Source organism: Mercenaria mercenaria, chromosome 15, assembly GCF_021730395.1.
Source record: "Mercenaria mercenaria strain notata chromosome 15, MADL_Memer_1, whole genome shotgun sequence".
Lineage (NCBI taxonomy): Eukaryota > Metazoa > Mollusca > Bivalvia > Venerida > Veneridae > Mercenaria > Mercenaria mercenaria.
Window position 1 is genome coordinate 6,046,825 of NC_069375.1, and position 144,179 is coordinate 6,191,003.

Sequence of the window (144,179 nt, forward strand, 5' to 3'; positions counted from 1 at the left end):
AATAATAAATAAATAAAAGTTGCTGAAAGATTAATTTCAGTGACCATATGTATATATCAATGATACTTTAGTGATTTTAAAAGTACACTCAAAACAGAAGAAACAGTTGTTAAAGAAATGATAATTATGTTACAATATTAAAAGAATAAAAGCTAAAAAAGACAGTATGCTACAGTTAAAATTGGACAGAGGCACTAGAATTACATACTGACCACCGCCAGCCTCTCTCTAAAGATACTGAGACTGGGGCTAGATTTAACATAAGCTGGTAGGGAGTTCCAGAGTCGGATGGTCCTTGGGAAGTGGGAATTAGAAAAGTACCGAGTGTGAGACATGAGGATTAAGTAATTTAGGTTTCTAGTTGGAATAAGACGAGAATGGTCGACTGCAACTGTCTGGGTCCTTATTTTATAAAACATTACTAATGAATTGTGTAAACTTCTATATTGGAGTGTATTCCATTCTAAAGTTTTCAGCATTTGTGTAACACTACTGGTGTAACTGTAGTCGTACATGACGTACCTAGCAGCTGACCTTTGGACATTTTCGACTTTGCTAGTGAGGGTTTTTTGCCAAGGATGCCAGACGCTTGAACAGTACTCAAGTTGAGGGCGGACATAGGTGTTATAGGCAGCAATTTTGACCTTTTTATTGTCAGTTTTGACATTTCGTTGTATGAAGCGAAGAGTGGAAGTTGCTTTGGAAGTGATATTGTCAATGTGTTTGGACCAGTTTAGATCTTTGGAAATGGTTATGCCTAGGTATTTAGCTGCCTCACAAGTTTTGAACTCTATGTTGTGAAGTTTGTAGGGGTAGACCACAGGATTTTTCTTTCTAAAGATTCTAAGGACTTCACACTTGTCCGGGTTGAACTCCATGGACCATGTCTTCTCCCCGGTTTCTAAGCTAATGAGGTCTTGTTGCAGAGATATACTATCTGAAATGGAGTTGATGGTAAGGTATATTATGGTGTCATCTGCAAACATTCTTGCGTTACATTTGACCTAGTCTGGTAAAAACAAAGAAAAATATCAAACAGGGAGTGCCACGCACCAAAAGCGCAGCCTCCTCAAAACGAACCCCCCAGCACGCAAACGCGTGCACCACACACACACTCAAAGCTTACACATCAGGACAAAACGAACAACACACACACGCACACACACACACACACACACACACACACACACTCAAAACCAACACATAAGGACAAGACGAACAATAAGCATACACACACGCACGCACACAAAGTCAACACACAAGGACAAAACGAACAAACAAAGGAACACAGTGGGGCACCGCCTTGGAACGGTCAGTGGCAAAAACACCACTGGGGAGCTTAAACCGGTTTAAGTCATTGATATATACCAGGAAGAGGGAACTCCAGACAGTACAGGAAGTTCACTGGAAAAATGACCATCAACAGCGACTTTCTGGGATCGGTTGGACAGGAAAGATTTGACCCATTAGGTAATTTGTGGGTTGACACCAAGGCTTTGTAGTTAGTGGTCAAATATGATACTTTCCATATATGACCAGTATTGGGCTCTTATTTGCTTCTGGATAGAAGACTTAAGGGATTTGAATCTTTGTTGGCGGGTTCGGGAGGGAGATTTGTGTAGTTTCTTGTACAGTTTATCACGCTTGTGTATAAGCTTGATAATTCTCGGGGTTAACCATGGCAAGTCGGCACGGGGTTTAGACATTTTAGATGGAATGTGTTTTGACTGGGATTCATTATCGCAGTCCTTGAATGAATTCCAGGCTACTTCAGGGTCTGAATGGTTTTCGGTGAGAAAGCTAGCACCAAAAGCCTTCATGTCAGATTTTAGCCCTTCCCAATTAGCCTTCGTGTAGAGTTTTAGGTTGGGTTGGGCGGCCCCTATAAAGATTCGATTCATGAAAAATTATATTATGATCCGATGTGGCTAGACTCGGTAGGGATTTGACCAAATGGACATGGGATGGATGGTTTGTAAAGAAGAGATCAAGGGTGTTGGATAACCTAGTTGGGATCTTAACTATTTGTTCAAGATTATAATGGGAATATCTTTCAATAAATTCTTCATAAAAGGATCTGTTTTTTTTAGGGGACTCTTTTGACCAGTCAATGTCGGGGAGGTTGAAGTCTCCAAGTAGCCATACTATGCTGTCCTTGGGTATTTTACTTAGGGATAACCAGAGTTGGGACAGGGAGTCGGCGTCTAATTCTTGGGGTTTATAGTAGGCTCCGACAAAGATATCTTTCAGACCAGTGATGGTAATTTTGGCCCAGGTTATATTGCATGAAGTCTTGAGGTCTGGTTGTTCTTGACTGATCAGTGAGTTAGATGTAGCTATCATCACTCCTCCGCCTTGACCTTCACTCCTGTCATCCCTATATACCTTATAATTAAGATTATCAGGAAATATTTCGGAGGAACTGATGTCTGGCTTAAGCCATGTTACAGTAAGGCAAATAACATCTGGTTTAATTTGGTCAATGACTAGGTGTAAATCAGGGATTTTGTTTTTTTGTTTTTGACAGAGCGACAATTAATGTTAAGGACTGTGAGACGTTCAGATGTTTTTAGTTTAGGTTTGGGGGTAACCTTTTTCTTTTTAGGGACTGGGGTAGATGAGGCATTTGGGGTTTCTTGGGGCTCATGGAGAAAAGAAGAGCTATTTAAGCTGAAACATACTTTACTGTGGTCGTGACTTAAAGGGGAATAAAAAGAAGTGTCACTGAGAGTATCTAGGGATTCAGTCAGTGAACTTGAGTGGCTAAGATAGGTTATTCTGCTATTACTCACACACTTACGCCTTACAGTTTAACTCGTCCTTTCAGTGAAAATCTGGGAAATCATTTGTTGAATTTTTTGTTGAAAACAAAAGTTCTGCCATGAAATTATTGCCTGCATCTGTTTTTAAATGAGAAATATCTACATTAATGTTACATTTCGCCCTGTGAAAATGGCTTGTCTTACCCAGAGAGAAAGATGTCGTTTTTTACATGATATTTGCCTTGTTGATTCAGAGTATTTAGAACAATAAAATTAGGACATATTTTAATGAAAATAGCAAGTCGAAACTGTAAACTGTTGCCTGAAAATATTTGTTTATGATATTGCTTTGTTCTTCACCATCTAAATGCGTGTTAAACCTAGATGATTTTCTGCAGTTTTATCTAAAAGTTCGGAATACTAAATGTAACTTCGTTGTCGGCCTTTAAAAAAAAATCATTGTTATTTTAATTTAAATACATTGTATTTTTCACACATCAGTTTTACGATTAAATTAATTAAACTGATATTTGGAGTTTATACAACAATTTTGTTTGGTACATTCTCTGCGTTCAAGAAGAATGTTTGTTTCTGTATGTAGAAATCTGACATTATAAACAATAATTATAATTATGGCTCTACAAGATTAAGAAAAGTGTCAGCTTTCTGTTTTTTTCCATTTTATTTATTCAAATCCAACAAAAATCGATCCTTTGATAAAGGTTTGAAGTTACGTGGTAAAATATTTCTTCAGGGAAGTGAGCTCGAGTTAATCCATAATAATTAAGCATATCACCACATGCAGTCGCATGCTGTTTTTCCTTCAGAATCCCTTTAGATCAATCTCTGATCATCTAATTATCGCCACTTAACATGTGACTGGTAAACCCTTTGAACAAGAAGTGTTATAGCTCCATGATTAACATGAGGTAATATGCTAATTACACGCTTATCGATAGTGGCGAAAACAAAATATCAATCGCTAACGACTGGTCGATATTTACAGGTATGGACGACAGCATAATACAGATAAATGTATTGATTTATACGGAGTGTCTACTCCCCGTATTAGACCTTCCTGACCTAACATTACACATTTAGGTTGGTTCATTTGCTTTAATATTTCCAAGACTCACCATGCATCAAGAATGACAGCTGATTACTTGTCTGAAAACTACATTCCAAACTAGATGCCCACGGGCAATATGTCGAGCCCGCCAGCTGTCAAAAGGACTGGGAGTTGAACATGACGCTCCTTGTCTTACTGAGGCAAACATTTATGCCAAATAAAAAGAGATTGCAAAAAGTTACAATATAAGTTATTTAAAGTTACAACAAAGGAACGTAAATCTAAAAAAAAGTTTTAAAAAAAATATAAAAAAAATTCTAAGTCCACACAAAAATCCGCACCAGCAGAGACAGATCAAAATACACCTGAAAATTGGATGTAACATGCATGTTGTACTACAGAAAAGTGGTCTTGATTTTTCCCTACGACCAGTAATAAAAAAGTTACAAATATACGCTCTTTATAGTAACAACAAAGGGAAGTAATTCTAGGATCTTGCGCACGACACTCCATCGCATGATAATTAACAATTGTGCCAAGTTACACCAAATTCCTCTATGCATCAAAAAGAAATGCTCCAGACAAAGTCATTCTTGTATCTGACTTTTGACCTCTAAGTGTGACCTTGACCTTAGACCTAGGGACCTGGTTCTTGCGCATGACACTCCATCTCATGGTGGTGAACATTTGTGCCAAGATACATCAAAATCCCTCCATGCATGAAGAAGAAATGCTCCGGACAAAGTTGTCATTCTTGTATCATTTGACCTCTAAGTGTAACCTTGATCTTAGACCTAGGGACCTGGTTCTTACGCATGACACTCCGTCTCATGACGGTGAACAATTGTGCCAAGTTACATGAAAATCCCTCCATGCTTGAAGAAGAAATGCTCCGGACAAAGTCATTTTTGAATTTGACCTTTGACCTGTGTGACCTTGACCTTTGAGATAGGAACCTGGGATTTGCGCGTGACGGTCCTTCTCACTGAGGTTAACATTCATGCTAAATATAAACAAGATTGCTCCATGCATGTCAAAGTTATGGTCCGGACAAACAAATCCGGACGGACGGACGCACGCACGCACGCACGCACGCACATACACCGAACAGACATTTGGACAACTATGTCTTCGCTTCCGCAAGCGGGCTCGACAAAAACTTCAAGTATTAATTATTATTCAGCTTTTCAATATTACGCACTGTATTAGATCCATTGCGCACATCATATGAAATAGATGGTATCAAGTCAACTCGTCCCCTAGTCAACTCGTCCCCGATTTGGTCATTTCGTCCCCAAAAATTGGTCATTTCGTCCCCCTCATGATAAAACTTGGTCAACTCGTCCCCATTTTAGTCAACTCGTCCCCCTTTTGGTCAATTCGTCCCCCTTTTGGTAGTTTTGTCCCCTTTAATATTTTAGGTATTTTTGCTTTTTTATGATATCTTTGACTTTGAAAACTGGTATTTTAAATCATCGTGAGTTTTGAAGGAGTTATATTGGAAATTGTTAACTATAAATAATATTAGGTTTGATAAAATTATAAAAGAAATATACTGAAATTATAAGACAATTAACTGAAATGAAATAAAAAATAAATACAATGCCCTTAGTAATAAAAATATAATTTAATACAAAATCTAATTAACTTTTTAAAAACCATTGTAAGAAAAGAGAGAGCAATAAATCCTTATCCCTGGTCATAATAAAAGAAAGTTTTAATTAGAAATACAATAAAAATAAATAAACGACTAATATCTGTCACATATGTATTACTAAAGATAACCAACATGCTTGATATTCATTTTGGTCATTAAAATAAAAAAAAACTTCAAAAGTCGGTAGACAGGAGTTTCTAAAAAAAGTAGAATGAACATATAACTCTATACCTACATACGAAAGGTGTTAAAGGTTATTAATAACATTTAAAGTCGTTTTTTGGACTAATTGAAAGGTGTTACCGGTAATGGTATTTAATTGCATGAGAAGTTGTTGACTGACCGAATAAAATGTGTCAAAATTTCCGTTAATAGTTGATTGGAGTGAGGAAATTATTTGTTATAAAAAAGTTTAATAAAAAGTTCGATCTTATTCAAGAGTTTGAAAATAAGCAGCATCAAATACAGACATTTAAACAGCAATCATGTTGTCCAACATAGCAGACTTACAAAAACAAAGAAAAAACCCGAAAAAAACCCCATAAAATCCTCCTTGTTAAATCGATCATTTTTAAAGCAAAAAGTTCTGAAAACAAACGAAAACTTATGTATATTTTTAGCATTAAATATACGTATTTGAAAGAAAAAACGACTTAATTTATCATATTTTGATATTTTTTTCAAAAATACGTTTAAAAAGGGGGGCCGAAAAAGGGGGATGAAATGACCAATTTGAAATCGCCGAGGGGGACGAAATGACCAAATCTGGGACGAGTTGACTGGGGGACGAGTTGTCTAGAGGACGAGTTGACTGTCAATCAAACAGATAGAGCTAATACATAACATAACTATAGAGCTAATACAAGACATAATTGAGCCAATATGAGAAAAGCAGGGCCAATACGAGAAAACAGGACCAATGAGGAATTCAAGCATTCTGATTGGTTCAAAAGAGAGACGCTATTTTGTGTTACACCAAAGTTATACATTACAATATTTTTTACATTTTTGAAAAAAAAAATCATTTAACATATTTATAACAGATAAGCTAAACTTCAGAGTTTCTGAAATATTTAGGCAGAGAATCAATGACACGCCTATCTCAAAGTATATATACAGAAAATGAGGACAAAACTAGCAAATAAAGGAAAACAGCAGGTCACCGCCTTGGAATGGTAAATGGTATACACCAATGGAGAGCTTAAAGTTAACCGTATCATAGTGTGCTCCGAACCGCGTAAGACAAGACTGGTATGGAATTTCTGGCATTTTCTACACTAGAAGAAATTATAGTGATGTCTTTTGTTTATATGATATTGTTAACTAGATGACAAAACTCCTAGCCACTGATTAAGATGTAATAGTACTTAAAGGTGAAGTTTCGGAGACAATAGATTTAGGGGCAAAGTGGTATTAAAAATCAGTAAAATACTACGATAGCAGGGAATTCTTGTAATCATCTTTCAAGTAATATTATCTATTTTACACTAATGGATGCAAACATTGCTTATATGTAATCAGTAAGGATGAAAAAAGTCACAGAAACAGAACAGCCATGAAAGTAGGTCCACTGACGATATATAAAAATTAAACCTAAAAACATATACGCAAGTATTCATTTCCTTAGTAGTTGTCAGAGTAACAAGAGAAACACCTTTAAGGGCTCGACAAAACTGGCCAGAAACCAAGTATCGAAACAAATGCCACAAACAAGCGGTGTGCACCAATGTCAGGTCATAACCTCTTTTAAGAAATAGGTGTGAGTAAGTCGTGTGCATGTCCACATGTTGTGAGTTATGGTTAAGGGAAAATGCATTTTTTGGAACGTGTCTTTTTTGTTTTCTAATATAATAAGTAACATTTCCAGAAAGTTCTTTTTGTTGTTCAAACTCTTTATTTTTTTCTAACTACATTTTTCTAGTTTTCATTTTCCACACCCTTTTTATATGCATTTTCTAGTTCTTTCTTTTCACACTCTTCTCTTTCGAAATGCTAATTGTCCTGTCCACTGTGGCGCAAAGGTAAGTGCATCCGCTTCACATTCAGTAGGTCGAAAGTGCGATCCCCACCAGCATCACTTATTTTTTAATTATCCCCCGACGAAAGTCGGAGGGATATAGTTTTGGCGTTGTCCGTCCGTCCGTCCGTCCGTCCGTCCTTCCGTCCGTCCGTCCGTCCGGAGCCATATCTAGGAAATGGTTGGGAATATTTATTTAAAACTTCATATACATGTTCACCACTATGAGTTCTTGCGGCCCGTCAAGTTTCAGTCAGATTGCCCAAGTAACACAAGAGTTATGACCCTTAGAAGTTTCTAGTGTTAACTATATAGGGTACTATAAATATGGCAATTTCTGCATCATAACTTTTGATATATTTGACCTAGAACTATGAAACTTAAACAGAATTTAGATCACCATAATGTGGTTGTGTACACACAATTTCGTTCGGATTTATTTGTAAATTAAGAGTTATTGCCCTTTAATTGTATAAAAATCCACATATTTGTACATAACAAACTTACCATTTGGTAGAATTTCATTAAATAACTTTCATTCTTTTCCATGAACATTTATTGTAATCACCCCTTTACCTTGATCACACCCCTCCCCCTCCCGACAACGCCCCCCCCCCCCCCCCCCCAAAAAAAAATATTTTAGATTTTTTTCAAACAAACTTCATGTACATGTTCACCACTATGAGGTTTTAGGGCCCATCAAGTTTCAGACAGATTGCCCAAGTAACACCAGAGTTATGGCCCTTAGAAGTTTCTAGTGTTAACTATATAGGGTACTATAGATATGGCAATTTCTGCATCATAACTTTTGATATATTTGACCTTGAACTATGAAACTTTAACAGAATTTAGAGCTCTATAATGTGGTTGTGCACACACAATTTCGTTCGGATTTATTTGTAAATTAAGAGTTATTGTCCTTTAATTGTCTAAAAATCCACATATTTGTACATAACAAACTTACCATTTGGCAGAATTTCATTAAATTTCTTTCATTCTTTTCTGTGAACATTTATTATAAACATGTGAAGTTGTGCACCCACACCTGGTCACCCACTTGCCTTGGTCACACACCCTCCCCCCCCCCCCCAAAAAAAATATTTTTTTCATTTCTTATTTTACATTTTTTTCAAACCTTCCATGATTATTTATTAACATGCAAGTTGTACCATTCCCCCACCTCACTCCTCCATCCAGTCATGTCCACCACTGATCATGCATCCTCTGCCCCCCCCCCCCCCTCACCTTCACCCTTTTACCCCTTTTTTTTCATTTTTTATTTTCCATCAATATTTATAATCAACATGTGAAAGTTTGTTTCCTCTCCCGTTTCCCCGCTCCCCCACCCTCTAAAAAATATATATATATATACATATATCTATTTCCATTCCTTTTTTTTTTTACAATGTTCAAACCTTCAACATGTTAAGTTTAGACTGCACAAACCTTGCCCCCAGCCATGTTCAAGATATCTTACCTGTGTTCTCTTAAGGACATCTATTCTTTTAAGATCAAATGTACATGTTAAACAGCAACACCTGGTGCCAAACCACTCAAAGACAATATTTCGTTCCAGTTAAACTTCAAGCTCACTTTTCAGTTAACTGCATTTAATTTTAAATTACAGTAAGCATATCCCATTCAAAATAAATTCTTTAGTCAGGATCAAAGTATCATACATTTATTATGTACTCTTTAATTAAACATTTGTTTTCTGTTTAAATTGATTTTGACTAATGAAATTATTTGCTTCTTATTAACATCCTTAACTTTTTGCCGGATATATTTTTTTGCCATTCCTCACCACAAACCCTTTCGGCGGGGGATACCAATTCATCGAATTTGCTTGATTCACCAGTTTTTGTTTTATCGTATTTATCATGAATTTTGCAAATGTTATAACAAAAAGCATTCACGTGAAAATTTAACAAGCATTTTGTTTTGATGTCAGGTTCCAATGTACTGCCTGTACAGTAGATGTAACTATTAAAAAAAGTTTGGAGGGGATTAATAGGCGTGGAATTTTCGAAAAGCACATATTGCTCGTCTCCCCTTCCACATATATTGCATCTACTATCTTAAAATAACTGACCAGAGTTTTACACTTGGAAAAACCTGTTGGCTATACAAATGAAAAATAACATTCAAAAGGTTCCTACTATCATCCCAACTCTAAAGAACTAAAATATTAACCTTAAAAATCCCTAGACTGTTAGCAGTTCAATAGTTAAAGTAGGGGTTTTCAACCAACAGTGTTTTTCTCTGTGTAAAATTCTGACAAATATTTATTAAAGATCTTTTTAGCCCCCCTGAGGAATGCTCAAGCAAGTTTTTATGATCGCTCGATGTCCGTCGTCTGTGGTCTGTGGTCTGTCTGTCGTCTGTCAACATTTAGCTTGTACACGTATGCGATAGGCTGTATTTTTCAACTGATCTTCATGAAATTTTGTCAGAATGATTACCTTGATGAAATCTAGGCTGAGTTCGAAAATCTGGAGTCAAAAACTAGGTTGCTAGGTCAAATCAAAGAAAAACCTTGTGTATGCGATAGAGGCTGTATTTTTCAATTGATCTTCATGAAATTTTGTCAGAATGTTTACCTTGATAAAATCTAAGTCGAGTTTGAAAATGGGTCATCTGGAGTGAAAAAGTAGGTCACTAGGTCAAATCAAATAAAAACCTTGTGTATTCGACAGACTGTATTCAATTGATCTTCATGGAAATTGGTCAGAATGCCATGCCTTTTTGTTTCCATTACGTGTGTTAGAGATTCACCTGGAGGGTATAACTTTTATTTACACTGTCCCGTGTCTTTGGAACATACTGGGGGTAAGAGTGAGGTTGGGTGCGCACCATAAACCGGTATAAGCTCCCCAGTGGTGTTTTTGCCACTGACCTATTGTGTTGGCTTTGTGTGTGTGTGCGTGTATGTGTATGTGTGTTTGTGGTGTACGCGTCTGCGTGCTGTGGGTTTCGTTTTGGGGAGGCTGCGTTTTTGGTACGTGGCATTCCCTGTTTGATATTTGTCTTTGTTTTTGATAAAATCTAGTTCAAGTTTGAATATGGATGATCTTTGGTCAAAAACTAGGTCACTAGGTCATATCTAAGAAAATACTTGTTTAAACTCAAGAGACCACATTTTTGGTCCAATTTTAATGAATATTTGTTTCCATGAAATCACCAGGTCAAACATGTTTACACTGTTATGGTGTGTTTCTCAGGTGAGTGACCTAGGGCCATCTTGGCCCTCTTGTTTCTGTTTAATTAAAAACAAATATTGTACATGTAGATGGTTTTTCGTCATTCTCACATACCAGAAGTCTACCATATCAGTGGGGGGGGGGGGGGGGGGGGGGGGGGGGTTGGCCGAAATTTGGTTCCATTCTTCCTTCCAAAAAGAACATTATTTGACAATAATGACATTAAAAAGAATTACAACAGTCAGAGTCTATGATCCTAGGATTACGTAAATTCCGATTTCTACATTCATTGGATTTGGAGATTTAATTTTAATACAGTTTATCATTTTAACAAACTTATAATGCATTCAGAAATTATAGATTATCATTGAATTAAATAGTTGTAATAATGTAACAGGCTGACCGGGAATCGAACTCGGGACTTCTCACACCTAAGGCGGACACTCTACCTAGTCGCTATAAAAGCTAGCTCAATAGCAAGGAAGTATAAGTTCACCGTTATACACAACCCTACTACAATAATAGAACATAAACTTCCTAAAACAGATCCGTAATTCCAGATATTTGCAGCCATTGCAATAACACCACTTCTTTAATTGTTTATGGGGCAGTATTGATTTTTCAAGTTTTGCCTTTTATGTAGCACCTAATTTCATATTAAGCTTTGAAAGTTTTGCACTTCGCTATATAGTTTTTTATGTTTTGAATCAGCCTCTTATGTGTTTTAGTGTTAACACTTGATCATTTATGCACCTTAGCTTTTGATTATGTGCTTTCTTATTCAAAACAGTCGCTCAAAAGCTCTACAGGGCTTATGTTTATTCTTTCACAAAGCGACGGTAAATAAAATAATAAAATTTACCATTACCTTTACCTTTTTACTGTTTATTTGTTTGAATTGTTACAGGATAATCATGTCTGTCGGGAAACAAGCTTCTAATGTTTACATTGTTTGTAAAAACTGACATTAAATAAATATCATCTTATCTTACAATTAAGATATTTTCGGACAAAACAATATTATTATGTTACAATTCAAACAAACAGACAGTCTATATTAGAGAAGGAAATCACATAATAAAATCTTAAGATACACAAATTATAAGATGGTAACTGCGCTTTCCTTGTCAAGATAATTTGAGGCGCTGCAATATCTTAAATCTTTTTACCGATACCGTTACTCGGCGAGAAAGTTTTGGAGTTTAGTGTCTTTGGGTTTTTATCATTACATAACCAGTCAGAGGTCACCCGGCCAGCTCTCCACCAATGGAGATGAAACGCGGTTTGAATCTACTTTCATTTTTGTAAAAACAAAAACAAACTGACACAATTGTTAAAAAAATGCTATCAATATCGCCATGTCCTTTTTCTAACAGGCATGACTGTTCATAAAACTGACTTAGTTTTTTACTTGTATTCAATTTGAAATGAATTTGATCGCATCTAAACTCTGACCAGAGTAAGAACTCACAAAATTTAAACCAATCTACTGCTTGCAAAAATGAGCAGGTCTGAACACGAACTGTCATTCAGCAAAAGCGTAAACAGTGCTGCACATGGTGCTAACACATCTGTAAGAATAGAAGTCACTCATGGTGGATCAAATAAGAGGCATGTGTCCAGTAGAATGAATACTTCTGAAACAGTTCCACCCCAACTGCTGATGCAAAATGTTCGTGACATAAGAAAACGCTTGATGGAGACGGAAAAGACTCTAAATAAAATTTCCAAGGCTGAGGCCAAACTTGAAACAGAGTAAGAAAGTAGTTACAGCTGTTATTGGGAGATACTTATAGATACATTACTTGTCAAGATTGTTTTTTATTTTGTCTTCTGTCTTTCAAACTTACCTAGGTGCTAAATGCATGCCTTTTGTTTTTTATTTTGTCTTCTATCTTCCAAACTTACCTAGGTGCTAAATGCATGCCTTCCAATAACAATTCTCGATATCGACATTATGGATAAAATCCTGTTTTCCGGTATTAACCACTAATAAACGCCCGTTCCCGGTTTTACGGTGAAGCGGGTATCGGCCATTACGCTACATGGCGGTAGTGTTTAGATTATCCTTTTTTTCAAGTTTTAAACAAAGAAAATGAGTAAAAAAAGCATTGCAGATTATCATTAAACATTGTTGTAATTAAGATATAGCAAAAATATCCCAAAAGTTTACTTTATTTTTGAAATTTTATCTTTTATTCTACACTGCCGCTTCTGTGGCTCGATACCGAAGGTGTGAAATTATTCGCATTGTTCAAGGTAAACAGATTATTTTTGAAAAAAAAAAATGTTGCCGAGGTCGTAGAATAGTATTTCCATTGTGAGAAAGTAAGAACTTTCCGAAATCCTTATCTCAGGGCTCTCGCGAGTGGGCGACTTGAGCGAAATAGGCGCTCTAGAACTTCAAACTTCGCTCAAATCTAACCTCAAAGCGAAATGCAAGTCGCCTAATTTTCTTTGATTTCCGCACTCGCTAATTAGTGCTACCCGGACTGTTGACAATTTGCACGGTGTCATAATGAGTGCAGAATACACAAACACACGCCGGTAGCATAATTTAAGCTCCTCCTACTTCAGGTACTTGCGAGATTTTCCCGAGAAGTGTGAAAGCGAATCAAATTATCAGATACACCTCGTTGATTGTGTTCAGCCAATTAGCGTCGCGTTTACGTCTTTGACACTTTGTTTTTAATTTTGTCAACATGTTCGAGTGCGAAAAGCAAAGTGTTTTTTTTTTTAAGAAACTACTGATTAACCATGCGATTAATTGGAATTTGGTACACAATTATTTGTTATCTATGATAAAAGAACGACATGTAATGTATTAACAATGTTAAAATTGACTTCCATCGATGAATTTATTTGAATATGTATTTCTAGATTACACAGTTTACTTTCAGTTTCATTCGAGTGAGATTCTGACATTCCTGGGTGAATGACTCGGTGTTAATAATAAACACTTCATACAAGATATAACCAAAATTTGGCGGGTTACATTTACAGAATCGGCTAGAATTTTGAAAACGATTTTTTTCCAGAATTTTTTTAACGAAACAATAACCACTGTATGGGAAATGATCTAACTAAGAAAATGAATGGTCACATCAATACTTTTAATCAAGAAACAAGAAAATTACAGCCACCTTTCGAATCACTCCACATCATTGCGGTAGGAAAAGTCTTCCCACTTCTCCCTAAAGTCTCCCCACTTCTCCCTAAATCTGCTTGAGGGAGAAGTGATTTCTCCCAAAAAATTGGACCTAGCTAGACCCCTGTATCTTCTGGCAAAAATAATTGCTAATATTGTACACGGTCTTTATATCGGTTAATCTCGCCAGCCCCCCCTGACCCTGTTTACGGAAATACCGAAAAACGGGATTTATTCTTAATGTCGATATGGTCAATAGTTCCATGTTGATACATTCAAAACTCAATTACTGATGATTGTCCAGGAATAAGGAGTATAATATTTGTAATTATTTTAAGATGAGCAGTGGTACCCATTAGGCCATTGCCCAACCACTCCATTGCACTTAGGTTTTGCTAGCAGCTATCTTACAGGTGCTGATTTGGAGAGATGGATTCAGATATTAGCCATCTAGTGATAATGCACTTGGCTGCCAATCCAAAGGTCTAGGGTTAGAATACCAGGTGTATAGCACCGATACACTTGAAGCCGTCTTTCCTTGGAAGAACCAGTACTAGCCTCTTAGTTAGGTGGGAGACTGTCACTCAAGAGCATCTCAGAAATTTCCAGTGCCTGGACTGGGATTCAAACCCTGGACTCCTGGATTGACAGTCAAGGGTGTTACCACTAGACCTAGGGTTCTCCCCAGGCCAATTAAGCATAGCGCATCTGCTATCCTTTAATGACAGAACCATACAATCCGCTACTCTTTGATCCCCCTGCTATCCCTTTAACACAGACCGCTACCCTTAAAAGTTTACCAATAATGTAATACACATAACTGATAAAGCGTGTCTAAAATTAGCCTGAAGCTACAGCTGACTGGTGGTTTTCGGGGAAAAATCAATACTGTGTCACTGGGCACCCACAGAAGTAAGAAAATGACGTAATAATTGTACATTTATTGGATTATGGACACAATTGTCGACGTCTTGTTTGAAACTTCTTTGAAACAATTTTTGTGAATTGATTAAGAGTTTTAGTGAATATATGATGAAAACAATTGGGAATGTCGGTGTTTAACTTTGTCAAACTGTCAGTCTCAGGAAAGGATTATTTAAAGAAGAACTCTTTGAACTTTCAGGTGAGTAAATGATTAAAGTAATTAAATTGTTATCTAGTCAAAGTAGCAATTTTTTTTTTGAGTAAATAATTAAGTAATTGATGTGCATTGTTGTATCAAGATTTAAAATGAAGCAATAATAAGATTAGCAGTCATTAATATTTGGAATTTACACGTATACTGGACTTACTGTTAAATTTTACCTGATCTGTGAGTGATTAATTTCTAAGAAACAAAATTCTTGGAATATGTTTGTTGTGATATCTGAGATGCCAAGTGTAAAAAAACCCTCAAAAATGGCCTTTGGAGGTCAACTCGTATCATTTCCACAGCTTGTAACCATTGCTACAGTTGAGCGTCTGGTTCCTGCATCCACTGCAGGTACTACACAACACTTTAATTTTTAAAAAAAATACAGCATCAAAAAAAAAAGAATGGTATCATTCAGTTAGAGATAAGATTAATTCTTGTATTAGCTCTACAACAAAATGTTTCTTGTTTTGCTGTTGATGTTTGTTTCATTCTATCACTAGTAATTTGCCATTGTCCTTTTCTACTTTCAAACTGTGAAAGAGGGTTTTCTTCACTGAAGAGAATAAAAACAACACATAGGTCAAGACTGATCAACACAACACTGAACTGTCTCTTAATAATTGCCATTCATGGACCCAAGTTGGAAGACTTTCAATTTGAACATTCAGTAGAGTTGTGGCATAATGAGGAGCCAAGAAGATGTGTGATATAAACTTTAGTGCTTTACAAATAACTGTGAACTGTGACAGTGAGATGGAAGTGATGTGATGAAAGTTATTTATTATATAATGTATGTGATTACTATACAGTATACACAGTAGTAATATGATCAGCATAAGGACAGATTTGTGTGTAATATAAAATTATATGAACTGCAGAAGTACCTGTATAAGCAGTCAGGGGTGTAACTGTTTCAAGTTATCGCAGTTTATAACCCATTTGAGTTATTGCTTATATTTTCATAACTTGTTTCAGTTATCATAAAATATTACAAAGCCCTCCTGTGCCAACTCCTCATTTTGAATGTGACTACTGCAATTATTTCCTGAATCCTTGAACTCTTATCTTTCCAGCTATGCAGTAAAATTTTTTACGCAAGGCTGATAAAGTTTTACGCAAAAGGTTTAAAGCTATAAAACTCTTAGCATCCCATTATGCTTATCAGGTCATGATCAGACTAAAAGAGAATTTGATTAACCACAGATTGCTACTTATTTCACTGTATAGGTCACTTTGTGAGAACAGCAAAAAGACTTTTTTTTAAAAATAACTTACCCGAGTTAACTTATATTTTATAACTAATACAGGTTATAAAATGCTCGAAAAAATAACTGAAATAGGTTACATAACTTAAAACAGTTACACCTGATTGATAAGTTAACAAAAACAAAGTTTGATTATAACACATTTGTAGATTGTATAACTGCTTATAATTAAAAGGGATAAAGATACAAATGTTACACTTAAAAGTATATGTGGTTAAACTTGCTAAAAAGTCAAACCCTCTTAAGCCCCTCACAAACACACCCGTTTGGCTACTGCGCGCTTCCGGCTATCCCTTAATTTTTTTCTGGGGAGAACCCTGAGACAATCGGGCCACCTTATTATTATTATGTATTATTGTTACTGATCCCTACCAACTAATGAGTGTATTGTGATTGCATTCTTTTGAATCACAATACGGAAACACATTTCTGTCATTAAGGAGGTAGTATACCTTGACATTAGTATGTGCGCATGTCCAGCCGGAAGCTAACCGTAAATGTGACGATTTACGACAACCTTTACGACAGACTAAATGTGTTTGTATATTTATTCTTCTGAAAAAATTCATTAACCTGTCTGATCTGATGATTAATAGTTTGATAATGAATAAATTACCGCAGAAACGCTACAAAACAGTGTTGCCTTAAGATGACGTCATCAACGTCATGACATTACGTGTCAGTTACCACGCAAAATTAATAGCTTTTATCTTGAAAGTACGTAATTCTGAGTAATTATTTTTAATTGAACTATTTTTTAACAGCCATTATTTGCCAAAATATTTTTTGTGTCTTTCGTTCTAAATAATGATCAATATTTTGCAGCTTTTATGTACATAGTTTTATTGAAATGTTATGTGGAATGTAAGAAAATGGATGACGGTAACTGATGTTATTAGGAATATAGGTGGGTGAAATGTTATTACGGCCATTTTCAAATAAATATTCAGCAGTTTGATTATAATACCTATTTTACAGTTTCCATTGATGATTTGGTACGTATATACTAAAACTAGGCTCTAAAATTGTTAAAATTTCAGTAGAGAATAGTGATTTCTTGAATTAAATTAATGTTACCATGGAAATGCATCCCGTAACCTATATATCTAAATGTTAAATTCAAAGGCATTGACACTGGTCTTTTAAGGAACACAGCTTCAGGTTTTTATCTGTATTTCAACACTGTCCATGAGAATAATAATTGCAAGCACAACAATTTTTCCATAAGATGTCAGATGTGTGGTACTGCTGTAAGTACTTTAAGCTTTGAAATTTGTTCAGATAAATGCAAGTAACTTGAACATGTTACTTACTGTAGAAATAAAATGTTTTGAAGCAACATTAAACGAGAAAAATAATTTTATTTAATATTTTTCTAAGAAATTATGATAAAAAGCAAGATATAAGATATTTGAAACATCTCTGTTGCCATGGTTACTCTAAAAGTTGAGGTGAATAGGGTTTGGTATTCTGCTAATAATATCACCCTAATATTCCGTGTTGGTCATTAACAGAATGTCACTGAAGCTGTCGAAAAACCTATTAATTTATCATACATAGTTGTTTAAAAATGAGAGAAAATGCATTGCCATGGAAACACAAGCCCCCAATATTATACATTTTAAGTTTATATTAGAAAGCTGAAGCACATATTAGGCCTAAAACAAAAAATTCTTTGTTTCCGGTAACATGCTCAAAAAAATTAGGGTAGGTAGGTCGGAAATTTTTTTTTTTTTTTGGAAATTTTTTTATTAAGGGAGACTTTTCGGAAATTATTTTTGTGTCAAAAAATGAATACAAATAAGGGGGTTATGCCTTTAGAGCATCAGTTAGTTGATTTCTAACATCGCTGGCCATGTTTAAAGCATAAAAAGTGCAGTTTTGCAACTTTTTGTTAAAAAGTTGAAAAAATTCTCCAAGGCCATAAAAACTTTTAGGGTCAGGCTAAAAATTTAGGGTAGGTCGGGATACCGGAAACAAACAATTTTTAGCTCACCTGAGCAATGCTCAGGTGAGTTTTTCTGATCGCTCGATGTCCGGCGTCTGTCGTCCGTCGTCTGTCGTCTGTCGTCTGTCGTCCGTCGTCTGTCAACATTTAGCTTGTGTATGCGATAGAGGCTGTATTTTTCAATTAATCTTCATGAATATTGGTCAGAATGATAACCTTGATGAAATCTAGGCCGAGTTCGAAAATGGGTCATCTCGGGTCAAAAACTAGGTCACTAGGTCAAATCAAAGAAAAACCTTGTGTATGCGATAGAGGCTGTATTTTTCATTTAATCTTCATGAATATTGATCAAAATGATAACTTTGATGAAATCTAGGCCGAGTTCGAAAATGGGTCATCTCGGGTCAAAAACTAGGTCACTAAGTCAAATCAAAGAAAAACCTTGTGTATGCGATAGAGGCGGTATTTTTCAATTAATCTTCATGAATTTTGGTCAGAATGATAACCTTGATGAAATCTAGGCCGAGTTTGAAAATGGGTCATCTCGGGTCAAAAACTAGGTCACTAGGTCAAATCAAAGAAAAACCTTGTGTATGCGATAGAGGCTGTATTTTTCAATTCTTCTTCATGAATGTTGAACAGAATGATAACCTTGATGAAATCTAGGACAAGTTCGAAAATGGGTCATCTCGGGTCAAAAACTAGGTCACTAGGTCAAATCAAAGAAAAACCTTGCGTATGCAATAGAGGCTGTATTTTTCAATTGATCTTCATGAATTTTGGTCAGAATGATTGCCTTGATGAAATCTAGGCCGAGTTCGAAAATGGGTCATCTCGGGTCAAAAACTAGGTCACTAGGTCAAATCAAAGAAAAACCTTGTGTATGCAATAGAGGCTGTATTTTTCAATTGATCTTCATGAATTTTGGTCAGAATGATTTCCTTGATGAAATCTAGGCCGAGTTCGAAAATGGGTCATCTCGGGTCAAAAACTAGGTCACTAGGTCAAATCAAAGAAAAACCTTGTGTATGCGATAGAGGCGGTATTTTTCAATTGATCTTCATGAATTTGGTCAGAATGATTACCTTGATGAAATCTAGGCCGATTTCGAAAATGGGTCATCTGGGGTCAAAAACTAGGTCACTAGGTCATATCACGTAAAAACCTTGTGTATGCGATAGAGGCTGTATTTTTCAATTGATCTTCATGAATTTTGGTCAGAATGATTACCTTGATGAAATTTAGACCAAGTTCGAAAATGGGTCATCTGGATCAAAACTAGGTCACTAGGTCAAATCAAAGAAAAACCTTGTGTATGCAATAGAGGCTGTATTTTTCAACTGATCTTCATGAAATTTAGCCAGAATGATTACCTTGATAAAATCTAGGCCGAATTCAAAAATGGGTCATCTGGGGTCAAAAACTAGGTCACTAAGTCAAATCGAAGAAAAACATTGTGTATGCAATAGAGGATGTATTTTTCAATTGATCTTCATGAAATTTGGTCAGAGTGATTGCCTTGATGAAATCTAGGTCAATTTTGAATATGGGTTATCTGAGGTCAAAAACTAGGTCACTAGGTCAAATTAAAGAAAAATCTTGTGTATGCGATAGAGACTGTTTTTTTCAATTGATTTTTATGAAATTTGGTCAGGTTGATTGCCTTAATGAAATCTAGGTCGAATTTGAATATTTTGAATATGGGTCATCTGAGGTCAAAAACTAGGTCACTTAGTCAAATCAAAGAAAAAACTTCTGTATGTGATAGAGGCTGTATTTTTCAGTTGATCTTCATGAATTTTGGTCAGAATGATTGCCTTGATAAAATCTAGGTCGAGTTTGAACATGGGTCATCTAGGGTCAAAAACTAGGTCATATCTAAGAAAATGCTTGTTTTATCGCAAGAGACCAATTTTTTGGTCCAATCTTAATGAAAATTGGTCAGAATATTTGTTTCCATGAAATCACTAGGTCAAACATGTTTTACACTGTTATGGAGTGTTTCTTAGGTGAGCGACCTAGGGCCATCTTGGCCCTCTTGTTTTTTTTACGCCTTAGTAAAATTATCAACTACGCAGACTTCTACGGATAACAGTGAAACTGAAATGCACTGAAAAGTGTTAAATGTCTGTATTTTCCTACTTCTTTCAATTTAAAATACCTTTGGAGGGTCATGTACTTCAAACCTGGATAAGGGACAGAGATAAATGAACTTGAGATTGTAGCAGCTAAAACATTAAATTACACAAAATACAATAAATTTCTATGGGTCAACTAATTTTAATTTACCCTGGTAACAAGGTATACTGCCTCCTTAAAGTACACATTTTTTTTAATTTTAATGTTTTATAGACATGTTTGGCATCAGAATGATTGTTTTTAATACAGGAACTTAAATTTGGTAATGTCATTTTACAGTTTTGAACTTTGTTCCAAAGATGTATCATCACATTCATATTTCATTAAAACATTTTATTTAGCTGAAAACTGTTGAAAATTAGCATGTTCTTATAGAACAGAGGCAGATGACATGTTTTGCTTTTTATTGTTCTATAAAATTTGTTTTCTTGAGACAATGATCTCTATATCTCGTAGTTGAAATAAACTTCAGCAAGGGAAATCAGATTCTTACTCTGTTTTCAGTGATATAGATGACCTTATATCTGTGACATCAGTGGATTCGAGAAGAAGGGGTCCGATATCTGGCACAGATTACCATGATAATCTTGAAGATGACAGAGAAAGCGTGCAGTCAGGTTTGGCAACTCTACCTGACTCCTCTTATGCTGGATTTGAAAGAGTTCAGCCCCCTAGTAGCACTCCAAACAGACCAGCTGTAAGAACTCTTCATTTTATATTATAGTTTTCATTTAATTCAAGAGATTAATTAATCAATAGTTCAAATTTGTAAAACATCTTCATACTAGTAACTGGCAGAATCTAAACTATCTGAGACTACAGTGTTTCTCTTTCTTTCTTTTTTTTTGCCATTTTGGTGACCACAATTTTTGGTAATTTTTTTGTAAGAATTCCCCTTATTTGTTTTAATTATTTCTTTATATACTTCAACCAAAACTCTTCGTAGGTCTACATAATTATGTAAAACCATACGATTTTAAAACACAAGACAGTGTGCTTTTAAGTCATTTTCTTTTTTAATGTATCATGCTTGCGAAAAATATTTTTCTTTTCACCGTGATTGCTCCCTTAACTTAGTTGTTTCGGCGTGATTTTCCCCTCCAAACAGGCCTTGCCACCATTCCCCTAACACAGAAAGACACTGGATTATTCTTAAAGCCTGAACCCTTACACCAAGTCAGTTCAGTTGCACATTGTATGAACTGATAATACTGGTAGCTATGTCATATAACTGTGTAAGGATTCTTCATTGTAAACAAATTACCGGTAGCTCGACTGTAGATCAAGTGATAACGCACCATATTGCTAATAATAAATCTTGTGTTGAATTCATTGTATTCATATCTTTATTAGTAGCACATAATAAATAGATAGGTGTTAGAAATAGTTCCAACTTACAGCATACCCGGTAGTTTTTCTGAAATTTAGATATAGTTGAAGGTGATATCATATGGTTACAATAAACTTGAAATAATATTTTTAAAAGAAAATAACTTGGTGGTAAAGATGATAATTATTTTACTTATAACACTATCTGCAGGCAAAAAGTCGTTTGACAGGTTTACTGGAGATGATAGAGTCACGGGAAGAGTCTGATTCGTCGCCACGGGAACGTAAACAAAGTGACATAGAAGATGAAAGACAAGACCATAGGGCAAAGGTTTACATTTTTCTCATCAAAACTTACTTTACATTGTGCATTGTGGAAAAAGCAGTGTAGATTTATTAAATTGCTATTATAAAGTACTTTTCACTGTATCCAAAAGTTGAGATTCATTTCACATTTTAAAGTCAAATGTCATACCTGCCATGCATCATACTTGTAAATCTCTTAAAAAGTATTTATCATTTACAAATTGATCAGTTGATACCTTCTACATTGCAAAGGCTCTTAAATGTATGTAAGCAGATATCTTATTGTGTTGGAAACTAATTTCTTGGTTCGAAAATTGATATGTTGAAGTAGATTTATGTAAAATGCAAAAATTACCCATAGAAAAAGCTCTTCAAAATGTGATTAAGTTTGCTTTCTTCACCTTTTATGTTGAATAGATACAGCTTGGATTTTGACAGGATTTTTATGTTTGATAGATTCGATTTTTGAAAGAGGCCAACAAGAAAGTGCTGATACAGAATCAGAAGTTGATGAATGAAGTAGAAAAGACATCATTTGAGCTGCAGGCTTCAAGGGCAAAGGTATTATTATATTAATGGACATATTGTACAGTAATTATGCATTATTGAAATGACATGCACACAGAACAGAATTTTTGTCAGTAGTTCTGTCTTCATGGCTCACTGAGTACAGAAACCAACAAATTCCAAGTTTGGAAGTAGAGTTTGATCTCCTGGGAGACGTATAACTGAGTACAGAAACCAACAAATTCCAAGTTTGGAAGTGAGTTTGATCTCCTGGAGACGTATAACTGAGTACAGAAACCAACAAATTCCAAGTTGGAAGTAGATTTGATCTCCTGGGAGACGTATAACTGAGTACAGAAACCAACAAATTCCAAGTTTGGAAGTAGAGTTTGATCTCCTGGAGACGTATAACTGAGTACAGAAACCACAAATTCCAGTTTGGAAGTAGAGTTTGATCTCCTGGGAGACGTATAACTGAGTACAGAAACCAACAAATTTCAAGTTTGGAAGTAGAGTTTGATCTCCTGGGAGACGTATAACTGAGTACAGAAACCAACAAATTCCAAGTTTGGAAGTAGAGTTTGATCTCCTGGGAGACGTATAACTGAGTACAGAAACCAACAAATTCCAAGTTTGGAAGTAGAGTTTGATCTCCTGGGAGACGTATAACTGAGTACAGAAACCAACAAATTCCAAGTTTGGAAGTAGATTTGATCTCCTGGGAGACGTATAACTGAGTACAGAAACCAACAAATTCCAAGTTTGGAAGTAGAGTTTGATCTCCTGGGAGACGTATAACTGCTTTGAGACTGCTGGTAACAGACATTAAGTTTCAATTCTTTCGTTCATCAAGGTTCCAGTTTAGAGGTTGTACATGTAAGAAATCAAGAACTCGAATTGTAGGATAACTGATAGCTAGTACTTCACTGAAATCCTGTTGACCACTTGAAACCAAGGTCAGTGGAGGTTGAAAATTTCTTAGGGAGTTGGCAGGCAAAATGGAAACATATTTTAGACTGCTTATTCAGCTGTATTTTTACAGGTGAGAGAATTAAGTTATGAGTTAGATGAGTTCCGCCAGTCTGTACCAGACCTGGAAGATAAGATACTGGGACTTCAAGCCGAGACAGAATCTCAGGACAAAGCACTCAGGTAACTGATGTATGTGTAAACTTTCAGGGACAACATATTGAATATTTTGTCAGTTAAGTATTTAAAATGTCAAGTTGAGTTTCAAGGTGTTTTTTTTTCCAATATCTCTTTGTTGCTTGACTTTTTTTTTTTTTTTTTTTACAAAAGACAGTCCTTTTAATGGAGTATTTTGTTGATACTGCAGAAAAGAAATGATAAACAACAGAATTGTAACTGGCTGTTTTTATATGTAATCATGTATCACTCTTATCGATTTTTAAACACCTTGATGCTTGATAATTGAAGTTTAAATTAAGCTTCTTCATTGGCAAAGGAGATCTAAGGTGGTTTCATGATAGTTAGCTTGAGTCAGCTCAATGTTTTAGTGGCAGTGTCGGATCTGAATTCCCTTCACTTGTGTATTTCATAAAAGTTTAAATAAAGAATTGTGCCTGACTTTAAATATCATAAGATTTATAGACATTAAACAAACTCCATCCTGCTTTTTGCAAGAATTATGGCCCCTTTTGGACTTAGAAAATATCAGATTTCTTTGTTAAGTTTTGCGTTTAGGTCAATTTATCTCCTTTATGGTCAAAGCTATGCTTTAAAACTTGGAGCATTTAGTTGCCATTAAAAGCTGACACTGCACAGCAAGTACCGTAACTCTGCATTGCTTGTTGCAAGAATTATGGCCCCTTTTGGACTTAGAAAATCATGGGTAGGTCATTATTTCTATTATACAGAGACAAAAAAATTAGATGAGCGTCTGCACCCGCAAGATGGTGCTCTTGTTTTAATTTTATGTTTACTACAGGGAAGCTGAAGAGAGGTATGAGACAAGTCAGCGGGAGATGTTACAGTCAGAACGAAAGTCTAAACAGTCTCAGTTAGAACTTGACGAAGCTCGCAGTGAACTGTACGAGGAAAGGAAGATGAGAAGAAGGTTTGTGCAGGCTCTGTCATGGTTACCTTAAGTTATGTTGTCATGGTTATCTGTTGGCACGGTTACCTATATGTCGTCATGGTTACACATATGTTGTCTTGGTTACCTGTATGTTGTCATAGTTTCCTGCTTGTTGTCATGGGAACATGTGGATTGACATGTGGAACGATACCTGAACTAAAAATTGAGATTGTTAAAAGCAAAAGCTTATCTTCCTGTTTGCTGTTACAGTTAATAGCATTTTCCAATGAACTGCCCTTTTGAAATAGACAATTTTCCATACTGAACTGCCCTTTTTGGTAAAGACATATTTGTACAGACAGCATGAAAAGGAAACTTGTAGAAAAATTGATTTTGATTCAGATGTGTAACAGGTGTTTTTGTCTATTGCATAAATCAGTTGATCGTAACCAGTAAACTTTTATCTTTAGTTTGGAGACACAGAGAGATGATGCCATGCAGAATTTTCTAGAAGCACAAGATTCACTAGAAGAGTATCAGAAGAAAACAAATGACAGATTAAAAAAGGTAAACTTTTACAATTTTATTACAACAAGTATTGTTACCATTGTGTTTTGTGTATTTTGGTTTTTCAGTAGATTAATTTTCATTGCCGCCATGTTGTTAGGAGACTGTTACTGTAATAATGATGTGTAATAGAGTTTAACAATATTGTTAAAATCATTCTATTGTGAATCGAGTTTACTTAGTAATGTTTGGGTTGATTTCTTTTCCTCCGTTATAAATCATTTTACTATTGATGTATAATACTGCACCTAATACTAAAGTAGAAATCATTTCTTTCTGACTAAGTAATAAGTGTATAGTATATGATAGACAGTTATTGTGTTATTGCAGTATGAAGAGAATGAGGACCGACTGCGAGACAGCCTGTCACACGCTAACAGAGAACGTGAAGAACTCATTGAGAGGCTGTCCTACTTCCAAAACAAGGTCAAAACTCAACAAGAAGACATCAGGTAAAGTGTTATACATGTTGCCTTTCAGTTTATATCATTTCCTAGTTGGTATTCAGAGGTAATTGTAATATTTGTAGTTTTGTAATGTACTCAGAAATTATATTTATAAAGTTTTTACACTTGCATTGTCTGCAAAGAACTTTTATCCACTGATTTCATTAGTATATTGACCTTGGACAGTGCATTCCTGAAGCATGCTTGAATGGTTGACATTGTTTACATACTTCAGATTGTCATATGAGATATGTCCATTTTCGAAAGAATTGTGTTTGAACTAGATGGGTATGTTGTTACCCAGCATACTTCAGGTGCTATCCAGTATGTGAAACCCCCTTTATAACTACTGATACTGATCTTTTGAAATATAGTCCTAAACTATCAAGCATAATAATATTGTATATTCAGGTTTTTCAACTTTTGTTGTAAATGTATTTCAGACGTCTTCAGTCATTACAGGAAGTAGAGGAGGAGAATAAAGCATAATAATATTGTATATTCAGGTTTTTCAACTTTTGTTGTAAATGTATTTCAGACGTCTTCAGTCATTACAGGAAGTAGAGGAGGAGAATAAAACTGATATAGAAGAACAGAATAATGAATTGCGCACACAGATATCTAAACTCACACAGAAAATTTGTAAGAAAATATTCTTTGTGTTATCTTCATTGAAAAATATTTTGTTCTTTACAAACTGTATCTTAATCCAGGTATTTTGTGTTTAAGTTTTTACTGTCTAGAAGTTTTACTTAAATGGAAAAGCAGAAATTTGGTAAAACACTTCCTTGTGCCAGTGTAGGAGAGTTACTTTTAAACAGTGCCTGGGAATGTTTCTGAATAAGCATTTTATCCTGGTATGTTTCTGCTTTTTTGCAAAAAGAAGTAAGTTACAGAAAGATCTATTTTTACATACAACTGAAGTTTCTGGTGATTTTTCACTAGTGCTGGAAAACTCGTCTTATACCCTTCGATGTAAATAATTCTTATGCTGTAAATGAATATTTATGTTATTTAAGAATGAATGTCTCAATTTTTTATGAATATGTTAATTCTTTTGTTATTACTTGCAAAAAGTGCTTTTTAATAAAGAAATCCATTTTCTAAAATTGAATTCTAGAGTAATTTGTAGAATGTTGATAGGCAAAAGGGAGCTATTGTTATTCTAAGCTGAATGTGCATATTGAAATATCAAACTTTTGGATACAGTAACTCAGCAGAGCATTATCCCTATCTAAACAGTTTCCTCGAGCTGGATATTCCAGCCTGCATCTGAGACTTGTGGAAGATTCTTATAGCAAACATTGGTTCCAAACAGTATTGAAATTTTGAAATCTATAAACAGGATATTGGACCATTTTTCTTGTAAATGTTTACAGCAAGATTAGAGGGAGATTCAGAGTTAATGGAGAGTTTACAGTTTGAGAATGGACAGTTACGCAAAGAAGTGGATTGTCAACAGCAGCAGTTGGCACAGTGCCAACAGGAGATAGAAGAAAGCCGTACAATGTTGACACAGTTAGAACAGCTCGCCCAACAAGTACAGCAGACATACAGCAGCAGACCTTCTAGTGTAAGTTGTGCATATAAGAATCATATATGACTGCCTGTGTAAGACGAGGTTTTTCTGAAATTTGAGAGGCAGCATGAGCGCTAGCGAGGTTTTTTATCCACGCTGTCCAGAGTATTGGGAAAACGCTTGTATGGAAGTTATTTTTAGAAGTATTGCAGAATATTTTTAGTGTAGATTAAACATAAGAGAGACATTGGTTTTATAATAAAACCTTTATATGGATGCTATATAACAGTATAAAGTTCTCTGTAAGATGCATACACATAAGCAATGCTTTGATTAATCTAAAATGTTGTATATTATAATCAGATTTGACTGTAACTGTTTCAGCGTAACAACAGTTTTAGTGTAAATGACAGTGGAAACTTCAGTCTGAGACAGGGTCCTGATATCTCATCAACAGCTTCATTCCAGAAATCTACCGCAGGTGCCGAGTCCAACACAGCATCTGCCAAGAGTATACTGTCTGATCTCAGGTAAGTTCATGTGAATCAGGTATATTTTTGATACAGTAATAGTTCATTATCAAACAGCCTATTTGACATAAACACAAATTTCGTAACTAACTTCAATTGAAAATATATACATATTATTGTAATAATGTTGTTTATCAGTTTATTTAAGCTCTGTTTGGGCACATTCTGTATATGGTATCTGTTTATAGGAAAATGTATTACTTTAATATTCTAGAATCAGTTTAGAGAGTTTTAGATTCATTGAGATGATTTTTAAAATGGAAATTTAGATTTAATCAGGACAATGTTTTATAGAGGCAAATATTTTCAATGAAGTATTATTTCTGGGAATAACAATCTTACTATTCATCTAATATAAACATTCCTAAACAAATTTGCCACTTTGATTTAGATACATTGTATATATTAAAGTATAAAAGCAACCTTGAAAATTGGAAACCTGTTGTGATACCTGTTTATTGTCTATTTCTCGTACAGGTTAAAATTGGCGATGAAAGATGCAGAAATCCAGAGATTGCATGCCAGTCTACAGGAAAGACAAGTAGATGACCAGTCTGGTCTGATAGAAAATCTACGCACAGATCTCCAAAACATGATAGAGAAAAATCAGAGAAGTTAGTTCACATTTTAACAGGCTTTGCTCATGTTTATTTATAACCCGATTTTATTCATCACTATGGGGATATAAAGATATTTTATAAAAGTTTCAGAAACAGAAAAATACATTATTACTGTATGAACATCAAACTATGAAGGGGGAATTTCTTCACAACACTTATCTCGCCATTGTCTTTAAAATTGCAGAATAAAACTGGAACGAATGATACCCAACTTAGTATGTTTATAAATCAAAGAAATGTGACATAAAAAATAAATTTGATGACTAAATTGTGACTGGTGAATGTGATTTTGATTAAAGGTGCTGAACAATCACAAGAGCTGGATTCCATGGTTAACAAATTGACGGCGGAGCGAGATAGGCTGATGTCACAAGTGAAAGATTTACGTCGTGAGATGTCGGATAGAGACTCTGAGAACTCATCATTTGAGCTTCGTATCAATCAGAGAAACTCACAGCTTGTTGAACTGCAGGAACAGGTCAATGACAAGGCAATAGAAGTCACAAAACTTGATAGAAAGGTATCTGTTTTCTAATTGATATCAAGATAGAGAGGCATGCCTCTAGATTTATGTCTAGATTGGTAAATTCCTGTCATGTCTTGGCTTTTAGCTTGACAATTTGAAATTTTCAGATAGTAGAGCTTTTGTGTCACGAAAGGTTGAAGTTTTGCTTGTAAGCAGGTTTCTCAGAAACAACTTAGCCAAATGCTTTCAAACTTCACACATGTCTTCAGCATCATAAAATAAACCTCAATATCAGGATAGTTTTTCATGTATTCAGGTTTCTCAGCTTAGTTTTGCATGTAAGCAGTTTCTCTGAAACTGCTAGGCCTAATGCTTTCAAACTATACACAGTTTTTGGTGGCATTATGCAGTAACCTCATTGGCAGGCTACATAACTCTAATTTTTATTTCGTCAAAATTATCCTCCTTTTCAACACAGAAATTTTATGACAGTTTTGTATGTAAGCATGTTTCTCAGGAATTACTTGACCAAATATTTTTCAGATTCTCCACAAGTCTTTAGCATTAAGAGGTAACCTCACATAACAAGTTTCATAACTCATGATTGTATTTGAGCAAAACTATGGTCATTTTTCTCCTTAGAAAATTTTGCTTGAGCTTTTGTATGTAAGCTTGTGTTAGGTGGAAGAGCTTTAAATAGCTAAGCACGCTGTCATCTGACAGCTCTTGTTTTGTTTGTTCTCTTTGGTTTAGAGATACAGTGTTACAATTTAGGTCATATGTCATTGATTTGTTACTTGTGAATAAAAAGTAAAATGATAGGGATTCATTGGATTTAGCAATGAAGAATAGATTTTTAGAATGGTAAAATACAATATTGTTTAACCTGTGTATAAAGACCAAAACGTGAAGATAAAGTGATTCTTTAAAATGTCATTTATAACAATCTATTTTTCATTGCTCAGTTGCGTGATAAAAGCAGTCGGATATCTAGCCTTGAAGAACAACTACAGGAGAAAACCTCGCAGTGCACGCATCAAGCTTCTAGAATCAAGCATCTAGAGGAGGAGATCACAGCACGTGAAGATGAGGCTCAGGCACTGCACAAGGAATTGAGGGAGAAACAGGGTGGGGTAGATATTGCCCAGGAGGAGAGAGAGAGGATACAGAAAATACATAAAGAACAGTGTCAGGACTACCAGAAACAGATTGAAATTGTAAGCTGATATTTGCTCACAAAAAATTCCATGGTGTCAAGTAGTGCATGTCATGTTAAGTTTGTTGACCTCAGATTCTTTCCCAGTATTCATTTATGTTCGAACAACTTCAGGGATTTACAGAACCTTAGAAATTCTACCAAGGAGCATGCCCTTGTCTAATGATATGTAGAAGGTCACCTTGCTTCTGCTTCCATGATATAAAAACTGAAAATTTGCCCTATGACCTTTATGGGGTTAACTACCAGTAATATGAAATTCACGAATCATTAAAACGTTGCAGTTTGTGTGTGCTTTACTCCGAGAAATAACTAAGTGAACACAAATATTTATATATAAGTCTGCACAGTAATCTAGTGTGTCAAAAAATAATTATTTTAAATCTGTTGAACTTATGTAAGAATGATTTCTTAAATTTAGAATGACCATATTTCTTGCCTTTTTTGGACCTTCTTAGCCAAAATAATGCAGTGACTTATCCTTGTTAAATGAAGATTTTTGCAGTATATAGATCAACTTCATATTTCTGTTTCCTGTTTTATAACAGTTACAAGAGAGAGCTGAGAACAAAGCTAGCCAGGCCCTGGAGTGGGAGAAGCAGACGGACATTTTACGGCGGGAAATCTCAGACAAGAATCATTACCTACATGAAACAGAACAGGAACTTGCCAGAACAAAGAGTGTAAGCCATATACGTCAATTATTCTGATAAAACACATGTACCATGTCACTAAATACTGTGAAATCATTATTATTCGTGGGGGATTAATTTTCATGGATTTCATGGTTTAGCTCAACCACGAAATTAAGTTCCAGCGAACAAATTGTGCCCGCGATAATATTAATTATAGGCAGTTTCGCCAAAAAAGACACCATAGCCGTCTGACCTGATCCGTAGTTGTGTACATGCTGCAGTACTGACCTGCAGCTTTTGTGTAGTTTATTGAGGCTCCATCAACGATAAACATAGGTATGTGTTGGAACAAAACCGACTTTCATTTAACCTTGGTTTGTTTACGACATGCTGGTCAGAGTAAAAGTAGATACTAAAAATAGAAGTTTGACGTAACGTCATGTGCCAACTGCACTATTCTGTAGCTGTTATTTGTTGGGTTTTTTCGGCACCGCTCTGCAATGTTTATACACTAGCCTTTATTTTTACTGACACGTAGTAAACTACTGTTACTTTGGGACTATTAAATAATTATTATAAATTAATTGCTAGATTTGCATCCGATGCATTATTACCCAATTTACATAAAAATTCAACAGGTTATAATTTAAGATGCAGACGTGCATTCATTTTGCAAAAAACATTCAGATGAAAGTCTAGTTTTGATACTTTTTAATGTGCGCCGACTTTTCTTATTGAATATTTCACAGTTTCATTAGATTTTGCAAATTTAATTAGGGGTCATATAATTATAGATAACGCAGTCTGTAATTGGCACATGATCACTCGCTAATCTCCCGCAGCGTAGATTGCAAATTCCGTAACCATATTAGTGCTGTTTGACATGTGCAGGTTTCACATGGAAGAACAAAAGGACATACTAGATATATTCCTGGGGAAATCATGAAAAAAAATTTTTTTTTCAAAAATTGAAAATCTTTGAATTTACGTCCCCACGAAACAGCCGTTTTGGCCAAAACCACGAAATTTCATGCCAACAAAATTAAATGATTTCACAGTTTCCAGTTACCAATGAAACATATGCAGTGCAGTACAATTTTGGTTTAAGCTGATGTGTAGTAAAGACATAGACACATTGGCTATTTACTTAATGTACCATTATCTGTTTTATCTTAATTTCTGTCCCATTGTTAGGTTTATACCTGCAAATATTTGATTCTACCTGTCTGTACGAACACAATATTTATCTTTGTCTGTCTGTTTGCAAAGGACCTGAAGGAGAAGACAGATCAGAGTCGAGATATTTTACGTGAGTTAGAGTCACAGTCCAGAGATAGTACAGAGCAGATTAAACAACTGCAGTCAGCATTGAACATGTGTAAAAAGGAGATCAGAACATATATAGGTGCTCTCGAGGAATCAAAGGAGTTCTATGACAGGGAGATCAAGGAGAGGGAAGATAAGGTATATGTTTACATAGATTCAGAGAAACATGAAAATTTGATAGTTGTTAGATATTTATTAAGTTCTTTCACATGAGGGAAGTTGTTTATCTGACTTACCAAAGGTCATCAGCGCTACACAGGTGCCTGCAGCATCATAAGGGACCTTCCTCGACTAGCAAACTAGTTTAACAGAGAAGTTTTGTTTAGTTACAGAGAGCACAAGTAAAGGTTAGAAATTTTTAGTATTTCTTATAAAAACATCTGAATAAGACAATAAGGTGAAAGGCAAAGTAGAAGTGAAAAAAAAAAACAACAGACTTTGTTTACATATAAATGTCAGTGGATTCCAGTAAATCATATTCCTATATTGACCATTGTAGATAAACCATATGAGTAAAGAAAACAAGGTGAAAGGTCATGAGTTGGAGGTTAAGACACAGGAATGTGAGCAGCTAGAGAAGGATGTCCTCGAGGCACAGAGTATGTTACAACAGGGTACATCACGTATACATGAACTCGAGGAATTCCAGGCCCAGCTACAGGAACAGGTTATATATTTATACAGTAGATTCTTCTGTTTTTCAAGAAAGTTGTAGATATTTCTGGTTTCCAGTCCAAGAGATTGATTTTATAACATTTAGTTGATGAATTTCTGTTAAAAGCTCCAGCAGAAGGGCTGTGGTTCATGCCAGTTTCATATATGTAACTTTATGATATTGATGAAATCAACTTATGACATGAACAATGCTTCAGCTTTTATGGAATGCTGCATATCTTCTGACGTGTTAGATTCTGATATATATTTATGACAAAATCTGTTACAGATATCCAACTTAGAGCACCAGTTACTGACGGGCAACACTCAGTGGATGAGTGATCAACAAACAATGGAGACCAAACTAAAACAGGCTTGTGAAGATTTAGAACTGAAAACTAGTCAACTTAAGGAACTCACTAAAACTCTCAAGTAAGATGATTTTAGTTTAAATTGATTTTACATTTGTTGTTAAACAGACTGCTGTTGTCCCATTCTATCTTGGATTTTCAACCTCAAATGGAACTAAGATAAATCAGGGCCCATTTTCAACAACTTCAGAAGTCTGGAACTTTGACTCCTGTTTCTTCTTCTGTTATTCTTAAAGTAGCACACAAAGTAAAGAGGCAGAATGCTTAAATAGAGAATATTAGGTTACTGTCTGACAAATTTAAATTTATCAGGTGAGTTGAAGAAAATATATTAGGCGAGGCTGTGCTGAGCCTTATATTTTTTGGTAGACGAGCCTAATAAATTAAAAATTTTCAGACAGTAATCTAATATTCTATTTATCCTACCTGTTCAGAAGATAGGGAAAAAGTCGTTTGAAAGAGCAACAGCGTGCAGACTTGACGTCATCGGCCTATATGACGTTTGCAAGTGCAATTCTATTTGTGGATAAAATTGAAAAATTGCAGTAACTTTTTTGTTTCTAAATAAAAACTTTTGATATTACCACTTAGTTAGAACATTTCCAATACAATGATAACGGTTTCTATGAAAAATTCGGAAAATCTGTGTTTTCAAAATTTCCAGCTGAAGTGCTGTAAAAGTGAAAAATAGCAATAACATTTTTGCTTCAGGATAAAAACCTATAATTTGACCACTCATTTTCCTATACAATGTTGACGCTTTCAATGCAAAATTTTGATAAAATAAGTGATTTCAAAAGTTCCCGCAAAAGTGATATCTTGACACTGACTAGATAAAGCAAAGTTTATTAGGCAGGCCGATTTTGTGCTATATCTTGTATGAGTGTAGGATTATGAGGTTATTTAACAGTGTTGAGTATTGCAAACGAGAAGAAGAAGAACAGTGTTGAGTACAATACTGAATTCTCGTGGACGAGTACACAGCAGTAATAACCCATATTTTGACGAGGTGAATGCTGCTGTGTACGAGTCCAATTGAATTCAGTATTGTACTCAACACTGTTAAATTACCTCTTTATTTTCACCATAAAAAGATAGATGTAGAAAACAAAACTTCATACATTTTAACTCGCAAACAACACACATTAATATAAAATACGTTCTTCTCTGATAAAGATCTACTCTCAGTGCAAAAAATTTCGAAAACAACTTTGTGAAATTTTGAACCAAAACCATGATAATGGGATAGGAAATGTTCTAACTAAGAAATTGAGTGCTTACACTAAACATGTTTCGTTCAAAAATAAGAAAGTTATCGAATTTTTTCAAAAAATATTTACTGCTGTCGCTATATACAAGGCAAGTACATGTAATTTCAAATCTTATAAGGAATCGGAGGTTGTCCCTTCCAATATGAAAAAGATATGGATTTTTTGGACTGGAGTCCAATATGAAAAAATATGGAGTTTGTGGATTGTAGATTTCAGATGTTACTATTATAATATAGTATACTTAAGTACATGTGACAAACAATACAAAACTGGTTTCTATTGTATTGTCACATGATAAAAAGAAAAGCTACCAATTGGTTAAAAATATATAGGTGTGAAATAAAAATATTTATTCTGTGCCAATAGCCAGCTCTGCAGATTGTTATGAGTGGTGACGTGCTTTAGACAAAGTTTTGGCATCCTGAATATTTGACATTCTTAAGTCTAAATGGTCAGACTTCAAACCCCGAGTCCTCAGTCAGGTTTTTTTTTTTATCAAAATAAGCCTCTTTTACTGCCATCAAGTTGCCAGCGGTCAGTGGCTCTACCAAGGTATCTGAACCTTGGGAGATTTTTAAAGCTTGACAGTTGGAAAGTTTTCATTCACTATAATGTTTTTCATTGTTTTTACACTTATATCCATTAAACATTTGAACACCTAATGAAAACATTTCAGTTTTGTAATGAATATTTTCTCAAAGTGATTGTTAAATATTAAATATATTGTATAACGTTCAGGCATGTAGAGGAAGAGAGAAGCAAGTTGTCAACAGAGATAGAACTGCTGGACTCGCAGCTACATGATGAACAACAAGATCAGGAAGTGAAGACTGAACGTGTCTCCAAACTGGAGAGAGATCTCAGAGATATAAGGGTGCAGTTAGAACAAAAAATTGAACTTGGTATAGTATTTTAGCATTTTCAAACTATCAATTCTACCAGAAGTAATAAATTTCACATCAAAAGCTTTCTGTAAATAGACGTCTGCCTGTGTGCATGTAATACATCTCAGAATTCTGGTATAAGAAGTCATTATTCATTTATATTAGCACACACCTACTAGACTAAGAGGGCATACCTGCCCGTCATTATTGTATGAAAGTTTACTTTTTGTCATACTATACAATTGTTATCATTCCCATACGCATCAGAAAAATAGAAGCGAAGGGTCATTATGTAGAAAATACAATTCAGAACTAGTATACAAATCTGTTTCAATATAACCAAAAAAACCTCATGTATTACAGTGACAGATTTTGAGGACCAGCTTCACCAGAAGAATGCTGATATGGAACAGCAGTTACAACTTGTCACTGACCTTGACATTGAAATCAAGAGATTACAGGTAAAAGTGAATCACAGGTGTCTGTTAGCTTCATATACTAGGAACAAAGAAACATCTGGAATAACACACAATCATGTTGATGTCAATATATTATTTGTGTCCATGTTATACTTAATAGGTGGTCTAAAGGTCTTTGCTTTATACTACAAATTTCATTTTATGAGATGACGTAAAGTAATCTAGCAGATCTAACTGATCTTTAGAAGATTTGTGTCCTGTTATTAGACAGCTGTTGCTATGGTGAAACCGTTAGTAACTGTTGGGGCCTGATATTCATTTATTTTGTGGTTGCATCAATGTATGAAATTAAGCACAAACAAACAATTAAAATTCCAGTTTGTGTTGTCTGTAAAAGCTGAACTGCACAATTTCCTGTCCCCATGCAATAGCTTGTTTTAGCCAAAAACGACAATATTTCTTGTCCAAGATATTGAATTATTGCACAGTATGTTAGCCTTCACATTGGCTTCACTTGGTTAGCACGCATAATTGTGTGATCTTTATAATTTATCCCATCCATGAACTAAATTGATGAAGAGTTATTGGTATTTTAAATAAGAAACACCACTTAGGCAGCTTATGGTAGTAATACTAGATATCTTATTTACACACCTTATGTATTTTTCACATAAAATCTGCATAATTTTACTATGGGAGTAAACCATGTGTTGAAAGGATATGCACCAAGACTTGCACCTTGTACCGATAAATTCATCCATAGTTTTTTCACATATATTTTGTTTTTCATTTAGCATGTGAAATTGCTTACAATCATTGTAAGATTATAACTTGTGTATTACAGGATATGCACCAGGATTCTCTAGAGAGGATTGCAGACCTGGAGAAGCAGTTAGATCGTGCTGGGTACGAGGCAAAGGCGAGGGAGGAAATGATGGAGGATATGAAAGATTCTCTTACGTAAGTTTACATCTGTATTATGCTTACCTCTTAATACATAGAAGCCCACCCGCTTAGCTCAGTAGGTAGAGCGTTTGGTCTACGGATCGCGGGGTCGTGAGTTCAGTCCTCAGGCTGGGCGTATGTTCTCCGTGACTATTTGATAAACGACATTGTGTCTGAAATCATTAGTCCTCCACTTCTGATACATGTGTGGAAGTTGGCAGTTACTTGCGGAGAACAGGTTTGTACTGGTACAGAATCCAGGACCACTGGTTAGGTTAACTGCCCGCCGTTACATGTCTGAAATACTGTTGAAAAACGGCGTTAAACCCAAAACAAACAAACAAACAAATAATACATAGAGGAAAAGATTATACATAAATAGAATGTTAAAGCCAGAAATGAAGTACTACACGAGAGATATGAATAACATGTAATTACATTGAATGATAGGAAATATTTTGTTTCGTTTGTTTCTAGAAATTTTTTTAAATGTAAGTTCAATACTAGTATTGATGCTCTTTCCAATGAACACCTGTCTCGGCAATTTTACTCTGGAACAGCGGTACATACAAAGCGGAGTGAGCCACATCTAACTGAAGATGGTGTTGGCATCAAGGCCCTTCTCCGTGTTCTGTTTTAATGGCATGAAGAGGATGTTAATCAAAGATAGGGTATGGATCATTAAGATATACTTGATACTGTACTGTACTGTGTCTTCATGTTCAGGTGTAATATTTCAGGTTATGCCGTCCAAGAAAAAGTATTAAAAGCTTGAAATTTAGTTCATTTGTTTGTGTAAAAGTTATGCATGAAGTTCATTTAGTTTTATTAAAAAAGTGGTTACTTTATTATTATATCCCCCTTTGTTAGTATATCTATCCATCATTTACAATTCTCTCAGCTGTAACTGACGTTTAAATGATAGAAGAGAATCCAGTGAAACGTTAGGAAAGTTTACACAAATGTTGAGCATGTTAAGAAATGTGTGTCATTCACACGAGATAGGTCTGTACCTCCCACATCAAGGGCAGTAACTCCAACCCTATGTCATTTCTATAATTTCAGTTGTATGTGTGATTTGCATACACATTTTGGTTGAAGACAGATGTTACCTCATTTGTTAGTGTAATATTTAGGGCTGTCATTGATTGGGTCTTAGGCATATCGACGATACCGATATATCAGAAGACAAATATCGATGATACATCGATATATCGATTATTAAGTTAGATTAACAACCTATTTGTTCATATGCATACTATATACCTTCCTGTAAATGCTATTTTTAGTTTTATTGCCTACTTTTTATATTACTGTTTGATTGTGTTGTACTTGTATTTATGAAAATAAAAGAAACAAATAAAAATTAATAAAATCTTTCATTTTTATTTTGCCTTCACTTCTCTTTTGCATTTATCTAAATTTACAACTTTGTAAGCTTAATTGTTTTTGAGGGTCTGAATGTTTATCTGGATAGTTTTTGTACCCCCCGACAACAAAATTGTAAGGGGGGGTATACTGGTTTCAGGTTGTTTGTCTGTCTGTCTGTCTGTCCGTAGACGCAATCTTGTGCGCACCATCTCTCCTTATCCCCTTGACAGAATTTAATGAAACTTCACACAAGTGATCAGTACCAACAGTAGTTGTGCATGGGGCATGTTAGGTTCTTTTAGAAAAAAAATTTGCAGAGTTATGGGACTTTGTTTTTTTTGTTACTATACTATATACATAGACACAATCTTGTGCGCACCATCTCTCCTCATCCCCTTTTACACAATTTAATGAAACTTCACACAAGTGATCAGTACCAACAGTAGTTGTGCATGGGGCATGTTAGGTTCTTTTAGAAAAAAAATTTGCAGAGTTATGGGACTTTGATTTTTTTTTTGTTACTATACTGTATATATAGACACAATCTTGTGCGCACCATCTCTCCTCATCCCCTTGACACAATTTAATGAAACTTCACACAAGTGATCAGTAACAACAGTAGTTGTGCATGGGGCATGTTAGGTTCTTTCAGAAAAAAAATTTGCAGAGTTATGGGACTTTGTTTTTTTGTTACTATACTATATACATAGACACAATCTTGTGTGCACCATCTCTCCTCATCCCCTTGACACAATTTAATGAAACGTCACACAAGTGATCAGTAACAACAGTAGTTGTGCATGGGGCATGTTATGTTCTTTCAGCAACAAAAATTGCAGAGTTATGGGACTTTGTTTCTTGTTAACATACTATGTACATACAGTCTGCATATGCAATCTTGTGTGTGCCTAATCTACCAAACCCTTGCACACAATTTAATGAAACTTCACACAAGTGATCAGTACCAACAGTAGTTGTGCATGGTGCATGTTACATTCTTTTAGATAAATATTCTGCATTGTTATGGGACTTTGTTTTTTGTTACTATACTGTATACATACGGTCTATATACATACAGTCCACATAATTATGCAATCTTGTGTGCGTCAAATTGCAGTGTATTGTGTCAGTGCATGCGGGGGGGTACATTCATCACCTTTAGTGATAGCTCTAGTTTCTCTCTGTAAAATATCGATTTTTGAAAATGGGAATCGATAATCGATCGACAAAAAAATATCGTTGATACATCGATATCGTTTCTATCGATGACAGCCCTAGTAATATTCCTGCAGTATTATTTAATAATGGGTCTCAAAAGGTCAAACATTCGGCCATATTCACAGTGTTTCATTTTGGTAGTACAAGCATCATGCTGCAGTGATTATGTCCCCCTTCAAAGAAGGAGGGGTATATTGTTTTGCAGATGTCGGTTTGTTGGTCTGTCCGTCGATCTTTTGGTCGGTATGTAGACCAATCCTTTTCTGGATGATAACTCTAGAACACTTGGGCCTAGGATCATGAAAGTTGATAGGGAGGTTGCTCATCCCCAGCAGATGACCCCTAATGATTTTGAGATCTGTATGTCAAAGGTCAAGGTCACAGTGACCCTGAACAGTTAAACGGTTTCCGGGTGATAACTCAAGAACGCTTTGGCCTAGGATCATGAAAGTTGATAAGGAGGTTGGTCATCACCAGCAGATGACCCCTATTGATTTTGAGGTCAGTATGTCAAAGATCAAGGTCACAGTGACCCAGAACAGTTAAACGGTTTCCGAATGATAACTCAAGATTGCTTGGGCCTAGGATCGTGAAAGTTAATAGGGAGGTTGTTCATCACCAGCAGATGACCCCTATTGATTTCGAGATCAGTAGGTCAAAGGTCAAGGTCACAGGGACCAGGAACAGTAAAACGGTTTCCGGGTGATAACTCAAGAACGCTTGGGCCTAGGATCAGGAAAATTGATAGGGAGATTGGTCATGCCCAGCAGATGACCCCTATTGATTTTGAGATCATGAAGTCAAAATTCAAGATCACATTGGCCAGGAACAGTTTAAGGGTTTCTGGATGCGGACTTGAGAACGCTTAGGCCAAGGGTCATGAAAGATGCTAGAGAGGTTCATCATGACCAGCATATGACCCCTATTGATTTTGAGGTAGGTAGGTCAAAGGTCAAGGTTACATGGGCCCAGAACTTTTAAACCATTTCCAGACAATTACTTGAGAACTCTTGGGCCTAGGATCATGAAACTTGATAGGGAGGTTGGTCATGAGCAGTAGATAAATCCTATAGATTTTGAGGTCAGTAGGCCAGAGGTCAAGGTCATATTTACCTGGAACAGTTAAACTCTTTCCGGACAATACCTTGAGAATGCTTGGGCCCACAAAACTTAATAGGGATGTTGTTCATGACCAGCAGATGATTTTGAGGTCAATAGGTCAAAGGTCAAGGTCACATTGAACCAGAACAGTAAAACTTCTGTTTTGTTTACAGTTAGCATATAATTTCTGTTCCTTGTGCTATTACTGAATGCATCAAGGGGGGCATTTTGTGTTTGACAAGCTCTTATTTTTAATTAATTTTACTATAGAAAAAAAACAACCTTAAACTTTTCTCTACAAAATGGGTCATTATATAGTAAGCAACTTGATTAGCTCAAAGATTAAATATGTAGTTAATCCAAATCAAATGCAACATTCAATGTTAGTTCGACATAAAATCAAGATCAGTCATAGAAAAAATCAATGACCTGACTACGTACCTCAACATTCTTTTAAAATTTTATATTTCATCTTGATTATCAGGTAGTTGATTGGATGATATGCACATATTTTGGAAATTTCACATGTTGTCACACAACTGATGTTGTAGAACTATATTGTTTGTAGAAATAACTTTGTTTCATTATATGAATACATTACTTTAAATTTACAAGAATTCTTTTTCATGAAAATATGCTTTAATATCTCTGTAGACAAGTAATGGCTGAGATATATTCCAGCAGCATTTCATACATATTAACAACTTTGCAAAACATTTTTATAAGAGAATAATAAACAACATAACAGCAATTTGCTGAATTTTAGTTTCAAACTAGTCACTGGAATATATTTGAATGGAATAATTGATAACTTTGTTGGTCAAATTAGTTAATATGTTCAAAGTGATGTTCTAACATTCATTTTAATTTACAGGTACAGATGCCAGGAGTCAGTCTCAGCCACACTAACCAGACATAGGATGAAATGTACTGAGCATTATGATCTTTCTGTGATAAATTTAAAAGGAATTCAGTAATTACACCTGTTCAGTCTAACAGTTAAACACCATTGTCTAATGTTTAATGTGGCTTCACCAATCGCAAAGCAGGAAGGTCCTAACTAAAAAAGTGTTTACCCCATATATTTTCATCACTCAGATCAGGCAAGATGAATGGGAATGTTCTCAACTGAATGTTAGGAGTTCCATACTGTTCATACTACTTTTTTTTTGCTGTTACTTCCAATCTTGAAAAGTTCACTCCTTCACTGTGTTATGGCGTTTTTCTTCAAAGGCTGGAAGTTAGTTACTGCTATTTGATAAACATTTTGAATGATTAATTCATGGAACATCAGGTGTTAACATTGTAGCAACATTGACAAGATACAAGTTTTTTTCTACAATATTTGTTTAGAGAACTCATGAAAAAAAGATTTTCAGATTTTACCTGAAGGTCAACACATACAGTCGAAACTCGGTATCTCGAATTTCAAAGGACCTTGCTTTTTATTTCAAGATAAGCGAAATTCGAGTTATGAGGAGGGACGTATATGGATGAAATAAGTACACAATATGAAAAGATTTAATAAAAAACTGTTTCCATGATGCCCTGTATACGCTGTCGGCACTTTACGCATACACGATTCTGTACAGTTTGTGTTTATCAAAGTTTTCAGTTTTTTGAGGAATAAAACTGATACTAACCTCAAATGTTTTTGAATCAAACTTCCTTTTTTACCACATTTCTCTCCCTAGGAATTGACATTCGATCTGACATTTTGAATGAATGATGCTTTCCCCCCAAGAAGTTAATTTTTAGCTCGACTATTCGAAGAATAAGTAGAGCTATCCTACTCACCACGGCGTCGGCGTCACACCCTGGTTAAGTTTTTCGTACCAGTCCACATTTTGACAAAGTCTTTTGAGATAAAGCTTTGAAACTTTCAACACTTATTTACCATCACCATGTCCAGTTATAGGCAAGAGTACATAACTCTGTCAAGCATTTTGACTGAATTATGGCCCCTTTTGACTTAGAAATCTTGGTTAAGTTTTTCGTACCAGTTCATATTTTGACAAAGTCTTTTGAGAAAAAGCTTTGAAACTTTCAACACTTGTTTACCATCACCATGTCCAGTTGTAGGCAAGAGTACATAACTCCATCAAGCATTTTGGTTGAATTATGGCCCCTTTTTGACTTAGAAATCTTGGTTAAGTTTTTCGTACCAGTCCACATTTTGACAAAGTCTTTTGAGATAAAGCTTTGAAACTTTCAACACTTGTTTACCATCACAATGTCCAGTTGTAGGCAAGAGTACATAACTCCATCAAGCATTTTGTCTGAATTATGGCCCCTTTTGACTTAGAAATCTTGGTTAAGTTTTTCGTACCAGTTTATATTTTGTGTAAAGTGTTTGACATATGGCTTTGAAACTTTTATATCTTGTTCAGTATAATAGTCTCTATCAATAGGCAAGAGTACGTAACTCTCTCGTCTTTTTTGGCTGAATTATGGCCCTTTTTGAACTTGGAAATTGGTTTTGTTTTATATATGTCCATGTTTTGTCAAGACTATTTGACATTTTGGCTTTTAAACTTTAAACACTTGTTTATCATTATGATTTCCATCTGTAGGCAAGAGTACATAACTCTGACAACTATTTTGACTGAATTATGGCCCTTTTTGGACTTTGAAATTTGTTCAGTTTTTTTTAACAAGTCAGCGTTTTGTCAAAACTATTTGAACTGTGGCTTTGAAACTTTTAACACTAGTTTATCAACATGATTTCCATCTGTAGGCAAGAGTACATAACTCTGTCAACTATTTTGACTGAATTATGGCCCTTTTTGGACTTGGAAATTAGTTAAATTTTTCATATAAGTCCATGTTTTGCCAGACATATAACTTAACATATTTGCCATCATGGTCACACATTGCCAGTTAGTGCAAGACTAATCGAAATCCACAAATACAGGAACATTTTTTGTTTAATCCATTTTTTTGTTTAGTCTGAAAAACTATGGAAATATTTTGACCCCATTCTTCAATCAATTCTTCGAATAGTCGAGTGCGCTGTCATCCGACAGCTCTTGTTATACAGTCTCATCGCAATTACCTCTAATTAATCCTTGTTAAAGATCCCAACTGTTCAAACTAATTTATTCATTAGCTTAAATTAAAAACAATTTTCATAACGTCTCCAAAACAAATGACAGCTGATTAAAGAAATCTACTGTTTACGTCAAACAGTTATCATTATGGCACGTGCAAACAAGTATGACATCATCTCACTTTGATAATCACCGCACCTTTGATATGTCAGCATCACGGCTTTCTTGTTAGGCAATAAACATGGACATGTGTTAGAAAAATACCACATTCACAATGACGTGTGAAATTTTATCCCATATTTTTCTCACTTTGACTTACCAAGTTCACAATGCACTTGAATTTTATTGACGGGACTGAAAATCCCTTTCGACACATCCGGAGTCTCGGTAAGTCAAATTTTGATGTAACCGAAGTTGAATTACATATATAAAGAAGGAAATTTGACAGGACCTGAAAATTTGGAATTTCGAGGTAAGCGAGTTTGAGATACCGAGTTTCAGTTGTAGTTTATATTTGTGAATGTTTTAATCTGTAAATGCTGTCAGCCTGTTGTTAGTACCAGGTAAGTTTGGAAAGTTACAAGACTGTGATCATGTAAGAAAAACAAGGAAGAGTGATGTATCAAAAAATCACAAACACATAGATTAACCATACTTGTAATTGTGTACAAATTTTCAGTACATTCCAACTATAAAAATATGAGATACAGTAAAATTAACACTCACAGTATAGAGCTGTCGACCCAAGGCAATGTCATTTTAAGCGCAACGTCAAGTTAATGTTACTCACTCTCATAGTAATGCCCACTAGCCCCGCACACATTTCATGTGCCGCTGAACCCAAGAGCCAAGCACATTTTTTAAACAATAGGTTATTGAGGGTTTCTGACACTATCTTGTGTGCGGTTACCACCCCAGTGTCACACATCCCTCCAATCTTGCGTATCGAAATTCTCCTGCCCGTATCCAGCACGACCCTCATGATGCTAGCCTTCCCTGCTCTCAGGCTAGGTCTCCCTGCTCTTCTATCATCCCCCATTGATGTTCTTCCTTCTTTAAACCATCTATACTATTCAAACAAGACAGAACGGCTCAATGTCTTCTCACCAAATGACTGATATAGCATTTCACGTGTCTTTGTTGGTAAACATTGATGCTTTAGTAAAACTGAATGATAACTCGCTGCTTTTCAATGATGTGGAGATCCATGTTTATGAGCACCTGTTTGTTTATTTCCATGCAGAAACATGATCTGACTTCAATATAAGTGGAAATTGAAGTCATTTCAACACAAACATGACATTTCCCGCATATTGATCAACAGAACATGTGGATAAAACTCAAAAGGATTGTATAAAATACGGTGCTGGTTGGTATTATGTATATGAGGTTGCTATGGATACGATAACTATTCAGTGCATCAACACAGAATGTTAAGATTTTGAAATTATATTAACAAGGCTTGTGTCTGTAATTGGTATGTTTGTTGGTTTTTGTATCTAAAAACATAGGAAAATATCGATAGAGTCTTGGAACTTTCCGAACATACCTCATACAACAGTGTTGAATCAAAGTGTTTCTTAAGATACTGTTGAAGTTGTTGCATTAGAAAGTTGTTGAAATACATGTGCCTTCCCTTCCTCAGTGTGTTTATATTTGTATAATTAAAAGCTTCATACCTATATGGCCTTATTGTTTCTATTTGTGTGTCATGTTGAGTGTGAAGTAATTTTTTCCAAGAACGGATATAGCAGATTATTTGGGAGCAGGTGTTCATTGGAAATTTTGAAAATTCTGTACAAAGGTAAGACAAAGAAATGTTTTCAACTGATGTAAAATATATGGTCAATACATCTGAAAGTAAATGAATAACAATTGACATCAATTTTTAATTGTGAAGTCATCCCATATATCAAGTAAACAGTAAAAAGCAGGTTATGTTTCTGACTTAATTAATATTTAGCCTGCTAAATGTCAAAATTGAACTTGTCCATTCCATTTGGACAATATCATTTTTTTTTCAAAGGGGTGTTCACTGAAAATTTACTGACTGAATAGCAACCAATGCAGACCATGACATCCGTGCAGGCTGAGCTTGGTCTGCACAGGTTGCAAAGGCAGAATCACTTGGCGCCAGCAGGCTGTAGGTTAAAGAAAAGTTGGCACTGAGCTTGCTTAGCAGTTAGATCTACAGTTGTCTCATATCTCTAGCATCTGATTGGTTGATTTTGAGCTTAGGTTTGAAATTAACCAATGAGAATGCTGAAGTTTGATAGTTGTCACCATACTCAGTTCTGTATAACCTTATGCTAAGGAAACAACATAAAACTATTTGTCATAGTGAATTTAGACAGAATACACACTTTTTAAATAAATAATTCCTCCCTTGTTGAAAGAAATGTATTGGGTTTTATGTGACACTCTCTTTTACAGGGCTACACAAGAAGAATTAAGCATAAAGAAAACTGAAGTAGAAAATCTCAGGGAGTTGCTAGAACAAAGACAAGAAGAACTGGATGAGAGAGTTGCCTTGGTATATACATTGTTTACCTCAAAACTTACAAAAATTCCTTACTTGGTTAAAATGATATTAATGTAACACCCTTAGCAAAGTTTTCATTTATTAAGTGAGATTTTGTTCTTTATTGTTGAATTAACGATTCTTATCCCATAACATTGGACAACTTAAATGGTTATACATGATTTTTGTCTTAAAAGAATCATTTTGTTTTCAAAAAGTTCTGTGTTCTTTTTAAAATATAATTAAATGTATGATGAATTCAGATGTTGGCAGTAATTTCATAAATTATATGAAATAGAATGAATCTGTAGTGTCTGATTTGTATCCCCAACCTTAGAACTATATGAAAATCTGTAATTGGTTTACAGTTGAGAATTGTAATATATTTTGTGACTTTTCATCAACAATTAATTATTAAATACATTTTTGAGAATACATACTGCAAGTGTCTGTCTGAAATTGATTATAAATGAAAATAATTACATTTTGTGTATTGTCCATTTGTAATTTGAAGATATTTTCTAAGGTTGTCAGTCATTAATTGATTTATAAATAAGAATATATTCTGTGAGTGCCATCTGCAATGAATTATTTAAAAGCAGAATTTATACCCTGTATTTTATAATTCTTCATCTGTACATGATTAGTTAGTAAAAGCACATTGTGTAATTGGTGTAAGAATGAGAACATGTTCTGTAGGTGAACCAGCTGGACCAGACAATCAAGGAGCAGCATCAAGAGATGGAACATAGAATACAGAAACTCGATTCTAACGTCCGTAAACAGGAAACTGAAGTACATGAAAGAACAAAACAGGTAAATATTAAAATTGGAAATACATTAATTTTAAATTCATTGCGTTCTAAAGAAAACTGTGCCAGTATTCAAAGCAATTTTTTTTCCTCGCCTAATTGAATTTTATAGTGTAACATTGCCATGACAGACTGCATAGCAAAACATTGACGGTTCCACTTTGTGAATCTCTCTTCATGCCTGAAACTTGCAAAGGAGAAACAGTTGGGCTTCTTTGCCACATCAGCTGGAATTATTTCATTTGCTTAAGAAAATTGTCTTAAAACAAACAAAGTATATACTACAGAATTTTGACTTAAAATACAGCTGAAACTCAGTATTGCGCATTCCAAGGGACAATGTATTTTTACATGTCAATAACTGGAAAAGAAAATTGGTGCAAATTGTTTTACACTAAGTAGCCTCATATGTATGTTCATATTAACATGAAATATTTAACATACATTTTGTACCAAGGAGTTTGAAAAGCATTTTAAAAGAATTGATTGTTTTGCATTGTACGAGTACATCTTTATATAGGACACTAGGTTTTCCTCAGACACATTGAGATATTAAATTTTACTTGGCTGTTGTTGCAGTAAAACTTTAACAAAGTGAGTAAGAATACATACTAGCTTGTAGAAGAAATTTTGAGGGTACTCCAAATTTGCAACAAGGTAACCAGAATAATTTTGAAATAAGAAGAGTGTGAGACATGGAATATCATTGTGCATAAGCACTAGATTTCATGTTAATTTTGACATAGAGTTGATTTTCAAAATTTTGCTAAGAAGGGATATATATTAACCTTTAGTCTGCTGGTGGCAGGTGAGTCTGCCTGTGCAACTAGTGCAGACCAGTATCCATGTAGGCTTATCTTGGTCTGCACTGTTAGCTATCCAGTCAGTAAATTTCCAGTGAACACCCCTTCAAATAACAAATGGTACTGCCCAAATTGAATGATAGTCCATTTTAGAAATTAAGAAGAGGAAAGGTTAAGCTTAAGTTTGGTTAGTTTTCAGACTTAAGACTTTTTAACTGAATATCTGTTCTGTGTTGCAGATAGGTGACTTGGATGACAAGTTGCAGCAGACACAGGCACAGCTGAGGGAGAAAACACTTCAACATCAACAGTCAGAACAAATCTGTCAAAAACAACAATTAGACCTCAACTCAAAGTCTGCAAAACTGCAAGAACTTGAAACAGTAAGCATGTATTGATATATATTCATCAGCTGTTATTTGATCGAAATGCTTCAATTATGTTTTTGTGCCCCTACTATGAGTGGTGGGGGCATATTGCTTTAGTCTTGCCCATCCATCCGTTCAAGTACACGATTGCTACCTTAGGTGGTAGGAGGTAGGGCCTAGGAGAAAAGAAATCCTTAATTCTATTGTATTCACTTGTATGTTTTATTCTATTGAATATAAGTTGCATGCTTTATTATGTCTCCCACCACACAGTGGTGTGGGAGACATATTGATTTACTCCTGTCTGTGTGTCAGTCTGTCTGTCACAAAGCTTGTCTGCTCTCTAAATCGAACATTTCTCACCCGATCTTCACCAAACTTGAACAAAATGTGTCTGACCATAAGACCTCGGCCAAGTTCGATAACTAGCCAAATCGGCTCAGGCTTTTTGGAATTATGGCCCTTGAATTACCGAAAAATCCTCATTTTGCATGCACTTTCATACAGGCAAAAGGTACCTAATTAGTAGTATAGGGTGCGTTTTGCCTTCACGAAAGCGCATGCGAAATTAGTAGTATAGGGTACGTTTTGGGTGCACAAAAGCGCATGCGCAAGATGATTAGGCAGTTGTGGGAGACATGCGCTTTTCTCAAAAGCATCTCTAGTTCTGTTATATTTAAGTTGTATGCTTTATTCCATTGTATTTCAGTTGTATGCAGCAGAAAATAAGTAACTTTTCACTTCTTCTTCTGTATTTAGCTTGTAGAAAGACAGAAAATGAAGTTAGAAGAACAGAAGAATGAAAATGTGGACATCACTCAGGAATTAAGACTTACCAGGTAACCTTAATATCATTACACTATATTTGCACAGACCTCTGACACATAGAAATTAATTGGTGTTAACTTTAAAATAAAAAACTTTTTTTTTCACACAAAGCTAGCTATAATGGGAAATTTATAAGCTAATATTCTTACTGGTAATATTGTTACTCATATTTAAAGGGGCACAACTCAAGTTGGTCATGTTTTTTTCTCAATTTAAAATGTACTTTTACTTGTTTGTAAAGAATTTAATTGTAGATAACTTGTAAAATAGAAGTAATTTCATTGAGTTCCTGGCAGTGTTTATTTATTTAAAAAAAGTTATTCAGGAACATGGAGCCTCCTTAGCCATTCTGTTAATGACTCTGACTTCATATCACTTGCCCCTCACTGATGTGGGTTCAAAATTTTAATTTGGGCATAAATCTTTCATGTGAGAAAACCATGTAACTAGCTGACAGAAGGTTGGTGGCTCCACCCAGGAGGTCGCCTATTATGAAATAATGCCCAGAGGGGCACCTGGTGTCTTCCTCAACTGTCAGAATGCAAGCAAGTTGTCATATGACTATAATTGTCAGTGTAATGTTAAGCCAAAAAGAAAAAAAATACTTGTACATGTATATGCTTTGAAATATATAGGAATGCCCTCTACTACATTGGTTGCACTGTAAAAATTTGACATACTCATAAGAAGTTAAATGAAATTTTTGATTATTTTACGCACATTACAAACTGTAATATTACATTGATATTTGAATGTACATGTGTATATACCTCTTTAATCTAATACATGTATTGTTGTTACAGGGAGCAGTTACAACAACAACACTCAGACTTCATGGCGACTCGCCGAGAATTAGCACATGCAAATAGAGAACATGAGAAACTTACCAGAGAACTTGAAGAATTAAGGTCCATACTTGAAGTAAGTCAATGGCAGAGAACTTGAGGAATTAAGGTCCATACTTGAAGTAAGTCAATGGCAGAGAACTTGAGGAATTAAGGCCCATACTTGAAGTAAGTCAATGGCAGAGAACTTGAAGTAAGTCAATGGCAGAGAACTTGAGGAATTAAGGCCCATACTTGAAGTAAGTCAATGGCAGAGAACTTGAGGAATTAAGGTCCATACTTGAAGTAAGTCAATGGCAGAGAGTAGTGAATTTCACTGTAAATAAATCGCGCCCATCAATGGCTGCATACAAGTACAAGCCAACCTGTATTAATCTGTCAGTCAGGGGAGTGACACAGTTTGGCTGCTGAAGGCTGGTAGCTGCTTAAGATAAAATGAAAGTAGAAGAAAAAGTCAGTTTGGGAAAATTATTAACTGGCACCTTAGGCAAGTGGCTACTTAAGTGGCTGCTAAAGCAGGTTCAGCTGAACAGATACAATTGATGAACTGGTTCTGGTATGAATGAGGTAATAAACTCAGTCTTTCTAGGTAAAAAATTGAAGGCACAAGGTACATCAATGAAATGTGAATTATCATGTTTAAGTTTTTAAAAAATGATATACCAGAAAAACTGAAACAGAGCATTGAAGACAGTATTATAATAATTACTATAATTTTAACATTTAAAGGTCCATTACTAAGGGAAAGTGAGTTGGCAATTTTTTTCATAGCCAGTGCATAGACTTCTGCAAGACACTAAATAATGAAGACTGGCAGGTCAAAATTTACAGAAGGTCTTTGGAACTCAAAGAAATGTATGTGTATTATGTTGAAATATCAATGAATCGACAGAATGACCCCCCAGGTCTTTTTAACTTTCTTCATACTTCATAGAAAAATAATTGTACATATACTGCGATTTATTTCGAATTTCTACATACCATCTTTCATTTTCCAATAAAATGAAATAGTTTCTGTGCTTTTTAAAAGAAATTAAAATGTTCACTTTCCTTAGTATTGGACATTTAAGGGGCCTCAATGACAGAGTGATTTAAGATTGCTGACTTCAAATCACTTGTCCCGCTCCGATGTGGGTTTGAGCCTCAAGTGGAGCATTGAATTCTTCATGTGAGGAAGCCATCCAGCTGGCTTAAGGAAGATTGTTCTACCATGGTGCCCGCCCTTGATGAAATAATGCATGGATGGGCACCTGAGATCTTCATCCACCATCAAAGCTGGAAAGTCACCATATGACCTATAATTGTGTTGATGTGACATTAAACCTAGCAAAACAATTTAAACATTTAACTACAGATAAAGAAGTAGAATCTTGCTGTAATAAAGTGTTACATTTTGGAAGAAATTAATGCAAATGGTACATGAAATATTTTTGGCTACATAATATTGTGGAGATTGTATTTATTATGACAAACATGTATTACAGTCTCAGGAAGGGGATGCCGCACGTCTGGCAGAAGAACTTGGAGCAGCCAAGGTGAAGGAGAAAGATGCAAAATCTCGGAAGGAACAGGAGTTACGGAAACTCTCAGAGGAACATGATGATCTTACAGTGAAATACCAGTCAGAAGTGAGACCTTGACACAGTTTTATTGAGAATTTATTTTCTAAGAGAATTAAAATTGTTGACTTTATCTTGCCAGAGCATATAGTACACAATGTGAGGTAGTAAGATCACCCTGTCTTGTCTGTCATCTTTGTCATGCATCATAAACAGTTTGAATCTTAGCACTTTATTGAGGTCACAATTTTGTCTCAATCTTAATGAAACTTGGTCAGAATGCTTACCAGAATAAAATCTCAGACATATTGAATACTTCTTCATCTTGGATAAAAAACTTCACTAGGTCAGATAATAAAAAACCTTGTTAACACTCCAGAAACCACATTTTTCTACCTGATCTTCTGGAAACTGTCAGAATGTTTGTCTTTATAAAATCTAGATTAGCTGTGAAACAGTTTATTTGAGGTCAAAAACTACAACACAAGGTGAAATCGTAGAAAAAAAGCCTTGTTTACACAGAAAAGGCCACATTTTATACCTGCTTTATGTCAAACTTGATCAGAGTGTTTGCCTCAGTGGAATCTTTGTCATATTGGGTACTGGGTCAGTTTTGGTAAGAACTCGGTCAGGGGAGCAGTAGAGGGCCTTCCTAATTGTTCTTGACATTGTGTTATCTACTACTTTCCATGTAGGGAAGGAAGTTTTACTTTTCAGAGATTTCTTGACATACTGGTTGACATGTATGTGTTTGCTTAGTAAAAACACCTCAGTAATAATGGTACATCAAGGAAATACTGTACCTGTCTGCTAGCTTTTGAAATATCAGTGGATTTATCTACTAGGTGGTCACCATTGTCTGAAATAATGTCAACGTTTTAGGGTGTGTCTTAAAGCTACTTGCCCAGAGTTTGGGTGAAATTTTTTAACATGTTCGTTTCCACCAAGCTTGGCATAGAATGTATATATGACAATGAAAAATGATAAAGTGGGTGAAAATAAAAGTTAGATATTGGTAAAAATGCAAGAAGAATGTACATTTTCTGCATTATTTCAGAAGTGTTGCAACGGTTTACTACATTCTGCAAAATATTTTTGGTTATTTATAAGAATATCTTTCAAAAAATCTTGTGTCAATAAGTTTGTACCACTAGTCATTTTCAGAGTACTCACTTTTTAGCTTACCTGTCACATAGTGACAGGGTGAGCTTTAAATTTGTGATCGCATTTTGTCCGTCGTCTGTCCATCCGTTCACAGTTTCTTGTAAACATGATAGAGACCACATTTTGCAATCAATTTTAATCAAACTTGCACATAATTTGTATTGGCGTAATATCTTGGTTCCTTTTGGCCAGATCCCATCATGGGTTAGACAGTTATTGCCCCTTAAAGGGCCAAAATTTGATATTTGGGCTTTTGCAGCAATATAGAGACTTCATTTATGGTTTGATTTGATACAAACTTCCAAAATAGCTTTAGCATCAATATATCTTGTATTCCATGATGAATCCGTCAGTACCAATAATATGTTCCGGAGTTATGGCCCCTGATTGACCCCTGAAAGAGCCAAAATCTGTTATTTTTAGCTCGACTATTCGAAGAATAAGTAGAGCTATCCTACTCACCACGGCGTCGGAGTCGGCGTCACACCCTGGTTAAGTTTTTCGTACCAGTCCACATTTTGACAAAGTCTTTTGAGATAAAGCTTTGAAACTTTCAACACTTGTTTACCATCACCATGTCCAGTTATAGGCAAGAGTACATAACTCTGTCAAGCATTTTGACTGAATTATGGCCCCTTTTGACTTAGAAATCTTGGTTAAGTTTTTCGTACCAGTCCACATTTTGACAAAGTCTTTTGAGATAAAGCTTTGAAACTTTCAACACTTGTTTACCATCACCATGTTCAGTTGTAGGCAAGAGTACATAACTCCATCAAGCATTTTGGTTGAATTATGGCCCCTTTTTGACTTAGAAATCTTGGTTAAGTTTTTCGTACCAGTCCACATTTTGACAAAGTCTTTTGAGATAAAGCTTTGAAACTTTCAACACTTGTTTACCATCACAATGTCCAGTTGTAGGCAGGAGTACATAACTCCATCAAGCATTTTGACTGAATTATGGCCCCTTTTGACTTAGAAATCTTGGTTAAGTTTTTCGTACCAGTTTATATTTTGTGTAAAGTGTTTGACATATGGCTTTGAAACTTTTGTATCTTGTTCAGTATAATAGTCTCTATCAATAGGCAAGAGTACGTAACTCTCTCATCTTTTTTGGCTGAATTATGGCCCTTTTTGAACTTGGAAATTGGTTCTGTTTTGTAAATGGCCATGTTTTGTCAAGACTATTTGACATATGGCTTTTAAACTTTAAACACTTGTTTATCATTATGATTTCCATCTGTAGGCAAGAGTACATAACTCTGACAATTATTTTGACTGAATTATGGCCCTTTTTGGACTTTGAAATTTGTTCAGTTTTTCTTACAAGTCAGCATTTTGTCAAAACTGTTTGAACTGTGGCTTTGAAACTTTTAACACTAGTTTATCAACATGATTTCCATCTGTAGGCAAGAGTACATAACTCTGTCAACTATTTTGACTGAATTATGGCCCTTTTTGGACTTAGAAATTAGTTAAATTTTTCATATAAGTCCATGTTTTGCCTAACATATAACTTAACATATTTGCTATCATGGTCACACATTGCCATTTAGTGCAAGACTAATCGAAATCCACAAATACAGGAACATTTTTTGTTTAATCCATTTTTTTGTTTAGTCTGAAAATCTATGGAAATATTTTGACCCCATTCTTCAATCAATTCTTTGAATAGTCGAGCGCGCTGTCATCCGACAGCTCTTGTTTACCTTGTGAACATGATAGAAGTGACATTTTACATTCGATTTTAACCACACTTACACACAACTTAAGTCACAATAAGATCTCGATTCTGTTTGAAAACCGGCTAGATTCCTTCACGAGTTCTAGAGTTCCTGCCCCTGAATAAGGCAAAATTTTCTATTTTGGCCCTTTCAGCCATATAGAGGTTTCATTTATGCTTTGATTTGATACAAACTTGCACAGAATGTTTATCTTGATGATCCCTAGGCCAGGTTCTAACTAGGTCATGTGGGGTCAAAAACTAGGTCACCAGGTCAAATAAAAGGAAAAGCTTGTTTAAACCCTAGATGCCACATTTATGACCCTATCTTCATGAAACTTGGCCAGAATGTTTATCTCGATGATTCCTAGGCCAAGTTTGAAACTGAGTCATATGGGGTCAAAAACTAGGTCACCTGGTCAAATCAAAGGAAAAGCTTGTTTATGCTCTAGAGGCAACATTTTTGATTCTATCTTCATAAACTTGGTAAGAATATATTTGTTATATGATTTAGAATCTTGGTTAGGTGAGGTCAAAAACTAGGTCACTAGGTCAAATCAAAGGAAAAGCTTGTATACACTCTAGAGGCCACATTTTTGCTTCAATCTTCCCGAAACTTTGTCAGAATGTTTGTTTTTATGAAATCTTGGACAATTACGAATCTGGTTCATTTGGGGTCAAAACTAGGTCACTAGGTCAAATCAAATAAAATGCTTGATTACACTCAAGAGCTAGCTAGGCCACATTTTTGGTCCAATCTTAATGAAAATTGGTCAGAATATTTGTCTCCATGATATCACAAGGTCAAACATGTTTACACTGTTATGGTGTGTTACTCAGGTGAGCAACCTAGGGCCATCTTGGCCCTCTTGTTGAGAGAATTTTTTTTGCCTAAAATGTGTGGGTTAGTTCCTTTCAAGCTGGAAATATGCCATAATAGTTTCATTGGGTGCTTCTTATACCAGTCAGAACAAACAAACTTTATTCGTAAACAGTTTCACAAATAGATAATGAGTTTAAAGGCTATCGCCTCCTGATCGTTCGACAACAAAAAAGGATTATTTTAAGATGTCTGGAAAGTAATGCTATATTTCTTGGGAATGCTTTAGGATTTAATTACACATATAAAACACATGAAAATTAGTTGTTTTTACTACATGTACTTTTTACGATGAAAATCGAAAAGCACTTGTAACGCTTTACTAGAGGTAAACTGCCACTATTATAAATATCTACAATGTATATTTAATGCACATTGAACACTAAATCCTCCATAGCTGTATTGGTAATGACAACGGAAAACTTTTTTTATTGCAGCGGCGGTCGGGTTCGTTTCCTGACGCGGTCATCATTTTTTATTGATTTGGTATTTTTAAAATAGTTTAGAAACAAAAACTCATATTCCCATGTTCATAATATGACCAAACTTCAATTTGAAAGACAGATCATTTTTCAGCCAAAATCTGGAGGTCAGTGCCTTTAAGGAGTGCATCAATCTTTGGGTTTCTTTTGATGTTTCCAGCAGTTTTAGTTGCTTTATCATTTTCTGTAACAAAATGGCTGACCTACTGTCTCTAACCTGGTATGTAGGTAAGTGCTCTGAGAGAAGAGATTGCAGACTACCGCGAGGCCAATGACATTCTCAAGGCACAACTGAAGAAGAAATCCAAGCAGCTGAATGAGATGGAGCAACATTATGCTGATCAGGTTCAGGTAGCAGCTCAGGAGCTTGATAATATCACCGAGGAAGTTCAAGCTAGGAAACTGCAGATGGATGCTTCTAATGAACAGATTATAATGAAGGTAAAGTATGGAGCAATTTCAAAGAATTTATGAAACTTAGTACAAAACATTTTGAGATTGTTCTTTGGTGTTACAATGAAAAATAATATACTTAGTTTAATGTCCTTAGGGAAGCATTTATAAGTAAATTCCAAATGGTCCAGAGTGTTCAATGAATGTGACTAGAAAAATATTTTATTGAAGTTTTATTTAATACATTATCAAATTCTGTTATTTCAGTCTGAAACTTTGAAAAATCAGTGGTTTTATCTAGGTGGTCACCATTGTTTGATGAAATAATGTCAACATAAATATTTTGGGGTGTCTTAAAGCTACTTACAGTTTGGGTCAAATTTTTCAACATGTTCGTTACTACCAAGTTTTGTATTATTTCAAAAGCGTTGCAATGGTTTACTAACTTCTGCACAATATTTGGTTATTTAAAAGAATATCCTGCAAAAATCTTAAGTCTTACAACTAAAAGTTTGTAAATGGCAAGTGGTGCCATGACTGTACGTAACAACTCAATAACAGTGTAAGCGTTAGACATAACAAACAGTTCATGCTAATTCAAAATCTATCCTTTATACAGGATTCTGAGATAGCCCGTCTTCAGGCTAAAATTTCTGGTTTAGAGAGAACATTGTCAGCTATGAGAATATCTGAGAGTTTCAACATGACGACACCTGGAAGCAGAGATTCTGATATAGGTTGGTTTATTTATACCAAAAACTGTAGTCTACACATGATTACAGGTTTCAGAAATCATAAAACAGATTTTTATACGCCCGTCTCTGAAAGTGCGGGGCGTATTATGTGAACACTCATGGGGAGGGCGGGCAGTCGGCATTCAATGCATGTCCGCTGTCTAAGTGGAACAGTTTTCGTTGGATCTTCACCAAACTTGCTGACAATGTTTGTGGGCATAATATCTCGGCCAAGTTTGATAACCAGTGAAATCGCCCCAGGCACTCCTGGATTATGGCCCTTGAATTACTCGAAAAACTGCGAATTTAGCCTTGTCCGCACTCTTAAGTCAAACAGTTTTCATCCATCTTCACCAAACTTGCTGGCAATGTTTATGGGCATAATATCTCAGCCAAGTGCGATAAACACCCAAATCGCCCCAGGCACTCTTGGATTATGCCCCTTGAATTAGGCCAAGTTCGATGACGGGCGTATTTTGTGACAGTCTGGCACTTTTGTTTACAATATTTTCTGAAATTGAAATCCAGGTTATGAGGTAGACACTGTCGTCGATAGGCAGACATGATATTGAGATGAAACTTGACCTTAGGTAGCTTACGCTATTAAAGGCAAAGTTTAGAATTTCATATGGGTCCAGTGGATTAACTGAAGGCCACTGCTACTAAAATAGAAAAAAAATTGGATTGAAGTTGTACTTCAACATGGCTGATAGGCATCTTGTAGAAACACTAGGATTGATAATTGCACTGACGCAGTGGGCACAATGTCAAAGTCACGGTTGCTTAATTCTGATGTATACTTTAAAAAAATTCTCAGTGTCTTAAGCATTGGTATTTGTACCATTTTAAATAAACAGACCTTGAAGTGTAGAACTTCAAACCCCTGTAGAGGTTACTTTTGTTTTTTTTTTGTTTTTTAGCTCCACTATTCATAGAATAGAGTACTATTCTACTCACCCCCGGCATTGAAGTCGGTGTCGTCATTGGCGTGAGCTTTCTTGGTTAAAGTTTTTCAGCAACCTTTGTTTTTCTTTGTTACTATTGCTTATATCTTACTCTAACTTCACATTAACATTGTTCAGCATGCAAACAAAGTATGTGCAGGGGTTGGGCCCATTATAGCCAAGGTCAAGGTCACCAAGGTGTTATACTTGGGTTATTTTTAAGGTTAAAGTTTTTTGGCAACCTTTGTTTTTCTGTCATATCTTTGTTACTATTGCTTATATCTTACTGTTACTTCACATAAACATTGTCCAGCATACAAACAAAGTATGTGCAGGGGCAGGGCCCATTATACCCAAGGTCAAGGTCACCAAGTTGTTATACTTGGAATTATTTTCATGTTAATTTTTTTCAAAAGCTTCGTCTTAAGGACAGCTGTTATTTTTATTTTATAGTAATGGGGGAACTATCTGATCAATGTCAAGGTCACCATCACTAAATTTTAAGGTATACTTCCCACCTGTGTCAAAATTCCACAATGGAATAGTGATTTAAGAGATTTGTCTTTCCATCGTTTTCTTTGTAAAAATATTTAAGTGCAGCAATTCAGGTCCTGCTGGTTTTCGTGGAATTTCCATGTCTTGTCTTAAATGTTTTCTAAAGATTGATTATATATTTCTAAATAAGAGTGTTTCTTTCAAATAAGGTTGCTAAGAGTATTATTTATGTCTTCCATCACACAGTGGTGTGGGAGACATATTGATTTACTCCAGTCTGTGTGTGTGTGTGTGTGTGTGTGTGTGTGTGTGTCTGTCTGTCTGTCACAAAGCTTGTCCGCACTCTAAGTTGAACATTTCTCATCCGATTTTTACCAAACTTGAACAAAATGTGTTTGACCATAAGACCTCGGCCAAGTTCGATAACTAGCCAAATCGGTCCAGGCATGTTGGAGTTATGGCCCTTGAATTACCAAAAATCGGTCTTTTTACTCTTGTCCGCACTCTAATTTGAATATTTCTCATCCAATCTTCACCAAACTTAAACAAAATGTGTTTGACCATGAGACCTCGGCCAAGTTCAATAACTACCCGAATCGGTCCAGGTATTTTGGAGTTACGGCCCTTGAATTATCGAAAAATTGGCCTTTTTAGCTCACCTGTCACATAGTGACAAGGTGAGCTTTTGTGATCACCCTTCGTCCGTCGTCTGTGCGTGCGTGCGTCCGTCAACAATATCTTGTCTGCACGATAGTGGTTTCATTTATGATTATATTTTAACCAAACTTGCACACAACTTGTATCACCATAAGATCTCGGTTCCTTTCTTGAAATGGCCAGATTCCATTATGGGTTTTAGAGTTATGGCCCCTGAAAGGACCAGAATTAGCTATTTTGACCTTGTCTGCACAATAGCAGCTTCATTTATGATTTGAATTTAATCAAACTTGCACAAAACTTGTGTCACCATAATATCTTGGTTCCTTTCTTGAACTGGCCAGATCCTGTTATGGGTTCCAGAGTTATGGCCCCTGAAAGGGCCAAAATTAGCTATTTTGACCTTGTCTGCATAATAGCAGCTTTATTATGTCTCCCCCAGGAGACGTATTGTTTTTGCCCTGTCCGTCCGTACGTCACACTTCCTTTCCGAGCAATAACTGGAGAACCATTTGACCTAGAACCTTCAAACTTCATAGGGTTGTAGGGCTGCTGGAGTAGATTTGTTTTTGGGGTCACTCCGTCAAAGGTCAAGGTCACAGGTGCCTGAACATTGAAAACCATTTCCGATCAATAACTAGAGAACCACTTGACCCAGAATGTTGAAACTTCATAGGATGATTGGTCATGAAGAGTAGATGACCCCTATTGATTTTGGGGTCACTCTGTCAAAGGTCAAGGTCACAGGGGCCTGAACATTGAAAACCATTTCCGATCAATAACTAGAGAACCACTTGACCCAGAATGTTGAAACTTCATAGGATGATTGGTCATGAAGAGTAGATGACCCCTATTGATTTTGGGGTCACTCCGTCAAAGGTCAAGGTCACAGGGACCTGAACATTGAAAACCATTTCTGATCAATAACTAGAAAACCACTTGACCCAGAATGTTGAAACTTCATAGGATGATTGGTCATAAAGACTAGATGACCCCTATCGATTTTAGGGTCACTCCATTAAAGGTCAAGGTCACAGGGGCCTGAACATTGAAAACCATTTCCGGTCAGTAACTTGAGAACCACTTGACCCAGAATGTTGAAACTTAACAGGATGATTGGTCATGCAGAGTAGATGATTCCTAACGATTTTGGGGTCACTCTGTGAAAGGTCAAGGTCACTGGGGCCCGAACATTGAAAACCATTTCCGGTCAGTAACTTGAGAACCACTTGACCCAGAATGATGTAACTACATATGATGATTGGTCATGCAGAGTAGATGACCCCTAACGATTTTAGGGTCACTCTGTTAAAGGTCAAGGCCACAGGGGCCTGAACATGGAAAACCATTTCCAATCAATAACTTGAGAACCTCTCGACCCAGAATGTTGAAACTTCATAGGATGATTGTTCATGCAGAGTAAATGACTCCTGTTGTTTTTGGGGTCACTCCATTAAAGGTCAAGGTCACAGGGGCCTGAACATTGATAACCAGTTCCGATCAATAACTTGAGAACCACTTGACCCAGAATGTTGAAACTTCATAGGATGATTGAACATGCAGAGTAGATACCCCTATTGATTTTGGGGTCAGTCTATTAAAGGTCAAGGTCACAGTCGCCTGTTCATGTAAAATCATTTTTTGGAAATAACTTGAGAACCACTTGACCTACAATGTTGAAACTTAATAGGATGATTGGACATGCAGAGTAGATGACCCCTATTTATTTTGAGGTCACTTGATCAAAGGTCAAGGTCACAGGAGCCTGAACAGTGACTTGAGAACCACTAGGCCAAGAGTGTTGAAATTTAGCGTGATGACTGGACATGCCAAGTAGATGATCCCTATTGCAGCCAACCATCAGTGTCTCTTTGACTTTCGCTCCTGACCCCTATTGACTTCTTGCCTATAGGACTTTGCATTGGGGGAGACATGTGCTTTTTTACAAAGGCATTTTTTAGTTTATGATTTGATTTTAACCAAACTTGCACACAACTTGTATCACCAGATCTTTTTTCCTTTCTTGAACTAGCCAGATTCCCTCTTTGGTTCCAGAGTTATAGCCCTTTAAATGTCCAAAATTGGCTATTTTGGCTTTTGCAGCCATATAGAGACTTCATTTATGGTTTGATTTGATACAAACTTTCAAAATATCTTCAACAGCAATAAATCTTGGATTCCATGACGAACCTGTCAGATCCAATCATAGGTTCCAGAGTTATTTTATATCTTATTACCTCCCCAGATTGTAATCAAAATGGATTTATATCAGTAAGTACTTATAGAACTTATTTGAAATTTCATTATTGTCATTAGTTGGACTGAGACAATCAGGGTAGATAACTATGGACTGATTTTATGTCAAATTACCTCCCTTTATTTCAAATTAAAATGGGTATATCTCCGTAACTAATGAAGATACTGATCTGAAATTTCATTTATGTCAACAGATGAACTTGGACAATCAGTGAAGATACATATTGACTGAATTTATGACAGATTACCTCCTTTATTATATATCTAAATGAATACACCTTAGCAGCTTCTAATGAGATTGGTTTGAAACGATCATATCATTTTGAGCAATAGTACTCGGGTGAGCGACACAGGGCCCTCTTGTTACTCTTGTCAGCACTCTAAGTCGAACATTTCTCATCCGATCTTCACCAAACTTGAACAAAATGTGTTTGACCATGAGACCTCGTCCAGGTTCGATAACTAGCCAAATTGGTCCAGGCATTTTAGAGTTACGGCCCTTGAATTACCGAAAAAATCCGTCTGTTTACTCTTGTCCGCTCTCTAAGTCGAACATTTCTCATCCGATCTTGAACAAAATGTGTTTGGCCATAAGACCTTACCCAAGTTCGATAACTAGCCAAATCTGCCCAGGCACTTTTGATTTATGGCCCTTGAATTACTGATTGGATCCACTCATCCAGACCATCTAATTGGATCCACTCGTCTAAAACATCTAGAGAAACTAACATTTTTCATAGGGGCAGTTGTGGGAGACATGCGCTTTTCTCAAAAGCATCTCTAGTTGATATTATGATTTTACTGCAGGGACAAAAGAACTAGTCAGTTCAAAACAAGGCCGAGCCAGTAATGCTAGAAATAACGAAATTATTCTCACGGATGTATCAGTGACACTACCGAACAATGAAGTATTAACTCAGACTGTAGAATTTGGACAGGAAGTTGAAATTCAGTATGTCACCAAGGGAGATAAAAACAACAGCAGTGGTAGCAAAAGTAGACTGGAAACAGACCAGGAAAATATAGAACCTTCAGGACCAGTCAGGGTGCTCAATTTTAATGAAAGTGATGAGAAAAGTAGTCAGAATTCTGGTATACATAGACCAAAACCAGTTTTACCAAATGGTGCTTACAAAAAATCTAAAGACACTGTACTAGATGGGTCTTCAAAAGAATCAAATGGGGACAGAAAACAACAAAAACAGAGTGCATTTGCTAGAGTAGTGAAAGATAAGAAACAAAGTAGAGATGAAAAGTCTTTTCCAGGAGAAAAAGAATTAGGTATTGTATAGGCTGTTTGATGGATTGTACATTTGAAGCAATAACAAGAGTAGATCTTTCTTTAAATGGTTATATGACATACAGCAGCCACTCTATTGTATGTACCAACATCATTTTGTGAAGACTGTTTTTTTTTCTTTCAAAGATTATTAGACAGTATATTTGTCTTGCAATGGTATAGTGGTTTGTAGTTAACATATTTGGTGCGGCTGCCCCATTTATTTCTTGAAACAGTTTCCGATGATCTCCAAAAATGTGCTGTGCTGTCTTCCTAACACCTGCAGAGTTTATTTTCTGCTTGAAAATATTATTTTATGCAAACTTTTTCCATTGATAATATCATAGGCTGTAAAGGCCACAGTTAAAGCCTGTTTTTAAGGCTGGCTTCACCCCTATTTTTAAAGTTATGGCCCCTGAAATAGTAAAAAAATGCACATTTTCACCTAATTATGTGTCTAGCTCAAAAAGTATTTGATGTAAATTTATGAAACCTTGCTTGGATCTTTATCGTGGTGTGTCCTTGCACACTTGGCATTCTTCCTGAGAATCTTAGCATTTATTACAAAGTTATGGCTCTTGAAATAGCCAAAATAGTGGATTTTTTGTTTGTGATACTCATAGCTTAAAAAGTATATGGCCTAGAATAATGAATCCTTTTCATAAAATGTTTGTTGAGGCTATACCCCATTAAGACTGCAAACATTTGAATTATTTCTCCTTATTTGTGACAAATGTACCAGTGGGGGGTGGGCACACCCTGTGTCCTACAGACACATTCTAGTTTAAAGATTATTAGACAGTATATTTGTCTTGCAATGGTATAGTGGTTTGTAGGTAACATATTTGGTGTGGCTGCCCCATTTATTTCTTGAAACAGTTTTCGATGATCTTCAAAAAAGTGCTATGCTGTATTCATGACACCTTTTCTGCTGGAAAATATTGTTTAATTCAAACATTCTCATTGATTGTTATCATAGGCTGGAAAGGCAGCTGTTAAAGCCTGTTTCTATTTCTTTGGATTTTCAGAGCCAATAACAGCCATGAGATTGTACAATCCTGACAACTTTGATATAAACACCGCTAATGTGGATCCTGAACAATGGTAGGTATAGTATATAGTAAGCAAGTGACGTAGCTCATTTATGATCATTGTTAAAAGAAAATGTCGTCCAAATTCTTACAACTACAAACTCATGTGTCTTTACTTACAACTAAAAACTTGTTTGACTTTAATGACAATTGATTAACTGGTCCATGACTGTTGATATCTGGAAATATCAAAATAATTATAACTAGAAACTTGTGTCTTTATTGACAGCATTTTCTTAGCATGTAAACTGTAAATATGTTTACTTTAGTAATATGTTTTCAGTGTCTGTCTTTTATTATGTCTCCCTCATGTTTTCGGAGAGACATTGATGATCTGTTAGTCTGTCCCTCTGTCTGTATGTCACAGTATTTGTTCACGCCACTTTCTGATTCGATGCTTTTTAGTGGATTCATCATGTTTTAATGTTTTAACCACTTCTCTTGTATTATTTGACAGATTTTCACCAAACCTCATAGGAGTAATCAGTGCCAAGCCTCATTGTGCATCTTTTTGCATTTTTATGCCCCCGGCATCTATGATGCGTGAGGCATATAGTGATCATCCTGTCCGTCCGTTCGTCTGTCCGTACAAGGTTAACTAAATGGGACTGTTTCGTCTAGCATTAATACCCCTTACTAGAATGACTTGATACTAATGCAGATGTAAACTTTGACCATTCCTCATCTTCAGACATCACCTGACCTCAGTTTGACTTTGACCTTGACCTCATTTTGGACTTAGGTTGCTTTATATGGGCCATCTCTTGGTTAACCAAATGGGACCATTTCGTCTAGCATCAATACCACTTATAAGAATGAATTGATACTAATACAGATGTAACCTGTGACCATTCCTCATCTTCAAACATCACCTGACCTCAGTTTGACCTTGACCTTGACCTCATTTTGGACTTAGGTTGCTTTATATGGGCCATCTCTTGGTTAACCCAATTGGACTGTTTCGTCTAGCATTAATACCGCTTACAAGAATGAATTGATACTAATACAGATGTAACCTGTGACCATTCCTCATCTTCAAACATCACCTGACCTCAGTTTGACCTTGACCTCATTTTGGACTTAGGTTGCTTTGTATCGACAAGGATGCCACCGGGGGCATCAAGCGTTTATTGAATGCAGCTCCTTTTCTTGTTCTGTGATTTTCTGCAGAAGTATGGCCCTTGATTCATAAAATTTATGATATTTTGGCTACTTCCCTTATATTATTGGGCAGATTTTCACCAAAACCTACAGGAGTTATCAACCCGCCTGCTTAGCTCAGTAGGTAGAGCGCCGGTCTATGGATCATGGGGTCGTGAGTTCGATCCTTGGGCGGGGCATATGTTCTCTGTGACTATTTGATAAACGACATTGTGTCTGAAATCATTAGTTCTCCACCTCTGATTCATTTGGGGAATTTGGCAGTTACTTGTGGAGAACAGGTTTGTACTGGTACAGAATCCAGGAACACTGGTTAGGTTAACTGCCCGCCGTTACATAACTGAAATACTGTTGAAAAACGGCGTAAAACCCAAAACAAACAAACAAAACAGGAGTTATCAGTTCCAGTTGGAGTTTTACATGTCATGAGAAATGATTTTCAGCATAGTTTTGGCCATTAATTTTTCATATTTTACCTTGTGTGGACAACTGCTCATATACAACTATGAGGAATTACACCAAACTTCATAAAAGTGACCATTGCCAAGTGTAGTTGTTCGTATTATTGGCTTGTTCCAGTTCAGTGTTTTTCAGCAGAGTTATGGCCAGTGATTCAGCAGATTTTTTAGGTTTTAGCCACCTTTCTTTTATAATAGTTGGGGATTACCACTAAACCTTACAGAAGTGATCAGTGCCAAGTTATTATGCATAATTATTGTCAGCATATTCTGGTTCACAGATTTTCATGGGAGTTATTGCCCTTAATTTGTAAAATGTTGTGATATTTTTGCAACTTTTCTTACACAATTGGACAGATTTCCACCAAACTTTACAGAAGTTATCCATGCCAGGCTTAGTTATACATAACTTCAGCATGTTCTGGTTCAGTGATTTTCAGCGAAGTTATGGCTCTTTTTTAGTCATATTTAAGAGTGTCTTCACTAATTGCTTTATACAGTTAGGCTGAATTTCACCAAACCTCAAGTAAGCAGTCTGAAGGGTAATTGTGCAAATTTTCGTCTTGTTCTAATAAGATGATTTTCAGCAGAGTCATGACCCTTGATTTGTTGATTTTTTGATCTGTGCTTCTTCTCATTATCATTTGAATGTTTTGGTACATCTAATGTTAACTTGTTATATTGTATCTGATGTAAAATAAGGCTCTGGGGGAGACATTGTTTTTGCCCTGTCCGTCCTTCCATCTGCCTGTCACACTTCATTTCTGATCAATAACTGGAGAGCCATTTGACCTAGAACTTTTAAACTGCATAGGGTGGCAGGGTTAATGGAGTAGACGACCCCAATTGTTTTTGGGGGTCACTGTTTGTCAAGGTCACAGGGACCTGAACATTGAAAACCATTTCCGATCAATAACTATAGAACCACTTGACCCAGATTGATGAAACTTCATAGCATGATTGGACATGCAGAGTAACTTGAGAACCATCTGACCTAGAACCTTCAAACTTATAGTGTGATAGCACTTCAAAGTAGGTGACCCTTATTGTACCCCCACAAAACGAAGTTTTGAGGGGTATATAGGAGCGAGCTTGTCGGTCTGTCGGTCCGTTGGTTTTCATGGTTTCCGGATGATATCTCATGAAAGGCTTGACGGATTTAAATAGTTTTTGGTACACAGGTGTAACATCAGAAAATAAAGATCAGGGTCAACTTTGGGGTCTGTAGTTCAAAGGTCAAGGTCACAGTAACCCTGAACAGTTAAACGGTTTCCAGATGATAACTTGAGAACGCTTGGACCTAGGATCATAAATTTTGGTACACAGGTGTAACATTATGAAATACAGGTCAAGTTCGACTTTGAGGTTAGTAGGTCAAAGCTCAAGGTGACAGTGACTCGGAACAGCTAAATGGTTTCCGGATGATAACTTGAGAACGCTTGGGTCTTGGATCATAATTTTTTGTACACAGGTGAAACATGATAAAGTACAGGTCAAGAACGACTTTGAGGTAAGTAGGTCAAAGGTCAAGGTCACAATGACACGAAACAGTTAAACGGTTTCTTGATAACTTGAGAACGCTTGGGCCTAGGATCATGAAAATTAATAGGGAGATTGTTTATGACCATCAGATGACCCCAAATGATTTTGAGGTCAGTGATCACAGGTCAAGGTCACAGTGACCTGGAACATTTAAAACGATTTTTGGACAATAACTTCAGAACGCTTTGGACTAGGCTCCCGAAACTTAATAGGGAGGTTGGCAATGACCAGCAGATGACTTTTATTGATTTTGAGTTCCAAAGGTCAAAGGTCAGAGTGACCCAGAACATTTAAACCTTTTCCGGACAATAACTTTAGAACGCTTGGGCCGAGGATCATGAAACTTCATAGGGATGTTGATCATGACCGACAGATGACCTGTATTGATTTTGAGGTCAGTAAGTCAAAGGTCAAGCAAGTTCTGCTTGACATTGGCTTAGTTCTGTGACAAGGCCATATTGTGGGGGTATAATTCGTCACTTCTGTGAAAGGTCAAGGTCACAAGGGCCATCTATCCGCCACACTTCATTTTTGACTTAGAACCTTCAAACTTCATAGGGTGATAGGACTTACAGAGTATATGGTTCCTATTATTTTTGGGGTTACTAGATTAAAGGTCAAGGCCACAGGGGCCTGAACATGGAAAATTGTTTCTAATCAATAACTTAAAAACCACTTGACCCAGAATGTTGAAACTTCATAGGATTATTGGACATACTGAGTAAATGACCCGTATTGATTTTGGGGTCACTCGATCAGAGGTCAAGGTCATAGGGTCCTGACCATGGAAAACGGTTTCTGATCAATGACTTAAAAACTACTAGGCCCAGAATGTTTAAACTTCATTGGATGATTGGACGTGCCAAGTAGATGATCGCTATTGCAGCCAACCATCAGTGTCTTTTTGATTTTCGCTCCTTTCCCCTATTGACTTCTGGCCTATTACAACTGTGCAATGGGGGAGACATGCACTTTTCTACAAAAGCATCTCTAGTTTAGGTTAGTTGGTAATCTTGAAATTTCTAGAAAAAAAAACTATGTGTTATAATATATGTTTTCAGTATGAGAGAATTGCATAAGAGATTGAGGGCCAATGAACTACGTCAACAGGACATTGATCGACAGTTACAGCATCTGGAAGATGAAGATATAAATACCTGATAGTTGTGAATTTAGTTCCATGAAAATCGTTACATTTTTAAGGATTGCTTTTTTGATCTGGTCATTGTGGCAGTGTAGACTGTAGACTTGGTCAGATGTAATAAAGTTTTCCTCCATTTTCATACATCGCGAGATAGATAGATGCCACAAATTTCGCCATGTTTTTAATGCATTTATTAATTATTTAGTTCCAAAATTTGTAAATGTTAAATAGTGTATGTTTTAAATCCAAAGTGTTTTGTAAAATTATAATGTAATATGTAATGGAACACTTAGTTATAAGTAATTAATGTCGGTCATTTACAGTTGAATATATATTAAGCCAATACTGTTTACTGCTGTTTTTACTGTTATAGTATTGATAGTACTGGACTGTTTGCTGAAACTGTAGAATTGCTTGTCTGACACCTGTTTGGAAAATAATTAAATACCTTTTTTGTTACAGTAAGTTACAGTAACTGTTCTTTCTAAGCTTTGTAAATCTCTTTCGTTAAATTATCAATAATTTCAAATGATATTATTGTCATGAGTGTTGCTATGGAAACCACAAAGCATATGCTGAAAAAAGATGTCTGCTCTAAATGATTTTGAATGCAGTAGGAAATAAAGAACATGTTTTCTTGAATCTTGAATAGTTTTCAAGAATATGTACCTCATCAAGAACGTACGTCGGTTTTGTAATTTCGTCTGTGATAGCTTTATGTTTGTCCTTTATAGATTTCTGTGTTAAGGTTAATAAAATCATATGTCTCGAAGTGAAAGTCAAATATAAATTTTTTTTATATTTTGCTTTGTTTTATTTTATCTGTACACATACTTTTGATAATATAATGTTTTGATAGCCCATTCATTCGTTCAATAAAGATCATTGTGAGTGAATCATTCACTGAAGGTAAATGTGAAAGTACAGCATTACTTTGACTAAAATAAAACGACTTACACCAAAAATATAGAAAAACTGATCACATTGTTTTAGTTCACTTTTTGAACACTGAATCCGGCAGCATTCTTGATAAATTGATAAATTCTTACAAAAATGTCCTCTGCTGTTTGTACCGCATATGTTTATCATGTACCCATTTGAAGAAGAGGGCGTATATTGGTTTGCTTATTGTCATTCAGTGTTTCTTTTACGGTCAGTAGATCATTTGGTTTCCGATCTTGCTCTCACGATGCTCAAACTTCATCGTATGAATTTCGGTGGTCAGAAGAAACATTCCCGTTGTAAGATTTTTTTAATTTCTAAAAAAAGTTTACAAATGTTTTCATGTCCAAGAATTTAACACTGCAAAAATACATTTTTGCGGTAATTAATAAAATAAATATCTTAAATATTCTGAAAGTTTCTGCCCCTGATGACCTCTGGAACGAAATCTAGATCAAGCAAAAAGCTGAAATTCATAAACAAGCCTGTTGCGGATTTGCTGAAACAAACATTTGATAGAGTATTAATATTATTAGTCTCATACTAGTAATGGTTTGCCACATCCCCGTCCGTCAGTACGTTTGTCACACAGTGAGTTCCTGATATAATTCTGTAAGGACAAGATATTTTTTCACGAAACATGGTACAAGTTTAAATAGCTATACAAATAATACACATGTCCAATTACAATTTCCATTCTATTTCATAGCTATAGCAACAAATCCAGAAAATGTGACCCCTAAAAACTGATCCTGCGATAACTTATAAAGTACAAGATATTATTTCATGAAATTTGGTAAATAGGTAGACGATATTGTGGAGAACAGGCCCCGTGTTCACAAAACATTTTCAGTCTCAGTTGAGTTTGATAATGAAACTTTATTTGTCATTTATATCTAAATAGAATGTTTAAAACAAAATTTTAAGTTAACTCTTTTCAAGTGGCTATTCAGTATTGATGGTCAGTCTCAGTTGGAATTTAACCTTGAAGTTTTAATAAAATTGATATTAAAATTTCCAACTCAAACTCAGCTGAGTCCGAAAAATGTTTTGTGAACACGGGGCCAGGAACGCCGATTCAATATGTTAGTCACGAATGGTGGATTCTGATATAACTAAAAAGTACATGAGATTTTTTTTTCACGAAACCATGGACATAGAAAGTAATATGTAGACTATACAGGTCATTTTATTTTGTCTTTGTCCATCTGTCATCTGTTCATCCGTCAGTTACAAAAGACAGATTGTTTTTAATTTTAAATATGCAAGGAATTCTGTAATAAATACTGAAATAGAGATGGTAGGTATTTTGGAGAAATACAGGCTTCCAAATTAAGTGTGATCCCAGTGGCAGCAAGTATCACCAAAGCATTTCCAATAGGGGATTATTTTTGCTCAGTAATAATATATTCTATCTTAGTGGAGTTTTTTTATGGCAATTTCAGTAAAGGATAACGGAGTAGAGCATGCCTAAGTTCAACTCGGCGAATGTTACCAGAAAGCTTGTATAACAATAATAACCCACTGAAAATTTCTTTAATAGCGAATGGTTTTCAACATAATAATTCAAATACAATTATACAAATACTGACTGTACAGTGTCGTGATTACACGGGTTTGTACAAGGTGTCGTCTGATGGATGCAGTGGGTTGTTACAGTTGTCTTTAATACAGCAAAATGTGCACTGGAAGTCGAGTCGCTGTTCGTCATTATCGCTCAGTTTTCGACATTTGTCGTTGTCCGAGGACCCTAGAAACCATTCACGGTAACAAGTGTCAAAACTACCACACCTGTGAAATGAAGTGAAACATATTTTTAACATTTTTAGCCTGGTTATAGACGCTGTATTATCACACAATAACATTTTCATAAACTTAACAGTGCATCAAAATTACAAAAAAAAAAAAAAAAATACAATTGTTATTTTTCAGTATTCCGAGTTTAAGACTCGGTGTTGTGCTACTAAATAATATGCTTTACAGTATTAAAAAAAATATTGTACTATTTTATTGACCTGTCAAAACATGTTTCTGGCTTTCATGACAATCTTACTAAGGCGTGAACAGAATATAATGAAAGCCGGGAACATATTTTGACAGGTCAAATAAATTGTACAATACTTGATGTCAATAAAACGCCCTTCGGGGGCATAAAAATAAATAAATAAAAAAAAAAACGTTATGTATGCAAACACAGCTACATTTAGACCTCTATTTGAAGGCCAGGTTGGAATATCTAGCGGTATACTTTTTGGTGTCGCGGAGGAAAGTTTTCGCAGACTTGGTAACGGATTTGTGTGCTAAGAGTCGCGGGTTTCAGGACGATTTGTATGCATTTCTTTGTGTGACCGGCACCCCTAAGCGTGCTGTTGAAATATAGTAGGTATCTTGAAAGTGAGCATGATCAATGGAACACATAAGAAATCATTTTTCGAAGTACAGGAAAACTATCCATGAGTTTTTATTTAGCAATGGACTTATCCATTTAAAATAATGCGAGGTATATGGATTCTTGTAATTCGGTAGTGTAGTGGTTAGGTAGTCCTTAGCCCGTCATCTTGGCTATCCCTCCTCTCATTCTGATCACAGTGTACATTGAGTTTATATACGAGAACACAGGAAAACTACGCAGACATATTATTCAACTTCTGTCAACTTAGTAATTAAACTTAAATAATTCACGGATGTTTAAAACCCCCAGGCTACAGAAGATTTGACAATCTTGAAATGTACAGTTTCTGTATAATTTGTAAAATCTTAAATCTCTGAAAGAAATATCCAAATTAAAAAACAAGATCTAATCATAACACTACTGATTCCATCCTTACTGGCCACTACGTTACCATCCGTCATTCTTGCTAAATTACAGACAAAATGTTAAAACACGAGCCAGACGGATTTAATTCATTGAGAAGTTGAAAGGTTCTGCAGACTGGATTAAACATATAAGATGTTTATGTAGAGATGGAAGATGTTCTGATTAATTCATTCCAAAATTATTCTTTATGGCTGTGCACCCAGTTGGAAAACCTTTTTGCGCCAAATTAGACAGTTCTTTTAATGCAGTAACATCAGCTTCTTGCTATTCTTATTTTCCAGGAAGTGAAAATTTTACAATCGAAAATATAAACGATCAAATCTTACGCTCTGTCGACTGCTTTAGTTCCATCTTTGTGGTTTTTAATAGTATTAATGCAGTAGTTGTTTGGTGGAGGACATGGGGTAGGGGCATACAGCTTTTCACAGAGAAACTTTGGACCGGCACACACTGCACATGTAGCTGAAATAAACAGTTTTTAAATGATTGAATATTTGCTTATTGTAATTATGGACTTGATGTGAGTATGGACTTCATTTTGTAAGTCAAGTCAAAAGAATGTAAGGTTTTCATTTTGTGCGTAACTGGGTTTGAACTGCAATTGGCGCGTATGTGAGTTATAGGGCTATGTTTTGCGCAACAGGCTAAAGAACGAATATGAGGGCTGAATTTTTGCTCTTCAGGATAAAACACACACACACACACACCCCACGACCCCATTTCGCCCTTTACAATTTACTTCCCCTCCATCAATATTTAGCATAAATTTATATGTAATTGTTGGATGTTTGAGGCAACCCGTCTGAAATATTTTTTACCATTACAGCTTCTTTTTGTTGTGGGCCTACTATGCAAATGCGTGGCTCTGAGGCTGTGGTTTTTGATGCTCTGTGCTTCCGAGAAATCTATCCTTACCTATTATCTTATATATCCGCGTTCCGTGACAGAGAGTAAACGTATCACAGTCCCGTAACATATCATTTAAACGCAAACGGTAGTGAATTGTGATCAAACAACTATGACATTCCCGCACATTTCATTGATATTTTAATAAAATTGACGGACAATGTATTACTTCCAGCTTCTAACACGCTTTGTGCTAGAACAGCGTTACCGGCATTGTGCAGATAAAATTCGAAAAAAAAAATCATGAACTATCCTTACATTACTGATTACTTTAATCATAGTCTTCCAAATTGTTCAGTGATCAATCAAAATATATTCAAACAAGTAATTCGGGATCCAATAGTTTACAAAATAGCGAGTATGCAAATCTTACTTGTAGTTGGTGGTAATGTTTTCGGCGGAGGGCTGGTTGATGCAGCAAGTGTTGTACTCGGTACTCTTGCTTTCGTTGTTGTTACAGAAACTGTTGTTGGCGGTTGAGTTGTCATTTTTGCTGATAGTTTTGTAATTACTGATGCTATTGTTACTTGTGTTGATGCTGTGTTGGTCACTTTCAATGTTGTAACATTGGTTACTTGACCTGTATGTTTTTCATTTACAATGTATTTGATATATGCCTATCACATTTATTATTATTACTATTATTTTTCGTACAGAAGATTTGAACCCCTGTTTACATGGCGGGAAAAATCCATTTCATGAAACTTCTTTTTTTTCAATACACACATACAGGTTCAATTTTTTAAACTATGATATTCTTGAAATCTGTGACATTTTTGTTTCCAAATTGTGCGATATTGAAACCTAGCTGTTTGCAAGTAAATCATTTTCACAACCATATCTACTACACTTTTTATCTATTTAGCTGAATATAAGGAAGTATTATTCTTCTTTTAACAGATAAATCTGAACGGAAATACTGAATACGTACCAATGTTGCTTGGCTCTATCTTTCCCCCACAGTCTATACCATGAACTGGTACTCTGGTAGCAGGTGTACAATTCTGTAAGTAATTATAGAATCAATTAGTTTTAGTTATACTTACAAATATATAGAAATGATAGAAACATTTACAATGAAACAAAGTCAACACTGTTCTAAGGAAATCTTACTTTTACAATTAGTTTGCCTTTCAAAACGACTGATATATAAACTCCATTAAATACCAACGTGACAGTAAAAAACAAGAAAAAAAGATAAGACTTACAGAGTATAAGATTGCAGTTCTCATTCCTGTAGGGAATCCATACGACTCGTGGTAGGCATGACCGTACAGGTAGCCTCCAAAAGTTGAAAACGGATGTCGCACAGTATGTACTCCATGGGACAGCGTTACGTGGGACCCGACCAAGTCTGTACCTTGTATATCCTTCCAGTTGGTGTTTGGGAAAGGCTTACCATCTAAAACGAGTCCCTGTATATCAGATTTCTTAGTGACAATCATGAATTCGTTCTTGTACCGAAATGATTGATCGTTTCCGTATTCTGGATGTGTATATTCAGGTGTGGCAAAAGTGCATTCAGATCCAAATTGTTCGTTCGGGGTAATCATCATCATGGATGGATCGGTAAGCTCTAACTGGTTTATTTGACTCTTTACAAACTGTGCGATCATAATAGGCTTTGTCGATGTTATATAGCTGTATTGGTCGGACGGTAATTCAAACGTTGTAACACCTCCTTTATTTAAGTTTATAAGTGTTTTTCTAGGAACGTTGATTACAGTATTGTCTTCCCTAGCGACCGCTTTAAAAATATCACCGATCGTTCTTCCTGGTACAGGAGCAGTAACGAAATATTGACCCCATCTGTCAGACGATATCAACTGCTCTACAAGATGGTCCTGGAAAACACCTTTGCCGACATTTGTCTTCACGTTACCGCTAAATACTGCTACAGGATTGTTAGTCTCTATATGAGCACCTTAAAGAGCGAAGCACGCTAAATTTATAGTTAAACACATGTGTCAGTTTGTACGAAGTTCCTTTAGAGTCTCAGGCTGCATCTAAGTAACCAAGCAGACCCGATCGAGAGATAGTGAAATGTGCACACATTTTTACCGGTTTTAGCGGAAATGTACAATTAGAATTGATAAAACTTATAAATATCTGATTATTTTGAAATTTGAATGACATCTTATCAATACTTTAGATACAAATGCTAACTATTTATAATGGCTTAAATGCTGAAATAAGGATATTCACCAGTGAGATCACCACTGCTTTGTAGTTGAACAGTATCATACTTCTGCACGATAATGTTGATAACATCTCCAGCATGGTACGTTATCCCATTGAACAACACATCTACATTTCCATGACCGACCGGTAACGTGACTCTGACATCGGTTGAATCAACCGTACTTACTATACCGAGTTGTGTTTTGACGGATGCAGGACTATATGCCATTGCGTAATAATCGGTGCCAAGAGCATCGACTGGTAATGCAAGATATACATCGTTTGACAATGTTTGTTTGTTAGCGCCGTAACACGCAATTTCTGCATCTGCTTTAATAAGAATCGATTTCGAGGAAACACAACTGCCGGTCATTTGTAGCTCTGAATCAACTAAAGTCTTTTGAACTTGGCCGACTTTCAACGTAAATGTCTCTTCAACTCTCGGAGAAGTCCACTTAGGCGAATAAACTTGAACATTTACTGGCTTCTTCTCTTGTGAAGTGCAGTACAGCTCCAGAGGGACATCTTTACCGCCTAATTTCAGATTTTCGATAAACATTAAAACAAATTCGCGGCCAGTGTTATCTGGTGGAGTAATCGAAGCGGCTGACTCTGAAATTACATTTTGGGCATGATCCATTTGTTTGATTGAACAGGTTTACAGAATATTGCATTATTCGAACAGGATACATTCAGAAAGCTACCTTGAACGCCCTAGTCGTAGATTTCTCGGAAGCACAGAGCACAATAAACACAGCCTCAGAGCCATGTATTTGCAGTTTAGGCCCACAACAAAAAGAATCTGTAACTAAAAATCCCTAGTAGGGTTGGAAGCACATTTACGGATATTTGATGCGATTAATCATTTGACTTTCATGCATAAGTATTGGAAATTGGTACTCTAAACCATATTATACCCTTCTTTGTCTACATACAGCAGTCATCTCGGATTGTTTGCAGTTAAAATTTGGGAAGTGACGCTAAAGCTCATGTGAACGAATTATTTCCCCGCCATTTCATATTTGTGTAAAGAAGAAAATGTTTGAGATGTCATTACCTGACAGCGCACCAGAATATTCGAAGAACTGATGAAGTGTTTGGTCAAAATATTACCAGAGATTTTTAGACAAGAGAAAATTATAGATGTACAATGTACCTATATTTGTGGATTTGGATAGGTCTTGTTCAAGCGTGTTTAAAATTTAAAAGGCATATATCAAACAGGTTAAACAAAATATGTAATGGTATGCGAAACTAATGTCTATGTCAAAAAAGGCCACAATTAAGCTATCCTTGTACTAGTTATGTAGTCTTGCCTATATGCAAACTATGATGGTAAACGAGTGGTCAAAGTTTCAAAGCCATATCACGAACAAGTTACACGTACAAAATATTGACTGGTATGAAAAATTGAACTGATTTCCAAGTCCAAACAGGGCCATAATTCAGCCAAAATAGTTGTCAGAGTTATGTACTCTTGTCTACAGATGAAGATTAACAAGTATTCAAAGTTTCAAAGCCACATGTCACATAGATTTGACAAAACATTGGCTTGCACGAAAACTGAACCAAATTCCAAGTCCAAAAAGGGCCATTATTCCGTGAAAATAGTTGACTGAGTTATGTACTATTGCCTACAGATAGAGACTGTTATAATAAACAAGTGATAAAAGTTTCAAGTCCATATATTAAATAATTTACACAAAATAGAAACTGGTACAAAAATATTTAACCAAGATTTGTTTAAAGGGCCATTATTCAACCAGTTATGCACTCTTGCCTCAAACTGGACATGGTGATGGTACACAAGTGTTGAAGTTTTCAAAGCTTTATCTCAAAACGTTTTGTCAAAATATGGACTGGTACGAAAAATTCTCCCAAGGTTTGACGCTGACGCTGTGGTGAGTAGGATAGCTCTAATTATTGTTCGAATAGCTGAAATTAACAAATTTTGAATAATTGAATATTAAATTGTTGTAAGTATAGACTTGATGTGGACTTCACTTTGTGAGTAAAGCCCAAAGAGGGTAAGGGTTTCACTTTGCGCGTAACGATAGAAAAAGGTGGGTTAGGACTGCAATTGGCGCGTATGTGAGTTATAGGGCTAAGTTTTACGCGCCAGGCTGAAGAACGAATGTAAGGGCTGAATTTTTGCTCTTCGGGATAAAAGGTGAGTAAGAATGTCTCTTCAGAAAATTCAAATCTAGAAGTCTCTTAAATGGAAGAAAACAATAGCAGGCTCGGTTTGATAATTCTTCATGTCACGAATTTATAAACATTCTAGTGTAAAACTGCCGCTTTTGTCGTATTGAGGACGTGATAAAACAGGAGAGTAGGCGTGTGTTAACAGAAACACAATTTGTTTTATATATCCGCATTCCGTGACAGAGAGTAAACAAATCACAGTTCCGTAACATATAATTTAAATGTAAACTGAAGTTACATGTGATCAAACAACTGTGACATTCCCGCACATTTCATTGACATTTCAATAAAGTTGACGGACAATGTATCGCTTTCAGCGTCTAACACGCTTTGTGCTAGAAAAGTGTTACCGGCATTCTGCAATGTTATAATACGAAGTAAACATGCCTTAGTTTTACACTACTGATTACTTTAATCATAGTCTTCCACAATTTTCAGTTATCAATCAAAATATATTCAGACAAGTAATTCGGGATCGAAGAGTTTACAAAATAGCGAGTATGCAAATCTTACTTGTAGTTGGTGATAATGTATTCGGCGCAGGGCCGGTTGATGCAACAAGTGTTGTACTCGGTGCAGGGCCGGTTGATGCAGCAAGTATTGTACTCGGTGCACCTGCTTTCGTTGTTGTTGCAGTAACTGTTGTTAGCGGTTGAATTGTTACATGTGTTGATATTTTTGTAGTTACTGATGCTGTTGCTACTTGTGTTGATGCTGTGTTGGTCGCTTGCGATATTGTTACATTCGTTACTTGACCTGTTTGTTTTTCATTTACAATGTATTTGATATATGCCTATCACAATTACACGATTTATACGGAGGATCACCGTTTCCCTGTAGACTTCTATTATAACAGTACTGCGTGGACGGCGATTCTTCTGTCTAATTATATTGCTTTTTTCAACAGCCATCTCAGTTTCACCAAACAAACGGACGAACACACATATGAACATTGATATTGTATTTACATATTTTTCGCACAAAATATTTGACCCTCTAATTACATGGCGGGAAAAATCCATTTCATGAAACTTCTTTTTTAATACACACTAAATGGTTCAATTTTTTAAACTTCAGTATTCTTGAAATCTATGACATTTTGTTTCCAAATTGTGCGATATTTAAAACTAGCTGTTTGCAAGTAAATCATTTTCACAACCATATCAACTACATTTTTTTTTATCTAGTTGGCAGAATATAAAGAAGTGTTATTCTTTTTATTACAGATATATCTGAACGGAAGTACTGAATACGTACCAATGTTACTTGGCTCTATCTTTCCCCCACAGTCTATACCATGAACTGGTACACTGGTAGTAGGTGTACAATTCTGTAAGTAATTATAGATTCAATTAAATTTTAGTTATACTTACAAATATATGGAACTGATAGAAACATTTACAATAAAACAAATTCAACACTGTTTTAAGGAAATCTTACTTTTACAATTAGTTTGCCTTTCAAAACGATTGCTATATAAACTCCATTAAATACCAAATAGTAAAAACATGAAAAATGATAAGACTTACATAGTATAAAATTGCAGTTCTCATTCCTGTAGGGAAACCATAAGACTCGTGGTAGGCATGACCGTACAGGTAGCCGCCAAAAGTTGAAAACGGATATGAATGTCGCACAGTATGTACTCCGTGGGACAGCGTTACGTAGGACCCTACCAAATCTGTACCTTGTATATCCGTCCAGTTGGTGTTTGGGAAAGGCCTACCATCTAAAACGAGTCCCTGTATATCAGATTTCTTAGTGACAATCATGAATTCGTTCTTGTACCGAAATGATTGATCGTTTCCGTATTCTGGATGTGTATATTCAGGTGTGGCAAAAGTGCATTCAGATCCAAATTGTTCGTTCGGGGTAATCATCATCATGGATGGATCGGCGTCCACTGACTGGTTTTGTTGACTCTTTACGAACTGTGCGATCATGATTGGCTTTGTCGATGTAATATAGCTGTATTGGCCAGACGGTAATTCAAACGTTGTAACACCTCCTTTATTTAAGTTTATTAATGTTTTTCTAGGAACGTTGATTACAGTATTGTCTTCCCTAGCGACCGCTTTAAAAACATCACCGACCATTCTTCCTGGAATAGGAGCAGTAACGAAATTTTGACCCCATCTGTCAGACGATATTAGCTGTTCTACAAGATGGTCCTCGAAATCACCTTTGCCGACATTTGTCTTCACGTTACCGCTAAATACTGCTACAGGATTGTTACTCTGTATATGAGCACCTTAAAGAGCGAAGTACATTAAAATTATAGTTAAACATATGTGTCAGTTTGTACGAAGTTCCTTTAGAGTCATAGGGTGCATCCAAATAAACAAGCAGACCTGATCGAGAGATAGTGAAATGTGCACACATTTTCACCGGTTTAAGCGGAAATGTACTATTAGAATTGATAAAATTTATAAAAAAAAAACTGATTATTTTGAAATTTGAAAGACATCTTATCAATTTATTTAGATATAGATAATATTTATTATGACTTAAAAGTTGAAATAAGTATATTCACCAGTGAGATCACCACTGCTTTGTAGTTGAACAGTATTATACTTTTGCACACGTATGTTGATAATATCTCCAGCATGGTACGTTATCCCTTTGAACGACACATCTACATTTCCATGACCGATCGGTAACGTGACTTTGACATTGGTTGAATCAACCGTACTTACTATACCGAGTTGTGTTTTGACGAGTGCAGGGCTATATGCCATTGCGTAATAATCGGTGCCAAGAGCATCGACTGGTAATGCAAGAAATACATCGTTTGACAATGTTTGCTTGTTAGCGCCGTAACACGCAATTTCTGCATCTGCTTTGATAAGAATCGATTTCGAGGAAACACAACTGCCGATCATTTGTAGCTCTGAATCAACTAAAGTCTTATGAACTTGGCCGACTTTCAACGTAAATCTCTTTTCAACTCTCGGAGAATTCCACTTAGGCGAATAAACATGAACATTTACTGGCTTCTCCTCTTGTGTAGTGCAGTACAGCTCCAGAGGGACATCTTTACCGCCTAATTTCAGATTTTCGATAAACATTAAAACAAATTCGCGGCCAGTGTTATCTGGTGGTGTGAACGAAGCGGCTGACGCTGAAATTAAGTTTTGGACATGATCCTAAACGGATTTACAAAAATACGAGGCAAAATCTGAACCGACCAAGATAATAAAAGTTTGAGAAATTTAATAAAAGTTTCCTCTAGTGGTTTGTAATATAAACACATGTCTACAAGATTGAAAAATTATCTCAATGCTATACAAATTAAGCTTTAAGTTAAATGACAGTGACATTAACATTAGAGTATTCTTTGGAAGCATAGGACGCAAACACAAGACAAACAAAGCGATGAATGTCTCGGTTTGAATGAGTCTGTTCATAAAAGGTAATGTAATATGCAACAACGAAATGTGGCACCGTTAAATGTCGCAACACCGCTAAATGTCGCAAGCTTGACGTGAAATGTTGCAACCACAACTAAATGTAGCAAAATCATCTGCCGCTATATGTCGCATATTTAACACTAAATGTCGCAAGAATTTGTCCGCCGTTATAAGTCGCAACAGCAGCGCTAAATGTCGCAATGCCTATTCAAAACTGAGACATATATTAACAATTCACTGTGTATTCTTCTTCAAAGTTTACTTTATGAAATAAACTTGACTTAAAGCCCGACAGAAATCTTGTGTACTTTTCTGAGGTCAGCAGACTAAACATGTTATACAAATAATCATAATAACGACCTCAACTCTATAATTCAAACAATGAAATAAAACCCATAACCAGTTGATAGGAAATCATTCGTTTTTTTTTTTGCTACTGCACAGCACAGGAACAGTGTTAGGTTAATTTGGTGCGGTTGTATGATTAGTAATACGAACAGGTTTAAGACTCGCGTGTGTATGCCTTTATTATGATGGCCCTAGATTGATCACCTGAGTTTCGAAGCTTAAAGAGATGTAAAAAATTAGTGTCCACTGGTGGCCATGTTTTTGTATAAATCAAACACTCCTAGTTAAATGTTCACATAATATTTTTAATGCAAAGACATATTGAAAATGTAAGCCATGTTCAATTAATAACTGCGGCTGACCATGTATTCTGAAATCGAACAAAGTATTTAGACAAGAAAATATACAAAGAATCCTATTTACCGGTTTTTGGTAGAAAGACATGTTCTGTCAAATTATTTGTTTGAAATTGCTTGTTCGATTTTAGAATAATTACAAACAATACTTGTTCTTTGTATGTTGTTAATGGTATTTTGTTATGTTAAACAGCTTGACTTTATGACCGTAACTTATTTTTTCTATATGTTTTGTCAAAACAGTTTATTGCAAATGATTCGTCATTCAACCAGTCTACTTAGACTGTCCACGCTACAGGATTTGTGAGAAAAATATGACCGCTGGTGGCTCCGGCTTGCTTGAACATATGTTATAATATTGCTTTAACATATGTTATAATATATGTCTGAGCTGTGAAACTCGAGTAATTGATCTAGAAAGCAACAACAACAATTCAGAAACAAGTGCAAAACTGTTGAAATTTCATTGTCACGGTTAAGGTGTCGAAAATGTAACACAACGAACTATAGAGTCTACACATATGATCTCAGATGTTTTATATTTAAAATATATCTTACCACAGAAAATTTCTCCGGAGAGCAATGAATGGAATAAAAAGTAATAAGAACAGTAATTGGATACCTTCACTCAGTCAACCATATATTCCCATACATATTCCCCATTCAAATATCGGTATTTGGTAAAAAGAATTCTAGCATATGTTACAAAATTCTAATGTCATCAGCCGAATCGTATGTCGAATGTCGTGTCGCATTTTTGTGCTTCGTGTTGTGTGACCGACGTACGACATGGGATACAACGCGCGACATTACGAAACGAGGCCCAACACGACTCTTGACAAAGATACGACGGGCGACACGACTTTGGCCTACTATCGCTTAAGATGAACAGGACTCAATTGGATTCTGTAGTTTAGACCTATAATAATTTAAGTACCATGGCGGGTACTGTGTCGAGGCTCAAACCTTTAAATATCAAATCAATTACGTAGGTTTGGCAACATTGAAAAAAACAAACATGCAGTGCAGAACAGTACGATATTTCTAAGTCCTTCCCATAGTTCACACAATGCATACTCTGGCCTGCAAGCACACACCTTATCTTATCTCAGGTTCAAAATTATTGAAGGCAATATCCAAGTTGTGATGACTCTTGAACTTACCTTAGTTATTTCTTTTTGTTATTTGCTGTGCGACATATAGCGTTGGCGTAGCGACATATAACGGTGTACGTTAGCGTTAAAGGTGCGACATGTAGCGGCTGATGATTTTGCAACATTTAGCGATGGTTGCGACATTTCACGTCAACCTTGCGACAATTAACGGTGATTGCGACAATTAACGGTGGTGCGACATTTAGTGGTAGTGCGACATTTAACGGTGGTGCGACATTTAGCGGTGCCACAATCATGCTCTATTGTACCGACGTTAGAACTCTGTTATACAGAAACATTTAATGGACACTATGATCCCAGAGTGATATCTGCCATACTGGTAATCATAAAATTATTTTTGTTGGCAACGCCTGCTTTGAAATAGAATATGCACACAAAATATTTGTTAGAAAAAAGAAAAAAAAGAAAGAAAGAAAGAACTGGAAGAAAAGCACCCTATCATAAGGCAGAGGAGCTTAATGCGCATGTCATTTTAATGATCCATGTATTAGAACGTGTTTTCCAGCAGTAAGTCTTTAATGCAGCAACTACATCAACCTGGTGTACTTTCATCAACTGATTTGTATAACAAAACCACAAAAAAAAAAAAAAAAAAAAAAAGATGAAAACGTAGGTCTTACCTATCCAGACTAAAATTTGAAGAAACTTCATGGTGGCTGAAATGTAATTGTTTTGATATCTATGAGAGCAAAATACAAAATGTAGACATATTTTAACTGACAATAAAAGTTTTGAAATAATGTTAGGATTTGTTCTCATTGTAATAAAAATATATTTAATCTAGGCAGGTATTCAATTTTTAAAAATGGACATTTAAGATATTATAAGCGAGTAGAAAACTTACCTCATTCGTTGCAAACCGCACTTGCGAGTATTAAATCTTAAATCTTATCACGGAAATGATAATAATGTCCTAGAAATTGTCCAATACCGGCGCAGTGAAAAAAATGGCAGTGTTAACAAGCACGTATACCAATAAAATCTATTGTTCTTTCTAACCAGATTTTTGTAGAAAACCAGTTATTAGATTGGGATATGTCGTCGGGCGGGCCGTCGGGTTTCGGGCGTCAAACTTGGTTTCCGCAGAATAACTTTAGTTTGGAACAAGCTATAGACACCAAAATTAGTCTTTAGATCGATGGTGAGGAGACGAGGATTTGGATTGCTTTTGGGGTCACTTGGGTCAAGGTCAAGGTCAAGGTCGCTGTTGCTAAAAATAGAAAAATTGGTTTCTGCACAATAACTTTAGTTTGCATAATTATTTAATCTTCACACACGGTGGCGCAGTGGGCTAGAGCGTTGGGCCAAAAGCTACTTTTTAGTCAGTAGGACGGAAGGGCGTAGGTTCAAATCCTACTGAGATCTAAATTTGTATTTCTTCTTTTTCTTTTTTTGTGATAAAAAGGTCATGGTCAAGGTCACAGTTACTAAAAATAGATTTTTTTCTCTAAAGGGGATTTTTTTTCTCAGTGTGATCATCAAAAAGGTGGTTTCCGCTTTATAATTTTAGTTTGGACTTACATGTACTTACTGCCACTAAACTCTGTCTAAAGCAAGGTTATCTGACAAATTAGGTTTAAGTGATATCTGGGGTGACTGTTACTAAAAATAGAAAAATGGCTTCCAATCAATATCTTTAGTTTGGGTACACTTATTGGCAGTATACTTGGTGTGTAGATAGCTTTTATCAAACACAAAAGGTTGGGAATGTATTTGAGGTCACTTGGATCAGGGTCAAGGTTATTGTAGCCAAAAATAGAAAAATGGGGTCATATTTGCAATAATATATATATATATATATATATATATATATATTTTTTTTTTTTTTTTTTTTTTTTTTTTTTTTTTGCTGTGGAATGGAAGGGTGCACTGAGATCCCAATTTGTTTTATTTTTGTTTTTGTTTTGGTGACAAAAAGGTCATTTTAATGCCATTGGATAACTAAAAATAGAAAAATATGATCATAGTTATAACAAAAAAATTATATGAATAATAGAATATGACCGTTCTTTTTACATAATGCAATTGAAAACCTGGTTTTCGTGGAATTTCCACGTTTCTTTTTTTTATGTAAAATGCGTCACCTATATGCTAATATTGCCATTGTTTAAAATGTGGCTGAATGATGAACATAAAATACAGTAATTTCTTGGTAAATCCTATTTCTGATAATTACTTTCTTTAACATTTGCCAAAAGTTTGAATATTGCTAAAAATACATGAATGTTTTATTGAAACTACTAGTTTTATTACCTCCCTTTATGGTTCTAACTATAACTGTTCATGTGCAATATTAGAAGTAGTGCTTTTCTAACCATGTAATTACGCATAACATCTGTTTGGAAAGCTGTTTCATCTGGTTTAAACATAAAAAGTCAAAGCGTTATGGACCTTTGAGATCCATTTCGTTATACTTTCTAGATTTTCACACAGTCATAGACCCATTCTCCAAAACACATCCAAATATTTGCTTAAAAAGTCAAAACAAAACGAAAACAAATACACACCCTGCTTTCGTTTCGAAAATGATGAGTATAAAAGCGGCTTTTTATGTAAAAGACACATTGATCGAGAGGGCTAAGACGCTTTCCTGCGGAGGTGAAGGCCTCGGGTTCGATTCCTGGCTACTCCCATTGCGGTGTGTCCTAGGGCAAGGCACTTTATCACAATTGCCTCAGTCAACCCAACTGTAAATGGGTACCAGCATATTGCTGGGGGTAAGGTATAATTGGTTTTAACTTTTTTTGTTGCGGAACCTGTTCTTTCATAGCTTTGTAAATAGCTTTCGTTCAATTCATCAATAATTTCAAATGATATATTTTGTTGTAATGAGGAGTGTTGCTATGGAAACCACAAAGTGTACGCTGAAACTCATGGCTAAATGATTTTGAGTGCAGTAGGAAATAGAAAACATGTTTCTTGTGTCCCGAATAGTTTTCAAGACTATGTACTTCATCGAAACGTTGATATTGTGATTTCGTCTGTGATAGCTTTACTTTTGTGCTATATAGGTTTCTGTTTAAGGTTCATAAAATTGTGATATGTCTCAAGTGAAAATTAGATATATATATTTTTTTTCTTCATATTTTGCATCAATGTGAGTTAATCATTCACTGAAGGTAAATATGAAAGAACAGATTCCGTTTGCCTAAAATAAAATGACTTATACGAAATATATAGCAAAACTGATCACGCTTTGTTTAGTTCATTTTTTGAACTGTCGTGAATTTTCACTGAATTCGATAGCATTCTCGATAAATATGATCTCCCGGTTTTGTTTAGTTCTTCTTTACAAAAGAATCAGTTCAAAAGTCTAATTTATGAATGTGCATTTGTATACGAAATATTTGCAAGAAATAGTAAAAGAATCTCTGTACAGCAGAGCATAGAAGCCATTTCACAAAGAGACAGACTTTCCAGATCACAGACTATACAGACATTTAAATAATATGATTTTTGATATAGTTAGTTTCGCCGCAAATTTGGCTTCATAGTACATGTACTAGCAGGTACAAACAGATGCCCTATTACTGCAGCGCAAAGTAATGGACCACTGAAATGTAAATAAAACTTAACCAAAACTAATCTTGTATATCGGCGAGAATGAGGCCACACGGAATCGTCTTGAGAAAAAAACTGAAACGGTACAAAATGTCCTCTGGTCCTTTACTCATGTAGCTGCTGTTTTTTCCGCTCAAGAAATTTAACATGGTTCAATTATGACTGTGTCACATACCTCAAATAAACTTCACATGGACACATATACTTGTATCATCTTGCTCAAATAAAATGTTGAAGTACAAGCTGATTTCTAAATTCTCTTTTAGTTTCAAATACGGATTCCTATATTAGATCAGAATGCGGGAAGTAATTTAAGGCTTAGAAATCATGGCTACACACAAAGGGGACTGGTCCAGTGACTTTGTGGCAGAGTTAAACATGTACATTAATCACTTAAATGGTGCCTTCCCTAATGTTCTAAGGTTGTTGCAAATGTTTATGAGGGAATCAACACTTTACCAACATACAGTCATTCATAATCCGGCAAAAAGTTGAAATGTGAGAAGTACTAGCCAGGCCCCAATTTCACGAAAAAAACTTAAGTAATTTCTTAGTTAAGTCTGTTATTTTAACATCATGCTATTGCTTAAGCTATTGTTATTTAATGTTGATTTTTAAGTTTTTTTTCGTGAAATTGGGGCCCGCTGGTCTTAGGAAGCATTCCCTTGATCATAAAGAGAAAAAGCTGGTTGTATGCACGTCCACGTGTTGAAAATTGCGGTGTGGGGAGACTGTACTTTTGGAACATAGGTTTCCCCGTTGGATATCTATCGTTATTTTTCCTAAATTTCACAAAAATGTGTCTAGTGTTTCTCGAAAATGAAAATGCAAATAAAATATATCAGAACGGCGGGATCATTAAAATGATATGACGTTCTTAGATTTTTGTTTGAGGTCAGAATAACTTTTTAATGAGAAATAAGTCCCATGAACAGACTCATTCGAACCGAGTCTGTTATTATTCTTCTTGGTTGCAGTTTCTTTCAGGATCCTTTTTATAGATTTTATTGGCAAAGAAGAAACATAGCGGTATTCACTTAATTGTGTTTCTAAGCTGCCCATTCGAAACTGCGTTGCGATTTCAGGCGAATTTTTCAGACGCAAAAACCGAATATTTCTATGCAAATACGCATTGCTTTTTTTTTTAGGACTAGCCCTTTAAATACGGTGTTTCAATAATTAATTGATCCGGACAAGCACTGTATATAAAGAGGATATTTGTTTGTTTTGAGTGAATATGGAATAGCGCCGCGAGTGAAAATTTTCACACTTAGAGCTGAGATATATTCCATACATTCACTCAAATATATATATATATATATATATATATATATATATATATATATATATATATATATATATATATATATATATATATATATATATATATATATATATATATATTATGCTTAATTACGTTGAGATGTGCATTTTGCAGCAAAATTTAATCTCAACGCGGAAAACAGACACGCGTAAACAGAAATGACGTCAGACGTGTTGTGACATTATAAAGACGCACACAACATAAAGTTCCATTTTTTTTTTGCTGCATAACGTTATGAAATTCTCATTAAGTAAAATAATTTGAATCGAGCAATATGCTATTAATAAGCAAATAATTTAAAATTTATACACAATGTACAAGTAGATCGGCAGCTATATCTCTCAGTGTGAAAATACAGATTTCATATTTTCACAGTGTGAGTATTAGATATAAAAATATTTAACTTATAGAATACAGTAGTTAGCATAAAATGAAATGCGATATTCTCAGAAAATGACAAAAGTTTGCACACTGTTGAAATAAACAGCAAATAACTCGACTAAATGAAAACTGTGCTCAGAGACGGACACTTTTTTGCTCCAGGTGCACCCATCCTTTTCATTTAATACAGTTTATAGCGGACATGAATATAACAAGGCTTGAAAAGCGTAATCTTGTTAATTTTTCACCACTTGTTCTGCGTATAGGTTACCACTTTATCTGATAAAGCTATAGCCAGTGTGGATCTGCCAATTCTTTCATTTAAAGAGTTGTGCTTCTCTTAACAATTATCCCCATATAACGTAGATCATTTAGTTTCAAATGCAGCGACTGGAATATTAAGACAATAAAGAAAAATATATATACACACCTTAATTTAACTACGGACCTAAGCAAGCATTTGTCCAGTGTTAAAAGTCTTAGTTAGTCGCTAAAAGTCAAAAAATATTTACAGGATGTGTGTACATTTTATTTTATAGGTGAATCTTTATGGTTTTTTTATATAGTGGCGGTCAAATAAATAAAAATGTCAGATACAAAGTCTTACAAAGTAACTAAAAGTAACTCGAACCCAATTCGATATTATTGATTCTTCTGAATTTTCATGACAGGGACATTAATGTTTTACATTGAAAAACAAACACACTAAAACAAAATGAGCGGGGCACAACCTTAAATCACCACCTTAAATCGGTCAGTGGCAAACACCACTGGTTCATGGAGCACATCCCTTACTCTTAGCCGCCCCATCCCCTCTCGCCCCCTCTTCCCCCAACAATATTCAAAAGTCACATTACATTGTAAATAAAACGATCGTCGCCGGAAGACTTTACTATTGTTTTGTTTACAACAACGTCCACAAGATTCAAACTTTCATTGTGCACACTTTGTAACACTCGAGTGACACACAATACTTTAGCTCCTTAAGCTCATATTTATTACAAACAAAGCATTTTTATTCGTCAAAATAAATCAGGATGCTTAAAATGATTTATCGAACAATATGGAATTAGGGAATTGGGGAATATTTTAAAGAGGTATGTTTTCTGATTGATTTAAAACTTTGATTTGGTGACTTATTTTACTTCTAACTACCTTCCAGTTGTCTTGTAATTTCATTCTCTGTGTTTTTTTATTCTTATACAAGACCCAATTTAACTAAAAGAAAAATGATGTTGGATTTTACAAGTTTCAGCAGGTTTGGGCTTCTCTATAATCTGGTTAGTTTGGTGCAAGATTCTCTTGTGAAATACATTCAAAGCTTAACCAGTGTTCTCAGATTGGTTGGTGACAAGGCTGCTGTATGATATCTTTTTCAATGTCTTTGTGTACTGGTTTGATTGATAATATCTCCATTTATTGCAAATGTTCACACATGCAGTATGTTTACGATTGGATACGTAGTTAACAATTTATGTTACAAAAATAGTAAAGACAATAAATAGTAATTTAACAACGTATAACCCACTTCGATACCCAGCTGGAAGGAAATACCTGTCTAATACAATTTTATGAATTCTTGAAATTCATAAGGTATCTCTTTCCCTAAAGCATTCCAACACAAAAAGGTCAATGTAACAGAAGATCTCGATAAAGTAGTAGCAGGGGTCGGACCACTGGTACATTGCCGTCGTTGCTCTAAAAAATGTAAATGCTTATCATAACATGACTGCATCCTCGGTCAATATCATTTTTACAGGTCCGTAAAAACACATATTGACCTCAACATAAGTCAATAACTGTATAATAAATGCTAACATAGCAAGATATATTGTTGTCATTCCCGCGTCAGTTGACAGGTCAAAGACCTGTACACTGTTCATCAGTAACGCTGCATTTTTGAAGTGCAACAACAACTGAGCAGCCAATAATAATTCGTGTAATTTCATGTGTGAAATATTAGGGCCATCTTATCTCTACAGAGCAAGGAGTGCACACACTGCCATACTGAAATCGAGATGAGACCAGTAATATATATAGGTAAACATAGTTGTTTCCTTACTTTCATTATTAAATTTTCATCATTGAAATATCAGATGTAATTTTCTACTTTTACTGACATAATTATATTTATGAACAAAGTCTGTGATCATTACGGCAAAATAGCACAAAAGCGGTCAAAGTAATTTCTCTCTCTATATAGGTTAGGTTTTGGCATTTCTTTATCATTTAGAACTGGTGGTCTACATTTCGAGGGCTTAGAGCAAAAATGGTCTATCTGTAAACAGAAGTAGATGCAGATAGACCAGTATCGCTCTAAGCCCTCGATTTGTCATGGAATTATCATTGCCAAGACTTAAAGACATAAAAACTTTCATTTTCTTTCGTAACCATGATAAAGTAATGTTCTTAATAGTATTGTTGAATTCATACTGAAGTACTGACTATGTATCTGGCAATAAAACGCAAACAAAAGAAAATTCTGTCATAATCTTGCAGATTTCTTTTCAGAGATGAGAGCTGTCAATGCCTAACTGTAACAAAATTTATCTTTCAGGATATGTCACACTTGGACTTCTGTTCTGCACGAAAGGTAGTATAAAGTTTCTTTTTATTTACCGATCTATAACGTAAGAAAAAAAATTATCCCAGTTTGGGAATTGTCCACTACCATTCCTTCAGAATTACTAGTATCTTCTTTTGTGTAACAGCACCAATTTTATGATTGGTTCTGAAGCATTTATATTATTCATGATAATGTTTTTCACCAAACGCATCTCTTAACTCTTATAAGAGAACGAAAACACATATTACTATGTCTTACTATCACTGGAAGAGTATGCCACATTTGTGTTTTCTCCATATACAAAAGCTCTTTGAGTCTTTTTAAAACTTTTTATCATTAGTAACTTATTAAATATTAAGCGCTCAATCTCTTAAGACAACTGCTGTTTATCGTGAATAAGGACATGTAAGGACATAAAGCATTTCCACACTTTGATGTGGAATCGATATTGTAAAAGATCCAACAGCTAAAGTAATCAGTTTTCATGATATTGATGAAATACCAAGAATCTTAAGCATAAAAATGTTCATCCCAATAATGAATCTTTCTATTAAATAAATCGTCAGATATTTTTCTTCTGACAGGTACTGGCGTACGTATTTGAGATATGTCATATGACTAGGCCAAATTGGTGTATATATCATAATATATCTTTCGGAAAGTCGTTAGATGACATGCAATTTCAGTATTATCTAACATAACCGATTTATTTTACTGTGTATGTATGAAAATCAATCAGAACATACCAAAGACGATATCTGTTATAGACATGTCAATGCATTTTGTTCATTATTGTAGTTGCCGAATGCATCACGTGCCTTAATTGCCAAAACATTGCAGACCTAGGTAACTGTAAGGATGTCAATATTTGCAAGGAAGACGAGGTAAAGTTTGTAGAAATATGTATCTACATGTATATCCCCGATGTAAGTTCTATTTGATGTATTAGATACAGTTTTTTTTTTACCTCAGCGTGAAATTAAAACAAAGCTGTGTATTTCTTTCACAAGTAAAAGTTGATTAACCACAATTTTGATCAGATATTAATATTTTCGTGTTTTTTCTTCCTCTCATAATATCTAAATATATCAAACTTCCGTTACAATGCACGTTTCTCGTATGACAACGTTACGTGTACAAACAGGATGATCCGTCTTCTCGTGACGTCATAGTCATTTAACGTTACGATTGCAGAATATATATATTTGTAACAGATATTCGTAAAATTGATTTACTACATTGGCAAAGTTTTGTCCCCTGCAACTTTGAAACCGCTTTATAATACCGGATGTAAAAAAATTGAGGTAACTGATCTTAAGCCTTTCATATATATATGTTATATACAATTGCATGGCACAAGAACCTTATATAGTTTATTCCTGATTTAATTGCATTTTTGCTAAAACATCATGCGAAGTCGGTAGAGGCAGTACATAATTTTAACGCCGTGTTAAATGCAATATGCATGTGATGTTGTACATGTGTGCATGTGTGTCACTAGTCTTAGAACTCGTGCCGTCAATTGACCTCCTGTAACTAGCATGAACGCATATGTGTTTGGGTTTTCCGTATATGTGTAAATAATTCTATTACGATTCTTGCTTCGACACTACAGAGTTTGAAAATGTTTTCTTTTTAAGCGTGAATGTTTGAAAGTTCAACCTCCCCGGCGTTTTGCCATCGACTGTGATCGTTTGTATATTGTATCCTTCTACAATGTCTATTAGTTCAGTGTAGATATTGATATATTTCATTGCTACACATACACTACAGTAAAGTTTCATTCGCTGTTCCTTTTAGATGTTTGTTGCACTATTCTAATGAACACAATGTACGTTGTAACAATGATTTGATGTTAATATCATTTATTTTTATGTAACAAGATAACATACATTATACAATATATATATAACTATGAATATGATCGTGTTAAGAAAAAAATAGAAAAAAGGTAAGTCAATCGCTTCAAATAAGACAGTGTTAAAAATTCTCTTTATTTTTTCTGTTATTTGTGATGAATTAAAAACATTTTATGACAAATGTCACAACTGCCTGTGGCGGAATTCAGATCCGGTGATAATACAATACTCTAACCACTGAGCAAAAGAATGACTCCCTGACACAGTTGTCTGAGATTGGCTTAAAACGTACGTACTATGCGTAAGCGACCATAACACTTCCCCTCTTCGAAGACGTTATCATTTAAAATGACGTGTAATAATTTCGAAAGTAAAATGTTATATTCGGCATAGGATAAAGTCCATATCCCGAACGAGCATGGTTAGAGAATTGGACTAGCATCCGAGAGAACCGAGGCATATGGCTTACATATGGCTTTTTATTTACTTCACAACAGCGGGTGTTAAGTGCTGTGTGGCGGCCGTAAAATGTCGCCCCGACTTCATCTCAGTGTTGTTATATTTTCTGGTTCTTCGGGATCATTGATTTCAATTCATTTAGATTTGAAGATTGAATACTGCTTAAGCCGGTGCTAGGGGGCGTGGGCAGTGTTGCATTTTTCATAACTGCTCATGAACAGACTCAATCAAACCGAGTCTGCAATTTTCACTGTTTGCATTGTTCTCGGTGCTTCCGAGGGATCTACTTTCCAGTTTTTATTTACAAACATTTATTATTTAATTACTTGCTTTTACTGTGTCGCTGATAATTCATAGAGATTCCTAATTAAATCCCTGCAAAAATGCAGTATAGCAGTTGCAATTTTGACCCTTGCTTGAAGTACACATAGTAATATTGGCAACAGCGAAACAGAATTTTATATATCATTTAATCAAATCTCAGTTGTTAAACATACCTTACGACGGGCGCTGATCTGCGAAATAATTATAAGAAATAGGTATGATGAACATGTTCTCAGGTTCAGTTTGATAAGATTTTACTGATAGGACAAAATACCATAGGAACAGTAACGTTCGTGAACGCAGCCTCTCCCACCCCTGTCCCTACATACACACCTCCTCACATCGAAACTCAATAGTAACAATATGTACAGTGAAGCTATGTTTAGTACTTTGATTTGGCTATCTCTTGTCAACAAAATAACTATTGATAATTTACCTAATATACCGACTTGATTTCAGTTTTGCAAGTTGCAACTCTGCAATAAGAAAGCGTATGGCGATGGTAATTCTAGAAGAAAGAGGGCGACTGAAGAAGATCTTACATTGTGCTGCTAGTGTTGTTATGAAGATAGTTGTAATGCAGAGGGATGTGGATATAAACGTATTTCGCAATACATATTTTGATTAATTTCTCTGCAGTGAAATATATTGTATGAATTGTTTTTGTTTTTTTTAACTATTTTCTTGCATTAGGCCAATACAACTCTCTTTAGTTTGTTAAGGTTGAGAAATATACAAGTCTAATCAAGTCAAATTCAATTGTTTAGTTAGAAAAAGAATATTCTTCACAACTAAATATATAATGTTAGTCAGGGCTAGAATTTTAACACCTATAAAAACATAAGATATTATTATCGCTAAAACCAGCGTTTCACACACTCTCAAATTAAAAAAAAAAAAGAGTAGAATTATTCAGGAAAATAATTGTAACTTTTCAGATTCTCAAAATAACAACACACAATGCTTTGATTGTAAAGAGGTATACGAAGGTGGACCATCCTGTACAAACACAATTGATTGCGATCTGAATACCTTTGTAAGTTCTCTCTCTCTCTGTGTGTGTGTGTGTGTGTGTGTGTGTGTTCGGGTTTAACGTCTTTTTCAACAATTTTTCAGTCATATAAACGACGGTGTCTACTTGTAGCAGCGAGCACAATGCCCAACTTATCACGCCGGCACGTGGCATGATACCCCACCCAGTCACATTATACTGACACCGGGCTGACCAGTCCTAGCACTATCCTCTTAATGCTGAGCGCCAAGTGTGGAAGCTACTAGTATCATTTTTTACGTCTTTGGTTTGACGCGACCGGGGATCGAACCCACAACCTCTCGCCCTCGAAGCGGACGCTCTACCACCAGCCTACCAAGGCGGTTAAGTTCTTTTTGAGTTTTAAAAGAAAGTAAAATAAAAATGACAAACAAAATGACGTAATTTCTGTCAACTAGTAAGCTATGTTACGATAAGTTTGCTGGTGAAACAGCAGGCAGACTTAAAGGTCCAATACTAAGGAAAGTGAACATTTTAATTTCTTTTAAAAAGCACAGAAACTATTTCATTTTATTGGAAAATGAAAGTTGGTATGTAGAAATTCGAAATAAATCGCAGTATATGTACAATTATTTTCCTATGAAGTATGAAGAAAGTTAAAAAGACCTGGGGGGTCATTCTGTCGATTCATTGAAATTTCAACATAATACACATACACTTCTTTGAGTTCCAAAGGCCTTCTGTAAATTTTGACCTGCCAATCTTCATTATTTAGTGTCTTGCAGAAGTCTATGCACTGGCTATGAAAAAAATTTCCAGCTCACTTTCCCTTAGTAATGGACCTTTAAAGAAATACAAGTCCAATCAGTACATATCAATGGTAAGAGTTAATAGTCACACTTGTCACCGGTCCACAATTTTCTATTATCTAATACAATAACGTTATAACTGGTCCTAAGGGTGTGAAACAGGTTCCCCACTTGAAGATCAAAGTCAAACTGGGTGTTATTGCTTTGCTTTGTTGCATTACCTGCTTTTAATGATGTTCGTAATAATTATACTGTGCACAGAATATTGTACAAATATTGGGAAATGCAAATGACTTGAAGGTATGAAAGTTCATATTAAATAAGGTAACTTAACACCGGAAATAAATCTTTTCAATGTTTTAATAATATTCATTCTTTTGCAGGCATGTTCAGTAACCATACGTCCTGGATCCAACTATCCAGGTGCATATGAGCTTGGCTGCCAATTAAAAAAGCGGGTAAGTTAATCTTTTTTTTGTTGCGTAATGCTATAGATAGTTAGGTTTGCTATGATCGTAACATTCTTCTTTAACGTTCTTCTTGAGTTGTGCTGGGAAGGTCAGTGGAAGGATAGATACCATTCCCATTTATATAGTCACCGACCAGTCACACTCTTGGCCTTGACAATATCAACACGTAAAACTATCTTCTCCTATTGATTTTGCACGACCATTATATACCGAGAACCATTCAACCTTGCTTAAGAGATTTCAGCTGTTCAATGAGGAAGGTATATTACTATTTACTAGAGTTACTCTAGTCCGCGAGCTAAAACTGACATTACGAGTACTGTATTCATAACGCAATACGAGAGCGCTTGAAACAAATTTTATCTGCCCATTATAGTTAAGAACATTTGACAGAACAACTACACAATGCAGATCTAATGGCATCATCAGCCGTTTCAAATGAGGATATATTGCTACATATTCCCAATTGTCGTTTTTATCGATTGAATGCATCAGTTAATTTCCTTACTGTCTTGTCTGGTGAGTATTGAATAAGTGTTTCCATCATTTTGTTTGTCCCATTGATTTAACAAAGGGAGGGGTCATGATGTCCAATTACAAAATTGCAAAGCTAGGAACAAGATCATCATAGCCAGGCAGCCCTGACTTCATCAGACAACAGAAAATAACCACTGCTGCCAGAAACATGAACCATACACAATTCATAGGAAACAACCGAATCATTTTTACATGTGTTAATTCAAAAGAAACCAATAAATCATTTTGTAGAACAACATCCCGGACACCAAGTCTTACCAAAGCCGACGGCCTAAGTGTCTTCACTTTGTTGCTAAATGTCAAGGTTCCCTGTCAAGAATGGTCTTATAAGCCGCCTACGGAAACACGGCACTCATTTAAATTAGAAGTAATGTTTATCATTTAAAATCTTTATCATACGCGGTGTATGCTGCTGTGTTCAAAATTAATAATGAAAATAAAATCAATACCACGACTACTGTTATTTCAACCACTACTACTGCTGCTGCTACTGTTAATACTTCTACAAATCCAGTTATCAGAATAAATATTGCTAATTCTAATTGTTTTCCCGAAGCAATGTGACATATTCCTCTCTCTGAATGCTGACCAGAAGGACGAAAACGTGAAATGTTGTGACACAACTCTTTGTAACGCCAGTCCATACAACAGAAAAGTCAACAAAACCGCCATAGGTAAAATTATATTACAACAACTCTTTGACAGCGGAAAAGTCAACAAGACTGCCATTGTTAAAGTTATATCATAACAAAGGATTTCACGAAGTCCTTTCATTTTATAACATAAAGTAGAATAACACAATGTTTTCATTGTCTCTGTAAATGTATATTTTCTGAATCAACATGTTTTGATAAGCCATGTCATTTGGTTATCCATGCTGTCATATTTCTTTCTGCGACCCCTTTCAACTGGGTTCGAGAATATTATACTTTAATCATGATAATTTTTGTAAACAGCTTTATGAACAATAAATAAACAATATGAGCAAATTAATGAAGCAGAAAATAAAAAAGAAAAAGGCCATGTTCTGTCACCTACACATCAGTATTGAACAAACACAATATGAATGGTTCAAGTGTATGTGTACTCGAATGTATCTTATAAAACTCTTTTAATTTGACCTTGGGCTATTTTTATTTCATAAATCATTTCTAGCATATACTGTTGTTACTATGAGTGACAAAAGCATTGTTCACCTTTAATGGTCCTTCTTGTGTAAAAGTAATCTTTTTACTCAAATTTATGTAACTAAATTACTCTCTTTTTCAGCAATGAACTTTGACTGCCCAACTGGAATTGGTAAATATTTTTTATTCTGAACAACATTTGTGAGTATGCTTGATTAGCTATCGCAGAAAAATACAAACTCGCGATGTCCTGAAGGAATAATGTATTAACTTCTGGCAAATTGTCTACAAATTTAAAACATAAAGCGATGGCAAGCTTACTTCAAACTGTTAATCATTAAATAAAATCAAAATAGTTTTATTATATTTTGTGACATCATAGTGCAATTTAATAAACAAAATAAATTTGTTAGTTGAATATAATATTTTACTGAAAAAAATGATAACCCGAATGATAATGGTAAAAGATTGTGTATCTGGTTGTTACAAGTTTTCATGAAATGCAGTTAACATTTTTACTTTTTGTTCAAATGAAATTTAATGGTTCACTTTCTTACGAAACAACGTTCCTCGTGATTTATCAACTACATGTATTTGTATGAACGTACAATAATTTTGTTTAAATAGTTGTTAAATTTTCATTAAACGGCATATTCAATTACAAAACAACGACAGTTTGTAAGTCATAATGCGTTCGCTTAATTCATTATCATTAGTGTATTTCAGCGCGCCCTACAACAACTCTTGCACCAACGACCCCTACAACAGGTTCGAACATTTTTGTGCTTTTATAATTACTTGAGGTTATTAGCAAAATATTTTAAGAATATTGGTAAATGATAAAGAAACAACTAGAAATTAGGATTATATGTCTCGTGTATTTCAGATGCACATTGCAAATATCAAATTTCAATGAAACCTCATTTAAATGGGCTGAAATGTTTCTAATGTGCATTGTTTATACACTGAACCGATTTTGTAACGCAACATTTAACCATACTTTTTTATGCAATATACACTTGTGTAACTTAATAGGCATTTAGAAAGAAACTGTTTCGCATTTTACTCTTTAATAATAAATAAATCTTTTTACAAAATACTATGATTCATCATTTGTGTTTTAGCACGACCTTCACCTTCGACTGCTACAACAACCATAACAACAACGACAGGTTGGTAATTTTACTTTTTCCAATCATATCAAACATTTTGATATTTGACTAATGAAACCTCATTTAAATGGGCTGAAATGTTTCAAAGGTGCATTGTCTATACATTGAACCGATTTTGTAGCGCAACACTTAACCATTCCTTTTTTAAAAGAAAACAAAATGTGATATTCACTTTAGCACCTTCACATGCATTTAGAAAAAATGCATCGAATATCAAAATTACAGATAAATTACGTAAACGCAATATTATAACACTCAAGCCCATGTTAAACAATCACAAAGTAAGAATTGATAAATATTTTTATTTCATGCTAACTGGTTGAAATTGAACACATTGTCATTATTATATAACTCTCTTTGCCGCTCAGAAAAAAAACTCCTTTGAAATATGTTTTTAAATTGCCTCCAATGGTCGCCTTTGGAAATATTAGAGAAAATCCAATATCATAAATGAACATTCATTATAGTTTCCATTATTATGAACGACTGTCCTCATCACAAAGTTGTGTTTAGGTTCCAAAGCATATGCGGACCCAGGCGTTACAAGTACTTACTTCACACATTTCAAAATCAACGTCGTTAGTAATAACAAGTATCTGAACAGAAACTATATATATATACCTGTAAATAATTTTTTTATACAAAATACCTTGATTCATTATATGTGTTTTAGCACGACCTTCAACCTCGACTGCTACAACAACAACAACACTAGCAACAACAACAGGTCGGTTATTTGACTTCTTCAAATCTGATCAAAACTTATAAGTTTAGACTAATGGAACCTCATATTAATGGGCTGAAATGTTTCTAAGGTTGTCTTATACACTGAACCGTTTCTAACGCATCACTTAATCATTTATTTTTAAATCTATGTAATATTCATTTGTGCAATTTAACAGGTATTTTGAAAGAAAAACATATAAATCGATTATCAAATATCAAAGCCCATATAAAAAGTAATACTAAACATTATTATTATTTTAACTCTCTGTGACGCTCAGAAAAATATCTCCCTTGAAATAAGTTTTTAATCACATAACTTTGTTGCCTTTTGAAATACTGGTACTGTATGTCTATCCCGAAGTGAGCCTAAACGCGAGTCATGTACAGCTAGACAATTCCGTATAGAAAAAGCTAGCTATGTTGTAGTTTTCACAAGAAGTAATAAAAATGCTCTACAAATGTTCCCTTAGATTTTTTTTTATATTGATATGTGCTTTCTCCGCCCGTTTCAGCTGTTTACCAACATTTGGTAGATTTTACTGGCAACAACATATTATTTGGTTGTTGTCTTACTTAAAGATCACAGGACATCAACTCAACCTTACGCAATATGCCAGTATATTCGTCAAAGTAGTTTCCCAGTCAGGACTAGGTTTGTTTCTGTCGTCATTTGTGCTCTCGATTCCGCGACATTTTTTGTGACGATATAAAGCTCTAAAATCGATATTTCTTATAGTTATTTCTACTGAACCCATGATAATATTCAATTTTACAGCTTTAGTTACTTGAGTTACTTAGGCTTTTCGTTTATTCCTCAACTGATTCCGTTTTGCGTGTTCTTTTAGTCTGACCTTCTCGAGAGCGGAACGTAATGATGAATGACGGAATTGACCTCATTGGTCATTCGAGTTTGTTCCTTTTTTGTACTGTTTAAATAAAATACTTATATGTAGTTTTTGTTTTTTAAAGAATGAAATGGTGTCGTGTTCCATGGACCTAATTTCATTTCGCTATGTGTCCCTGGTCCTTTCGTTCAGGGCCCAGAAATAAACAATACTATCAAAAGCACACCCTGAAGGTTTTAAACGAATTTTTTTATCTTTCTTTATTACAAACATAACATTTCCAACAATTGTTTATATCTCTTCACAATTTGGCGGAACCGAGCACAATTTTCAATAATAATAACTTTACATTTAAGTTATATTGAGTACGGACACAGTTGGAGTACGGATGAATACGAACGTAGCCGAGTTCTGTAAGGGGAGTAAACAAGGGAAGAAACGAGTACGAACATTGTTGTGTGGGTGGGGGGGGGGGGGGGCTGGGGGGGGGGGGGGGGGCAGCGCATTTTGCGTTAGTTACTGACACAGCAAAACATTATATGGTTTAGATTGCATTTTTTATGCTTCAAGAAGAGGTCTTTATGAAAGAAACAAGTCACGTAGTAGACACATGTACGTCCATGGGAAAGCATTTCAAAATTCAAATTGGGTATTAACAGCAAGTGAATTGCCTTGTTTGCACACGATTTTTCTCCCGTTAATACATGGACGAATCCAGTAAAAAAAGTGGTTTTTATGCAAGAATTGTTATTAAATACTGTAGAATGATACAATATGTATGTGATTTTAGAGCTATTTTGCAATTCTAATATATCAAAAGCTTGTTCGATCAACTCACATATTAATATGATTATCTGTGGACTTAAATCATGTATTTTTTTTGTTTCAAACACATAATAAAGTCGAACAGATATCATTCTAAATGTCTGCTGAAAAGAATGAATCTCTAACAAAATATATGTGAATTGGAAAATGTTGCTCATATGTGTTTGGCCGCCTTATTGCTGGCATATTTGTTATTTTACTTACACTAAGACAATAGTATAATTTGAACTGTTTATTATTTAGTTCGGTATCCTAGTCAGTGTTCTTTTGACCAGAATAATTTGTGTTTATGGATACAATCGTCTGATGATGATTTCGACTGGACACTTCAAGGCGGACGGACACAGACAGATGGCACGGGACCATTAGCGGACCACTCAATTGGAAATGGTACATATAGTTTTAAACTGAAGGGGTCAGGCAAAACAGATGGCACACATAAAAAATCAAAACTTCAGTTGCTTAATTGAGTCTAAGGTTAAAAGTGAGTTTTGACACTAATTGGATGTTTCTAAGCACAGATTTGAAGTTACACAATAGCAACGCTCTATTCTGAGAGTGGTTCCTATATTCTGTTTTATAACCTTTAATCAAGGTTATATCTATTATTGTAAAATAAGAAATCCAACTGTACAATATTATCACCAGATACACAAAACGAAATCCATTCAAACCCCAACATAATAGACATTTACGGATTAAGTCTACGTGAACTGTGAACACCTAGGACGATCGATTTTTCAAGGGGACCGTCTCAACATGATAATTTTAATTTATGTTTGGTAGGAAAACGTTTCTATAATGATGGTAAGGTCTGGCTTAATATGTCACTGCACAGGATAATATTTGGATTTGTCTGTCCGTCCGTCTGTTCGCCAGAGAAATGTTTTGTTATACATATCGCAAAAAGTATTTAATCTAGCGTCATAACACTTTCCTGAAATGTTTTTCAATATTATAAGTTGCGCATCTGCGACAAAGTTGAAAAGATGAGCTAGTCTGATCGCAATGTATCCGTATTCCATCGTCGTCGTCGTCCAACATGAAAAAATGTAAACTGGGTCAGTTGGGATCAAAATGTAGGTCAGCAGGTAAAACATTGTGAAAACTGTAGAAAACGTAATATCTTGCGTCTCCATTCCTTTGTTGTTATTATACGCCCGATGGGACGTATTTTGGGATACCACAGGTGTTCATTTGGCTGTCTGTCTGTTTGTCTGTCTGTCCGTCTGTCCGTTAACAAGTTCGTGTCGACTCCGCTCCTTGAAGGATTTTAAACAAACTTGAAACAAATGTTATCCACATCAAGAGGACGTGCAGAAAGCCTGTATCAGGTGGATTGCTTTAAGGTCAAGGTCACACTTAGGGGTCAAGGTCATATGACTTTGTTTCGTGTCCGCTCTGTAACTCTTGATCTGTATGAGGGATTTTAAAGAAACATTGCACAAATGTCCACCACATCGAGTCGACGTGCCGAGCGCATGTTTTGGATGGCTAGATACAAGGTCAAGGTCACACTAAGGGGTCAAAAGTCATATAACTTTGTTTCGAGTGCGATGTGTAACTGTTGAACTGCTTGAAGGATTTTAAAGAAACTTGGCACAAATGTTCACCACATTGAGACGACGTGCAGAGCGCATGGCTTGCTTCAAGGTCAAGGTCACACTTAGGGGTCAATGGTCACATGACTTTGTTTTGTGTTTATGTTGCTTTGCATTGCGGTGCTCTTGGTTTTATTTGGCATACCCATTTTTTGTTCACTTACAATATTTTTTTTATTGAATTACTTCCCTTTTATATTAATATAAATAGGTTATTTTGTAACATTTTTATTATTGACCGTAATGAAAAAACCGATACCACTTTTCTGTGGTACAACATGGATGGTACCTGCAAAGTTAAGGTGTATTTTGACATATCTGTACCTGGTAATGATTTTAGTGGACTTAGAGTTTTTCGGGGAATTTCTTCCCTTTGTTGTCCTTTTCGTTTGGGCTTCAACAGTAAAGTTCTTTAAATTTTGCTCCCATCCCCTGATATAATCCTTCGGGCGTATATTGCCCCGCTTGGCGGAGCACTTGTTATTTCTGTATTATCCGCGTTAAAGACTTTGTAATCGTATAACTTTATTGTTTTAATTTGTCAGTAGTGGATGGACGAAGAGATGGACAGCTTTTTTACTAGATAAATGAACGGAAGATAGGAAAATAATCAAAATAAAAAATATTCCGATTTATACTGTATTATGGCATAAACATGAATTAAATGAAATTCATTTCTTGTTGACAGTTTTCAGTTTATACACTCAGTCCGTTATGTTTTCCTCTACACACAAGGGATGCACAGACATGTACGTAGAAACTAGGCCTTTAGACTGTTGAAAAGGTATTTCTATGATATGACCTATCGACTGACTTTTATATCCCAGATAACTGTATTCTAATTTTTTATACATTTAAAAAGAGAAATGTTCTGTCTTTGGACTAAATTTCATAAAGAAAATGTGGCATCTAGAGTAAGTATAAAGTTTTCAGAAAAGGTAGATAATTAAAAAATGGGACGACCTAGATTATGGTTCCTTGTCCCTACACTCCTTCTCACTGACTTCTATCAGTTTGTAAAGTATGAAATCTATCTTGCATAGTATTCGAGTTATGCCCCAAAGAAGGTTTAAAAATGGAGATTATTAAAAATGGGACCAACTACAGTTATGGTTCCTTGTCACTGCACTTCCTTTCAATGAGGTCTAACATTGTATAAAGTTACGACTTGGTATCTTCAATACTTATTTAGTTTATCATCCGGTCAAGAAGTGTCAAAAGGGAGATAATTCAAAGGTGCGACCACATAGAGTTATAATTTCTTGTCAAATAGAGTTATGGGGATTGATTTTCCTTGTGTAGACTTCGATAGTAAATAACTATTTTAAGTTTCAAGTCAAAAGCTTTAATAGTAACAGAGATATTTGAAATTATCAAAAATTTTAACAAAATGATCTAAGTTAAAAAGGGCATAATTCTGTCAAAATCCAAATCAGAGTTATGGGGATTGTTTTTCTTGGTGAAGATTTCGATAGTAAATAACTATTTTAAGTTTCAAGTCAATAGCTTCGATAGTAACAGAGATATTTGCCTTTATCAAAAACTTTAACCAAAAATTCTAAGTTAAAAAGGGACACAATTCTAACAAAATTCAAATCAGAGTTGTGGGGATTGTTTCTACGCGTGTAGACTTAAATAGTAAATTAGTATTTTAAGATTCAAGTCAATAGCTTTGATAGTAACAAAGATATTTGACTTGATCAAAAACAATAACAGAAAATTCTTAATTAAAAAGGGACATAATTCCGTCAAAATCCAAATCAGAGTTATGGGGATTGCTTTTCTTGTTGTAGATTTCGATAGTAAATAACTATTTTAAGTTTCAAGTCAATAGCTTTGATAGTAACAGAGATATTTGACTTTATCAAAAACTTCAACCAAAAATTCTAAGTTAAAAGGGGCATAATTCTATCAAAATTCAATCAAGAGTTATGCGGATAGTTTCTCCTGGTGAAGCCTTTGATGGGAAATAACTATTTTAAGTTTCAAGTCAATAGCTTCGATAGTAACAGATACATTTGCCTTTATCAAAAACTTGAACCAAAAATTCTAAGTTAAAAAGGGACATAATTCTACCAAAATTCAAATCAGTGTTATGGGGATTGTTTCTACGCATGTAGACTTAAATAGTAAATTAGTATTTTAAGATTCAAGTCAATAGCTTTGATAGTAACAAAGATATTTGACTTGATCAAAAAAATTAACAGAAAATTCTTAATTAAAAAGGGGCATAATTCTGTAAAAATTCAATCAGAGTTATGGGGATTGATTTTCCTTGTGTAGACTTCGATAGTAAATAAGTATTTTAAGTTTCAAGTCAATTGCTTTGATAGTAACAGAGATATTTGACTTTATCAAAAAATTTAACCAAAAATTCTAAGTTAAAAAGGGACAAAATTCTATCAAAATTCAAATCAGAGTAACGCAGAATGTTTTTCCTGGTGTAGACTTCGATAGTAAATCATTATTTTAAGTTTCAAGTCAGTAGCTTTGATAGTAACAGAGATATTTGACTTTATAATAAAATTTAACAGAAAATTCTTAATTAAAAAGGGGCATAATTTTGTAAAAATTCAAATCAGAGTTATGGGGATTGTTCTTCTTTGTGTAGACTTCGATAGTAAATAACTATTTTAAGTTTCAAGTCAATAGCTTTGATAGTAACAGAGATATTTGACTTTATCACAAACTTTAATCAAAAATTCTAAGTTAAAAGGGGCATAATTCTATTAAAATTCAATCAGAGTTATGGGGATTATTTCTCCTCGTGTAGACTTCGATAGTAAATAAATATTTTAAGTTTCAAGTCAATTGCTTTGATAGTAACAGAGATATTTGACTTTATCAAAAACTATAACCAAAAAATGCTAAATTAAAAAGGGGCATAATTCTGTAAAAATTCAATCAGAGTTATGGGGATTGTTCTTCCTTGTGTAGACTTTGATAGTGAATAAGTATTTTAAGTTTCAAGTCAACAGCTTTGACATTAACAGAGATATTTGACTTTATCAAAAATTTTAACCCAACGGAGACGCCGACGCCGACGCCGGAGAGAGTGCAATACCTCTACATTTTCTTCGAAAAGTCGAGCTAAAAACAGGCACATCCAAATTTATATCACCTACCGCATAGTGATGATATAATAACTCAAACCCTATTACCGTTATAAACACTTTTTCATATCGCGCATAATATAATTAAACTATGCTGAGACGGTCCCCTTGAAAAGTCTATCGCCTTAGGTGTCCACAGTCCACGTAGACTTAATCCGTAAATGTCTAATACAAGATCATGATTTCCTGTTCCTCTTTCCTCTAACTTTATGATTTCATGGTTCGTTTCAACATAAAATAGAAAATGTGGAAACTCCACGTGACTCAACACGACAAAATGAAAATATTGCAGGCTCGGTTTGATTGAGTCTGTTCATGGACGGTAGTGGAAATTGATGATACCGTTCACGTCCTCTAGTCTCGAGTTGAACAGAGCTCAACATTTACACATACTACAAGTAAAAAAAAAAATTAGAGATCCGCATTCATTTATAACTACACCTATTTCGTAAATAACTAGAAATTGATTTTAACATTCATATTGTTAAATAGATAAACAACTTAATTCAAGGGAAGCTACGTGCATGTCTCTTTGCCTCAGATTGTAGGCAGAATGAGAACAACAAACACTTCAGTTTTGGGAGTGTTAACATTATGAGGCATTTCATCCCGTTATTTCATACAATAGTAAACAATAACAAATTTGTATTCTTTTTGTTGATGTTCTTCAAAGTCCAAGGGAAGTACTTGTATATAGAATCATCTTCACCTAAAGACCAAGGTGAATTTGCTAGATTAGAGTCTCCTACCCTGTCTTCTAGAAGAAAGACTTGCATGTCGCTATGGTACTACATGTATGGAGATAGTATTGGCAACTTAACAATTCTGATTAAAAAGGTAAGCAACACGCATAGTAACCAAATTTTACGTTTCAGTTAAACTGTATCTGGAAACTTTAATTTAGAAAAACAGCTCTTTAAACTTGTGAAGACTGTAAAAATAAGATTCAACTTAAGGTTAATAAATGACAATTGTGACATATTTGACGGCGCGGGAGTGAAATAAAACCATTACATAAATTTGATAATACACTAGTGTAATAAAACTTTGACGTCGGCGGCCTTTGTATATAGGAGACGTTTAGAGAAATAAAACCATTACATAAATTTGATAATACACTAGTGTAATAAAACTTTGACGTCGGCGGCCTTTGTATATAGGAGACATTTAGAGAATTTACTTGCTCTATAATAGTTAAAAAAGAAAAAATTGTGAAACAGGAAAAGCTTACATTTGATAAAAAATATTACATTTGTGTCGTTTCAGACCCTGGCATTTTATTATTACATGTATATTCAACTCGATATCCACTACTTAAACATCGCATGATCCCTCCTGCGTTTATATTCAATATGTGAATTCTGTAAGGGCAAAGAAATTTTAAGTATTGTTTCTACCTTCAGACTCAATATTTTATTATTATTAGACAATGTCTTTTCTACATAAAATCACATTTCTAACATTTGAACACAATTACATAAGTAACACGTATCATTTCATCTACAAGGGTCAGAACACAAAATCCGAGAATGTTCTCTTCAACATCTCAGGGGATCAAGGTCAACGTTGGTGTCATGCTGTTGTAGAAATACCTGCTTCACCTATGGTTTATGATTACAAACTTGTCATACAAGGCGAGGTCGGGCCAGGTTATCTTGGTGATATTGCAATCGATGATATTCTTATTAGTGAAACCAACTGTACAGGTATGAAACAAAGCTTTTCCTAATTCAGTAAGAAAAAGGCAGTAGGGTAGTAGATATTTCATTTAAACGTAAAATACCCTCATCTGCCACTTTTGCATGATAAGAGCTGGATGGCAGCATCTTTACTGCTTATTTTCCAATCAAATGTAATGATAAAAAGGGTAATCATCATTATTATGGTAGATTTCCCGGATAGGACATGATAAAGAAAAATAGATTTGTCATCATTTTCCTTCCGTATAACGGAGTTTGCTCGTCTTTAAATTTATAAAATTAGGTTCAGGTCGTTAGATAAGTAAGATATTATCATAGCACTATGGGTTTGATGAAACTTTGATGTGCTAATGAAGTATTTAGCATTTTGTATTAGAAATTGCATAAATGCTATTTTAGTATTTTGCAAACTATTGTGAAAAATACCAAGCGAGTTTCAGTTGATATGAAATATTATATTAGTGTATACAACGATTTTAATACTGTACGGAAATGACGCTATATTTCTTATTTAAACAAAAGGTTAGAATAACAAAACATTACAAGATAAAACTGCGGATATCAGTAATTTGCTATTAATAATTCAAATGGTGAAAATAATTCAGATGGTGAAAATACGTATGTTTTCAACAGACATATTCTTTTATCTATTTTAGTTACTAAATGCAACACACCAGGCGTTTCTGCAACAATTGTAGGTATGTCAGCTGGATATTATTATTTTTAGGCCATTCTCACTAAATTTATATAATCCATAAAGCATTCTAAACGCTCATTTGCATATGATTAGTTTTGTTTTTTGTTACACTTGTTTGAACTTATATAGTTTTCTTAATTTATGAAAACAGTCGTAAGCAATGAAAGAGACTGAACAGTTTTCAAATTACAACTCTAAGATATAAACTTCACATACATTTTTTGTACTTTTAAAATATGGTGAAAAGTGTTTGTTTTATCATCTTATTTCATTTTCGGGAATTAATTTACGGTTAGACTTTCTTCTTCTTTGGGCAAGACAATATTTGGATATTACTAATACTTGTCTTTTTCTTGCCTGTACTTGTTCTTAGTAAATTAAATAACTAGCTAGACATCAATTTAATTCTTGTTGTAGCAAAGATTTTACCTGTAAATGTGGAAATAAAAAAATCTAAACAAGGTTTTCAACAAGCCAAAGATCAGTTTAAGTTACTTTGAAGAGGTAACAAGCGATCGAGTATTGCAGTTGCAATGCAGAAGTACCCTATCTGTATAAAACTTTGTTAGTGTTTATCCCTTGTTGCTGTCGGCAACAGTATTAAAACTAAAACTGTTTCAAGGCATTTAAGAGCCAAGAAACAAAAACTATTTTTATCTTAATTGACTATTATCCTTTGAAAGCAATGGTCATATACACCGCATATTGCCTCATCATGGGTAACATTTGCGGACAGTATTAAGATAATCCATCTATGCACATAAAAGTTATAGAGTGGAAACAAATATTTACTTGGCCTTCAGTAGTCACATTGATTGACAACAATAGGTATATGTGCGCAACAGACAGTCTAATTATGGGGAAAATTTCTGTGGAGTTATAAAAAAGTCTTTCAATGCAATTAAAAGTTATGGACTGAAAGAATTTTTCGTTTGGCATTAAACAGTGACATTGATCTCTAACCGACAACCTAACCGACAAGCATAGATCATGTGTTGACACATTGTTTCATTACGGAGAACGTTTATGTATACCAATAAGATTACCCATCAATGCATATCAAAGTTATGGAATGGAAACAATTTTTACTTGACTTGAAACCGCCCGACTTCATCTCAGTGTTGTTATATTTTCTGGTCCTTCGGGATTATTGATTTTAACTCATTTAGATTAAAGATTGAATACTGCTTCAGCCGGTGCTAGGGGGCGTGGGCAGTGTTGCATTTTCCATTACTGCTCATGAACAGACTCAATCAAACCGAGTCTGTGATTTTCACTGTTTGCCTTGTTCTCGGTGCTTCCGAGGGATCTACTTTCCGGATTTATAATAGTGATTTCGACCTTTGACATAAAAGCGTTAATCATGTACCTGCATTATCTACATATAGCACTCTACACACATGCCAAGTCTATTAACCTACCTTGTAACTTGTACGAGACATTGCACGATCCAAATTTGTAGACGGTCGGACGTTCCTACATAAGGATATCTATATGGCTACTCTTTGTATCTCCCTATAATTCGTTTAGCGACATAAAAGCTTACGGAATAAATGGCATCAAAGCAAATGTACAGTTACCCATTGTCCTACAGCCACCTAAGTATGTCCCCTCCTGTGTTCCACCGTTAGGGGTCTATTAAGATCGTTTATATTTAGACCCACCTGCTCATAAAATGTTACAAACAATGTAAATGTACGACTCAAACTAAATAAACAAGGTATTACGTAATCACTGACGTCTCAATTTTCCTTCGGAAGAAACGCGCAATATGTGAATATATGTTGATATGGTTGAGCAGTTACATGGTCTCAGTCATTTTACAGAAAAAAGGCTTTGAACCAAAATATGGCTGAATGAATATGTTTTCACAGAAGTCATACGTTCTCTTTTGCAGGATAAGCTCTAAGAGTGCAGCTCGCTCTGATTTGCATTGGTTTTTTGTCTTGATATCTGAATAAATATATTATGAAGACTAATTTATCTTTCATGGTTTTACATCTTCGACATGTGATAACAAATAATTAAGATTTCTACCATTGTATTAGTCGTCACCCTATGGTTCATTGTCTATAATTTGAATGCCGTAGGTCCTCGGCGTTCATGTGCTATTGATTTAATCCAAGAGATTATTTAATGTATGTATACATTTTGCCACGCGATTGTTGCTTATGGATGCCAGTTAGAATCCAGGTGTCCTTATGGTATAACATAAGATAATAAACAGGAAAAGGTAGTTGTGATAGGAGGAGTACTCAACCACCCATTACCCATGTAAAGTATAAAGTATATGGCATCGTGCCCTGAACCATTTATTAAATAATAAAGAAACAAAAGACGTTCGGACATTCACGCTGCGCTGGTACACAATGCACGTCCTTTTACACATGTTGCACAACTTTACATTATCCCTCTGTCCTAGGTTTTTCATCAAAAATCTTTAGACAGTCATTCTGTCTGTGGTACCAATAGCATGTCAGTGCACTATTAAGATAAAGTTTTGCAAGTGAACGAGAAACATGGACAAAAATAAAGTTATGTCATATATGATGACCGTTACATGGATATGGAATGTAAAATAAACTGGTTGGTAAACAATCTTCAGGAGATGCTTTATCACATATCTATTTCAGATCCTGGTTTTATCATATTGTTGGAATGATATTTTCTTCTTTTCATATACAAGGTAATGCAATTCAAGTGTTTATAGGTTTTTCGACTTCGCATACATGTACATTTTTAACATATTGACAATTTAATTTTTATTTTATTTTCTATGCCAATTAAAAATCAAGTAGTATTTGTATGAATTAGAAAAAAACAAACATTGTCAATGTGATAATTGTTTTTTTCATATGGAATGTAGAAGAATTGGTTAGAACTATGATGAACTGTCGTATCATCATAACTTGTGTGATAATGTGGGGTTACAAACTATCTTGTTATCTAATTTTATCTTTTACAATCTTTTAGAAAAAATCTTCAGCAATTACAAGATATAACCGTAGATTTTTCTCTAACAGAGCGAAGCATAATCGGCCAACTCTAACGTTGTCTGTTCTTTAATTACGCATTTTCACATGTTAACTAGAACACATCAAGAATCTGTATTTGTTTGTATATTGATAAAGCCGAAATTAACAATGCCTAAAGGTGAGCTCGGCATTATCAAGAAAAGTGAATCTAAAGATACAAGTACGTTTATGCTATAACTTCTGAATCTCGAATTTTTCTTTTTCAATAATATATATCTCATTTTGTAATTTCGTCTGTGATCTTTATCTTTGCCCTTTATAAATTAATAAAATGATGATATGTCTCGAAGTGAAAAATAAATATGTTACATTTTTCATATTTTGCCTTGTTCTTTTTTATCAATACACAGTCATATCTTAGAAAATGTCATGTTTTGATAGCCCATTCTTTCTGTAGACCTTTCATTTGTTCAATAAAGATAAATGTGAGCCTACGTCTGCTTTTCACTTTGAGTGTCTACGAAATATTTGCAAGAAATATAAAAACAATCGCGGTAAAACAGAGCATAGAAACCTTTTAATAAAGAGACAGTTTTTTTTTTCAGATTAAAAACTATACAAACAGTTACAGGCTTGAAACAACCTGAAAAAAAATGCGTTTGGTAAACTCTAAAACACATCTGATATTATATGTTTCAGTTTCAGTTTTATTTTATTTATTCCATAAGGTTATTAGCCCATCATGGCATAACAAGCATACATACAGATATGACGAACAGTGAAAACATATATATAATTACATACACTTCAATGTGGAGAAGGTCTGACAAATATTTTTTGCAACCTTTTCATTTAACATAAATGATTTAGATTATGTTAATACAATATTTCTTTTAATGTATCAACTACACTTGTATATAAAATATTGATATAGTAGGCACATTCATTCTGATAAAATTTAAGGAATTATACAATCTATAAATTCTGCATTTCTTAGTGAAAATTGACAGTTATGCAGTTGCATAACATTTATATTGTCAAACGATAAACACATTAATATACATACACAAAAATACTAACTGCGGCTAAGCGACCGATCTTACCGAAACGAAAAGTAAGAAAGGCTACTTATTTTAACATCAATATACTATGGGGCCGTCTTATCAATATCGTAACTTTACGAGAAACTTGCGAGGTCCATTTCTCGTAAGTTCCGATTTACGAGAATATTTATGATTCTCGCAAACCGTCTTATCAACGTCCTCGTAAGTCCGCATATCGCAATCCTCGTAACTTTCTCGTAACTTTCTCGTAACTGGTTAAACACAGTGACGCAGTCTACATTTTTTTTAACGTCATGTAAATAAAACGGGCACTTGCTTAGTAACAAAACAACTGGCTAATCTAAACTAAAACATGTAATAAAATTATAAATCTTATTTAATAAGCATATATTATAAAGTTATCTTCGGCGGAGAGATAAATGTTTAAAATTAAATGTGTTCTCAAACACAAACAAAAATATTTGCACTGAAAACTAGATAGTTGAGATGATATTCAAGTGTTCATATTTCGTCTGTTTGAATCGGACTGGTTAAAAAAGCAATTTTTATGCGTACATCATATTCAGAAGATCTGACGTTGTGTAAAATGAACAAAGCACAGGTGTAATTCTCACCTGGGATAAACATGTCACTTTTTTTTTCAAAACTAGTAGGAAGTAACTGTACGGATGTGCAGCCTATATTGATCATCGATGTGTTTCCTGATCGTCAAGATTGGTTTATCGTGCGCAAATGATAAAGCATGTTTCATTTTTTAAATGATCTGATAATATTTAAGTAAATATATTTTACAATGATTGATCCTACCATAGAAGAAATTTACAAACAATTCGAAAAATCCTGTTTTTTGCGAGTCTGGATTGGTGTATAATCTAAAATACATTTTCATCTTAATCACAGCCATTTGTATATACTTGTGTAACCACAAGGTATTAAGTCATCCTTTTTTCAAACAAAATATAATAATGTTATAGCCTTTATTTTATTGTTGTCATAGCAATTCCCGGCGTCGGTTCGTTACTCTCTTTCTTATTCGTAATATAAAAAGCCTAACATAAGATAAAATGGCCTAATACAAAATTGCACAAACAATAACTCACACATTGTGTAAAGAAATACAAATACAATATCAACAATATATCTATTATTTTTTACCACAACTGAAGTGAATTAAATAATTCAAATGATTTGAATTTGAGTAGGCTACTGGTATATGTAAGATTTACCATCTTACAATTAGGAGTAGAAATAAAATAAATCTGGAAATAAGATCCCTGGAAAGTAGATCGTAGGAGTAGAAAGACTGTTCTGAGGGCTGAAGGAATTCGGCGGTGAAAAGTGTCAAAGGGATTTAAAAAAAAAAAAAAAACAACCAATGTATTTCTTTCTCTCATTCAAATTCTCATTCAGACACGACGATTGGACATATTAAAAAGAAAGAAAAAAAAAACATGTCAAGTGTGCACAAAGACTGCATGGACAAACACACGGATGAATGACCTCTGGAACCTACGTTAATATCTGTGATATTACGTACATTACCGTGGATCCCCGATTCAGTAAAATAGCAGACGACACAAACATAACCCTCGGAACCTCCGTTAATATTCGTGATATAAACGTACATTACCGAGGATCCCCGATTCAATGAAAACGGAAGAATAGGCGAGCGGATCAGGCGACGCTCAAACCCCTAAAGCTTACTGGGTATCGTTATGAAATGTTAAAATAGAGATATAAGTCATCAGTTACGATATTTTTGGTTTACTCTGAGCTACAGTAAAATGCTAATGTTTGAATTGTGAATTTGGATGACGAAAACGGCCATGTATTATGAAAATTTAAAATCATCACCAAATTTCTTTCTTAATTTTTCACGGGAATTATACCTCTAGATCTATCTAGAAAACTCACCACTCTCACTCAAAATCTTGGAGCCATCATTACCATCACCCGTCTTATATCTTCCTTTACATACGTGTATTCCCTAACTAAATCTCTGTTTTTCAACAGTCTAAATCCGGAAACGCGGCTTTTGTGAAAATTAATTTTCATTTCCAAGAAATAATTTTTATTTCAGACAGAACTGTTATGAGAAAATGATACAAAACAAAACATTTAAAACTGACTGCCGAACTGAGACCTATGCATGTATCATTGAAGACTTTATATGAAATTTATACATGTGCCATGAAAGAATGTATAAAAGTATGGTTCCTTGTTACGGTCTGAGTATAGTATTCTGGATATTGATAAGTGTCACGCAGACGAATTGTTATTATTTGAAGGATTGTGTAAGAAATAAAGAAACTATTGATGTGTATAGGAGGTCAGGAACATACCCTGAACATAACTTGAGGCAATTTTCGGACATTTTGGAAAACCATAGGACAGGCAATTGAGCTGATGTACAAACTTAAAAATAGTACGATTTTTTTACATAACCTGAAATGATTTTGGCCCGGTTAAATCCCCTATAAACTGCAGAGGATACACCATTTAAAAAGTTCCGATCTATCACGGCCCAATTTGCAAGATTTTCAAGTCCCTCTGGGTAATACATGAGCCGCGCCATGAGAAAACCGACAAAGTGACTTTGCGATTAGCATGGATCCAGACCAGCCTTCGCATACGCGCAGTCTAGTCAGGATCCATGCTGTTCGCTTTCAAAGCCTATTGGAATTAGAGAAACTGTTAGTGAACAGCATGGATCCTGACCAGACTGCGCAAAGCCACTATGTTGGTTTTCTCATGGCGCGGCTCATATATGCTTAAAATAACTATGAATGTGTAGAAATATACACAAGACAATGTACGGTACCATGTTTCCATGCATTGCGTTGCACCAGTTGCTTGGTAAGATTAATGAATGGTGTCTCCGAGTGGTAAAGGTCGCTGACTTCGAATCACTTGCCTCGCTGTGGGTTCGAAACATCACAAGAGGATTTTGTCAGTATGGCTAACGGGAGGTCAGTATTTAAACCAGTGTCCACTCGTTCTTAAAAGAATGCCCGGATGGGCACCTGTGATTAATTATTGCATGTACTATTCAGATTTTTCTAACAGACAGACATATCTATCTTACTCTGTCGAAATACTTGAAGTTGACAGGACAGGTGTACAGAAACAGTGTGCGAGTTTCTATGATTCAACTAGTGACGTATATTTGCTCGCAGATGAATAGTTTGTAACTTGAATTCATCAGAACAAAAACATAAATGTGACATTAGTTGTAAACGTGTATTTTTGCGATTTGATCTAGTTTTTTGATCCAAATTTCAAAATTGCTCGCGAATTTATGAAAACAAACATTCCGGTCTTGTTTCATACAGATCATGATGAAATGACACTTTTGGCTGTTTCTTTCCTAACCTAGTGATAACTAAAAACTTCCCATACTTCAATACAGGTTCGAACCCCAGATTAGTATGTATATGTAATTCATATGAATGAGCATCTTTTTCACTTTGACCTTGACTCATCAGCAGCAAAAACCTCAAGTGTCATATGTTGAAAATAGAAAAGTCTGTGAAGCCAGTTTTTTTGTTGTGTTTAATTCGAACCGACAATTATAGGTCATATAGCGACTTTCCAGCTTTCGTGGTGGAGGAAGACCCCAGGTGCACCTCCGTGCATTATTTCATCACAAGCGGGCACCGACCTTCCGTAAGCCAGCTGAATAGCTTCCTTACATGAAAAATTCAACACCCAAAGTGAGGCTCGAACCCACATCGGTTGGGGGTAAGTGATTTGAAGCCAGGGACCTTAACCACTCGGCCGCGGAGGCCCCCTGTGAAGTTAGAGTAGGAGCAAGTGTTTAATAGTTATTAAGCAGAAACTTTTGTCTAAGGGTCAGTGACTCTGACCTTCGTCATACTGACAAGTAAGAAGTATGGGTCATTTACATTTAATCTCCCTAGGTAGTTTAAAGACTGTAGGCTAAAGGCTTTTTCAGATATTGACCAGAGAACATTTTCAGTCTAGAGGTCACCATGACCTTCAAAAAACTGACCCGTAATGATCATTTGAATACGACAGGAAATCATATTGTAGTTCTAAATCTGTCAGCTACAGCACTCTTCAAGTATACAGCTGACACAGTTTTCAGTCTCAACGTCCTTGTGGCAATAGAAGTCTACTTACCACAGACAAATCTATAAAGCTTAGCGTCAGTAGGCCAACGTACTCTTGAAATATTGGTCGGAAACTGTTTACAGTCTCAAAATTACTATGAAAGTTATTCCACTGATCCCAACAACAGGAAGGGTCATCTGCTGTCTACAGGCAATAGTCCCATGAAGTTTGACTAGTGTAGGCACAAGTATTATCTAGTTACTGATCAGACAAGGCAATCTGAAAGACAGCTGTCCCCCGCCGCTGTTATGGATAATGAAACGCTGATGGAATTGGGTGGAAGCACTGACGTTGTTAATTATATGACAACATCTATGAATTTGAAAGTTCTTCAAGGGGTTCAGAAAATACAGAGCAGACCCAAAATGAAGGCTCAAACCTTCGACCTTGAGTTGTGACCTTGACCCTGATCCAATATGGCTGACTCATAAGTTCTTTAAATTGTCTTGATGAGGTGATCAATTGACCAAGTTTCATGAAAATAATTCAAGGGGTTTGGGAGATACAGAGCTCAAACCTTTCACATTGAACCGACACGGCTGACTCGCGAGGTCTGCATATTGTCTTGATGAGGTGATTATTTGACCAAAGTTTCATGAAAATCCTTCAAGGGGCTTAGGAGCAGACACAAAAGGGACGGCTCAAACCTTTGACCTTGAGTTGTGACCTTGACCTTGAGCTGACATGGTTGACTCATAAGTTCTGCACTGCACATTGTTTTAATGAGGTGTCATTTGACCCAAGTTTCATGAAATCCTTGGAGGGGTTTAGGATATACCTCGCGATACAAATGTTACGGACGGACGTTAAGGACAGAGACCATTCTATAACTCCCCACCACTTGTGTCGGGGCGTTAAAACGATGCCGACAGACCAACAATGAGCAAAGCAATTCACCACGTATTCTTCAAAGTTGGTCATAAATATCACCTTTTGACATTTTCTCCCTATACGAGTTTTAGAGACACAAACGATTTGGCTTGTGAATAATGGCCTTAGAGCTTGACCTTTCAGCTATTGACCAATCTTCCTGTTACAGCGTTTATATTTAGTCACTTTAAACTGAACTTCACTGCATACATTTATGTCTGTAATCAATCAATTAACACTATGGTTAAGTGGTAGCTTAAAATACAAGAAGTTGTCTGTGCTTTTCAATGTATTTCCATTTAGAACTTTATAATAAATTTTCAAAAATCACAGCTTGGCTTTCAGTTCTGTAATCACCATGGCCAATCTTTGATGGATACCTGAAAATTAAAAAAAAGAAATCTGTCAAGATACACATATTCATAAGAGGTGTTTGAAGAACGTGTATGCCCCCATGGTGGGTTGTTCCTCTGATCAGTATGACGACCTACTAATCCCCAAAGCATTTGGGATCATCTACTTCTTAAGCCTAATCATACCATGAATGGTAACTGTAAGAGCAATTGAGTACAACAGCTAGTGTGACGGACGAATTAAGAAGGCCCAAGACCTTGGCCATATGACAGTGAATATATTTATGACACACTGAATCATGAATAATAATATTTCTGATCAGTATAACAGCATAAAACAGGTCATGTGCCCTCATTTGAACAAATTTGAAAGATGACCTTACAATGATGCTATAGACCAATTTTAATGAAAACTAGAGTTGTTACAGAGTGTCGAATTATACCCCCACAATATGTCCTTGTCACGAACTAAGCCAATGTCGACGTGAACATGCTTGACCTTTGAGCTACTGACCTCAAAATCAGAGAGGTAATTTGTTGGCCATGACCAACCTCCCTATGAAGTTTCATGATCCTCGGCCCAAGCGTTCTAAAGTTATGTCCGGAAAAGGTCTAAATTGTTCTGGCTCACTCTGACCTTTGAAAACTCAAAACCAATACAATCATCTGCTGGTCATGACCAACCTCCCTATAAAGTTTCGTGATCCTAGTCCCAAGCATTCTAAGTTATTGTCCGAAAACCGTTTAAATGTTCTATGTCACTGTTACCTTGACCTGTGACTACTCACCCCCAATTTGTAGGGGTCATCTGCTGGTCATAACTAACCTACCTCCCTATCAATTTTTAATTAACCTAGATGCAAGTGTTCTCAAGTTATCATCCGGAAACCGTTTAACTGTGTGAGTTATTGTGACTTTGACCTTTGACTTACTAGCCTCAAAGTCAAACTTGACCTGTATTTTATCATGTTACACCTGTGTACAAAGATTTATGATCCTAGACCCAAGCGGGTCATCCGGAAACCGTTTTACTGTTCCGAGTCACTGTGACCTTGACGTTTGACCTACTGACCTCCAACTTGTACCTGACCTGTATTTCATGATGTTACACCTGTGTACCAAAATTTATGATCCTAGGCCAAAGCATTCTCAAGTTATCATACGGAAACCATTTAAATGTTCCGAGTCACTGTGACCTTGACCTTTGACCTACAGACATCACAGTCGAATTTAATCTGCATTTTATGATGTTACACCTGTGTACCAAAATTAATGATCCTAGGCACAAGCGTTCTCAAGTTATCATCCGGAAACCGCTTAACTGTTCAGGGTCAATGTGACCTTGACCTTTAACCTACTGACCCCAATTTCGAACTTGACATGTATTTTCTAATGTTACACTTGTGTACCAAAAATTATTAAAATCGGTCAAGCCTTTCATGAGTTATCATCCGGAAACCATGACCCAGTTTCAAACTTTACCTAGAAATCATCAAGACAAACATTCTGACTAAGTTTCATAAAGAATGAGTCACAACTGTGGCCTCTAAAGTGTTCACAAGCATTTCCTTTGATTTTTCCGGGTGACCTAGTTTTTGACCCCACATGACCCAGATTCAAACTTGACCTAGAAATCATCAAGACAAACATTCTAGCCAAGTTTCATAAAGATTGAGTCACAACTGTGACCTCTAGTGTGTTTACAAGCTTTCCTTTGATTCGACCAAGTGACCTTGTTTTTGACCCAACATGACCCAGATTAAAACTTTAAGTAAGTACAATTTGGCATATTTGTGTATTTTTTGGACCTTTTGTCATTATGATGTGGGAGATGACGTGGAACAACTGCAATGTATTTCAAGTTTTAATCAATTAATAATTACTAGAATGTAAAGTGCACTGAAAATTTAACCTGAAATTTTTAATACAAAAGGGGAATAATTCATGAAATATTGATGCCAGAGTTTTGTCCCTTGTGTCATATGATGTGGTTTTAAGTTTGAAGCAAATCCACCTTGTGCTAGCAGGTGTAGACATGGATGCTGATGCCGGGGCAAGTAGGACAGCTCTCCATATATTTCATAGAGTCAAGCTAAAAAAGCTTCAAATGAATTCAGTTTAGCAAGTACTTACTTGACTTGTATTTAGAAACCCAGTAGATAACAGGGCAGCATTAACAAGGTGTCTTGGGCTGTTGCTCACTCAGAACTGTCTACAGAGGGATGTCTTGTACAGATGTCAACTCATATAATACCTGAAACATATATACATGTTTTTCCATCAAATAATGTAAAGAACCACCCTCAACTACTTCAACTGACTGACCAAAATTGTTCCAACCCTCATTTTATTTTCTCTAGATGAAAACAAATGCCCTATTGTCTTCTTTCAGTCTTAATCACTGTGTTACTTTAGTGCAATTTCTGAAAGAAGTTTAGTAGAATGTAAGCATTGTTTAAGTAATAGAAAGAGCATTGAAACTCAAGGGTAAACGATTTGTACGAGGGGGCGTAGCCCCCGAGTATAAATCGTTTACCCGAGAGTTTTAATGTTCTTTCTGTTTTGTATCATAGCCTTCCATATATGGTAGTTGTAGTCGTTCCTCATTGCCATATACAGCAGTTCAGTGAGTACTTGAAATCCTTGCATTACAAATGTGTAAAGCCCAGGTAAAATAAACCAATGCGAGAGCAGAAAATCAATAAAATACACTTCGCTGTCTACTGTTCCAGACACGCTGGCATACCTTCCTATCCAACAGTGCGGTAACTAGCGTGCGGGTATTAAATACCTGCACACTTTTAGTTACCGCACCCTGAAGTCAGTGTATACGATTTACCTGCACCAAATTTGTTAAGAAAAAACACCGAGCTATGATACAATAATTTTTACATGTAAGTACAAATTGCTCTGTCTGCAATTCTAGTTTAAACACTGTATTGTGAAGAAAAAATATATGGAAAAAAAATGAGGATCTACCCATATCTTACTTTGGTATGGGCAAAACAATAATTTCAACCTACAGTGATATAGAATATGTACATGCCACACTGTTAGATTCTATAGAATGCCATAATGATTGGCTGTAAAAACTAATAGCGTTTATGGGGATATGGGGATGGGTTCTTCTTATTCCTTTATGAAGGTCAACAAGCAATTTACCAATTGTAGTTTTACTATTTTAATATTAGTATTTCCATAGTATTTAGTATAACACATCCTGAAAATACATAATATGAACAATACTTACTATAAATACTTACAATCATGTAAGACACAAAGTTGTTACACAAAATACCGTACAGTTCATATTAACATATCTCTTAATCAAATAATAACATTCAGGCTCAAACATATACAAGTGTGTGTAGTGGCATATTACGGCTAAATACATATACTTCAGGAAGTGTGTAAACTAAAATGTACATTGTTATGCAATTAAGTACAGGTTACAAAACAAATTATGCATACCAGGTTGTGGACCTAAATGCACATATAAATGTCACAGCAGTATCTCAGCCACAGCATAACACCACAACACACACACTCTGTGATCTGGTTAGTGGTCTGAAAATGATTAAATGGTTTATAGTGCAAATAGAGAATGAGACAGTGATATAAGAAAGACTGTCATTTATGAAACAAAATATTAACAAACTGTCTAAACAGAATGAGCCAATAGCATAAAAGATAAAATCATTACTAAGCACTTCATGAGACCATTGAATTCATAATTACAAACTGTAATGAGTGAAATAAAAACCTGTATTTAATCCAATATGATTTCAACTGTTTTAAAATAAAAAGCTCAATACATGTATTCAGGGATATAAATTAGCAGGGGCCCAGTAGCCCACGGCCCCTAGATTTTTGGCTGGGCCCCTAAATTGTTGGAGAAAATGCCCATATACCTAATGTTAAACATTTGTTTTTGACAGTCTGGGTCCCTAAATAAAAATAGCTAGTTTATATCCCTAGTATTCAGTTACATGACTATACTGACAATGACCAGGTATCTTATGAAAGCTTAATTCAATGAAATTAAAGCATTTCAGAGGAAAAACTTTGACCTAGGGTCAATGCACATGAATGCACACAAAACACAATAAAACTAACAAAGGGAGATAACTCTGATTTTAAAATATTACTATCCAAACCCTTAAAATCAGGGCTTTTACATATACATCCATGTTTATGTGTATTTAACTATTCTAAAGCTGAAAATATTATCATCGTATGGGAAGTTATTTATGAGAAACCAGCTTACATGCATTCATCTTTAAATAATAAAATTTTCTAAATTCAAAAGGGCACAATTTCGACAAAACTGAAGCTAGAGTTACACAACTTGCCCTGTGAGGTTATCTTATGACAGCAAAGTAATTTATGAAGGCCTAGTAGTTTTTGAGACACAGGCAAAACTGTTACCAAAATCTCTAGTTTAAACAAGAGGGCCATGAAGGCCCTTTATCGCTCACCTGACCTATTGACCATCAAGATTAACATTCTGACCAAGTTTCATTAAGATATGGTATAAATGCGGCCGCTAAAGTGTAAACTAGCTTTTCTTTTAATTTGACCTAGTGACCTATCTTATGACCCAACATGACCCAGATTCAAACTGGACCTTGAAATCATCAAGATTACCATTCTGACCAAGTTTCATGAAGATACAGTCATAAATGTGGCCTCTACAGTGTTAACAAGCTTTTACTTCAATTTGCCCTAGTGACCTAGTTTTTAACCCACCTGACCCAGATTTGAATCTGACCTATAGATCATCAAGATTAACATTACTGAGGGTTACATTCTGACCAAGTTTCATTAAGATTGGACCAAAAATGTATCTTCTAGAGTGTTAACAAGCTTTTCCTTTGATTTGACCTGGTGACCTAGTTTTTAACCCCAGATGACCCAATAGCAAGCTTGTCCAAGATTTTATTGAGGGTAACATTCTGACCAAGTTTCATTAAGATTGGACCAAAATTGTGACCTCTAGAGTGTTAACAAGCTTTACCTTTAATCTGACCTGGTGACCTAGTTTTTGACCCCAGATGACCCAATATCAAACTCTTCCAAGATTTCATTGAGGGTAACACTCTGACCAAGTTTCATTAAGATTGGCTCAAATTTGTGACCTCTAGAGTGTTAACAGTCAAATTGTTGACGACGACAACGACGACGGACACAGGGTGATCACAAAAGCTCACCTTTGAGCACTTTGTGCTCAGGTGAGCTAAAAAGAGGCACAATTCTGACAAAATAAAAGCTAGAGAGCTCTATGTGACATGTCTGTGAGATCAGCTAATGATGAAGAAGACATGTGTGACTGACCTTTGAAAGCATTTCAGCTAAAATCTAATTTAGTTCATTAAGCTATATAAGTATATTTTCAGTTCAATGTGGTGTGTTCAATGTTACTGCTTACTTGTTAACATCAAAACATAAGGAACTTAAAGGTACCAAACTATTTTTTTTAAGTATGACTTTCGAGCTTTTGGTGGTGACAGAAGACCCCAGGTATTATTTCAGGCAAGAGCAGGTACTTGTTTTAACAACCACCACTATGTTAACTAGCTGGATGACTTTCCTGCATGAAAGAATGCTATACCTCTAGCGTGGGTTTCAAATGCACAGCAATAAAGGGCAACTGATACCGCATCAGTTGTGAAAAGTCAAAATATTTTCAAGCAAATAAAAGATGTACTCTATATGGACAAACAGTACTGTGTGCTATCTCGTATGACATATTATATGATGAGTTCTGAGAAGTAAAAGTGAATATGTATAGCATGTATAAGTCTTAAACATGCCCAAAAGGTCTTAGGAAAGACACAATAACTTACTTTGTTTCACAATTTAAAACTCTGTACTTGCAGACCTCTATAAACCTGTGTTGACTGCAGAGTTTCATACCAGAAAAAGTAAAGCTAATGTTCAAACTTATCCTGGTTTAAATAAAACTAGTTATGACAAAATGTAATATCAGTAATTATGGTCTGTCAACTGTTTTTTTTTTTCAGAAACAAACAATAAAATATGCTTTAATATGAAGAATTATTAAATTATTTATAATGTGCAATACATTTATTACTATCACTCTAAGATAAGAAGGAATATATATATTTGCTACTATAATTCAGACAAAGACATATATCTTTAGAATGAAGGAATTTTATGATTACTTCATTTTGAAAATTTTATAAACTTTATTTGACATTTTCCCTGGTTCTATATAATATATTATATCAAGAGGAAGGAAAATATATATGAATTCAAGAGGAAGGAAAAAATAACTCAATGGCTTTTTTGTCACATACCACCAAGAATACCTGACTAAAATCGAACTGGGAAACAAGATGTCTGCTTTACGTCATGCTGCTATCTGCAGTTGACCGAGATTCCAGGACTTCAACTCAATGTTCAACATTGTCAACCATCTGTTACAAAAATAATGTCAATGTTTATTTATAATACAATATTATGAAAACAGAAAGAGTTGGTTTAATGTGACACACTACCTTTGAAGGGTTATAATGAATTTGGTTATAATTTGGCAGCCAATTTTTTTTTTATTATGAACATAAAAAATATCAATTTCTTGCTATTTCCTATTTTCTATAATTGTTATCTCAGTAATAACTCATATATTTGTCATAGGTTTAAATATCTGCTTCACAGTTTAAAAGGTATTATGAATTCCATTCCTTTTATTACCTCCCTTTATAACTTTGACAGTTGACTTGCAAAATCTCAGTTTGTGCGTAAGCCCATGTATGCAGCACTCTGTCCCAAACGCTTGCCTTTAGCAGTGTTTTTTTCCAGGTCTGGTTACTGCACTGAGCAGTATTGTTGTCTGTAATATCTTCTGGCATTCTGCAACATTAATTAAGTTTTAAAGACATTATAATAAACTGTGATACCAAGCTTGTGTGATAAGAATGTTTCATTTGTAACTTGCATTGCATGACATAATTATGTAATATCACAAATATGTCAAATCAAGATTTCAAGCCAGATAGGCATCGGGTTACCTGCAGTGCCGTAGCCACACTGAGGTAAACCGAGGCAGTTGCCTGGGTTAAAATTTGAGGAGCCAGAAAAAAGTAAAAAGTAGGCATATCACACTGACGAAAAATTCAGTTATAAAAGTTAAAGTGTAATATCATTAGGAATATGTCAGAATATCATTTGCCTCAGGACATCATTGAGGCAAGGTGAGGCAGAAATACTAGCAGTCATATTGATAGCCTTGGCGCCCCCTCCCATACCTCAAATCTTAGAAAAATAAAACACCAGAGGCCACCGTTTCATACCTGTATCTTCAAAAATTTCTAGGGGGGCCCCTGACCCCAAAAACACGGACAGAGCCCCCTTCCGTGCCTACCCCATATCGGACTATAAACTCAGGGCCGTAGGGCCAGGGGGGCCGTTCCCCCCACCAATAATTTGACCGATTATGGTAATTATCTTAGCAAATTTTTGACAGCGAGTCAATTTTAGCTGTGATCTGCAGTTTTATAATTAAAAATACAAAAAAAAAAAAACAAAAAAAAAACTAAACCTGCCTGAGAAAAGCGTTTCATTGTCGGTCCCAAGCCCGAGAAAAAGGTAAGGGGTTTTATACTATACTCATACTCATACTATACTGTATTCATTTAATCTTGGTGTGTTATAGGTCTGCTGATTTTCAAAATGTGTGCCCCCACCCCCCAATTTGAAAATGCTTCCTACGGGCCTGAAACTAACAAACTACTAGTAAACTGATATATAGCATGTTGTTGTATGTCTTTACCGACTGATTTATGATTTTATTGCAATGATTGTTTCCGAACATATATGTCTACGATAAATCCCTAATTATCCCTGTTATCTATATAATTTTTTTCGTAAAATATGAAAGTAACTGTTATAAATAAAGCTAAAAGAACGATTTTTACTGTGATATAACACATTCTGACAGTGCTCCAGAATGCCCCCGCAAAAAATTTCCGGGGTAGGCCATGCTCCCTAGATTGCCTCGGTTAAAATTTGTGTCTGGCTACGGCACTGACCTGATGGCTATCATGCAGGCTAGGTGGCGTTCAGTTAATTTATTGGAAGGCAAGACAATTCCTTGACTTTATTATCCAGTAAACATATTTACAGACAGGTCATATTAGTTGCAATACTGTCAAACATACCCTTCGATTGTAGGCATTTGTTCGTATCGAATATATATCATTGATGCCTATTTAATTTATTTTTATATTAAAACTTGTAAATCAAGTCTCGTGCACATAAAGTTTCTTTTATTATATAGATGATAAAAAACACAGATACGAAGTAAATAGGGTACGAGTCGACCCAATGCAAATAACCGTTGATGATGAGTGTGTGCAATATCGATACTAATAAAATTATACCAAAATAACCGAATATTTCTACAATAATTATTACCAGCATCATGCTGAGCATGTCAACACAGGAAGCGACGATAAACAGAATTTTTGTGCTCAATATTTCCTTTTTAACACTCGCTTCCGCTTTGTGTCGCACTGACCCAAAGCGCGTGCTGTATGATCGATGACGTAGTTCATCCACTGTTGTGCAACTTGTACACGGATAATCAAGTTTTACTGCAGATTGTTAATTTCGACAGAAAAGTTTCGTCGTGGTTGCTCACACGGATGCCGCCATTTTATTTACGATATCGTAAATATTTACGAGACCCCTGATCCTCTCGTAACTTTACGAGGATTTTATGTAGAAACTTACGATATCGTAGCTACGATAATTTTCATAAGACGCCTGTCAGACTTACGAGAACGTTGCGAGAGACTTACGAGAAAGATACGAAAAATATTCTCGTAAGTATCTTGATAAGACGGGCCCCAGATCCACAAATTTATCAATCTTGCAAAAACATAGATGCAAGACAGATACCATGGATAAATTTCTTCAAAACACATAAAGTAAAGATAATGAAATAGCCTCAGAATGATTGACTTAAAGATGGTTATTTTCTTTTATACAAAAACGTGATTGTAGTGAAATCTTATTCATGTCTAAAAATATTTATTCACGTGTACCATATAACCTGTCGTTTCTTCTTTGAAATGCTTTATATACATAAGTTCCTAGTTTTCTTATATATATGGTATTCTCTAGCGTTAACAACTCAACAAATTTGAACCTATTTGGATGTTTCCAATACCTTTTATGTATGTAAAGTTTTCTTAAATCAGAGTACATTGAACATTCAAGTATGAAATGATATTCATCTTCTAGCTTATTACATATTACACATTTTCTATCATTCACTGGGATTCTTATTGGTCTTGCTCATCGACCTGCTTCTATTTGTAACCTATGAGATGACACTCTTAATCTTACAAAAGATTGACAAAGTTTATTAACCATGAAATAATCTAAATAATCTTGAAATTTAAAATTTGCAATAGTTCTATAAAATAATGCTCGAGTCGATTCTTGTAACCTTTCATGCCAATTCTGTACAAAATTATCTTTTAGTCTTTGCTTAACTATTTCTAAAAAGTTATCAGCATTACCTACGGTCTGTTGCAGCCAAACTTCGTAAAAGCCAAGAGAACATAAAAGTCCTTTTAACTGAGAACACCAGTTCTGTCTTCCTGGGTTAGTTTCAAAATCATTTTTCAATACCTGATAAATTCTACTTATATACTTGTTCTCTTTACTACCTAAGATTTTTATCCAGTATTTAATAACATTAAATAAGTGTCTACAGTGAAAGGATATTCTACCTAGTTCTCCATATATAAAATCATTCTGTGTTGTTTTTTTCACACCTAAGACTTTTTTACAATATTGCATATGTACACGTTCCATGGATTGACTAGAACTAAAACCCATAACTTCACTTCCATAATTCAGTATTGGGGCAATTAAAATATCAAATAAATCCATCTTATGTCTAGGTTTAATATACGTTAATTTATATAGGTAGGCCTATTTCTCTAAACTAAAATTTGCTTTCTGCGCTTGTCCTGCTAACGTTGTTTGCGCAGTGCTAAAAGAGCCTCCACATGTAAAAACAATACCTAGATATGTAAATTTCGTAACAATTTCAATTAAGTTTCCGTTATAATAAAACGCCAGATCCCTGGCCAATCTACCGCCTCTTTTGAATATCATCACTTTAGTTTTGGATACATTTACTTTTAATTTCCAAGTATTACAATAATCATTTAACAAATGTATACATTGTTGCAATTCTTCAGCAGAGTTGGCGAAAATGGCAATGTCATCGGCGTACAAAAGCAGAAAAAGTTTAAACATATGAATATCAAGACCCTCAATACACTATGTATAATGTTTCTTCCAGATCATTCAGCAGCATAGAAAAAAGAAAGGGAAATAAGCACTCCCCTGTCTGACACCGAGTGAACATGTAAACTCTTCGCTCAAGTTGTTCAAGTATTTTACCTTTGATTTCACACAATCATACATCGATTGAATTATATTTAAAATGTTTCCACGTAATCCTAATCTAATAAGTTTGTACCAGAGATTTTCTCTAACAACATAATCAAATGCTTTACTATAATCTACAAATAGACAGAAAAGTTGCTTCCCTTGATTTAAAAAATTGGAAATTAAACCATTTAATACAAACACATTATCTATAGTACCCATGTTTGATCTAAAGCCAGCTTGAGCCTCAACATATACATTATAGGACTCAGCCCAGTTTTTCAATCTAGTATTTATGACACCTGTAAATAATTTACCTAGACTACTCAATAGTGTAATTCCTCTGTAGTTTTCAACATTATTAATATTTCCCTTTCATATGAAAAGGGAATGACGTAACCTTCTGACCATCTGTCAGGGAAGTATCCTATTTCAAAAATTTTGTTAAACAGAATATACAATAACGGTACAAAAAGTCCTTTCCTGCAATGAAAATTCATTAAGTAATAAATCCGGACCTGCAGAACGATTGTGTTTTAATTGGTTTATTGCTATTCTAATTTCATTTTCAGATATAATAGTGTTCAACTCTTCAAACATAACTTTAAATTCATTTTCCCTATATCTATTGTTAAATTCTAATACATCTTCGTCAGGTACAAAAAAATCTATCTTCTGGGTTATTCACTGCTCTAAAATATTGCTCAAACGTTGATAGAGGAATACTTGTTGGTTTAACGCCAGCAGCTTCTTTTAACATTTTCCAGTATCTACGTGCATTTTTAAACTTACAGTTTTCAAGTTGGGAAGTTTTCTGCTTATCGTATTCATATCTACATTTTCTCAATAAACTCTTATATTCTGATGTAGCTTTTACCATATTTAACTCTATTTTCATCACATGATTATTACGATTTTCTATTTAAACAATCGAAAAAAATACATTTCTTTTCTCATAACACTCATCATTATACCAGGGATTTTCATTTTTACAAATATTTCACCAGTTGTATTAATACCTGACTTGATAGACTTCTTAAAAAATGGTGACGCCACACTATCTATTGTATCTTCGAAACTTTTCAAACATTCATTAATACTATCACTATCTGTGCACAATGAAATGTTGTTTCCTATACTATTAAAATTTTCCGTAATATCATCACATTTCAGGCGGTCTACAAACTCTGAGCATAAGTAATTTTCCATATATATTTAGTGTTGACAAAATTTGCTTCATCATTACTTGCAGTTGTTTGATTAACTGTATCAAATGCCAGCGAAAATTCAATCAGACAATGGTCAGACAATATGTAGTTGGTTTCATTGCAAGTGTGGTTACATAATACAAGCGGGCACAAAGTAATAGACAAACTAATCTAGTACATTGGCGAGAATGAGACCACACGCAATAGTCTTGAGAAAAACTGACACGTTACAAAAACGTCCTCTACTTATTTAATCATTGAAATGCTCCTTGTACCGTTTAAAATTTAACCTTTGGAGAAGACTGTATTGTCGGTCAATCAGTCTGTCGGTCAGTAGACTGCTTAAACTTCATCGGATGAATTTCTGTGGTCAGTAAAACATCATTTCCGTTGTGAGATTTTGTAAAATCTGGAATAAAAATTTTCGATTGTTTTCGGATCCCAGAATTTAATACTACAAAAATATTTTATTGACGTCCTTTTATAAAATATCTAACTTATTCTGAAATTTTCTGCTTTACCACTGATGGCCTCTACAGCCATGTATTATCTGATTCTAGATTATGCAAAAAGCTAACATTTATGAACAAGCCATTTGCGGATTTGCTGAAACAAGCATTTGATAGAATATGAACATTACCGGTTATGGTATGCCCCCTTCCCCGTCAGTCAGTCCGTTAGTCACACAAAGTGAGTCCCTGAGGTTATACTGGAAGTACAAGGTATTTTTTCATGAAACATGGTACAAGGTTTAATAGCTATACAAAGAGTACACACGTCCTACTTTATTGCTATTGCAACAAATCCAGAAAATGTAACCCCCTAAACCCTGTGATAACTTATATAGTACGAGATTTTATTTCATGAAATTTGGTAAATAAGTAGACAATAGTGTTGGGAATGGGCTCGTCATTTCATTATTTCATTTTCTTCCTTTCGTCTGTCATTTTGTGATTCTGTTAGTCATGAATGATGGATTCTAACATAACTTGAATAGTACAGTTAGTATGTTTTTACAAAACAAAGCAATATGCAGACCGTACAGATCATTTTATTGTGTCTCCTCGTCCTCTATCGTTCTCTAATATGTTCCTCTGTCCATCTGTCAGTTACTGAAGATAGATTGTTTGTTAACTTTCAGTCTGCAAAGAATTTTCTATTGAAAACTGACTTAAGAGATGATATGTAATTTTGAGAAATACAGGTTTTCCAAATAAGTTCAGTATGAAAATTAAGCCCCATATGGTTGCAAGTATGACCATAGCCCTTTCAAGAAGAGGAGATTTTATTGTACGACAGTAATATCGTCTACATTAGTGGAGTTTATCGTGGCGACTTTGGTAAAGGATTTCCGTAATTCAACTCGGTAACTGTATCCAAAATGCTTATAAAACAACTTGAACAACACTAACCCCTTGGATATTTCTTTATTAGCGAAATATTTCAAATACAGGCACTAAGTGTGTAATGTCTTCATTTCACAGGTTTGTACAAGGTGTCATCTGATGGATGCAGTGGAGTGTTACAGTTGTCTTTAATACAGCAAAATGTGCACTGAAAGTCGAGTCGCTCCTCGTCATTATCGCTCAGTTTTCGGCATTTGTCGTTGTCCGAGGATCCTAGGAACCATTCACGGTAACAAGTGTCAAAATTACCACAACTGCGAAAGGAAGCGAAACCTCTTTAAGCCTAATTATAGACGTTATCATACCACATAATGAAAGAAAAAACATATTCCATAACTTAAAATGTACATCAAATGTACAAACATACAAATGTTAAGAATTCGTGTTCCTTATATTGTGCCACTAAATAATAGGGGCCTCCGTGGTCGAGTGGTTAAGATCGCTGACTTCAAATCACTTGTCTCTCATCGATGTAGGGATCGAGCTTCACTCAGGGCGTTGAATTCTCCATGTGAGAAAGATATCCAGCTGGCTAACGGAAGGTCGGTGGTTCTACCAGGTGTCCGCTCGTGATGAAATAATGCACAGAGGGGCACCAGGGATCTTCCTACACAATTAAAGCTGGACATTTCCTATTTGATCTATAATTGTGTCGGTGCGACATTAAACCCAACAAAATAAAAGTAAATAATATGCTTTATAGTACTTTAAGCTGACAAACGAAGTTGAATGTCGACAAAACCTCATTAACCCTTACCCCGCTAAATTTGTATAATGAACATGTCCATCTTTCAATTTGGACGGTACCATTAACTATTAAAAGGGTTTCTTATCAAAAACAAATACTGATTGAAAGACGAACAGTTTAGGTCATGATCAGATGCACGGTAGTACAAGCTGATCATGATCTACATTGACCGCAAATGCAGAATTAATTGTGTAAAGCATGACAAGAGTTAATTTCAAAACTATTCTTTCTAGATAAACAAATGCATGCTATTTCAATAAAATTTAACTATCATGTAAAACATTAATAATAAAAAGAGATAATACATAATTGAGTCTATTTGGACAGCCGTTTCCTAAACTTATTGCATGCATTTCCACTACCATCCATGAACAGGCACAATCAAACCGAGCTTGCAACATTTTCGTTTTTGTCGTGTTGCGCGACCTGTAAAGTTTCCACTTTTCTCTATTTTATTTTGGCACATACGACTAGATTTCAAGGAAAACATTCCTCCCTTCAAACCAAGATGCTACGCAATAAACATTTTGATATTCCTGACACAAATAAATCAACGAAACCTTTTCGAAAGTTTAAACCCAGTCGACGGTCATACCATCTTGATCTCGTAATTTTTATAATTCAAAAGTTTTTTTGCTAGATAAATTTGACTGGATGTTAAACAATTTCAACCGGAATCAGTATTCGGAGTTTAATAAATGGGGAGATAAATATAGAATAGTAGGTTACTATCATTTTATACACCCGCAAAACGAAGTTTAGGGGCGTGGGGGAGAGGGAGGGTGGGGCGGTATATAGGAGTGAGCTTGGTGGTCGGTCGGTCTGTCTGTCCCTTTGTCGGTCGGTCCGTTGGTTTTCGTGGTTTCCGGATGATAACTCTTGAAAGGCTTGGCCGATTTAAATGACTTTTTGGTATACATTTGTAACATCAGACAATACAGGTCAAGTTCGAACTTGAAGTCAGTAGATCAAAGGTCAAGGTCATAGTGACCCTCAACAGTTAAACGGTTTCCGGATGATAACTCATGAAAGGCTTGACTGATATAAATAATTTTTAGTACACATGTGAAAAAGCTTAAAATACAGGTCAAGCTCGACTTTGAGGTCTGCAAGTAAAAGGTCAAGGTCACAGTGACACGGAACAGTTAAATGGTTTTCGGATGGTAACTTGAAAACACTTGGGCCTAGGCTCATAAATTTTAGTACACAGGTGTAATATCATAAAATACAGTTCGACTTTGAGGTCAAAGGTCAAGGTCGCAGTGACTCGGAACAGTTCAACGGTTTTAGGATGATAGCTTGAGAACACTTGAGTCTAGGATTATAGATTTTTTACACAAGTGTAACATGATTAAATGCAGGTTCAACTTTGAAACTAGTAGGTCAAAGGTCAAGGTCACAATAACACAAAACAGTTAATAGGTTTCTGGATGATAACTTGAGAATGCTTGGGCCTAGGATCATGAAAATTGATAGGGAGGTTGGTTATGACCAGTAGATGACCCCTAATGATTTTGAGGTCAATAGAGGAAAGGCCAAAGTCACAGTTACCCGGAACATTCTAACTCTTTTCGGACAATAACTTCAGAACGCTTGGGAGTAGGATCAAGAAACTTAATAGGGAGGTTTGTCATGACCAGCAGATGATCTGTATTGGTTTTGAGTTCCAAAGGTGTGACCCGGAACATTTAAACATTTTTTGGCCAATAACTTGAGAACGCTTAGGCCGAGAATCTTGAAACTTCATAAGGAAGTTGATCATGATCATCACATGACCTCTATTGATTTTGAAGTCAGTAGGTCAGAGGTCAAGTAAGTTCAGCTTTGACATTGGCTTAGTTCTGTGACAAGGCCATATTTTGGGGGTGTGGTTCGTCACTCCTGTGACAACTCTAGTTTAATTCAAGTTTACTGATCGAGTTGGAGAAAGGTTTATACACCCCAAGGCTTCTGAAGGGTAGGGGGATAAACTTTTCGGAGCTGAGTTGGATAAACTTAAGTTAAGAAAGACAGTAAAATTATATTTCCTTAAAAAGTGTTTTTCTACAATAAACTAGATGTTTACTCAGTAAATTTCTACGACCTTGCCTCCCCCAGTTAGACCCGAATCCTTGCAATAATATTAGGTTATTTAACATTTATCTAAATCCAAATATATCTATTTTTTACAGTGCGATGTTAACTAACCTTTTCATTCTTAATCTAATTTTATTTTAGCTTAGATTAAAAATGATTCACTGAATATTGCATTGCTGAGCATAATGAAACTCTGTACATAGAGCTTACTTCACCCGATTTACATTCGGAACGTTTCATAAATTATTTATCCAATCGGTAGGCCAGTTGCATCGTTTTGAAATATAGAAGAAGGTTCAAGTTACATTGAAGTTACCAGCTAGGTTCAAATTACAGTTTTGCTGATTCAGACAGGAATAAACATATAAGATGTTACATATGTTGTATGGAAACATGCAAGATATTGATGTTTCTTTATTCTAAAATTGATTTTTCTTATGGCTGAGCACCCATTTAGAAAACCTGTACACCAAATTAGAAAGTTCCTTTAATGCAGTAACATCAGCTTCTTGCTATAAACATATTTTACTTCTTTTTCCAGGTAGTAAAAAGTTTGTAACAGATCGTAAAAAACATAAATAAGCGATCGAATCTTACGCTCTGTCTACTGATTTTGTCCCATCTTTGTGGTTTGTTATTGTATTAATGCAGTAATTGTTTGGTGGAGGACATGGGGTAGGGGCATACATGTTTTCACAGAGAAACTTTGGACCAACAACACAGCACATGAAGCTGAAATAAACAATTTTTGAATAATTGAATACTGAATTATTTATAACTGAAATAGCAGTTAATCAGATTGGAGAATGTGCAATTGTGTGGAATACTTCAATGCCTTTTTAGATCGCCAAGAAATTTTACAAATTGATTGCGTCAGTGCTAACTAAAACAACGTCAAGTTTCGCTCAGCGTAGCAATGCAATCCACTGGCTCATGTACAACATCTACTGATCTGAAGCTCGACTGGAAATAAATTGATCCGTCTATTCAAGGTGGAGTTTTTCGTCGACTACCAAGGCTAAACTAGAAAGTTTTACATCAAAACATAAACAACCATACTCCAATCGATTGAAGTTATATTCTGTTTTTCGTTTATTCTAAACCAGTGCTAGACCTAAGAATGTGTGTTATAACATTTCCAAATCTCATCGATTCCTCACATCATCGGGCTCGGGTACCAGCAAGTCATTTTGCATTCTGCAGATGATAATACGAAAAAAATGCATATTCCTACACTAATGATTACTTTAATAAAAAGCATTCGAATGTTTTCAGTTACAAAACAAAATATTTACAAACACCTAATTCTACAAAATGGCGTGTACGCAAATCTTACTTGTAGTTGGTGGTAATGTTTTTGGTGGAGGGCTGGTTGATGCAGCAAATGTTGATAAAGCTAGGAATCTTTTACAGGGCGCTCTTGCTTTCGTTGTTGTTACACTAACTGTTCTTGTTGGCGTTTGAGTTCTTAGTTTTGTTGCCAAGTTTGTAGTTACTGATGCTGTTGTTACTGGTGTTGATGCCGAATTAGTCGCTTCCGATGTTGTAACATCCATTACTTGAACTGTAAATATTATCATAATTTAATTGACACGATTTAAACGGAAAAAGAAACATAACTCGACACCACAAGCAATGAAACATGACAGGGACTTTTGTGTTCGTCTTTGAAACATCATGGTGTCTTTTCTGTTAACGGAAGGTTACGACCAACCGTTCACATGTTGCATGCAACTCCATAACGGTATCATTTAAAGGCATATAACTTTGACACTTATTTTTTCTTTAAATGTTAATTACCAACCTTACTGGGTAAAGTCCCATAACTCTGAAATGTGTTTTGGCCAAATTTTGTCCCGTTTTGGACAAAATTCTTGTTAAAGTTTTACATGCAAGTTACTATCTCCAAAACTAATGCAGATACTGAATTGAAACTTCAAATGTGTCTTCGGGGTTATGATACTAAGTAATGGTACCAAGTCCTATAACTCTGACAAGCATTTTGATCAAATTGTATCCCCTTTTTGACTCAGAAAGTCACCTTACTGGTTTAAGTCCGATAACTCTGACATGTGTTTTTGCCCTTTTTATAAAACTAGATGTAATATTCCTGCTTCTGGCACAAAAATTCGAGCATTGGCTGTCTTACGGATATCTCTTTTTATAACTCAAGGGCATTTTGCAAAGGTTTATTACTTCCGTATGCACATAGTATGAAAAGTCTGAAGTGCGAAGTCGGTAGTCAGAAATCAGAAATCAGAAGTCGGAAGTCAGAAGTTGACAGTCGCAAGTCAGAAGTTGGAAGTCGGAACTCGGAAGTCAGAAGTCAGCAGTCGCCACCGGCCTTTCGTAGTTTTTGGTCAGACTACTCATTTGCAATTGTAAGAGTTTGATAAAGTTTCCTATTAAGGCTGAAAACTAAAGAAAAGAACACGTTATCATAAAGCAGAGATCATTAATGGTTATTTCATTGTGATGTTTTATATTAGAATGTGTTTTATAGCCATTGTGGAAGTCTTTAATTCGGCAAACACATCAACACGGTGAACTTTCTACACTGATAAAAAGAAGACGACGACTTACCTATCAAGACTAAAATTTGAAGAAACTTCATGGTGACTGAAATGTAATTGTTTTAACATCTATGAACGCAAAATAAATATAAATAGTTTAACTGACATTTAAAATAATGTGAAATTTAATTCTGAGTGTAATATAATTTATTTAATCTAGGCAGGTATTCAATTTTGAAAAATAAATTTACATTTAAGATATTAAAAGCGAGTAGAAAACTTACCTTTGTTGTAAACCGCACATGATAGGTCAAAAGATTGCAAACTTTTATCTTATCACATACATGATAATATTGTCCTAAAAACTGTGAAACACCGCACATTTGAAATTGACCAAATGTTAACAAACACCAATTAGTCGTAGGCCCATTCTCAAAAACGCATCTAAATATTGGCTCAAAAATCAAAACAAAACGTCAGAAAATGAAAATAACAAGCAAATTCGATGTATTAGTATCACTCTCCGAAAGGGTTTGTACACATAGTGAGGAATTGCAAAAAAAAAATGTATAGCCGGCAAAAAGTTAAGGATATTACTAAGAAGCAAATGTTTGCGTTAGTCAAAATCAGTTTAGCGAAAAAAAAAACTGTTTTAAGTGTACAAAAGAAATGCATGTTATGTTGATCCTGGCTAATGAAATTATCTTAAAAAGAAAATGTTTACAGTACTGTAATAAGCTTAGCTTTTAGAATTAAAGGGAGTTATTTGAAATGTGAGCTTGAATTGTTGAATTGTAACTAGAACGAAATATTGTCTTCGAGTATTTTGGCACCAAGTGTTGCTGTTTAACATGATGTACATTTGAACTTAAAACAAAAGAATGATGTCCTTAAAAGAGAACAATCAAGTAAGATACCTTGAACATGACTGGCGTCCGGTGGGTGTAGTTACAACTTCACATGTTAAAGGTTTGGACATTTTAAATAACAAGAAATGGCGGGGGTGACCGGGTGAGGGTACAAAACTTCACATTTTGAATATACAAGTAAATATTGATGGAAAATAAAAAATGATAGTGGGCATGACTGGTAGGAAGAGCGAGGTTGGGCAACGGTTCAATTTTGCATATTGATATACATATTCATAGTATGCCTAGAGTTTTCAAAATTGTGACTTACATAGGCATTCTCTGAAGATGGACGACTACCATGGTAAACGTTATCTACTAGGTGCCACAAGAAAGACTTGCCCGGTAGTCACCCTTGAGAGGCCCTTTATAGTGAAATAAACGAGGTCAAAGGTCATTCGGTGCATATTTTCATGCGTGACACATAAAATACCTTGTATCTTGGTCATTTATCGGTGTAGAATAACAATCAAGCCAGGGCTTTGAACATTTATTTACAAACACTTAATAAAAAAAATCTAATTTATCTACTTATGAATATTTATGAGAACTTAAAAAATGGGCAGATAATTCGTTAAAAATGATATTTTTAGATAATACAAAGATCAAATCTTCACTTTTTCTGTTTATTAATGGACAAAAATAAGCAATAATACATTTGAAGCATTACTTTATATAAATATATATCTGTTTGTAGCATTATTTATTGTTCGTGAGAATAAATACTGTCAAAAGTGGGTGTGTATGTTAATCATTTAAAAAAAAATATCTAAAAAACTAACAATATTTACATATCTCATATATAAACCATATTTTGAGATAGTAAGATGTTTTGATTTTGGAATAATGTTCTTCCTAAATATTTATTAAGACTTTTTCAGCTCATTTGCATACTCATGAATAATAATTAAAATGTATCAAATATGCAGTTAAAACGTTCATTTTGTACAAATATATCTGTTCTTAACCATTGATAAGAATCTTATTTTTAGTTCTTAGTTTTATATATGTCAAAGTAAAGCTTGTAAATATTCCATGCATTAAGAATATAATTAGTATTTAACACTTATTCACATACTGTACAACGTAGTTCACACAGTTCAATCTTGCTCATAGTCTTTTCTCTATAATACACAATACCAGATGACATTGTTCTAAAAATGCACAACTTTAACGTCCTCCTTGCCATGTACATTTCTACAGCTGGTATAAAAATAGCCTCGCATGCACATTCAAACATGTAAACCTGGTTGGATCGGTAGCATTTGCACATTTAACTGCCCCATTTCGACTTGCAATCCACATTAGTATATGATATATTACTTTGGGTGTTATAGAAATACAGTCATACATGTCACCCGTGCTATCCTTTGAATGCAAGCAAACTTAGCTCCATTATTTTACGCTATCGAAGCGTAATTAGTATATGTCCAAACTGGCATATATGTATAGCTATGATGGTATGTCAGTATACACAGGATACACATGTGGTCAATCTGTATAACCCTGATACCCAAAATGGCCTGCATCTATACCTAAGGTACCGATAGTTGCCTCTTTGCATGCCACGGACGCTCATAGTGTATCTGTATCTATCGCTAACCTGACCTGTATGTATCTCCATGATACCCAGAGTGATCTGTATACATTGGATACATTGGCGGTCTCTCTGTATACAAAATGTATTAGCATACATATATAGCCCTGATAGCCTGTATGTATACAATGGATACCACGAGAGGAGGCCTGTACACCTAGGATACCTATAGTTTTCTGTATATATAACCAGGAAGACCTATATACCCAGCATACCCAGAGTGGTCTTTATGTATAGCAAGTTTACATATAGCGGTACCCAGGATCCAATTTTGGCCTGTATTTATAACCAAGAAGACCTGACAGTATACTAAGGATACCTGGATAGACCTGCCTCTATAGCTAGGGTACACCGGTGGCATGTATTTATACCCAGGATATTCATAGTGGTAACATTAAGTAAACGGTCAGGATGGCCTGTTTGTATACCCAGGATACTCAAGGTGGCCTACCTAGGATGCACTCAAGTGACCTGTCTATATACCAAGCATACTCAACGAATATACAGGCCTAGAGTACAGCAATGATGGTCTGCCTGTATACCCAGATTTTTTTACCCAGAAAGCGGGATATCCATTATGGCCAGTATATATGGCCACGATGACATGTTTGTATATCCAGGCTACACAAAGTGGCATGGCTCTATACCTTGGATACATAGATAACCTGTCTATATACCAATGCCATCCAAAGTGACCTGAATGTATAGCCATGATGGCATGTCTATATTCCAAAGATACCCAGAATGGCGTGTATGTAAATCAAGTTACCCTTGGTAGCCTATATATACAACTGTATAGCCAGGATGACATGCCTGTATACCCAGAATATCCAGAGTTGGAAGGAAACTCGGTTGGCCCATCTGTATGTCCAGAATACCCAGAATAGCCTGTCTGTATATTCAGTATTCCAGTATTTGCCAGTATGTATACAAGTGTAGTCAATATGATCTGTCTGTATGTACAGAATACCCAGATAGGCCTTTCTGTATATCCATAATACCCATAGTGACCTGTATTTATAGCCATGGTACCCTTAGTGGACTGTATGTATAGCAAGGGTAGCTATACATGTATGCATAAAACACGCAGAGTGAATGATTGTATAACTAAAATATCCATAGTGGAATGTACATGTATGTATACCCAGGATAATTTTCCTAGGATTTCTAGGATACCCATTTTATCTGTCACTGTATCCAGGCTACCTATTGTTGCCTATATGTATAGCCAGGTTTTCCCTAGCTTTCTGTATGTATTATAGCAAGAAGGGCTAGTCGGTATATACAGGATACTCAGAGTGGCATATCAGTATACCCTCGATACCGATAGTGTCATCATTATTTAGCCTGGATGGCGTGTCTGAAAACAAATGATATCAAAAATGGCTGACTTTATATCACTGATACACAGTTTGCCTGTCTGTATCCTAAGAATATCCATAGTGGCCTGTCTAAAACGCAAAGTTTGCCTGCCGATATACCGAAGATATCCATAGTTGCCTTCTCTATACCTCTTGATACATTGGGTGCCCAGTCGTTATACAAAGAATACTATTGATACCAATTTAGGCTATCCTGTCTGTAAACCCAATATGTGTTTTAAAAAGTATATTGTTTAATTATCCGTCAAAATACTGTAAAACCTTCTGTACATTCTCCAGTATATTAAAAGAACTGAACATACTGACTTCTTGACGGCCATTGTGAAAAGTGGCTGTCTTATTGGTTGTCTGAGATGGTGTCAACCTGATTTAAAATAGCAGGTTTTTTTTCAATTACAATACTATACTAAACTACATAAAACAACTCTGTAGACTCTACAACATATGCAAAGAAACCTTAACATATTGACTTTTGGCAGTCGTTTTGAAAAATGAGCACCATATTGGTTATCTGAGGCTGTTTACATGGCAGCGTATGGTCTTATTATCAATTTTATTTATCCATGTTAATACCGCAATACATTACATTAAAACATATGTAAACGCTCATATATTGCATACTTTTGAACATACTTACCTTTGGTGGTCATCTTGGTCGCCATTTTGAAAAAAAATGGCAGTCATATTTGCTGTGTGACATAGGTTTACATTTTGAACAAACCGGCAGATATGTACCTAATACAAAATAACTGCCTTGCAATTGTGAAAACAAATATACACTTGTGCTGAAGATAACAGTTGGTCAGAAGTCAACTCATCCCATCCACTTCAAGTAGTATCTACACATATAACACATATGATGGCGTCAATAGATAAGTATCCTACATATCATGTGTTACCTTTCTGTTTGTCCAAATCATGAACATTATATATAAAACATTCTATCATGGCTCGATTTGATTCCAGTTAAACAAAGAAGGAAATCACGCTCTGTATATTCTGCGATAAACAACGGTTGACGCGCGGACCGGTAAGAGATAATTATGACGTCAATTATGACGTCAAAATGCCGCGCGACGTACGATACATTACTCCTCGGGTAAATGAAGTCCAGCATAATATTTATTAAAATATGTCAATGGGTATGTCAGAATGAAAACAATCAAGGCCTTCGAGTGATTTATCGTCTAATTTACCACGGTTCATCGTTCAGATGCTTCAGTATTTAACCGCTCGGGCTAACGCTCTCGTGGTTAAATTCATACATATCTGAACTCTGAACCGTGGTAAACTAGACGATAAACCACTCAAAGGCCTCGGTTATTTGTTAAACAAATATTGCACAGCTGTACATACATGCCAATTTTTTATCGTAATTTTGTACGGTTTTGTCACTTTCATTAATATTTATAAATATGCAAATGAGCTAATTTGCATATAGTGATTTTATTTCATAGTTAAATATATTGGCTTCAATTAAATACCATTTTTGTTCACTTATTTCATCAAATGGCGAAGATATAAAGCAATATAAGTGAAATCTGTAAAAACTGCACTTAATGATCTTTGACCTAATTTCTTGACCTTAATATGACCTTAGAATTGTGACTACCGGCATCAATGAACTACTTATATCATATACTTCACATATAACACATAAAAGTTGCATCTTCAAAAAATGCCTACGTGGGTGTTATCCAGCCACATATATGAAAGTAATTGGTAAACTATATACTGAATTACTACTATTAGACATATACAATTAGAAAGTATCGAAACATTACATCTCCCGTGTATTGTATATGTGTATATTTCCCACGTATCGTGTGCACATCTCCCGTGTATCGTACGTTAGTGCACATATCTACCGTGTATCGTACGTGTATATATCTCCAGTGTATCGTACGTGTACACACCTACCGTGTATCGTACGTGTGCATATCTCCCGTGTATCGTACGTGTGCACATCTACCGTGTATCGTACGTGTACACATCTACCGTGTATCGTACGTGTGTACATTCCACGTATGTATGTCTCCCATGTATTATGTATACATCTTCCGTGTGTCGTGTGTACATGTCCTGTCTGTCGTACGTGTGCACATCTCCCGTGTATCGTGTACACATCTTCGATGTATCTTAATACATCTTCCGTGTATCGTGTGTACATCTCCCGTGTATCGTATTTGAGCGGTTCATTATACAGCTAAGACCAGCTTTATACCGATGCGACAATGATACAACATTATTCTGCAAACGTCAGACAAATTTCATTTCTTGTTTACAGCAATTATAAACAGCAATACTACATCAGTAGCCATAAAGCAACAACGTAATACTATGACAACAGCAATACTACGTTAACAGCGCTTCCATGACTGCAGGTCTACGACTAGAGTGGGTTCCCGGCACTTGTTCAGAAACCAGAAGCCGAGATACATTTAGATTCAAGATATTAATTTTGGCGATTACTTATAATAATTCAGTATTCTACAGAAACATAGCACATTTGATCACCTCCGATCGACGGAATTGTTTCGGCCACTATAAATTGATCCTACAATTTATCCTAAAAAAATTCTGAGCACCTTTCACAGCTTAATGAAAGTTAAGAAGTCTAAACTATACACCGACAAAATTGAAACAGAAGCCAGTATAATATGTTTATACCATTTAATAGCTTATTAATTTATCTATTTATGTACTTTTTTTTAAATTAACAGAACAGAAGTTTATTTTTGCTCTAAGGCCACCGGCCCATGCAAACATATTTGCAAAACAACAAAATACAAGGCATATACACAATCATGTACAAAGTAAAAGAAAATGACATATACAATGTAACAGAAACTGACAAATATCATACACAGAGTAACTGCCATATATATCATGTATAAATAATATATTACACTTTTAGTAACTAAACATTAGACTTCCGTTTCTCACAAGCATAATATAAGAAAGTAGCAATGGACCTTATCAAAGTTTCATTTTTTGTTGACATCCGAATATTAAACTTGTTATGCGTTGGACTACAGTAGTACTTTTTAGGTAAGTACATCATTCTTAATTCCGAGTAAAATTCACAACAAAGTAAAAAATGGAACTCATCTTCTTTAATATTCTTATCACATGTTCTACACAATCTATTTTCTATTTCTATTTTTCTATGTCGACCAGTTTCAATCTCAAGATCGTGAGAACCTATTCTAAAATTTGTGTATATAAACCTAAATTTTTTTATGTCTGATATATCTAAATACTTTTCATATGAGAAATCTTCTTTGAACATCATATAAAAAGACAATTTATAAGTCTTGAACTTGAACTAACTGATACACGCCATTCCTGTAGGTAAATATCTATTAATCTACTTATAAATTTTAATTTAAAGTGTTTTCTGAATCAACTGATTGGTTTTCCCAAATATATCCAAAACCATGTTTTTGCAGATTATCTCTTACAGCATATACCAAGTTTTTAGGACTTATGTTCTACCATTATGTCCTTAATATAGTCCAAGTAAAATTCTAAGCCTACATCGTTCAAATGAACACCGATTGCGCGAAAAATGTTAGTTTTTTTACCTATGTTTGGAGATACTTAATCTCCATTGCTCTTTTCTAAAACAATCCTACGTGCTAAACGATTAAGTCTTTTCCATTTTGCTCCATAGGTTTGTAGCTCATTGGACATCCTCCATGACTTTCTTTGGAGAATATCTATTCAAATGATTACTGAATTTGTTAAGGCATTTTAATGAAGGTTACTTCCATTTGAATGATTTCCCTAACAGCCGGTGTTTAAGGTTAACTAAATCATTCCCACCTAGATAAATTATGATGATTCTTCATCATGAGCATAGATGGACTTGTAATACCGCTTGATATCTAAATCCTGCAAGTCAAGTCTTCTCACACCCCTACCAGCCAATTTTCACATCATTTAGTGCGTGGCATTCCCTGGTTGATATTTGTCTTTGTTTTTTTTTGCCAGTAGCCATGGCGCGGACTCCAGCCCAATAGGGAATGGAATCCCCTAAGAATTAAGATCCATACGTCTGTCACGGCCTGCTTGCAGCCGGTAACGCTAATATTTACCCATAACACCCTCATTGGTGTATATGGCCTCAGCCTTATAACGTGTCAACGCATTTAGGGTTTCAGGGTTTCTTGTAGAACCTGTATTAATAAATTGTGACTCGTGCATTAATTGTTTGAAATCTATAATAGGGCACCTACACGTATTGTTCTGTACCAGGGGAACATCACACACTCGTTCAGCTCTGCTTCAGCAGACCTTCGCTTTCGGCCTAAGTTCATGTCGTCTGCCGGTGGGATGCTCCACCCGGCATCCCACGGTTGTGGGGCTCTTCCTGGTCCTAGGCCCTGTTCCTCCTCATTGTCAGGAATTTCAGGTACTGGTGCTGGTGCTCCTTTTGTCATTTTTAACCAATTTTGATGTTTTTTTGTTTCGGCGTCGAGCTTTTTTTTTCTTTACAGTTTGGGCGTAATTATTTTAGATAAGCAGTTGAAAATTGACAAAAGTTATGACAGTTTTTGTGCTCCAATGCTGGTTTTCATACTTTGCTTTAAACTAAGCGTCAATGATTGTTACAAATGGGAATGTTTGGTAACTTAATATTGTTATTTCAGATGAAAATAATTCCAATTCGAAACAAAATGACGTTATTTTCCCAACTGGAAGGGACCTGACCCCATTCCCCAAAATAGCGAGAAAAAAATACTGCAAACATTTTGAAATAACTATTGATTTTACAAATTTCGGATTGAAAAGATTTGTCTGACTACGATGGTATTCAACATGACTGCGCCTCTAATGATGCCTGCGGCACTAGACTGAAATGTCAGAATGGGATAATGCCTTTTTCTTGACATGTATTTTATCTCAATCGATCAGATATCATGTCTTTTCTTTCCCGTACTTGGATTCAGTGTTGTTATATTTTCTGGTCCTTTGGGATCATGGAGTCCATCCAACATATGTGTGATAGAGTTCCGCTTAGGCCGGTGCTAGGGGGCGTGAGAGGTGTTGCACATTTCATTACCTATCATGAACAGACTCAATCAAACCGAGTCTGCTATTATTGTTCTTGGATGCATTCTTTGCTTCCAAAGGATCTTTTTACAGATTTTATTAACTATCACAACAGCAATCTTTAAGTGCCGTTTGGCGGCTGTAAAAAGTCTCCCCGTACTTGGATTCAGTGTTGTTATATTTTCTGGTCCTTTGGGATCATGGAGTCCATTCAACATATGTGTAATAGAGTTCCGCTTAAGCCGGTGCTAGGGGGCGTGAGAGGTGTTGCACATTTCATTACCTCTCATGAACAGACTCGATCAAACCGAGTCTACTATTATTGTTCTTGGATGCATTCTTTGCTTCCAAAGGATCTTTTTACAGATTTTATTTATATAAAAAGGTAAAGGTCTTGTTTATTATAGTGTCACCCCTATTGAGAGGGCCAGACAATTTGGCTTATGAGACACCTTTTATTGTGCGTATCAATTACCTCCCAACTCCTACCACTATGCCAGGCGCCAGGCGGGTAGAGGTCGGTAACCATTCATTTAACTAGCTCGCGGCTCACGAACCGGCCTTTTCGGAATGAGTCTATGAGTATATAATATACTACAGAAATAAATCATTCATTTTTCAGCAGGAGGTGAAATGACTCGGAATATTTACTGCTTTTGTAATTTTCACGTTACTGTATCCGATGAAAAACGCTCGCAAAATAACAATATTATATATTTCTTAACAAACTGGGCATGGTTTTGTCGGCAAGATACAACTA

At 35.2% G+C, this 144,179-nt stretch overlaps 3 protein-coding genes and 2 long non-coding RNA genes across 7 annotated transcripts; 2 read left to right on the forward strand and 3 right to left on the reverse strand.

Moving 5' to 3' along the window:
• Positions 1–11,953: 11,953 nt before the first annotated feature.
• Positions 11,954–68,066, forward strand: LOC123540424 (coiled-coil domain-containing protein 18-like). The gene is made up of 32 exons (XM_045325478.2): positions 11,954–12,460; positions 20,845–21,037; positions 21,881–22,000; positions 22,432–22,536; positions 23,525–23,634; positions 24,431–24,559; positions 24,991–25,087; positions 25,418–25,539; positions 26,072–26,175; positions 26,913–27,106; positions 27,437–27,582; positions 28,060–28,196; positions 28,502–28,722; positions 29,634–29,885; positions 30,433–30,567; positions 31,789–31,983; positions 32,345–32,512; positions 32,789–32,931; positions 34,880–35,043; positions 35,389–35,486; positions 36,289–36,404; positions 45,563–45,662; positions 46,350–46,466; positions 47,505–47,648; positions 48,393–48,472; positions 49,265–49,382; positions 50,791–50,934; positions 55,340–55,552; positions 56,124–56,241; positions 61,398–61,871; positions 62,898–62,973; positions 67,183–68,066. The coding sequence occupies exons 1-32, from the start codon at positions 12,207–12,209 to the stop codon at positions 67,280–67,282; spliced, it is 4,887 nt and encodes a 1,628-aa protein (XP_045181413.2). The 5' UTR covers positions 11,954–12,206; the 3' UTR covers positions 67,283–68,066.
• Positions 68,067–69,728: 1,662 nt separating this feature from the next.
• On the reverse strand, positions 69,729–82,556 carry LOC123539868 (uncharacterized). 2 transcript variants are annotated; one of them, XM_053524443.1, is made up of 13 exons: positions 82,451–82,556; positions 82,227–82,262; positions 78,851–79,438; positions 77,847–78,568; positions 77,575–77,647; positions 76,893–77,073; positions 76,831–76,856; positions 74,137–74,724; positions 73,140–73,855; positions 72,863–72,935; positions 72,305–72,511; positions 71,352–71,487; positions 69,729–69,998 (listed from the first exon to the last, which is right to left on the reverse strand). In XM_053524443.1, exons 2-13 carry the CDS (start codon positions 82,255–82,257, stop codon positions 69,815–69,817), a joined length of 3,525 nt encoding a protein of 1,174 aa, XP_053380418.1. In that variant the 5' UTR covers positions 82,258–82,262; positions 82,451–82,556; the 3' UTR covers positions 69,729–69,814. The 2 variants fall into 2 exon arrangements, with proteins under 2 accessions (XP_053380418.1, XP_045180619.2); XM_045324684.2 differs by having other exon boundaries at positions 76,831–77,073.
• A 13,915-nt stretch (positions 82,557–96,471) lies between these two features.
• LOC123540179 (MAM domain-containing glycosylphosphatidylinositol anchor protein 2-like) lies at positions 96,472–108,672 on the forward strand. The gene is made up of 9 exons (XM_053525713.1): positions 96,472–96,493; positions 96,741–96,782; positions 97,139–97,186; positions 97,860–97,913; positions 99,826–99,972; positions 104,970–105,133; positions 105,804–106,002; positions 106,653–106,694; positions 108,591–108,672. Exons 1-9 carry the CDS (start codon positions 96,472–96,474, stop codon positions 108,593–108,595), a joined length of 723 nt encoding a protein of 240 aa, XP_053381688.1. The 3' UTR covers positions 108,596–108,672.
• Positions 108,673–116,013: 7,341 nt separating this feature from the next.
• Positions 116,014–124,695, reverse strand: LOC123523806 (uncharacterized). The gene is made up of 5 exons (XR_008367322.1): positions 124,529–124,695; positions 122,807–122,965; positions 119,561–122,529; positions 118,223–118,343; positions 116,014–116,116 (listed from the first exon to the last, which is right to left on the reverse strand). It is a non-coding gene; the product is annotated as an uncharacterized LOC123523806 (long non-coding RNA).
• A 4,444-nt stretch (positions 124,696–129,139) lies between these two features.
• On the reverse strand, positions 129,140–134,798 carry LOC128548892 (uncharacterized). Of its 2 annotated transcripts, XR_008367324.1 has the most exons (4): positions 134,759–134,798; positions 134,545–134,580; positions 132,559–133,525; positions 129,140–129,391 (listed from the first exon to the last, which is right to left on the reverse strand). It is a non-coding gene; the product is annotated as an uncharacterized LOC128548892 (long non-coding RNA). The 2 variants fall into 2 exon arrangements; XR_008367323.1 differs by lacking the exon at positions 134,759–134,798 and having other exon boundaries at positions 134,545–134,751.
• Between the last annotated feature and the right edge of the window lie 9,381 nt (positions 134,799–144,179).

Coding starts and splice junctions, on each gene's coding strand:
- LOC123539868 (XM_045324684.2), bottom strand. CDS start 82,257: ATGAAGTTTCTTCAAATTTTAGTCTGGATAG. Junction 77,074..77,574: donor GATAGAGCCAAGTAACATTG/GTACGTATTCAG, acceptor AAAAACAAACAG/GTCAAGTAACGAATGTAACA. Junction 73,856..74,136: donor AAGCAGTGGTGATCTCACTG/GTGAATATCCTT, acceptor TCGCTCTTTAAG/GTGCTCATATAGAGACTAAC.
- LOC123540179 (XM_053525713.1), top strand. CDS start 96,472: ATGGTAAAAGATTGTGTATCTG. Junction 99,973..104,969: donor GGACCACTCAATTGGAAATG/GTACATATAGTT, acceptor TGTTCTTCAAAG/TCCAAGGGAAGTACTTGTAT. Junction 105,134..105,803: donor TAACAATTCTGATTAAAAAG/GTAAGCAACACG, acceptor TTCATCTACAAG/GGTCAGAACACAAAATCCGA.
- LOC123540424 (XM_045325478.2), top strand. CDS start 12,207: ATGAGCAGGTCTGAACACGAACTGTCATTCAGCAAAAGCGTAAACAGT. Junction 25,540..26,071: donor ACTCAACAAGAAGACATCAG/GTAAAGTGTTAT, acceptor AATGTATTTCAG/ACGTCTTCAGTCATTACAGG. Junction 36,405..45,562: donor GATATGAAAGATTCTCTTAC/GTAAGTTTACAT, acceptor TCTCTTTTACAG/GGCTACACAAGAAGAATTAA.